General features: G+C 37.6%; 1 protein-coding gene and 1 non-coding gene across 2 annotated transcripts; both read right to left on the minus strand.

Moving 5' to 3' along the window:
• Positions 1–1,083: 1,083 nt before the first annotated feature.
• Positions 1,084–100,972, minus strand: CYYR1 (cysteine and tyrosine rich 1). Its single transcript, XM_032353272.1, has 4 exons — positions 100,780–100,972; positions 95,707–95,809; positions 13,698–13,855; positions 1,084–2,690 (listed from the first exon to the last, which is right to left on the minus strand). The coding sequence occupies exons 1-4, from the start codon at positions 100,850–100,852 to the stop codon at positions 2,506–2,508; spliced, it is 519 nt and encodes a 172-aa protein (XP_032209163.1). The 5' UTR covers positions 100,853–100,972; the 3' UTR covers positions 1,084–2,505.
• On the minus strand, positions 80,931–81,037 carry LOC116581463. Its single transcript, XR_004282065.1, has one exon. It is a non-coding gene; the product is annotated as a U6 spliceosomal RNA (small nuclear RNA).
• Positions 100,973–128,497: the final 27,525 nt, after the last annotated feature.

Genomic DNA, 128,497 nt, shown 5'->3' on the forward strand with positions numbered 1-128,497 from the left:
GAAGGTCCAGGGCTCACAGAGATCATTGTTTAGGGGCTTCAAATCAGGCCTGAGTGTCCACTGAATTCCCTGATCAGGTGATGGTCTGTAGATGGAGGAATCCACGGGCTGTGCTCACTGTTAACTGCCACTGTATGTAGGGATTTTAGATGGACTATGTGGTTTTCTGTGTACTCTGTTTAGGTTTCCTGGTCAGATAGCTGAAGGCTATATTTAGCCATGAGCAAGGCCATGCATTAGATTCCCTTCCTGTGTGCAACTGGAGAAGCAGCTGTAAAACTAGTAGAGCTCTTTGTTGTCTTAACTCAAGAAGACCCAGGCTTATGTTCCTTGGCCAAATGAGGCCAATGGCTATGCAAACTACTGGTTCTGTCTGCTCTTCTCTCAGCTCAAGTGCCACTGGACCACATAGCTTCCAGGAGTTGTCTCTAGACTTCTTGTCAGATGGGGCTGAAGGCACTCTCCCCAGTGGGTGGGGCTGTGACTCAGTATCCTGCCTCAGTAGGAGCAAACTGGGGTGTGGGGCTGGCAAACATCTTGTTTGAGGATCTGAATCAGGCAGATCTGTATCTCTTCCATGTTCCCTGGTCAGAGTGTACCCCCAACTTGGTTCTGCAGATGAGCAAAGCCACTGGTTGAGATTACTATTTGGGCACTGCCCATATGAACTTGGTCTGCCAAGATCTGTCTGCTGGTTGTTGCAAACCCCTCTTTCATTCTCTGTCATAGTTACATTTTCAATATATTGAAATTGAAATATATTGAAATATATTTGACATATTGAAATTGCAATTCCAGTAGTATGCAATGAGAGTATGGGTGCCCACTGAATGACCCACAATGCTGGGGGGAGCAGGACTGGTTGTTCCCTCTTAGGTTCTCTTTTCCACTGGAGGAACTGGAGGCTCAGGAGACACCTCTCACCATGGTGCTGCACTGTCCTGGGGAATAGGCATTATAGTCGATACAGTAACTTCTCTAATCCAGTCTATCTTGATCTCTAAATTGCATGGGGTGGTGGTCGGGGGAGGGTGGTTCTTCAGCCTCAGTCCTGCATTCTAGGATTCTCTCAGTGGTATCTCGTTTTTGGATAGTTGTTGGCTGTTCTTCTTATGAGACGAAGCAAATTCAGGAATGATGTGCATCACCATTTTGGTGATATCAGTCTCCCCCAATATTTTGTCAATGTAAATTTTTAAATACATGAAAGGGCCCACATAAAAGTATAAGTGCTAAGGTCACTTGCAGCAAAATACAGCACATTGGAATTACCTAGCCAAAAATTTTATGCTTGAAGGCAGGCACTTCATAACATTTGGACTTGGCAAAAAACAACAGTTTGATGTCAATATCTTAACCTTTCTATTAACTGTGTAGTTTTTCAAGGGAATATATTTTCACAATATTACAGAAGAGAAACAAATCTGTCTAAACTACACATGAATGGAATTCCAGAGAACAAGGATGCAAGTTTTATTTTCCCTTCTTCTTTTCATAAACTGTTATATATATTCACAGTCAAGTTCTACAGTTTTACTCCCTGGTGTAAAGTCCCAGGGGAATATTTGGCTTCTAATCTTTCAGTCTTAAATAAACTATCTGTTACTTGTGGAACTTGATACAGTTTTCTTTCCCCCACAGTTGGAATGACCTTTGTTATAATAAACCACTAATTAAAGTCAGATGATTTTTTTAGGTGGCAGTAGCTAGCACTGAAGAGTTACTGGCTTCAAGCAGCTGTGGAGTCCCTTTAATTCTGTTTTAACTGTCAAATTAAATATAAGATTAAACTACTCTAGTTGTTTTCATTCTTGGAGGCATAGAAATTTACTTCACACTTAACTAAACCATGAGCAGAATGCTTGGTGCCCAGTGGACCCCACTACCATTTGATTTACCTGTCCTTTCTAGAGTAAGTCTCTACCAGATAGACAGATTCTGTTCGAAGTCTTAGTAATAGGGAACTTCACAAAACAATCTAGTCAATAAGGAAGCTCTGACTCCTCTTTCTCATCCTGAAACCAGAGTTTCCTGTTCTTATCTAGAAGCCAAAATTCCTGTGCTTCCATCCAGCGCTTTAAACAATGAAAGGCACAGAGTAGGCTCTCATGCACTTGAACAGTATTTATTGATGAACAAAAGAATGAATAATTCTGATTCTGACTTCTAAGGCTGCACAGAATATAGTTGTTTTCTTATGTAGTCCAGGCTGTTCTCCTCTCTTACATCATTCTTCACTTTTCCAGGATCAGGACTACAGTTTCCTTAAGCAATATGATTTTCCGATGTTTTGTCTGTCTCATTACTCTTCTCTGAAAGTGCTTGCATTGATCATTACATCTTTTCAAATGTGGTATCATCGAACCAAATAATACTCCAGATGTGGTCAGCTCACAGATGGGTAAACACTCAGTATTTTTTAGCCCGGATATTCCACTTGACATATTGTTGGGCCCAAAAAGGTATTCCTTAGAGCAGTCCTTCCCTGTTTCTGATAGAGACATTTTATTCCAGGCAAGATCTCTGATTGGCACATATTCTGGTCTGGGAGAAGGGTGGTTTCCTTGAATTTCCAGGGTAAGGAGGGGGTGGAGAACGCTGTGCTGAAGCCTGTGGGGTCGGGGAGTAGGGAGGTGGCAAGTCGGCACAGTATTCCATCTCATGGTCGTAACTGTAGGGCGGTGGTGCCACTGAAAAAGAAAAAAGTAAAGGACATCAGGCATTTAGCAAATATTTGAGTGTCTACTATGCTTAAACCACTGGGCTGAATACACTGGGAAAGGATATAATTTTTGCCTGCAAAAATCTTAGTTTTATTGTGTTGAGGACACGTGTATAAAAAGGCAAGTGCTACAAAAAGTGGTAGCATTGACAGAAATGTTTAGAATTGGTTGCTTAGGAAAAGTTTCTTGGAAATCTGATGCCAAACGAGCAGATAAAGAAAAGACTAGGCACTAATTCCAGATTGGACAAAAGCACAGAAGCAGGAGAACACTTTTGTTGAAAGCAAAAAGTACATGGAACGGGAAATGGGAAAAAGTGTTGAGAAATCTTATGGTATCATCATCCTGGTGGGCTTTGATTGTCACATAAGGAGTGTGTGATGTGCAATTACCAGAGCTTTTTTGAATATGCTAGTGAATATGCTTTGAGAAGGTGATTTTCTCAGCAGTACGGATTGAAGTGGGCTGAAGAAAAGGAGAGATGATGTAATAGCATATGTGAAGGGTTATAAGGGACTCGTGGCATTGGGAGGAAAAAATCACAAGAGACTGTAAGAGCAAGTGAGTGCTTCATTGATGAGTAGGTAGGTAGAGAAAGAGGTGGAGAGTGAAAGAAGGTCTCCAGGTATTGGGCACTCTTTATTGGGCTCCTGTAACTTAGAAGGTTATGGAGCCATTATAGGAATAAGAAAAACAAAACAAAACAAAACAAAAAAAAACAAGGGTGGCAAGCACATTTGTGAATGGGAATGAAGAATTTAGTTTTCTAAACATTATTTGAAAATTTTTTTCACTGTAATATATTTCAGAGTGTTTTAAATCACATTTAATGCACTTCATTATGACTATGTAAGGATGTCTATTTTGTACTGATCTCAATCCTATGTCAAGGGTTGGAAGAGAGGTATCCCTTGAGTGTTCCATGTTTTCAAGAACCAATCATCCTGCAACATCTTGGCAACCCCTCTAAGATTTGAATTATCAGCAAGATCATGATTCTACTTAGAAATTAGCACGTCTTAATTGCTTACTATGAATGTAGCCTAAATTACAAGACTAGGGTCATAATAATGCAAATATTATAGCCAAGTGTTTTAATAGAATGGCAGAAAAGAACAAACAACATTTCAATAAACTTATTTTTAAAATATCTTCCAGGGATGCCTGGCTGGCTCAGCTTGTGGGGTATGTGACACTTGATCTCAGGGCCACACTGGGTGTAGAGATTACTTAAAAATAAAATCTCAAAAAAAAAAATTAAAAAAAAATCTAAATTGTGCTCTTACCAATAAGAATATGGTAGTGTTCTGATCATTATGCATGCACAAACATAGGGCTTCACCCTATGTGCAAATACTAACAGTGTTTCTTCCGGATCCCTTTAACTTGGCTTGCTTTACCAGGAGCTTGATGATCTGAACGACTTACTGATCAGCCTGTACTCAGGGATGTGAGGACACAGAATTGGATCACCTGAGCGAAGAGGAAAATGGAGAGAGAGAACTAGGTGGGATGTCCTCTGGGGACTGCCCTACTGAGCAAAGGCTTTGAAAGTCTTCAGTGGGCTCTGCAGGCAAAGGGCTCGTGGCAGAGGACACAGCTGTATCCAGCTTCTCTAAGGCTGCTTTAAACACTTGAGGCTGTGCTATCAAAAGCTTTGTTTTCTATAACAAAATGGAATGACTCCTGTGGAGTCTAAACACACATTCCCTCTGCATTACACCCACTCCTTTGCTTCATGATATCCAGGAGGACTAAGACAAAGAGGTTTAGATATACTTCATCCAAGCCAAGAAATACAGGCTCCATGTAAAATAGGCAGTTACTGCTGGATGCCTATTGAACTGTTTCTTATAAGTGTGTGGTTCTAGGCTGTTTTTGTATTGAAGCTTTTCCCTGCCTCCCACTTGAGGAGCACATGCTGAATGAGTTTACAGATTGATTTTGCATCATTCTCTGTCATGAAACCATGGTGTCTATTTATGCTTTGGTAACAAAGCATTCATATTTTGCTGTCTGCATTAAAACTGCTAGAGGACATTTCAGTGAGATTCCCTGTGGTTTATACAGCTGCATGTTGAACATGAAAATTTAAGATATGATTAGATTCATATAGCCTTCTACTTATATAGTCTTTGAATTTTGATAAAGTGATTATATAATGCAGAAAAGCAATATTTTGAGGACTATTCATCATGAAATAAACATGGCACATCTTTTATAGCATCAGCTACTGGAAGATATTTTGAAATAAGTGTTGTATAACTGTAGACTCTGCTATCCTTCTTTCTTGCCGATAATAAGGTTTCACTAGGAAGTAAACTTTTCAAGGTATCAATTTTAGGAAGGTCCTGATTAACCCTAAAAGGTTTTGTTCTTTCTTAAAGGTCAAAACATCTTTAAAGAAATATAGATGCAGCTAGAGATATGGCGCCTTCGAAATTTTTTCGTCATCAATATTCCAACTCTCTGATTTAAGGATAGCAAATATACCATTTATCCTTAATGTTATTATAGTTTTCTAAAATATCACAAAATATAGGGATAGTTACCATTTTATCTCTTTTCTATTGTTAAACGTAAAAATTTGTCTTATCTTTTGGATATCTGATTCATAGCCAAACTATTTCTGAGCTTTTTTCATTTAAGGTTATATATTTAAAGCTTCCTTATATCTGTTATTTTATTATTATTTTGGTTAGGTGAAATTATCTATGTGGTTTCTTAAAAATCATTTGTCACATTGTTTTGTTACCAATCCTAAAGTTTTAATGTACTAGTTCTGTTTCAAAAACCAAGGCATATCTTTTTATACGATTGACACCTCATTTTAATTATTATCGGTTTTATTTATTTATTTGATAGACAGAGATCACAAGTAGGCAGAGAGGCAGGCAGAGAAAGAGGAAGGAAGCAGGCTCCCTGCTGAGCAGAGATTCCTGATGCGGGGCTTGATCCCAGAACCCCTGGACCATGACCTGAGCTGAAGGCAGAAGCTTTAACCCACTGAGCCACTCAAGTGCCCCAATTATTATTGATTTTAAATGGTTTTAATATGTAGTAGGACAGGCGAATCTCATTACTTTTTTCAACATGTTTAAAAATTTTTGTATTGAGATATAATTGATATATGACATCATGCAAGTTTAAGGTGTATAACATGTTGATTTGATATATTTATATACTACAATATGATTACCACCTGTTAAATTAATTAAACAAGGAGCCCATTAGACCGAGGTGGCTCTCTTGTCATAATGGTCAAACCAAAATGTAAGCCTGTAAGTGCTTCAAAGTTACAAAATCAAAACGCTAAGGACAACCAATCACAAATTGTCAAATATGCTTTAAGCTATAGCCAGTGAAATAATTTCCTTTCTTTGCTTCTACAATTGTTCTGTATTAGGCAGGGTACTCCTAACCACTTCCAGTATGGTGTTGTCTGATTCAAATCAATTTTTGTTAAAATTTTTGTTAAAATTTCTAGTATGCCTCAATTTGTCTTTTCATACACCTTAGCATTAGCTTATAACATTTTTGAAAAGGTCCCAGATCTTTTGACTTGATCCCAGATTCCTGGGATCATGACCTGAGCTGGAGGCAGATGCTTAGTCTACTGAGTCACCCAGGTGTCTGGAGCTTGACATTTTTAAAAAGACTATTTTAATTTCTAATATTATTGCTAGGAGCAAACCTTCTCCTCCACCATCCCCCAAACCAACCTACTCACAATTTTCCTGAATCTTCTCAGAGCAGAAGGCCACATGGCTCCTAGGAAGACCTCCACTGCCTCCACCCCCACCACAAAGCCCAATCATGCCCATTTCTCCTCAACAGTGGCCCAAGATGCAATTCCGAAAAGGATGATATTATTAGAAGCTATCATTCCCCTTCCCCTCAGATTACATCCAGACAAGTCTAGTCATGTTCCACATTCTTCTGTAACCAAGAGGACAAACTCTTAGAATATCTTTCACTGTAGACCTCTAATTCTGAAAGCCTTTACACAGCAAATCTCATTAATTTTCTAAACTTTTCCCACCACCTTTCACTGTGCTCAGGAGATCACAAAGTCTGTCATTCGTATACTCTTCTTTCCATCTCTTTACATGTGACTCTAGCTCAGAATATGAGAGGTCCTCTTCTAATTGTGTCTGTTTTCCAGAGAAATAAGATTTACTGAGAGTGAGAAAAGTAAGGGGGGTTTTGAACTTTGAGAAGAGAGAAGAATGCACGAGATAGTTGTGTCAGGGAGAAGTGGACATTCACTGAACATATCTATTTTCATTAAAGTCAGATTTTCCTTGGAGAGCGCAGCTTCCTCTGCAGCAGTATTAAATCAGAAGTATTTCTCCCCACTCCCCAGCCCCCAACATCTTACATCTTATAGTGCCAGAAGATGCACTGGGTGCTTTCTTGGATTCTCATAGCCATTTTTTCAAACCATGGTCTATGTTCTCTCCTTAAAAACCTAAGCTCTATTTTAGCACACACCACGAGATTATACTACTTTCTATTCCTCCTTGTTAATACCTCTGGTCTGCTCTGCCCTAGATTCTCACTCATTGATGGTTTAGCATCGGTCCTGATATCTTTCTCTGCAACAGGACTTTTATTAGCATTCTTGATGATTTCATCATTCATACGTTGAGGTGAATTTCTAGCCCTAAGCTGGAGCTTTCTCCTACCCCAGGTACCACAGCAGCAAACCGAAACAGATAACTTTCATGTCCTTGTGAAGCTTCACTTGATGGGAAGCTTCACATATCCAGTCAGCTAATCCCCAAACATCAAGCCAACTCTAAGCTCTATACTTATTTCATGTTCCTCTTCACCCCAAACAAGCCAATCAGATATTTTCTACTTTTCTCTTGTTTTTTTTTTAATTCTTTATCCTCTAAAAGCTCCGTTTTCCACATTCTTTACTGTTCTCCATACAAAGACTGTCCACTTCATGAAGTGTTAAACGGTGTGTTTGTATCACCTTAATTGTTTTCTTTAAGCATTTTTTTAACATTGGATTTTTTTGTTTTAAAAATCGTTTTCTCACCCTTGCTGTACCTATGTAAATCTGACCACTACTCTTTATCTTTCTAGAATACACATTCCAGCGTATCTTGAATCTCACCTAGATTTCCAATTTTACTGATGACATTTAAAAAGTTAATTTAAACTGATGTCACCTCTTTCCTGTCTTCATGTCTTTCTTTATTCAGCTTAGATTTATGGTCCACCACTAAAATTATTTCTGTGCATTTATCATCAACCTTCTTATCTCTTTTCCCCCTGCGTGCCTGAAAAAACTCCAATCTTGATTAAATTTAACACTTTGGCTCTCCCAGACTTGTATCTAGGAGCTTCAGATAGCTAGAGAAAAATGCACAATCATACTGACTGATAACATTTTCAATGAATGACTATATTCTTCAGTGTTGATACTCTTGGCATTGCTTGAAAATTATGCATTCCTATAGGTGTTTCACCACTCCCCCTGCATTCTCTGAGATTCCTTACCTTCCCCTCAGCCCACTTTCAGGAGAAGACTTGCTTCTAATTTCAGTAAGAATATAGGCACAATCAGAAGAGAATATCTTCATATCACCAAATCCTTTAATGAGTACATGAAAGTCTTCACATGTTCAGTACATTTACTAATAAGGCAGCCCTCATTTGTGAATTCAGTGATGCTAATAGAATTTTTACTTCTTTTTTTTAAGATTTATTTATTCATTTAAGAGAAAAAGAGAGTGTGCACATGTGCATGAGAGGGGTCAGGGACAGAGAGAATCTTCAAGCAGACTCCCTGCTGAGCATGGAGCACTACTTGGGGCTTGACGCCATGATCCATGAGATCATAACCAGAGCCAAAACCAAGAGTTGGATGCTCAACTGACTGAGCCACTCAGGTGCCCCTAGAGTATTGATTTCTTAATGAAATATTCCCAAGAGATTTTAAAGACTACAACTCGGTTATTTTATAGAATGTTCCTTAACCTCGCTTTGCCAGATCTATTCTCATGCTTAGATTCAGGCTGTGAACTTTCAGCCAGAATCCTACATACATGAAGTTGTGTCATCCTCAGAATAATTAACACTCAAAGGTGCAAGATGTCCATCTACCCTGTTTTTGGTGATGTTAATCTTTACCACCTGGTCAAGATGTTGTCTGGTTTCTCCATTGTGTAATTACTATTTTTTCCTTATACCTAGCAACAAATCTGGGACTAGACACTTTCTGACCATGCAAATGACCTGTTCCACTGCAACTTCTCCTCCCAGATTTAACACCATTAATGACTCTTGTTCCAAGCTTTTTTCATGATGGTTTTAAAATGATGATTTTTCCAATTCCACAACTCCTTTGTACATGTATCTTTTATAATTTTTCTGTTCCCAAGAACCTCCCCTGCTTTTCCAGGGGAAAAGTCTATCTATTATCTATCTATCTATCTATCTATCTAATCTATCATCAGTCACCAGGGGAATCAATAATAGACTTTAGATCACAAATATCTTGATAGTATTGAAATGTCTTGCTTTCCTTTGGTTGTCATTTGATTTTTTTTTTTTCCAAGCCTTCTGTTATAGTCTTTACATATTGTTTTCTTTCAGTGTGTATCATCTAAACCTATATTTTTTTAAAGGATTAACATGATCACTTTCTTTTTTTTTTAATCTTTTTTTTACAGTTAAGTTCTGGAAAGTAGTGGAACTATAAGACTTGACAAATAATTTTTATTTTCACACTAATGGCTTTAAAAATATTTAAACTGTTCATTCTACCCAACATGGGAGGAATAAAAAACTATTTTGGAAGGTCACCATCCAACAAGTAATCAGGTATAGAAGATAACTTTTTTCAGTAATCTCCTTCCCAGTGCACAATAATAATTTTCATTGGAGGTATTCCCATTGGGCACTTTCACCAGGGTTTTCACAAGGCTTTCACCAAAGAATATGACCTTGGCTAAATTATTTTCTACTCATGTATGTGGCCCCCAAGCTGAAGGACTAGATTAGGTTGTTATCTCATTTGTCACAAGGCTAATTAATTAATGTGGATAAAAATATTTTATATTTCTAAGTATGGAAGACTTTGAAAAACATTCAATACTACTCTGTGTTTTTTCCTATCTTTTAAGTAAAAGCCTAATTAGTGATTTTGAGAAGGAAATGAGAAGTAATCAAGCACATTATACTTTTTGAAGATCCAGCTTTTTTGTAGTTAAAATGCTTCCACCATAAGGTTTATTATGTTTCTCACATTATTCAGTTCCCAGAACAATGCATTTACTGAAAATGTAACATGCTGGTGTGATCTGCCAGTATAAAGCATGCCACTCTAAAGTTTTAAAAACATGCTTCCATGCATGAAAGAGAAACCTCAAACTCAGGAAGACATAAACTCTCACATTAAAGTATTTTGTATCTTCTATTCTAATTTTATAAAATGCTTTTAACGTTTTAAAATGTTTAATGTTTAATTTTAACTAAACTTTTTTTGATCAAGCAAAAGTGTATCTGGAATATTATCTACAGAGGGCTTTTCCTTGCCATCTCTTCAGATAATGTATCTGTCTGACCCTCCTCTGTTCCCTTGAGTTATGGGTTGACCAGGTTAAAAAAAACCCAAAAAACAAACAGGAGATGTGAATAATAAAAAATAGTTCCCCCTCTTTTTCCCTCGTACCCTATTTCTAATATCATTACACTAATCTCAACAATATTTTTAGTAAGTTGGAAAGATTCAAAGTTGTGAGTTGCTTTCGTAGTTGAGTAAAAGCTCATATTCCAGGGTACATTGTAAGGTAAATTCCCTGGATTTTGATATATAACTAAATCAGATCTTATCATGCATTGTGCTCCTTACTTGTTCAGCTGTATCTGCTGAGTGCCCGTTATGTGCCAGTCCTGGTATTTTACTTGGGACTGGATGGTGAACAGAATAGATTACGATCCCTGCCTTGTGGATCTAGGAGGAGGGGATGGAAACTGAACCATAAATGTAACAATTGGACAAACTATATGGTATCTTAGAAGATTAAAAGCACTCTGGAAAAAAAATACAGAGTAGAATAAGGAGAGACATAAGACAATTTTAAATAGACCAGAGTAGGCTTCATTCAGGAGGTGATCTTTGATCAAAAATTTGAATTAAGTGAGGGTCCATATTCTAGGCAAAGACCCAAGATGGGAGTGTGCCATGTTGTGTTCACATGGAGTGAGTTTTGCGTTCACAGAAGAATGTGCCTGAAGGCAGAGTGGCAAGAGGGAGTAGAGAAGGAAATGGAGTCAGAGAAATAAAAAGACGAGCCAATTCATGTATTGCTTTGCAAGCCCTGGTCAAGAATTTGCTTTTTATTCTGGATAAAATGAGGAACCACTGGCTGGACTCTTCTCTGGAGAAAATGGAAAGCCATTGGAAGATTTTGACTAGAAGAATGATATTATTTGGCATCTACTTTAAAAGGTTCAATCTGGCTACTGGGTTTAGAATAGACCCCTGGGGGCCAAAGGTGGCTGTTGGAAGAGCAGTTAGGATATAATCATAGTAATGCAGGTGAGAGCTGAAGGTGGTTCCCATGAGTAAAGAGCAGTGGGAACAGTGAGTAGTCAGACCCTGTATATACTTGGAGATGGAATTTGAAGTTTTCCTAATAGTTTGTGTGCAGGTTTGATGGAGGCAAGGAGTTAAGGATGACTCAAAGCTTTTTGGCCTAAGCCACTGGAAGTCCAGAGATGTCATCAGTTGAGAGGAAAAAGGCTGTGAGTAGAGGAGGTTTGGGGGGATGATCAGAAGTATAGCATGGAATATGTTCAACTTGAGATAGCTATGAGACATCCAAGCTGAGATGTCCAGCAGGCAGTGGGATCAAATGCATCTGAAATTCAGGAAGGAGGTTTGGAATGGAGGTTTATAACTTTGGGAGGCATTAACATATAAATAGTACTTAATACTGTGAGACCAAGGATGTAAGTGTAGATATAGTCTAGGAAAAGACACAAATATCTGACCCTTTAGACACTTGGAGAAGAGGAAGAACTGACAAAAGAAATGATCATTCTCACATTCATCTAAATTTTTCCCCTTCAAGTTGAAGTTGATAGGGAAAATGTTAAGAGAGGAAGGGTATTAAGGAATTGATACATGGGGCAGATTGCATGTAGAAGGGACCTTCTTCTCTATAGGGGCTAAGGAAGGACGTGACTGTCAATAGGAAATTATCTTTCAAATAATATGTTAGATTCAAACTTGACTGACTTTTTTTTTTTTTTAATTTTAGCATAACAGTATTCCTTGTTTTTGCACCACACCCAGTGCTCTATGCAATCCGTGCCCTCTCTAATACCCACCACCTGGTTCCCCCAACCTCCCATCCCCCGCTGCTTCAAACCCCTCAGATTGTTTTTCAGAGTCCATAGTCTCTCATGATTCACCTCCCCTTCCAATTTCCCCCAACTCCCTTCTCCTCTCTAACTCCCCTTGTCCTCCATGTTATTTCTAATGCTCCACAAATAAGTGAAACAGTATGATAATTGACTGCTTGACTTATTTCACTCAGCATAATCTCTTCCAGTCCCATCCATGTTGCTACAAAAGTTGGGTGTTCATTCTTTCAAGATATGTCTCCAAAGGCAAAGGAAACAAAAGCGAAAATAAACTTTTGGGACTCCATCAAAATCAAAAGCTTCTGCACAGCAAAGGAAGCAGTCAAGAAAACAAAGAGGCAATCCACGGAATGGGAGAAGATATTTGCAAATGACAGTATAGACAAAAGGTTGATATTCAGGATCTATAAAGAACTCCTCAAACTCAACACACACAAAACAGATAATCTTATCAAAAAATGGGCAGAAGATTTGAACAGACACTTCTCCAATGAAGACATACAAATGGCTATCAGACACATGAAAAACTGTTCATCATCACTAGCCATCAGGGAGATTCAAATTAAAACCACATTGAGATATCACCTTACACCAGCTAGAATGGCCAAAATTAGCAAGACAGGAAACAACATGTGTTGGAGGGGATGTGGAGAAAGGGGAACCCTCTTACACTGTTGGTGGGAATGCAAGTTGGTGCAGCCTCTTTGGAGAACAGTGTGGAGATTCCTCAAGAAATTAAAAATAGAACTTCCCTATGACCCTGCAATTGCACTACTGGGTATTTACCCCAAAGATACAGATGTAGTGAAAAGAAGGGCCATCTGTACCCCAATGTTTATAGCAGCAATGGCCATGGTCGCCAAACTGTGGAAAGAACCAAGATGCCCTTCAACAGATGAATGGATAAGGAAGATGTGGTCCATATACACTATGGAATATTATGCCTCCGTCAGAAAGGATGAATACCCAACTTTTAACTGGCTTTTATATGTCAAATGGCACATATACATACAGACTGACTTAGAAAGCACTACTGAGCAATCACCTAATGCAAATTGCAGTATTTTGTTTATGGAATCATATGTATTCAGTATATTTATATGTAGAACTTCTAGCAGACTCTCACCAAATACCTGTCAAATTATTAATGTATTACCTTTGCTCTATGTTGAGAATTTTCATATTATGTTAAAATTATTTTCTTTGCATACAGAGTACACATAAAAATTTTATTCCATCCTTTTTCTTAAGACATACATACCTATTAAATCAGAAATGTCACTTATACTTTCCCTATAATTACTTCTCAGAACTCTGGCGGGTAGATACAGTGGATATGAATTGTGTAGTTCTCTTAACTCTGGCTGGTTGGGAATTGTACCTTCAAATGTGAGCTAGATGTTATTAGTTGGACCTAAGTAATTTCCATTGAAATCTAGAGCATCAATCTGTGTTAATTTAGAAATGCCCTACATTCTTGGAGACCATTGCACTGAAAGTCTTCAATGTTTCCTCTATCCAAGCAGGAGAGCATAACTAATGAATCGGACTCTTCCTTCAGAAGGAGAGAGTGATTGTGTTTACCAGGATAGGAGGAGATGGCATTGATGTGAGTGGTCCTGATGACGCCCACCCGGGTCCCACGGTTGTTTTTCATGCACATGCAGATACATATGGCAATTCCAGCGATGACCCCCATGATGAATACAATTCCAAATACTATGCCAGCAATTGCTGTGCCCCTAAAAAAGGAAAACAAAAATACATTTATTGAAAAGGTTCATAAGCCTTTCAAATACAGCTCTATGGCTAAATGACAAATGCTCTTTGGCAAATCTCCTTGGATATTAAAAAAAAAAAAAAAGTAATTCCCTGAATCAGTCAAGTAAGTAGTCTTGTGTATTTTAATAGATAAGAAAAAGTTATAAGCTTTCAGGGAATCTTCTTCCAGTACAGTAAACCTATCATTCAGATTCTGGCTTTAGAAATCCATGTATATTTATACAAAACACAATTATTTAGATATGCTCTCTAAAATAATAATTAAAAAACCATTCTGCTGCTTATTTAAACTGCAAAGAACTTATTGTCTGTGAGTACACATTTACTGAAAACAACTTGATAAATGTCAAAATATTAAATAAAATTTAACATTTATCTTTATTAAAACTCTTCACAAAATAGAACTGGAATTTTTTTCTTAACAGAATAGAGAAAAATAAACCAAATGTTTTAAAAAATCTATTCAGAAAACAGTTATGACAAACGGTATTCTCATTAAATTCAGTAATAATGCAAGAAAAACCTGTCTTCTATTAATGTTATGTTTTTTTCCAGAAGGTTTTATCTCTCACAACAAAATCATAGAAAAAAAAATACTGCATAAAAGAGTTAACCTTATTATGTGTAGACAATATGATTTGTAGGAGTCTGCATTTGTTCACATTTTGGAAAGTAATGGCGAAATCTTTGTGAAAAGATGCAGATTTTCAGCTAGCAGTATCATTTCTAGCAATGCGCTCTGAGGAAATGCAGCACATGTAGGCACAAATAATGTAATAAAGACGTTTGCCAATGTATTGTTGCTAATAGCAAGATATCAGAAACACCCTAATATGCAAATGACAAAATAATAATAATAATACACCAGAGAAGGAATCCTATATGGTGATTTAAAAGGATAAAGTGGTCCACATGGATTGAGGTGAAATGTTCATGATTCCTGGTTAACTTAATAATAACACCACGAATGAAAAGTCAGATATTAACAAAATATCAATATTAATAGAATGATTGCAAGGAGAACGTTATATTCTTACATTTCAAATTTTTGAATGTATATGTGATTATTTTATAGATAGGGGACAATGAAGAAAATTTTCACTTTCTAATTTGGGTAACCCCTCCCCAGAAGTAACCATTTTGACTCTTTCAAACATTGTTTTAGTACTCTCCCCATTTTTAAAAAAAGTTTTTAAATGTTTCATTTATTAGAGAGAGACAGAGAGATTGGGAGCACGAGCAGGGGAAGGGGGAAAGGCAGAAGGAGAGGCAAACAGACTCCCTGCTGACCTTGGAGCTGGATGAGGGGCTCAGTCTCAGGACCCTGAGATCCTGACCTGCAATGAAGTCAGACACTTAACCTTCTGAGCCACCTAGGCACCCCTGTTTTAGTAACTTTCTTCCTATTTCTTAGTAATACAATTACATTCTTTTAGTTTTTTAAAATTTTATATTATCTATTGGTTACTTTCATAGTATTTGGGAGTTTAGATCCCACAGACAAACTTTATCCTTTTAGGATTTATATTACCATGTCATCAGGATTTATATTACCATGTCATTGCTTACTGCTGAGCCAAGCAAGGCACCATGGTTACCTCTCATTTCTGTTACACTTACTTTGTTTAAGCAATTTCCCTGAGATCCCATCTTTCCATATGTCTGTTGATACCCTCCTCCACAAAGTTTTAGAAAATTTTTCAACAATTATCAGAAGTTCTTAGCATTTTCTTTTTACTACTGGTACTATGAAATTGCATAATGCACTTGGATTTTTAAAAAAAATTCTTTTTCCAGGCCCTTAGGATTTTTCATGTCTAGACACTCATTCTTCAGTTCTTGAAACTGTGCCATAAATGGATAATTTCCTTTCCATCATTTTATCTGTTTCTCTTTCTGGAAGCCTATTCTGAAAGCACTTCTGGGATAACTTCTCTAATTTTTCTGATTTCTGTTTTCTTGAATTATTTTCTGGGGAATTTCATTGACTTCACATTCCAAAATTTTGTTGAACTTCTCATGTTCAGCTATTATATGTTTAATTTCTGGGTGCTCTATCTTATCCTCTAAAGTACCCACCTCCCTATTTTATTGAGTCCTGTTTTGCTTTCATTGATATGGTTTCTCTTCCTAATCCCTGAAGGTACTAATGAAATATATATATATGTATGTGTGTGTGTGTGTGTATATATATATATATATATACATATATATACACATACATGTATATATATGTGTGTATACACACACACATATAATGTGTGTGTACATATATATACACATATGTACACACACACACACACATATATATATGTACACACACACACACATACATTTTAAACTTTCTCTACTTTCTGTATTACCTCCTGTCCTGTTTAGTTTCCTTTTTATTTTGATCTGTCTCATGTTTGGTATTTTCCTTACATGTCTGGTGATCCTGAATCTTCTGCTCTTTAAAAAAGAGGCACAGAGTGGCTGCTTGGAAGTTCACGGTGGCCCGTGGCCATTGCACAGGTGAAATCCACAGTCTGAGAGTTCTCATAGTATTTTTGTTGGGGCTGTTCATTTTTTTTCCTTAAAAGGATCCTCCAGTTTGAGCCAGCCTGACACTCTGCTGGAGCCTAGGGTTTTGCCTATAAGAGTATGAACTTCCATAAAAACCTGTTACTTTTAGATCAGAGACTCAGTCTCACTCTGCTGTGACAGTGGAGCCATTCAGAAGTCTTCAGCAATAACATTTTTGTGGTTTAAAAGCACGAATTCTAAAATCAGAATGCCTAGGTTCCAACTGTTCTTTGCACAAGTTGCTGAATGCCTCCCAGCCCCCTAATTTTCTTACTAATTAAATGAAGGTCACCTTGGTACTTATCTGATTCTCCTCTCAAATTTCGTATCTTGAAATATCTGTATTCCTGGACTCATTTGTCAGATAAACAGTTTCTTACTTTTGTGCTATATAAATATCTATCCAATACTTTTATTTCTTTTTTAAAAAAAGATTTAATTCATTTGACAGAGAGACAGAGAGAGGGAACACAAGTAAGGGGAATGCGTAAGGGAGAAGTAGGCTCCCCGCCAAGCAGAAAGCCCAATGGGGTACTCGATCCCAGGACCCTGGGATCATGACCTGAGCAGAAGGCAGATCCTTAATGACTGAGCCACCCAGGTGCCCCTAATCTATACTTTTCTATGACAGGTCTGTAATTCTCATCCCAAACCCTTGGGGCCAGGTCTATCTCATAAGTCATAAATGTTAAGATTTTGGCAAGGGAATATAGTACATATGCCATATATTGTGGGATATTTCCAAGGCCAGCATCCTGAGCACACATACATACATTTACATTCCTGTAGTAAAGGTGAGAATACTAACAGCCATGGATTACACAGAGACTCGCAAAAAGCCTGATTCCTTTGGGTCAAGTCTGGCCACCAAGTCACTTACATAAAACGTTTTGGTTTCCATAGCTGTTTGTTTGTTTTTGAGGATTTCAAAATTGCAGATAAGGAATTGTGAACCTGTATTTGTACTTTCCACAAGAGATTTTCTTTTTATGGCTTATCCCACTCTTAAGAAAACGATACCACTAAGAATTCCAATAGACTCTTTAAAAATATTCTTACACACATTTTAACTATGTTAGTAAATTATGAAAGCAGAATGTGAGACATATTTGGGTGTGCTGCTATTAATGATTAAAGAATGGCTGAGTCCAGCAGCTTAAGAAATAAGCCTTTTCAAAAAAGAGAGATTTATCAAAGAAGATAATTTGAAATACATAAACCCAAAGTAATCTGGAAACCTTTTTATTGTAGTTTTGAAGTCCAAATAAGATTGATTTGGAGGGCTTAATTTATGTTCCAGAAATAATCAATGGCCCAATTATTCAAGCAAAGAGTTTCCAAAGTAAGTGTTATGGAAGCTGTTAAGATATTAAATTGGGACATATTTATATTCATTAATTCATTTTTTAAATAGAGGAAAGTTGAAAATTAGTCACATTTTGTTTTCCTGTTGGCAGCTCCAGCAAAGTGCCTGCTTGTGAGGTCAGTAATGAGGTTTCAACTAATGTGTTAAATGAGGTTTCTGATTAAATCATGATTTTGGTGTCCTTGATCTTTTGATATCCATTAGTAACTGTAAATTAGTTATTAAAGACATGGCAAGTATAACATTTATAGAATTATTTACTCCATTATTAATTAAGATAAACAATAAACAAACAGTAACCTTCTGGCATATAAGTAGTTTGGTTTCATCAACTGTTGGAAAGAGAGAAGCTATTAACTTGAGAAATTTAACGTCATAAACATCTTGAAAAAATGTAGGGAATGTACTTTCTTTGAAAGAATGGATGGCAGAGTATACATATTTTTCTTTTTAAGCTTTTATTTGGAAATATTTACAGATTCACAGACAGTTATAAAAGGAATAGAGATAGGTCCTGTGTATCCTCCACCCAGTAACCTCCAGTAGTTACATCTCAGGAGACTAGAGTATAACACCCAAATCAGGAAATTGACATTAGTATAAAGTGTGAGGGTCGTTGTGTGTCATTTGAACACATGCAGAGATCATGGGATCACTATGGCAAGCAAGGTACAAAACTAACCTATTATCAGAAAGATTTGTTGTGCTATTCCTTTATGGTCACACCAACAGCCCTCCCCTCACCATTAATAACTGCTTGAATCACTACTCTGTTCTCCATTTTTGTAATTTTTTCATGTCAAGAATGTCATAGAAATGGAATCATATAGTAGGTTACTTCTTGAGGTGGACTTTTTTTTTTTACTCAGCTTAATGCCCTTGCAATCTATCCTAGCTTTTCTGTGTGCTAATACATTCCTTTTTTATTATTAACTAATATTTCCTGATATGGAAATAGCATAGTTCGTTTACCCATGACCTATTTGCAGGACATTTTGGTTATTTCCAGTTTTGGCTTTTGCAGTTAAGCTTGCTATGTATAATCATGTACAGGTTTTTTTTTTTTTTTTTTTTTTTTTTTTTTTTTTTTTTTTGTCTCGCTCCCAATCCCATTTTTTTTTTTTTTTTTTTTTTTTTTTTTAATTTCCAGCATAACAGTATTCATTATTTTTGCACCACCATGTACAGGTTTTTGTGTTAATGTATATATTCATTTCTCTGGGATAAATGCCCAAAAGTGGGATTGCTGGGTTATTTGATAAGTATACATTGAATATTTGAAAAATACTGCCAAAATATTTTTCAGAATGGTTGTACTATTTTATATTTCCACCAGTACAGTAGGAGACATCCAGTTTCTCTCCATCCTTGCTAGCATTTGTTGTCATTATTATTTTTTATTTTTTTTCTATTAACATATAACGTATTATTTGTTTTAGAGGTACAGGTCTGTGATTCATCAGTCTTACACAATTCACAGCACTCACCATAGCACATACCCTCCCCAATGTCCATCACCCAGTCACCCCACTCCTCCCACAACCCCCCCTCCAGGAACCCTCAGTTTGTTTCCTGAGATTAAGAATCTCTTATGGTTTGTCTCCCTCTCTGGTTTCATCTTGTTTCATTTTTCCCTCCCTTCCCCTATGATTCTCTGTCTTGTTTCTCAAATTCCAGGTATCATTGAGATCATATAATAATTATCTTTCTCTGATTGACTTATTCTGCCTAGCATAATATCCTCTAGCTCCATCCATGTTATTGCAAATGACAAAAATCTTTTTTTTTAATTTATTTTTTATTTTCAGCATAACAGTATTCATTATTTTTGCCCACACCCAGTGCTCCATGCAATCCGTGCCCTCCACAATACCCACCACCTGGTTCCCCCAACCTCTCACCCCCCGCCTCTTCAAAACCCTCAGATTGTTTTTCAGGGTCCATAGTCTCTCATGGTTCACCTCCCCTTCCAATTTCCCCCAACTCCCTTCTCCTCTCTATCTCCCCATGTCCTCCATGCTATTTGTTATGCTCCACAAATAAGTGAAACCATATGATAATTGACTCTCTGCTTGACTTATTTCACTCAGCATAATCTCTTCCAGTCCCGTCCATGTTGGTACAAAAGTTGGGTATTCGTCCTTTCTGATGGAGGCACAATACTCCATAGTGTATATGGACCACATCTTCCTTATCCATTCGTCCGTTGAAGGGCATCTTGGTTCTTTCCATAGTTTGGCAACCATGGCCATTGCTGCTATAAACATTGAGGTACAGATGGCCCTTCTTTTCACTACATCTGTATCTTTGGGGTAAATACCCAGTAGTACAATTGCAGGGTTATAGGGAAGCTCTATTTTTAATTTCTTGAGGAATCTCCACACTGTTCTCCAAAGAGGCTGCACCAACTTGCATTCGAACCAACAGTGGAGGAGGGTTCCCCTTTCTCCACATCCCCTCCAACACATGTTGTTTCCTGTCTTGCTAATTTTGGCCATTCTAGCTGGTGTAGGGTGATATCTCAATGTGGTTTTAATTTGAATCTCCCTGATGGCTAGTGATGATGAAGAGTTTTTCATGTGTCTGATAGCCATTTGTATGTCTTCATTGGAGAAGTGTCTGTCCATATCTTCTGCCCATTTTTTGATATGATTGTCTTTTTGTGTGTGTTGAGTTTGAGGAGTTCATTATAAATCCTGAATATCAACCTTTTGTCTGTACTGTCATTTGCAAATATCTTCTTCCATTCTGTGGGTTGCCTCTTTGTTTTGTTGACTGTTTCCTTTGCTATGCAGAAGCTTTTGATTTTGATGAAGTCCCGAAAGTTCATCTTCGCTTTTGTTTCCTTTGCCTTTGGAGACATATCTTGAAAGAAGTTGCTGTGGCTGATATCGAAGAGATTACTGCCTATGTTCTCCTCTAGGATTCTGATGGATTCCTGTCTCACATTGAGGTCTTTTATCCATTTTGAGTTTATCTTTGTGTATGGTGTATGAGAATGGTCGAGTTTCATTCTTCTACATATAGCTGCCCAGTTTTCCCAGCACCATTTATTGAAGAGACTGTCTTTTTTCCACTGTATATTTTTTCCTGTTTTGTCGAAGATTATTTGACCATAGAGTTGAGGGTCCATATCTGGGCTCTCTACTCTGTTCCACTCGTCTATGTGTCTGTTTTTATGCCAGTACCATGCTGTCTTGGTGATCACAGCTTTGTAGTAAAGCTTGAAATCAGGTAACGTGATGCCCCCCATTTTATTTTTGTTTTTCAACATTTCCTTAGCGATTCGGGGTCTCTTCTGATTCCATACAAATTTTTGGATTATTTGCTCCAGCTCTTTGAAGAATACAGGTGGAATTTAGATCGGAATAGCATTAAAATTATAGATTGCTCTAGGCAGTATAGACATTTTAACAATGTTTATTCTTCCGATCCAAGAGCATGGAATGGTCTTCCATCTTTCTGTGTCTTCTTCAATTTCTTTCATGAGTGTTCTGTAGTTCCTTGAGTACAGATCCTTTACCTCTTTGGTTAGGTTTATTCCCAGGTATCTTATGGTTCTTGGTGCTATAGTAAATGGAATCAATTCTCTAATTTCCCTTTCTTTATTTTTATTATTAGTGTATAAGAAAGCCACTGATTTCTGTACATTGACTTTGTATCCTGCCACATTGCTGAATTGTTGTATGAGTTCTAGTAGTTTGGGCGGTGGAGTCTTTTGGGTTTTCCATATAAAGAATCATGGCAAATGACAAAAATCTTATCCTTTCTTTTTGTGGCTGAGTAATATTCCACCATATGTATATGTATTTAGATACATAAACGCATAATATACATAAATATGTAAGGTACATATTATATATAATATCTATAAATGCAAAAAATAATATATATTTTAAGGAGCCTTCATACTATTTTTCATAATGGCTGTACTCACAGTGCACAATTGTTCCTTTGGGTCTACATTCTCACCAACTCTTTTATTTCTTGTCTTTTTTTGTTTTTAAAGATATTATTTATTTCTTTGAGAGAGAGAGAGAGAGCACAAGCAGGGTTGGGGCAGAGGGAAGGGAAGAGGGAGAAGTAGATTCCCTGCTGAGCAGGGAGCCCTGCCATGTGAGGCTCAATCCCAGGACCCCGGGGTCATGACCTGAGCTAGAGGCAGCCACTCAATATATTGAGCCACCTTGGTGTCCTCTTTCTTTCTTTTCCTTTCTCTCTTTCTTTCTTTCTTGCTTGCTTGCTTGCTTGCTTTCTTTTTTAAAAAATATTTCTTTATTTAAGTAATCTCTGCACCCAACATGGGACTCAAACTCACAACCTCAAGATCAAGAGTTACATGCTCCTCCAACTGAGTCAGCCAGGCACCCCTATTTCTTGTCCTTTTGATACTGGCAATTCTGACAGGTGTAAGGTTATATCTCAGAGTGGCTGGTTAGTGGCTGATTAGTGATGTTGAGCATGTTTACATGTGTCTGTTGGTCATCTGTAATATAGTGGAAGTATTTCTTTAAGATTTTATTTATTTATTTGACAGACAGAGATCACAAGTAGGCAGAGAGGCAGGCAGAGAGAGGAAGGGAAGCAGGCTCCCTGCTGAGCAGAGAGCCCGATGTGGGGTTCGATCCCAGGACCCTGAGATCATGATCTGAGCCGAAGGCAGAGGCTTTAACCCACTGAGCCACCCAGGTGCCCAGTGGAAGTATTTCTTATACCTCTTTATTATTAAATTAAACCCAAAAGGGCATTTTTCTTGACAAAAGAAAGAAATCTAACTTATTTTTAATGCTGTTAATTATTTTAACTTTAGTTGATGATTTCTGGATTATAAAGCACAATTTGGTTAAGTATGTATGCAAAGAGAATTTTCTGTCTTCAGGAAGCTACTACACAATTTTTCATGAATTCTAAAAAATTTCAGAAATAATTATCTTCTTATGGTATTTAAAAACTATAAACTTAGTACTAAACAAAAACATAGGTTTTTTTGTTATATACAGTGATCAATATGCAAAAATCCAAAGTTGTTAAAGCAAATTATCTTTTTAATTATCCATTATAATCATATATTATGGTAAATACTTTTGTACTCAGTTTAGTCCAGGAGTAAGCAAACTAAGACCATGGGCCACATAGGGCAGACACCCTCCCTCCCCCCCCTTCCCGGCCCCAGGTTGTTTTAGCAAATAAAGTGTTTTTTTGGAATAAAGCTCAACCCATTTGTTTCCATGTTGTCTGACTGGTTTGGTGCTGTGTCAAAGTTGAATAGTTATGAGACCACATGGCTTTAAAGTCTAAAATGTTTACTCTCTCGTCTGTTGTAGAAAAAGTGTACTGATCTCTGATTTGATTCACTTGCTAATAAATTAATGTTCCCTTTCCCTAAATGACTTTTTCTAAAAAATTATGCTACTAATGATATTATGACAGAGCAAGTGGCGGCATAGACAGGGCAATTTGTACTGAAAATCTAACAGTCTATGGTATTTGGAAGATCTTTTAATTCTATTAATTAGAAACTCACAAGAATTGCAGGTCTTAAATATTCTTTTTGATTACCCCCACTGATACTTATTGTAGTACATTTCTGATGCTACTTCAATAAAAAAATTACTCATGCTTTGTGATTTAGTAAAAAATAAATATTTGGTCTTATTCCCATGTTCCTGGCACACAGTTGTTAAAACCCTCAGAATCTCTGGAGTGATAAAAGTGTCTTTTGTATGCTAACGAGATAACTGGTGTCTGAAGGCCACTTAGACAGGTTTAAGAAGGGGTCTGGTCCCTGGAAAGACCTAAGCATATTAATGGGTTGGAATTTTCAGTCCCATTTATAACCTCTGGGAAAGGGGGCTGGGGCTGGAGATTAATCAGCAGTGACTAGTGATTCAAACATACACACACACAAGGAAACCTCCATTAAAAACCACTGCATGATGGGTTTCAGAGATCTTCTGGGTTGGTGAACACACTGACAGTGTTTTGATGCGGGGAGCTCCTGAAAAGGGCTTGGAAGTTCTGGAAGCTCCAGGCCCCTCCCCCTAAACCTTGCCCTATGCATTTCTTTCGTTTTGTTCTTTCTGAATTGCATCCTTTATAATTCACTGGTAATAGTAAATAAAGTGCTTTCCTGAGTCCTGTGACCTCTGTCATTGATTGAAACCTGAAGGAAGGGGTTGTGGGAGTCCCTGATTTTGCAACCAAGTTAGATGGAAGTGTGGGTAATTCAGGGACCTGAAACTTGTGACTGGCATCTGAAACGAGGGCAGTCTTGTGAGACTAAGTCCTTAAACCTGTGGAGTCTGACGCTGACTCCAGGGACTTAGTGTCAGGATTGAATTGAATTGTAAGGGACTCCTTTAGAAAGAGAATTGGTTCCTGTCAGGAGGGAAAACACGCCATATGCTTCCTTCTCTGTTCTCCCAAAATCTTTGTGAGTGTCTGTTAGTGTCTTTTGTTAGCTCCATAGGTAGATACTGATCACTCGCTGATAATGAAAAAATTTTGAATGAAATTATAGACTGAAAATTTGTACCAGAATGAGACTCTGTAATTAAGATAATAAATGTATTTGTAGTGGCTCTAATGATACTGTGAATCTGTGATTTATAACAAGGCTCTAAGATAATATACTTCATTCCGTGAATAGCTTTTCATAAGAAAAAAGAGATTCTGATAATGTTGCAATTGGTACAGTAATATTTGCAACACAGTTTTAGGCTCAGCATTGCTATACAGCAACTTAATACAGCTACCTTGACCGGGTTTTCCAATTAAATAATGTTTCAGGTAAATAAGAGATATGACAAGGATACTACTGTATCATTTCCCTTCTTCACTGACACGACCAACTTACAAATGTATTTTATAGAACAGCATAATACAAAGGACTTATAAATAATCTATGCAATAATTTAATTAACACCAGTCCTAATGAAATAGGAAAATAAAAAAGGACCACAGAGATATTTGACGCCTATATAAGATGCAAGCAGAATTACAAAGTATTTCCATTAGGAGAAACTTTTCATATGGACAAAAGAGTTTTTAAGAAGTACATAAAAAATAAGTGAGAGGTAAAATTTTTGGAGTTTTCTAGAAAAAAAAAAAAAAACAAAAAACAATTTCCAAAGAATAAACTTAAAATGGGTTCATCTATTATAATGAAAATATGTATGAAGCTGAAACATTTTTATGTTTTTATTAAAGAAGGAACACTAAATAATCCTATTTATTTATGATAATCCATATGTGATGAATTAAAGCAATGAAAAAATTTTCTAACTATAGTACTGAAAGTAAAATGCAGATATGAGCAGAATAAAACTTGGCAAAATTTTTTCTTCAATCCATTCTATTTGCACAGTAATTGTTCTTTTAGCCAATGCATTAAAATATTGTAGTACAATATTTTCATGTTCAGAAGTCTTTAAAACGAGTATTTTATTCTAAACCTACTGGCAATTTGTAAGGTATATAATTTAGTAACATTCTGAATTGCTTAATTTAAAAATGATGCATTTTCCTCTCTGTTGCTTTAATAAATTATTACAGAATGGTAAGAATAGAAAAACAAACTCAATGGAGTATGGTTCTTAATATGAATATTTACTTCTATACCTTCCATTAATAACAACAGGATCTCAGAACTAACTGTGTCTAGGTCTGTATCTCTCTTCAGCTAGCTACTTTATATCTATACATAAATCAAATAAGCCTACTATAATTTCAAGTGGTTAAATTATAACCAAATATTGTTATAATCCCTAAAATGCTTATTTTAGAAGGATAGAAATATCAATCCATAAGATTCTTCCAATAAATCCATATGACTTGCAAAAAAAAAAATCCTGCAAAATTCAAATATGTCCAAGGTATTCATTTTTCCTTTTTTCATGCTAGCCCACTTTACTAACTTCATTCAACAGATTCTTGGCGGGGGAGGGCTTTACAAGGAATTTCTCTGTTATACTCACAATAATAAAATTAAAAGTTAATGTTTCTCTAGTAATATGTGATACCAAAATGAGCCCATTGTTTCTTTAAATGAATAAATATACCTAATTTACTGACTCAATTCCTGTGGTAGATAGATGTCTACCTCAGTATCTGTTTCCTATGTTTCCCTTGATAAAATAACTCTTTTTAAAAAAAGATTTATTTATTGAGAGTGAGAGCAAGTACAAGCTGCAGGGGGTGGGCAGAGGGAGAGGGAGAGAGAATCTTAGGCTGACTACACTGAGCAGGGAGCCCATCGTGGGGCTCGATTCCTGACCCTGAGATCATGACCTGAGCTAAAACCAAGAATCAGATGCTCAACTGACTGCAGCACCCAGGGTCCCCTCTCTTAATAAAAGAATTCCTGATGGTTAACTTGGTACATGCCTACCTGAAATAAACACTATTATCTTCCAGGTACTCTTAAAGCTAGTCTTTTTTTTTTTTTTTTTTAATGTGATAAAATGCTGGAAGGTAAGTTGTAAGTAAAATATTTTGTGACTTCTCTCAGGAAACCTCCTTAAAAGATGGCTTGAATGGGCTTTTTGTCTCTCCATCCCAACTTCCATCCATCCTAGTTTCTGAAATGAAGACAGCCCTCCTAGGGAGGGAAGAGCAGGTGTGAGTTTAATGGACATGCAGTGTGATCCTTGAATTGCCTATCTCTGGATTTCCTTTACATTAGAGAGAAACAAGCTTCTAAAACATTTCATTAAAACCTTCGTTATTTCAGTTTCTCTCTCTCTCTCTCTCTCTCTTTCTATCTCACTGTGTGTTTGTGTGTGTGTGTGTGTGTGTGTGTGTGATATAATGCTTGACCTAAGCTTACCTGATAGAGCTCCTTTGCCAAGATTAGCATACAGTGTAAACAAAAAGAAATCTTTAATATGGAATAGCAGTTTTAAGGAGCATATAGGTATTCTGAGATCCCTGTGAAAAGCCCTCCCCGCAAAAATAACAGAACTAAGGGAGCACGAGACTGCATCCAACTTTGATTAAATTGGGATCATTCATCTTACATCTTATGTAGGACTAAATTTGTATGAGGCAGTGAGAGACCTTCAAGAAATCTCTACATCGCCTAGATGTCAAAGAGGATGCAAAATGAGAATAACAAATGGTCTTGGATGTGTTGTGACTGGTAGGGTGATCTTCACACTAACATTTTGTCACGGGAGTTCAATGTTAGATGATTTGATTGATGAAGAAAGCAAGAATAATTCAAACCAGAAGGTACCCTTTGAGAAGTGGTTGGGTCCCAGTTATCTCCACTGACAAAATTTTCTAAACAAGTACCCAATTCCTATAGTAGATTTATAGTGAGTTCAATGAAGATCAAATTTATATAATAAAATAATAGTAATATTGATAATAATTTAAGATGAGTATATTTTATATTTTTTAGAAAAACAGCAATCTAATAGAAGATTTACTGAACTATATTACTTGATATGTTCTGGATACTGCATGGATTCCAAGAGTCATTATCTGATTAGCTGCCAACAGAGCCTTGGGACAGCACAGCATAATGTACCGTGGGTCAAAGTCTAAATGCAGTAACTCATAGTTACAAAAGTTTCCGGACCTTTTTTTTTTTTTTATGCAAATACATGAACATGTTTCATTTCATTTTATATTTATTAGACACCAATATTTAGAAAAGTAGTATTGACCCACACATAGATCAGTTTATTTTCCAGTCATGCCCTTGAAGTGTTCTGTCATTATCTGTCATTATCGTCTGCAATTCTAAATGGTTGTCGCTAGGGAGCAACATCCACATTTTACTCACGAAATAGGTAATGAGCCTCTACCGTGTGCTAACCACTATTCTGGGTGCTGAGATAAAAGTTGAATGGTACATGGCACCTGCCTTCAGGAATTTTAGAGCCAATGTCTAAGTATATAAGACTAAGACAAGAAAATAATTTTAGAATTTGATTGTACTCAGCAAAAGAGAGCTTTTTTTTTTTTTTTTTTTTAGACAATATGTCATACACTAAAGAGAACAGTAATGGTTTCTTTTTTTTTTTTTAAGATTTTATTTATTATTTCACAGAGAGAGAGAGAGAGAGAGAGAGAGAGATCACAAGTAGGCAGAGAGGCAGGTAGACAGAGAGGGAGAAGCAGACTCCCTGCTGAACAGAGAGCCTGATGCAGGGCTCGATCCCAGAACCCTGAGATCATGACCTGAGCCAAAGGCAAAGGCTTAACCCACTAAGCCACCCAGGTGCCCCTCAGTAATGATTTCTTAATACCTCTTAGCTGCATATAAAAGGTTTTTGATCTGCAGGGTACTGTTGTGAAATAGAAACGGACCCACTTGTTTTGCAGGTGAGAAAACCAGACTTGTGAGAGGTGAAAATAAAGGTCCTTTAGCCAATTTCATGGTAAAAAATAGAGCTCAGGGGTCCTAATTCCCACCACAGAGCTGGTTATATTCCAGCAGACTGCCCTCTCTCATTCTCTCATCCATTCAACAACTGTTTATGAAGTCTCTTCACTCTGTTAAGCACTAGGCATAGAAAGACGAACAAAGTCTCAACAGAAAGCGGAGAGGAAGGGGAAAGAGAGGATTGCTGGAATATGCCGGAAATTGAAGCTCTGAAGACTGAATGAATAGGGGAGTAAGCCAGAGGCCAGAGTGCAGAATGTCTTCCCTGTGGGCAATGGCTGCTTGCTGCACAATATGCCGTTCATAAAAATGTGCTGAAATCAAGACTATAGCAGATATGCAATCATAAGCTACATTTAAATAGATACTGCCACTGCACACAGGTTCTATTGTCTTTTGCTTTTCAAATCTAAAAAAATTTCCAACTGCTTCTAGATATAACACTCATTTATATTGCTTTGGCACAGTTCACCCTTTTGAAGTAACCTTTGCTGAAACTTCATACTAAGCTAATTACCTTAACATGCTTATGATAATTACTTTAGGCAGGACTATCTTTTTCTTTCTGTACCTTTTTTTAGTTGTATTTTGAGTAGGAAAAAAATCACAAGTCAGTTTTTTAACAGTGACTGTAAGGGTTTCTACTGAAAATCTATTTGCTGAGATTTGTATTAGATGTAAAGATTGAATCTGATTACAAAGATTCAGAGTCCTTAGAGTAATCTGTTTTCCTTTCCATTGACTCCAGCTTGGAGAGTTTCAAATAAATATGGAAGCTCACATAGTTATTGACTTGGCAGATTAACAGCTACCCTCCAAGCCTAAACGTTTAACGTTTAATGCTCCCATAGGGCTTGGGTGTGTCTTGGTGGTTGTAAACCCTTCCAGATTAAATGCTGAAGCAGGTAACAGACCTTGATAATGTAATGGGTCCTTGGCAGTGAGCCCACGTGCTGCCCAACCTCGTGTTTCTTCATGTGATTCTACCAACTGCTAAACTCTACATTGCCAGCTGGCCTTCCCACCCAAACAACTGTGATCCTCTTTATGAACCTTAGAAAGATGCCATCCTCACCTGAGGCAAGCCTTCGATCGGTCACTGTCTGCTGGGGCCATCTCTGGTCTTAGGCCTGCCAATGATTTTCCAATGATTCGCTCTGTTCTGATATTTATTACCTGCAACAGCTCTCAGGAGCCTGGAACTGCCCAGACCCAAGAGCTGCTGTTAGATCACAGCTCTCGGCAGGCCTTGCTCACAACCTCACCTGTGCTAGCCTGAGTGGTTGATCAGAAGTGAGAACTTTGGCTTCTTCATAGGATCTATCCTCATACCTATTTCAATGATTCTTAAAGCCTTTCACAAGCAATACATCCTTATCATTTCATTAATAGTATTCTTCCCCACTGTAGGTGGGAACCTCTATATAACCTCAACAGTTTCTGAGGATTTTTATGCCTTGCAATTAACCATGAGAGAAAAACTGATTTCAACCATGTCTCATTCCAGTACATACAATTCCAGTGAAGGAAAGTGATTGGCCGAGCTGCAGCTGGGGACCCACGTGGAGGGGCGCCACAGCCAGGAATACCTCAACTGACCCACCTTAGGTCACATGTTTGCTTCCAGACCTTCGATATGTAACCAATGGGGAAAGACATGGCGGGAAATTGTCAGGTAAATTCAGGAGCAGAGGCATGGGGTTTGGCATATGATGACACAGATATTCACATATACTTTGTGTATTCACATAACTTTGTGTAGCTGACATTATTAGGATTCCAGGTCCAAGTCTGGATTTATGGATATGAGCTACAATTATAAAGAAAGAGACAAATGCTCCCAAATCTCAGTTTTGTCTGTCTTCCACCTAAATATATAATTGGTGCCACAAAGAGGTAAACTTCAGGCAGGTTTGCAGGGATAGAACTATGAAAATTTCTAGTGGCCATCTATACTAGCAGACCTTATTTCAAAAAAAAAAAAATCACTTAACTCAAGGTTGGAGAGAATCATAAACTATGCAATATCAAACTCCTTTCAGTATTTCTTCTAGCTTAGATATGATGTTGGAGATTCAAGAAAGACAAAAACCGAGGAAGACGCAGACACATGTAATTATAATGCATGACATTAAATGCAAATGGGGAAGCACAGACCAGGTTCTACAAGAGCAGAGGACAGTATCTAATCCAAATGCGACAGCATGTGTGCTGTGTTGTGTGAGTAGAGATTGGGTGTATAACAGAGTGTGAATAAGAAGGGTGTAAATATATAAGTGTGTTTAGAGGTGGATTCCTGAAGGAGGTAAACCTCTTCTGAATTTTAAAAGAAGATCAATATTGGGCACCTTGGTGGCACAGCAGCTGGGCACCTGACTCTTGGTTTCAGCTCGGGTTGTGCTCTCAGTGTTGTGAGATCAAGCCCTACAACAGGCTCTGTGCTAAGCTGGGAATCTGCTTAGCTCGGACTCTCTCTCCCTCTCCCTCTGCTTCTCCTCCCCCCTCAAATAAATAAAGAAATCTCTAAAAAAAAAAATAAAATAAAGGGGGGTGCCTGGGTGGCTCAGTGGGTTAAAACCTCTGCCTTCGGTTCAGGTCATAATCTCAGAGTCCTGGGATCAAGCCCTGTATTGGGGGGGTCTCTGCTCAGCGGGGAGCCTGCTTCCTCCTCTCTCTCTGTCTTCCTCTCTGCCTACTTGTGATCTCTGTCTGTCACACAAATAAATAAAATCTAAAAAAAAAAAAAAAAAAGGAAGATTAGGACTTAAAGGGAATTGAGGGGATTAGGGCAGAAGCTTATTTAAGATCAAAAGAACAAGACATAAAGACTACAGGAATGTAATATATCATGATGTATTTAAGGGACCATGAACAATCAAGGGCTGCCGGAAGAGTAAAGAGGTGAAGCTGGTGAGTGTGCCAGGGTTTAGGGGGCAGATTGGCAGGATTTTCAATGACACTCTCAAGAACTTGGCCTTTTTCTTGGGATTAATGGAAAACAAGTGAAAAGCTGTAAGCACAAGTCAGTCTAAGAGTAACGTGGGGTGGGGTTGTTGGGTACCATGCTGTGACCAGGCAGTCTTATTATGAGATCATTGTAATTATCTGGGCAAAAGATGGTGAGAGACTGAACCTGACCATGGTAGTGGGGTAAGGAGGAAGGTGGAGAGGAAGGAGTTCAAGAACAACAAAGAAGGTAGAATTAGTACCTTAAAGTCATCAAGTTCAAACTCCAAAAGGATTATCATAATTCTGGGTCCCTCCTCAACCAGTCACCCAAAGCTCTTGGATACTCCCAGGACTTATAAGTCACTGAATCTGGAAGCAGCTTATTCCACAGTGGAACAATATCCTGTAAGTGTGTGACACTTCAGTGGGATTTAGTTCACCAGAACTTACCTCTCCCAAAGAAGAGATCTGTCATAGGGAAGAAAGGAAGTGTCCAGCCCAGAAGATGCCATATAGAGGACAGGGGGATAAACTGTGCTTAACCTTGTTGACTATTGGTCTGACTTTAACCAAGTGTGTTTTCCAAAGATGAATATGTTTATAAAGGCATATCTACTCTTTAATATTATATTACATATATTTTTAGCAGAATGAACATGCGTGGATAGGAGGTTTGTTTTATTTATATAATCGATGAACTCTTAACTGTCCTCTGACACAACTGTCTTGAAACCTCTAAAATGTATAGTAAAAATAATAATCTTTGAGTTATTTTTAGTTTGCTTCATGAGGTCTGATCTGATTCAGGTCTCTGTGCAGTTAGAATCTAATTGGATCAGATGAGGCCAGAGGTCCTCTCCAGCTCCCTACTACCACAGCCAATTAGCAGAAATTCCACTTAAATAATACAGCTGCTGCAGGTCCAGCAAAGGAATGCAAACCAGAGGTGGAAATCTCAGCCTAATGAACATTGGGAAAAGATTAGAAGAGTTAAATTTCAGTGTGATAACTAATTACAGTCCAACAAGAAGAGAATTTTATGAGTACTGGCTAATTGTAATTTAAGCTGTATTTATTCAAACAAATCTTTCCTCCAACATCACTTCCAGTTCTGAGGTGGAAAGAGAATATATATTTTTTTTTACAGTATTTCTTATCTCACTTACTGCCAATATAAGCAACAATCTCAAGTCTGGAGATATAATAAATCATCAAGGTACTATTACATACGTTACATAAGTAATTTTTTTTAAAGTTTTTATTTCTTTATTTGACACACAGAGAGAGATCACAAGTAGGGATAGAGGCAGGCAAAGAGGGGGAAGTAGGCTCCCTGCTGAACAGAGAGCCTGATGGCTCGATCCCAGGACCCTGAGATCATGACCTGAGCTGAAGGCAGAAGAGGCTTAACCTACTGAGCCATCCAGGTGTCCCATACATAAGTAATTATAACTGCATGTACTCATTAATATTATCTATTCTGCTCTTAATTATTTCTATTTGAATAGATATAGTTTTGTCTTAAGCATCTTGACTAAAATGCCTATGCCACGATGCAATAATTAATATGGACGATATCTTAAGTGATATTTTTTTATCACTTAAAAATATAAAAAATATATAAAAATATTTAAAAAAATTAAAAATATAAAACATATAAAAAATAAAGAGAATAAAAGATTCAAAAATCAGATAGAGTCTGTATTTGTAGGAGTAGCTGTTATAATGTGCTTGAATGTTTCACTGCATTCTTTGAAATTCCAGTAGGTCAGGGGTCTATTCACTCTTACAGCAATGCAACCTGCAGGGAGGGAATTATACTGGGCTTGAACTATCAGAATGTCCTCACCATGGTTTTGTCTCTTGCATGTCTCAGGTAACCTTCATCCTGTCCCATCTATTAGGACAGACTGAAGGGAGAAGGAATGGCCTGAGAAATAACAATTCTCCTACTGAGAAAGAAGAAAATTAGCCAATATAAACTATGTAGCGTGGCAGAATAAGGCAAAATGTACTTAGTCAAGTAGCTTATATTGCCTCTGTGGACAGGAAGAATAGCAAATTACAGTGTAAGTGATTACTATGGATTAAAGATTCCTCTGACAAATTAATGCTGATTGTGCAGAAGGAAGCCGATTTAATAGGGAGCAACACAGTCATAGGGAATTAAGGGAGTAATAATCTTTAGTTATGCAGATCCACTTAAGGCAGGCATCTGTGGACAGCAGGGTTGCCGTAGAAACAGTAATAACCATGTGCTCCTCTGCATTTCTCAGCTTTTCCTGCATCTTGGAGGGGAAGGGCTGTGGGAAGCAATGTGTCACTTCCTCTCATGGCTGGTTAAGATTTGGTGTTTCTTCCCCTGCTTCTACTACCCGACCTGTCTGTGTGACTGGAAGCAAAGGATTCTGGGATGGTGAGCTCACAACATGGAAGGAGCCTGAATCACGAGTCATGACTTGAGAGAGGCTCATAGGTGGGCTGCTGATGTGATTAAGAAAAAAAATGGTGAGGGTGCCTGGGTGGCTCAGTTGGTTAAACAACTGCCTTCAGCTCATGTCATGATCCTGGAGTCCTGGGATCGAGTCCTGCATCGGGCTCCCAGCTCCACGGGGAGTCTGCTTCTACTTCTGACCTTCTCCCCTCTCATGCTCTCTCTCACTGTCTCTCTGGCAAATAAATAAAAAAAAAAAAGTTAAAAAAAAAAAAAAGAAATAGAATGGTGTTGGGCCAAGCCACTGAGATTTCACGTTTTATCAATTTCTGCATAGCCTAACTATCCTGACTAATGCGTTGGCATGCTTCAGAGCACAGGCTGTGAATTCAGAACACCAGTGTTTAAATCCAGTTTTCGTTACTAACGAGCTCTGTGACTTGACCTCTCTGAGATTGAGTTTTGGGAGCAAGAATCTTGTTCTTAGAACGACACACTGTAAGAAGTTTCAACTCAGGAAACAAAATGAAGTCTGCTGGTGGACTCTGGAAATATTACATGCCAAGAGAGATGAAACTTCCAAGGACCCAGGTGTGCTTATCTGGATCCCAGAATTACACAGCTGAATAGGTCCCACAGGACACCTGATTTGGTATAGACTATGAAAGCCTATCTCATTTTGTCTTGGAATAAAGGCTGTAGTCCTCAACTCTGGATTCACATTAGATTTAAATCAAATCACAAAAATACTGAGGCCTGAGCCCTAACCCAAATCAATTAAATCAGAATCTCTGGGGATGAGATCCAGATAGTGTTATATTTTCAAAGTTACCATAGTGGTGTTAATATGAGTCAAAGTGGAGAATCAATGACTTAGAGTAACAAAGAGGGTCTAAAGCTGCTTAAGGGCTTTCTGTCTCCGTTGGGATTGGTGCAGAAGGTAAAGGTCAGAGCCCAGGGGGAAAAAGTCAGGTGGACTCAGTTATGTGGAACGGGGAGGAAAGGTGATTGTAGCAACAGTTTCCTAACAAAAAGGAGATAGCAGTTGAAGTCAAAACAGTTCCATTTACAGAGATTACACGGAATGGATATTGTTATGAATACTATTTTATTATTTTCTTTCCAGGCCTCATTCTATTTCATATTTTCAAATCGACCAATGCACTTCAAGTGTGAGAAGAAATCACAAAATTGATATTTAACATAAAGAAGTATTTCTGAGGGGGGTTGGGAGAAGGGGGGTGGGGTTATGGACATTGGGGAGGGTATGTGCTTTGGTGAGTGCTGTGAAGTGTGTAAACCTGGCGATTCACAGACCTGTACCCCTGGGGATAAAAATATATGTTTATAAAAAATTAAAAATTAAAAAAAATACACAAATTAAAAAAAAAAGACGTATTTCTGATTGGTAATATACAAAGTTAGTAACAAAAGGCTACGGAAACATAGAAACTAGGGGTACCTGAGTGGCTCAGATGGTTAAGTGTCTGCCTTTGCTCAGGTCATGGTCTCAGGGTCCTGGGATTCAGCCCCACATCAGGCTCCCTGCCCCCTCCCTTTCCTTCTACTGTTCTGTTTGTGCTCTTTTGCTCTCTCTGTCAAACAAACAAACAAACAAAAAACAGAAACTAAACAATACTTGTAACCTTTTCTCCTCATGTATAACCATTAAAAGTTATGTTTGACCATGAAAAGAGGCAGATCAATGCTTCCCAAATGGGGAGAAAGTTTAGCCCAGCAACCTAAAAACTGCCAGGTCGATTCTGACCCACTGTTTATCCAATGCCCTATTCTATTTATGATCTAACCCACATTTAGCAAGGAAGATCAGTTTCCTACCAGATGTAAATGAATCTTAAAGAAGGGGTCCCTTAATTTCCTTTAGTCATTTATAACTGTTACTCAAATTTCTTCTGTTTTTGGACTGCTAAGTTTCAGTGAGATCACAAACTTGAAAATATCTGTGGGTAATGACAGGTATTGATTGGACAGTAACATATTAATCACCTGCTTTTGATACTGTGCAAAGGTTACTAAAGAATACTCAGTTTAGGTACACTAACTAAGTTGCATTGTGCCAAACCTTTCTATTTTTTCCCTCTTTACCTGAAATTAATTCAACAGTCTTAATGATTTTGAGTGATCTTTAAAATATTCACATGTGTGTTCATATTTAATTTAGAAGTGATCCCTTTCCCATCAGTGTACCCTCATGAGGAAATCTAAATCGTAAATATTTTTAGGGAATAAGAACAATAACTGATTCTATCTAAACAATTTGAGATTATGTCAATCAATTCACCATTTCATGATTTCAAAGATTGTTTCATCAATCTTCTATCACTCGAGTCATAGGACATTAAATAAACCCTTTAACAAGAATTTGGGTTTTATTCTATAAGACAGACAAGGTCATTTTTTAAAGCAAATAAGCTAGTGGGAGTGCTATGAGAAACATGCCAACAGAGAAAAATAGTCATAGAACCTTTCGGCTCCATTCCATAAATCTTGACCTCTTTTTTCCCTTCTGCTACTAGAGGAAAGTTTGCTTCTCATATCATTCCCTAAGGGAAGTTCTAGCACCACATGAGGCTAACAAATATAATTTGGTTTTTCACTATTTTAAGTTCAAGTTATTAAAATGCTTTGGACTCAGGGAAGTGTGGCTCATGTCATATGACCAAGCTCATATCATATGACCCCTCCAAAATAATAATATGACAGTGGGAAACTAATAATTGCTTTTTGGGAGATGAGTCAATTTAAGATCAAGGTGCCTAAATATTATGTTTCTAAGTAGAAGAAACACACATTCTTTTCTACACTGGAAGACAAGCAAAACATGGGTCTTTCAGGAGACTCAGGTGTAAATATTGATTTTATGCTCTCCACTGAATTAGAAGTCTGAATTGAATCTCACACTGACTTCCCTTATTTCACTTGTGTCATATATTTTCAATGGCTTTGATATTTCAAGCAGCTAAATTTGTCATCAGCTTTATAAGGTTTCCATCTTTTACTCTGATAAGTTCTTGAACAAGAGTGAGGGACACATCTCGTCATATATTCATCACCTATGGATGAAGTACATATTCAGGTGTGTGTCTAGGAGCTATGGACACAACAGTGACTTGGAAGGTGCCTGACTGGCTTCTCTACCAGGGAAGAGAGACAGATAAACAACAAGATAGTAAGAAATATTAAGGAAGTGGTAATTAAAATGATATTTCAAAGATGAGTTAGCCAAGGAAGAAAAGAAAGTACTCAGAAAGAAGAAACGACCCATGGGAAAGCAGGAGAGAGAAAGGGCATATTTTAAGAAAGAAAAGTTCAGTAGCGCAAGCACTGAATATGGTTTTGATGGCAGGAAAGATCTGACTAGTGCAGGTGAGTTTGTTAAACTAAACTTGGATGAGATCATGAAGGGGTTTGCAAGCTTGAATAAAGGGGAGGCTGGAAAGCAGAAGGGTTGGTGGCAGGAATAGTGTTTCAGGAAAACGTCCGAGTATAACAAATCAATCACAAAAGGCCAAAATGGAGATCGGGACTGGGAAATTACAAAAGAAATGAAGGAAGTCACTGGAAAGTATAGTGTATGGAATGGTGGTCTCAAAAAGATATGTCCACGTCCCTGCTCCCAGAATCTGTGAGCATTATCTTATTGGGAAGGAGTCTTTATAGATGTAATTAAATTAAGGATTTTGAGATCAAGAGATCACCTTGGATTTTTCTGGATGAATTCTAAATCCAATGACAGGTATCCTTACAGGAGACACATAGGGGAGATTTGGGAGACAGAAGAAGAGGCAGCAATGTGACCACGGAGACACAGGTTTGAGCATGAGCCCAAAGAATGTCAACAGCCACAAGAAACTGGAAGAGGTAAAGAAAGATTTCCTTTTTAACAGCCTTTAGAGGAAGCATGGCCCTGCTGGCACCTTGATTTTGGATTTCTGCTCCCAGAAATACGGAAATAAATTTCTGTTGTGTTAAGCAACAATTTATATAATTTGTTAGAGCATCCACAAATAACTAATATAACGAGGCACGAGGTGGGAAAGAACACAGTGCCTCCGAGACACTGCAAAAGGTCAGGAGAGCAGGATCCAAGGGCATTCATGAGTGAGAGACCAGAAATGAGGTTGGACAGCCAAGCTAGGGGTTATATTAGTGAAAACTGCTGGGTCTGAATGCACATGGAATGCTAAAATATCAGTGAATGGATCAGACTGGTGGAAGAAGAATCATGGTCTCGAAGAATGGGAAGAGATATTGGGAAGGGAAGAAAAGGAATGAATGCAATATTTTCTCGGCAGAGGAGGGGTCTATGGTAGTGCAGGGAGGGAGGGGGAAGGGCTTAGGCAAGTACAGAACCCTGTCTTAGCTCAGCTCAGGCGACTATAACAAATACTACAGACTGGGTGACTTAAACCCCAGACATTTATTTTTTCATCAGACCATTCTGGATACTGGGAAGTCAAAGATCAAGGTGCTGGCAGATTCAGTTTTTGGTGAAGGCTCTCCTTCTGTCTTGCTCCTGTCTTTCTTCTCACTGTACCCTCGCATGGCAGGTAAAGAAAGTTCTAGTGTGTCGTCTTCTTCTTAGCACGACATTAATTTCATCATGGCAGCTTCACCTTCATGACTTCTAACCTAATCACCTCCCCAAAGCCCCACCTCCTAATATCCTTACATTGGGGGTTAGGATGTCATCATATGAATCTTGTGTGTGTTGGGGTCAGGGCACAACATTCAGCCCATAATAGTTAAGGAATTGACTATCTGCAGACTGAATGTGGGCCATGGGGGATAGAGTCAGTTGGGAGCTGTTCTAGGTCCTGAGAAGTCCACATGGGGGCAACAGAGTTGTAAGAGGGGAGGTTGCTAAGTCTGTGTGTGGAATGGATGATGAAAAGCCAGGAGGTGGTGCAGAAAGGAAGGGACAGTAGTCACCTGCATGAGATGCCCGCAAGCCCACCAAACCAGCAGGGGAGAAGCTCTAACTCCTGGAGACTGCTGTCAGAGAGGTCCAACGCAGGGTTAGAAGCAAGCTAAGCATCAGGAAGTGACAGAACTTTCCTGTGCTCTTCTCTTCACTCATTCCTCCTGAGCTTTCACAGGTGGGGAATGTACTGGGAGGAGGGGACCCGCTGGGTAGGAAATGAGTGGAAAAGATCAGTTGGCCATGTTTCTTCCCCTGAACACAGTCAACCTGCCAAATACTTTCCTCAGCTAGAAGACGGGGAGAAGACTGGCCTGAGTCTGAAATGTTCACGTCTTAGATTAGACACTTACAGTTTCCAAAGGGGAGTGATTTGGACTTAGAAGACTTGAGGACTAAGCGTGAATAGGAAAGTCACAGATCTGCCAAATGTCCAGCCTTTGCAGGGGAAAAGCTTCCTGTAAAATGGTAGTGGGATAGAGTTGAATTCTGCTTATCTATGAAACATCAGGCTTGTTCAATGTACTGTTTAGACAAAGAAAAGGGCAGACATTTCCTCCGAGAAAACCTGATAATCAATGTATTTCCTCAGAATACAATCAACAAGGTGGCAAAGGACCATTCTGCATAGCTGTTTCTCCTGCTCCCTCATGCTAAATTTAGGTTCCACAAATCACGGTGTGGTTATTAAACAACATTTTTCTTTCATTTTGTCACATCTTATAATTCTTAGAGAAATTTCTGTACAGAATGTATTACATACAGATTCCATTTGTTTTCCCTGGCCAAGAGCTAACAGCCTGTAACCAGGTAAATACAAAAGGCCCAGGACTGAGAGATGGAATTTAAAAAGCTTTTCCACTCCATTCACACAGACACTCTTTTTCCTTTTGGTTCCACTTACTCTTTTGGTCTCATTTCCTTCATCTGTACAGTGGCAGTAATAGGTCTCAATTTCATTTTGTTCTCTTGATGGACAGGCCAAATGAAAATCTGACCAGTAATGCCCACTTATCTACCTCTCTGAAGTACTGGAAGAATTAATGATGGACTGTAAAATGTACTGAAGAGAAGAGAACACTGAGATTTGATGAGTATTTTTGATAAGTATCAACGGGTAAGTGTATCTTTTTTTTTTTTAAAGGTTTTATTTATTTATTTGACAGAGAGAGATCACAAGTAGGCAGAGAGGCAGGCAGAGAGAGAGGAGGAAGCAGGCTCCCTGCTGAGGGACTCCCTGGACTCGATCCCAGGACCCTGAGATCATGACCTGAGCCGAAGGCAGCGGCTTAACCCACTGAGCCACCCAGGCATCCCTCAACGGGCAAGTGTATCTTAACAAACATGGAAAAATGTTACAGCAAAGGATCTTGGCTTGCTTGCCCTCGTACCTCAGTGCATTAAGGTAGAAAGGAATATGCATAATATCTAGGGAGAAAAATAAAAGCAATAACAAAACCTGACAATCCAAGGCCATAAACATATTAATAGTGAAATATTCTTCACATATTAAAAAATCCAGCTAAATTTTTAAAATAAAGCACTGGTTTTAAAACCCAGGGTATAATGTATGCCTTGAAATTTTAGAATAGTCTATACAGGGAGACAAGGGACCAAAGACAGAGATGTTCAGAAATAAAACCAAGGCAAAAAGATCAAAGATACTTTCCTCCTGCATTCAAAATGCAGCATGGGCAGAATTCATTTGCTATGTATAAATTTGATAACTGCTTTTTTTGTTATTGGTCTTGCAAAAAGAGATGAAATGGAGATATGAATATTGCTTGCTCTGGAGGGTAGTCAGGGAGCAGATGAAAATACATAGCAAGTTTGACAGGAGTAAGTTACATTTATAGAGCAATGAGAGAGGAGTATGTTATTTATGAATTTGAGTATTTTATTTTATTTTATTTTTTGCACTGTGTAGTTTTTTTTTATTTTTTATAAACATATAATGAATTGAATTTGAGTATTTCAAAGAAAGTTAAAGTCACGGTTTCTTTCCTGTACACAAATTATTCCACACTATAAACCCTCCAGCAAATAGCAAATGATTAAATTATTTTGGCCCTTCAAATTTCTCTTGGTCTTTGTACCTCTAAGGATTAGTGTCTGCTGCCATGCTGTCTTTTTTTTGAGAGGGCTCAGATTCCTGTATACATTAAAGAGATGTCCTAGGTCCATTCATAATGTCTTTAATTCCAAGTTTATTTTCTTTTCCATTTGTTTCTCTTTATGTTGTAATACACCAGTGAGCTGTAGCTAACATTAAAACTAAGACATTAAATTCTCTAATCTTTAATACCACGTGGAACCAGTCATGCTGTGCTCTTGTGGATTAATATTTTTTATGATAATATTTTTCCCTCTTATTTTTTGTTCATATGTGCTAGTTTTTTCCTCAAATGTTTACATTTTTCCTTATGAAAATGATCTGAGTGTATTTGATGTAGTTAAAAGTGTCTGTTTTATACTTGATTCTGGAGGTAAGTGGATAAGGAAAATAAAAGTAAGAGTAGATAGATTCTAATTTCAGTAAGGTAATTTTACCACCATTCAAAACACTTGGAAATACTATAATAATGGAGAGAACATTCAGGGACCTCATTTATTTAGGATTTTGGTAAGATAATTTGGTGTCTGCTCCTGTGTGGTGGGACATACATTCAAATATTTAAGTCCCGTCTTCCAAAAATGCTTATTTTAGTCTTTAGAAAGAAAAAAAGTCAAATTGAATAAAAAATGTATTTTCATATTTGCATTACATTTTATTGATAAAAATCTGAATGTTATTAGACAAGCCCCAAATAAATAGCTAAAAATTTCATAGTCTAATTTAAGAAAGTCTTGATTAAAATTTTTCCTTTTAACTTTTCTAAGACACTAGAACATTCTGATATGTCCATCTCAAATACATCTACATTTCTTTCTGAATTCTTCCTTCCTTCAGACTAACCATCTCATCTCATTTCTGTTCACTTTTGTGTCCTCTGCAGTAATGCCGGGAATCCTGTTGCCTGGAGACCACTCTTGAAGAACATCCACTGCCATGGCCTCTTGGACATTTAAGACATCTAATAAGGAGCTGATAGAAATCATCAGCTTGCCCCTGAGAAACTAGCATCTTCTAAAAGTCACAATAAAGCACTTGTTTGGATATTACTTATTTTGAGTAATCTTTATAATTAAAGTACAAGATACAAAGGAGAAAAAAAAAAGTACCTCTGGAAAAATCTAAATTTTACAAATCTATGCAAAAAGAAGGTGGGGCACAAAACAAAACAAAACAAAACAACCCTAAATGTGCACTTTTTTAAAAATGGAGGAACTTTTCAGTTCCCCCCACATTGCTTATTTATTCTAATTTTTAAACTATTCTAAAAGGCTCTATTTTTAGCTGTATTTTTAGTTCTGTTATTTGTCTGTTAACATTCTCTTGAGCCCAAAGGAATTTTGAAGCAGCAAATTCAATAAAATGACATAAGGTCAACTCTGAAAAAAAAAAAAATCAATGGTGAAGGAGACAAAACACGGCTATGAGAACTCCTCGTTACAAAATCAGCAAAATGAAATGGCAGCCTACAGAATGGGAGAAAATATTTGCGAATCATATATTTGATAAGAGGTTAATATCCAAAAATACTAAAGAATTCATACAGCTTAACAGCAAAAAAAAGCTAACAATCTAATTAAAAATGGGCAAAGGTAAAAATGGTAAAAGGTGTGCCCTGTTTAAAAATGATGTATTTGAGTCCTATTTTGCATTTTTGAAAGATAAAATATTTTTAAGATGTTTATGCTTAGAGGAATAAAAAAAAACTTCTGTAGACTGTGAATTAGAACACAGCTCAGGGATGAAATTAAAAAGAAAAAAATGATCCTTCTTTGCTAAACGTTTATGTTTTTTTTTTAAAGATTACTTATTTATTTGAGATAGAGCATGAGCGGGGGAGCGGAGTGGGCAGAGGGAGAGAGAGAAGCAGGCTTCCTGCTGAGCATGGAACCTGACACAGGGCTGTATCCCAGGACCCTGAGATCATGACTTGAGCCAAAGGCAGATGCTTAACCAACATTTATAGTTTTGATGTTATTAATTACACCTTGTTTTTCATTTGGAGCCTCGTGGTCACCAAGGTATGGTATATTATTTAGAATTAATATTTCCTCCAAAAATCTTTATGCCCAATCATGTAAAAAGCAATACAAGCATGAGTTATAATTAAGAAGTGCCTCTCCAGGGCGCCTGGGTGGCTCAGTGGGTTAAGCCGCAGCCTTCGGCTCAGGTCATGATCTCAGAGTCCTGGGATCGAGTCCCGCATCGGGTTCTCTGCTCCGCGGGGAGCCTGCTTCCTCCTCTCTCTCTCTCTGCCTGCCTCTCTGCCTACTTGTGATCTCTCTGTGTCAAATGAATAAAAAAAATCTTTAAAAAAAAAAAAGAAGTGCCTCTCCATGAGCATTTGGAAGCTGCTGGGAGGTGGTACATTCTAGAGAGATTTAGGTGGTGCTATGATAACAGACAGAACTAAATCTCTGCTACATTTCACGATGTGACCGTGCATTGGCTTTTCAACTTCACTAAACTTAATTTTTTTTGCAGGAAAAATGCATGTATTTATTGTACTTAACTCCTAAGGTTGTTATGAGGATGAAATAAGTAGGTCCATAACCAGACCTGGAACACTATAAGTGCTTAATAAGCAGGAGCTGTTATCATCATCATTCCAATGAAGTTCTTCTGTTAAAGCCAAGAAGATCATAAATTTCTGAGACTGCGTCTGAGGGCAATCACAGAGCCATGTAGCTAATTGTGAACTGCTGTTTAAGAAAATAAAAGGAAGTTACTGTCTCCTTAGCACCATACAAAGTACATTCTGAAGAAGCTAGGTTAAGATGAATAAAAAACACACAAAAATGTTTTTAATGCTCTTTGTAGATGGGAGAGAAGAAATGGAGGTAAGACTGCATTAGCAGCTAGTTATTCCTGGAAAATATATGAAATCAAGGTCCTCCACAGTTTTAGCCCATCTCTGTTTTGTTTGGTTTTCATGGAGGTACAAGTCACATCAGTACATAGCTATTAAAAATGCTGATTGATGGAGTGCCTGGGTGGCTCAGTGGGTTAGGCCGCTGCCTTCGGCTCAGGTCATGATCTCAGGGTCCTGGGATCGAGTCCCGCATCCGGCTCTCTGCTCGGCAGGGAGCCTGCTTCCCTCTCTCTCTCTCTCTCTCTGCCTGCCTCTCCATCTACTTGTGATTTCTCTCTGTCAAATAAATAAATAAAATCTTTAAAAAAAATGCTGATTGATGGATTTAATGATTTTGTGCATATGTCAAGTAAACTACCACCCACGAACATACAGAATTTATCCTCCTTCTCAGTGAGCCCCTCTGTGCCCGTTCACAGTCAATACACCAACCACTCCTCACCGGCAATCACTCTTCTGCAGCTGACGATTCTCTTCCTAATCTAGAAAAAGGGCTCATGAGAACTTCAAAGCCCTCATTCTCTACCCTGACTAGATGTGACTCCTAATCCATTGTCTTTCCTTCATTCCCCTTCCATGTCACCTTGCTTCTACCTGAGAATCACCATATCATCAACATGCCCTTAATCTAATCAATCTGCCCAAGTTACCTGTTCTCCAGACACGAACAGCTTATGAACTGTGACATTCTTCTGACATTCAGGGGGCTTTCCCTCCACTGTTGTGTTAATGATGTTCCACTGCATTTTTGGATTCACAAACTCCATAAATATTATTCTCAGCTATGATTGCAAATGATTGTGTTTTCCAAAGCATCCTGGGCCAATGTTAAGTAGGGAGACAAAGAAAACCAGTTTTAAAAAGACCTGAAGGTGAACTGTAGGAGCAGCTACATTTTCAAACTCAACCTCCCCAAAGAAGATTTTCTGGTCTGAGTTTCTGAGTTCAATCACAATGCAACAGCAGAATGAATTTGGTGCCCTTGGTCTGAAGCTCTCTACATTTCTCTCTTCAGCTTGTTCTGTGCTCTGAATCTTACCTTGGATACCTGACCCAGGTGCCTATGCTGGGAATCCTTCCATTCTAGAGAAGAGAAACAGGTGCAAAAGGTACATGAACCTTTGTAGACTCTCTACCCCATCTAGGTGGATGCCCACTTGCTACAGTGCCTCTTGCGCCTCATTTAAACCCTTGCCCACTAATAACTCTACAGCAAATGAAGCCCATAATAAGCAAAGGATCGAGATTTATAGCTAATCACAGAGAAACTAGAATCATTTCTAATATTATCATTTTCATAATAGCACTAGTGAGCCCTGAGCTTGGATTTTTCCACTTGCTGTATGAAAATACGAGCACTATAATAATACGACTGGGGGAAAAAAAAATCGAATAATGGCTACAAAACCCCTCAGCCCACAGGTTGCTGTGATTTTCACTTGAGTATGCTCAAGGGTTCATTTTGCTTTTGATTTAAAACTCACACTCAGTTGTGACACGAGACGTATGACTCAGTTCTTTACAGTACCAATTCTGTAAAAACAGATGACTCAGCCACCAGTTATAACAGCGGATTATTGCAGTATTCATCCAAACATGCCTTATGCTGACTAGAGAGGGCTTTCAAGTTAATGAGGCAAAAACAGCAATGTCCCAATAGAACATATGCTGTCCTGTAATGGGGGTGGGGGGGGGGAACCAAATACAACTACTAAATAACACAATATCATTGAAATGTAATCCCTTTAAAAAGTCAGACAGCTTTACTTTTCCCATTGTTTGGTTGTTAATTTTAGAATAGCTGCTCTCTTACATCAAATCTATTTTTACACAAATTTCAGAATTCAAATCCCCACATGAACCAAGAAACCAGAGGCTGACTTTTCTCAACAGGTTTCCCCTTCATAGCCAAAGCATCCACTGCAAAAGAAAATGAGGTCAGACCTAAGAAGTATGGCAATCATTCAATGACACAGTCTAGAAGCCAAAGAAGAATTACAAAAATAAGCCAATCTGGTGCAATAAAAAGCCCCATCCCCCCCAAAAAAACCCCAAGTAAGAACAAGTTCAAGATTAAAATACTGTTTATTTTCAACTCACCCAAAAAATTGCTGAAAGAAGGGAATGGTGATACAATGCCATCTTCTACCCATTGAACATCACGGGATGGGTGCCAACATACAGATATGACATCCTCTTAATTATGTTAAATACTAGGCAATAGAGCCAGAATGGGAGAGTTATTAATTCATTCAGTGTGGACTGAGCACCTATCATGCACCTTCTATTCCTCTGTCTGAGAGGCTTGGTGTACAAAGCGTTGTGTGGTGGGGGTGAGATGTTTAAGTTCCAAGTCATCACCGAAATAGAGTTACATCTCTGGGACCCTGAATATGGGTTCAGGGAAGCCTTCACAGATGGCATGACATATAAGCAAGGGCTGAAAGCAGTAGGAATTTGCCAGTTAGACAAGGTGAAAAATATTCCAGCAGAGGGCATGTGATGTGCAGAGTCACAGATTTATGAAGTAGCTTTGGATGTTTGGAAAATAACCAGTGTTGTGGGTCTGCTGCAGAAATTGTAGGCTAGCAGTAACAAGAGATGTGGCTACAAATGGTGGCAGAAACTTGATGGTAAGGGATCTTTAAGTCCAAAGAGGTCAGCTCACCCCTTGAAGACAGAAGAGTGACACAACCAGATTTGTGTGTTAGAAAGATGCTTCCTGGAGCTGTGTGCATTGACAGAATGGGGCCTGAGAGATCTTTTAGGGGCTGTTCTGGCAATTCATATACCAGGGAATGAGGGCTGGATTTGAGGACAGGGAGAGAGGAGAAAAGTGGATTTGTGTAGGACCAAGACATCTTTAGAAATGGTTACCAACCTCTGGGATTTCTGACTTGAGCTACTGGGGTAATGAGAGTTTTCTGAGCTGAGAACAGGAATACAATGGGCATAAATTCTGGAATCGGCTGATGCAGATGGGGAATGGTTCTATGTTTGGGGATACTGAGGCAAAAGTGACTTTTGAGTGTCCAAAAGGAAATGACACAGCAAAGAATTTGTAAGATTAATGTATTCATTCTGTCCTAGACACTCCAAGTGCTGGTTTCATTTGTTATGAAATTATATGCAACTATTTTTGATGATTTACAGGGGGAGGTTCAAGAGAATAAGGACTCCTGCAAGGATTTCCTTGATAGCTTTATAGCAAGTATTTCAAATAAGGGTACTGCAGCCTAGGCTATCACTGGGAACCTTGATAGAAGTCTGATTGCCATCAATGTAACTTGCAGTGTGAGTTAACACCACCAGCATTGGTTTGGTAAGAATTAGTCATGGATCAAAACCACACATCCTGAAGTCAGGATTACATCACAACAACATCATCCATCATAAATAACTCTTTAGTGTCATTGACAGGCTTTTAGAAAACAATCCTTCAAAAATATGAATTAAACCATGACACTACACATTTCCCAGTGGCTCCCGCTTTCCCTCAGGGTAAGCACCAAAGTCCTTATAATAGCCCACAAAGCCTTCCATGATGTACCTCTTTATCCTTATCTCTCCCCATGTCTCATTACTGTCCTCCCCCAATCACTGTATTCCAGCTACACTGGTGTCTTTGCTGCTCTGCAAATATTAGACTCTTGACAATTCCCTTTTGCTGAGAATGCATTTCCTGCAGATTTATCTGCATGGTTTTGAGTTATTGGTCAAATGGTATCTTTTACGAGAGTTCTTCCTTGCCTCTTGATTTGAAATTATGGCAACTAAATTTTAACCAATCCCAATTATCCTCTTCTGCTTTATTGTCCCAATAGCACTAAAGAGCAGTTTGTATCCTTTCTCTGAACATGATAGTAGGAGAGAATGCTAGCACGTTGTTAGCAGCTGAAGATAGTATCGAGATGGTTGTATATAGAATAGGCTGAGCTTATGTTGCCATGACTAACAAGCCCCAGATCTCAGTGGCTTAACTGAGAACACTTAGTTCTTCCTCAAAGTCTGCTTAAGTCAGGTCACTCACTGTTGTGACTCTCCTCCAGGCAGAGGCTCAGTGATCTAGGCTCTTTGCATCTTTTGGCCCTGCTCTCTCAACATATGGCCTCCACGCTTGCTCCCAAAGGGACTGTGTTGATAGGACCCATGGAGCTACCTAAGTTAGGTCAGAAGTGACGTACATCATATCTGCTCGTAGTTCAATGGTCAGCTAGTCCCATCGACTCACTTAAATATGAGAGGTCTTGTTGGGAAGTGCAGTCTTCTAAGTGCCCTTCAAAGACAGAAAACCTGGACCCTGGTGAACACTCCTCAAGTTTCACGCAGCCGACAGCTTTGGAATGATTTTCTTAAGATGCAGCTTGAAGCAATGGAGAGAGCATAGCAGAAGGATCCAGCAGAGCTGAGCGCAGATCTGGCTGAACCAATTTCTACCTACGTTACCTTGAGTGAGTCCGTTTTTAACTCTGTGTCTCTGTTTTCAAATCCACAAGATGGGGAAAATAAAAATACATAGCCTGCTTGTATCAAAGGGATTTTTTATTTTCAAGTATAAAAGTTTGCAAGCAGAATTACCAAATTTAGGCTAGAATTCAAATGCAAGTACTTAAATAATGCAGTATGAAACCTAGAAAGCCTGCCTGGATGAGATATCATGAATTATACTATTTTATATCGACTTTATTAGAGTTGTAGAGAAGTGTACCACTTTCAGTCTTGCTGCTTAACAGCTGTGACACCTAAGCAGTGAAGGAGCTGTTTATATATCAGCATTGGTATATTTTCTATGTATGGAGCAGGAAGAAAATGCAAAGGAAACTGTGATATATGATAAACATTATATATGATAAACATTAAAGATTACCCAAAGCACAAGTCTGTAGTCTCTGAAGACACTTTTGTGTTATCACTGCCTTCAAAAATGAATGAATCCAATATTGGCAGCTTGCATGGTACCTTATGCTCTGTTGCTGGAGGGTGTCCTCCTGGATCAGCTACTACGAAACCAGGCCAACCCTAAGTCCCAAGGGTTGATGTGTAGTTAACGCAAGGTATCAGACTGATCAGCTATCAGCTGTTTGAAAAATTCCATTATAATGTATTTAGGGATATATCAAAGTCTTTTAAAAATGTTACTTTTTGTAGATTTGGGTAATTAATGAATATATTTGTTGTCAGACTTCAAAAAAAATACTGAATTCATATGTAATTATTTTGTAGGTCACCTCCAGATTGTCGATGGTGGCAAAATGTTAATGGTAATGATCATAATAGTGGTATGCTCTTTATCAGTTTTCTAGATGCAAAAAAAAAAAAAACCCCAAAAAACAAACAAAAAAACCTCATCAAAAGCAAGTTTAGGGGCGCCTGGGTGGCTCAGTGGGTTAAAACCTCTGCCTTCGGCTCAGGTCATGATCCCAGGGTCCTGGGATTGAGCCACGAATGGGGCGCTCTGCTCAGCAGGGAGCCTGCTTCCTCCTCTCTGCCTGCCTCTCTGCCTACTTATGATCTCTGTCTGTCAAATAAATAAATAAAAAAAAAAATAAAATAAAATCTTTAAGAAAAAAAAAGCAAGTCTAATCTTTTAAATCCATGTAATGTGAAATACTCAAAGGTGTGAATTCTATTAAAATATGCTTTGGGTTCTCTGGAAAACTCAGTGGAATCTATAGCATTAGGATAGAAAGAGTCCAAGTCACTTGTTCCAAATGAACAAACTGTCCCTATAGAGAACTGCTTTTTGACTCAGCCTGCCATTTGTTTTCCGAGAAAGCTCCTTCTACTTATTTGTATCTGTATCTGATAGAAAAGTATTTCCTACCTTAAGCAGATTTGCCTCTGTGGAACTTCCACCCATTATTCTAGTTCACAAGATTGTTCTTTTTTTTTCTTACCTCTAGTAACAGTAGTCTACACACACTAAACATTAGGGACATCCTGATTGTCATTTAAAGATCACAGATCGACAGCCTAAAATAGGAAGAGTCCAGAAACTAGTCAGTACTACGGTAACCGAGACATGAAAATCCATAGAAGAAGCTTCTAATTGAACTTTGTCATGGAATTTTTCTGCCTAGTCATTGGCCCACATAACTCTACTGTGACGAACAAAAGACATGGATCCAATAAAGCCAGCTGCAAACAGATACCCCCGGCCACATGCTGGAATGCAGACAGCATATCAACAATGAGATAACGTTCTCTGAAGCAGAAGGGCACTGAACCAAGGTTTCTGACACCTATCCAAGTGTTGGCTTTTAAAATGGAGAGTAGGAGAAAGCACAGTGGATTTCATGGCAAAAGATCCATATTATAGGATGTTTTAGGCAATGTCATGATAAAACAGGGCCAGGTTATTGCAAAATGAATGCTCTTTTGTTTCCTTTTGCCAACAACTTTTATGTACTACTGCCTTGACCCTAGGGTCTGGGTTACTTCCCACTCCCCACAAAGATTACAGCCTTGAGAAGGACTACTTTTCTTCTTTTCTTCTCTTTAGACACTTCTGCCATCCTCTTTTATAAAAGACATTCAGAGAGCCGGTCACAGTGTCAAGCTGATGATCATACATTGTGTGGACATTTTGAAATCGAGAGTGTAGGAAAATAAATGGTCCAGGTCAAAGGTCCCTTTGTACATGGCAATTCAAATGTGTGTGCACATGCAGACATAGACACAGATACACACAGCTTGAACTATAGTCTCTTATCTCAAATCTGTCTCCCAACGAATCTATTTCTTATTCAGATTTGACAGTATCATGCTTGTCTTTAATAAACACCATCAATGGTTTCTGCCATGGCCTCTGTATCATTCATATTGAATCTAGATAGGGGCCAGCAAACAATAACCTGAGGGCCAAATCTGGTCTGCTGTCTATTTTGTATGCCTTTTTTTTTTTTTTTAACATTTTTAAGAGGTTGTGAAAAATCGAACGAATAATATGTTGTAAAATTCAAATTTCAGGGTCCACAAATAAGGTTTTATTGGAACACATCCATACTCATTTGTTTACATACTGTCTGTGCCTTTTGAGCTACAAAGGCAGAGCTGAGTCCTTGCAGCACAGAACACATGGCCTGCAAAGCCTAAAATATTGACTCTCTGGCCAAGTAAAACAGAAGTTTGCCAACTCCCAGCCTGTGAGGATGGACCTCCTAGGGTTGGATAGCACCTAGCCCGTGTGGCTGTATAATAAACCCTGATCTCTAATATTCATCAGATGAAGTGCTTTCTCCCCAGCCAGGCATTTGAGATTTTCCATAAGCCAGACCCAGACCAGATTCTCTCTAGCAGTCCCATTCTCTACTTACTCTTTTCTTGGTGCCCTGTGTGTGTTTATGTTGCTACTGTGTTCTAGCTGCGTGCTCTCCTTTGTCTGCTGGTTGGTATCCAATGTTGAAAGCCCAGCTCAGAAGTCACTTTGAACATGGCAGCTCAGAAATGTGCCTACCTAATTTGCCTTCTTGCCTCTATGAATTCACACGGGGTTTGGATGTTGTCTGACACACTTCCCATAGCCTGTCTCGCACTATACCTCGTCATGCACTTGTGTCATTTCCCCTGCTTTGTCATGCAATCCTGAAGTGCAAGGACTTGCCTAGTTACTTTTGTACCTTTTAAGAATGGTGTGGGTGTGGACAGGCCTGGTACTGATCCCAGTAGACTGAGAGACGAGTGCCAGGAACCACGCCAGGCCTCAGCACACACACAATCACACACTTCCTTCGTTGCAGGGGTCCAAGGAAATTCCAGTAGCATGGCAAAAGTCCCAAGTTAGTGCTCTAATAAAGGCCATGGGGAGGGGTGGTTCAGTTCTGTAGAAGCACACAAAATCTTGAAAGCTCACAAGCCCAGGACCTAATCCAGAATCGGGAGCTACTCTGAATAACAGGCAGGCCCTACACATTGTCACCGTTCAGTAGAAGTAGCAAGATTCCATTCACCAGACCAGGGTCCAGGACAACAGAGCCAATAGAAAAGGGGATAATATGAGACGGTGGAGTTTGGCCAGGAGAAAACAGAAGCCAGGTCTGAGAGAGACCGGAGTTCTAAAGAAGTAACTGGGCAAAAGTTCGAAGACAGAAATCACACTCAAGGTCAGAGCTAAGCTGCTACCAACACGATGACTCGAGCTGTGCCCCGAATCTTGGGTGAGGATGCCTTAAATCATTCTTGCTGAGGCTTAGATCTAATTCTAGGATCTAGAGAACCGAGGAAGCTAAGAAGGAGGTTTCTGTGGTGCTAGCAGAGGAGAAAGACAAGAGACCCGAGGGGAGGGATGGAAACAGAGCTTGGGAAAGGCCAGGGTAAGAGGGAACTAAAGGAGCACTAACCACCCATCAGGCCTGTGATAAGGTTTTCACTTACAATACCTCATTTGATATGCACAGGAGCTCTGCAAGGAAGCAGCATATCCCCATTTTACAAAAGAGGAAATTGTGGTTTAAAGAAATTATACATAATTCGTGAAGCTGAGGTCTGAAAGCAAACATGAATGAACCCAAACCAATTCCCCTTTTCCCTACCACTTACCCGCCATACTTCCTAAGAAATATCTCTTCAGCGAATAATGAAGATAGAGGAATTCTAAATGGACTGTCTTTTTACCATTCAGCATGGTGGACATTATAGCAGGGATGGATGGCTCTTGTTTGTTTCATCATGGGCCCACTGAACTCAAAAGTCACTCACAGATACTTTGTTTCCCGCAGAACCCACTGGCTTGCTCTGGTCAGTTACTTTGATTTCTGGCTTTCCAAGCCTTCATTTCCAGACTTATTTTAGTTTGCTCCGTCCTCCTGAGCTACTGACTGTCTTCCAGCAAACCCCTGTATACCTTGCTCCCTGCCTGTTAAATGTTACCTCCTCAATAAAACCCTCCTTGATCTCTTAAATCAGAAATGCTCTTTCTTTCTCTCACTCTGACAGAATTTCTTTCTATGCCATTTATGTGGCTCTATACTTGATCTGAAATAATACTTGCACACACACCCTATAAACTCCAAGAACTTTAGTGTTTATGTACATCTTTGGACTTCCCACCCCCAAGCTTTAGAAGAGCATTCATAAAAAAAGTGTTTAAAAATAGAAATACTGGAGTGCCTGTGTGTCTCAGTGGGTTAAGCCTCTGCCTTTGGCTCAGGTCATGATTTCAGGGTCCTGGGACTGGGTCCCACATCAGGCTCTCTGCTGCTCCCCCCCACCCACCTCTGCCTCCTTATGATCTTTGTCAAATAAATAAATAAAATCTTGAGGAAAAAAAAAACTAAAGAACAATGTGTACATGAAATTTTATTTTCCTAGACTCCTCTATCTGGGCATATTTTTTCCTCAAAGGTTTGTTCCCACACTCACCTTATTTTGACTGGTTCTTTCCGGTCACTGGAATTCGTTAGAATGAAGCAGTTATATGAAATGGAAGAAGATGACATATTGAAGGTACACTACGGCTCTTTGTTTTATACCACCTGCACAGTCAATGTAAGGATCTGAGTCTAAAAGTACTTTTCTGGTGGTGGGTATTAAGGAGGACATGTACCGCATGGAGCACTGGATATGGTGCATGAATAATGAATTTGGGAACACTGAAAAAAATAAAATTTAATTGATAAAAAAAATAAAAGTACTTTTCACTGCTAGTCAGATATATGGGCTTGTTGGCATACAATCTGTTTTTCAAAGTTTTTAATAAAGATACTAATTTGATCCTATGATCAAATGTTCTTTCTAGAAGTACTATTTAAATTACTGTATAATTTCTTTTGTTATATAATTTATATCATTGTGACAGTCTGAGAGTTCATAGGGGTCCCTTGAAAGCCAGTTTGGATTATAGGGTAAGACTTATATTATATATAAGTCTTAAAATATAAGACATTTTAAAAGCATATAAAAAGGGGATTTTTTTCTCATTTGATAAATATTAATGCATTAGTTAATGGATAATCTAAAGGTCCTAAATTATGAAAAAATAATCTTGAGTTTGCAGTGATTACAAGAAAATTAACTACTACTAAAGCTAAAAATATGAAATACAGTCTTCTGGAAATTTCCCCTTAAAAATATTAATGACAGAATATCTAGTGGATGGCTTCTGCTGGATGATAAGTTCCCTAGTTTTGACATGTTTACAGAGGCTTCCCAAAATGTAATCAACTTTTAATGATCTGTGTAAATAGACAATAGTAGCTGTGTATATTAAGTATGATAATGGTCAACTTAAAGCCACTTATATTGCCCTCTAGAATGTGTTAAATATTTTAAGAGATATTGCTTTAAAATTCTTTGCTTAACTTAATATTAAGACGGTTCTACAAGCTAGCAAGTAAAGAAGGGATTCTAGGGAATAATAAAAGAAATATTTAGCCAGGATTTAAGAATTCACTAGGATAATCTATCCAATTATAAATTTGACTACGACTGAGGCTAAAAATAATGTACCTAACAATAAAGTGAATTACAAGAAAGAAATAGAACACCCTGTATGGGATTATCTGAGCCAATTCTTTCTAGAATCCATTTTTTACTTTTCATGTTATTATATGCAGTTTTAATATGGTATTACTCCTAATCTTTCAAGTACTGCTGTCAGATAAACCCAATTATTTCCTAGAAGCGGCCTGCTCCTGAAAGAAAAATGCAGCAGAAAACGTATTCGCCCATTTAGATATATTTAGTTTACATTAAAATTTTTTCTTTTTTATTTTTTCTTTAAAAGGAGAGGACTCAGGTGAATGAAGAATCAGACTGATTGGCAAAGGTACGGGTGACGGTGGATGGAGGAGGGGGAGGGGATCCTCAGATTTGCAATAGCCTCGACAATTCTTCATTGAACTTCTAGGAGACCCTGAAAATTCCCACACAGGCACCTACAGATATTGCTTGGAAACTGCTATGGACTGAGTCTTTGTGTCCCCTCCACATTTATATATTGAAGGTCTATTCCCAATGCAATATATTTGAAGGGAGGCCTTGCAGATAAATTAGATTTAGATGGGTCATGGAAGTAGAACCTCCATGATGGGATTAATCCCTTTATAAAAAGAGACCAGAGAGTTTGGTCTTTCTCCACCCTGTCTCCCATCTTGCTAGCAAGAAGACAGCAGCCAATGAATCAGGAATGGGGGCCCAACAAAGCACCCAACCATGCTGACTGATCTTGGACTTCCCAGTTCCTGGAGCTATGAGAAATGTTGATTGTTCAAGCTACCCTGTATGGTATTCTGTTATAGAAGACTGTACAGACCATAACTTGGATGAATGTCAGTGTTCCTCTCATGTGGCCCTGAGTTCTTGGCCAACAGCATTAATGAATCTTTGTGTCACAGAACCTGTGCTAACTGCATACAGCTTGCTGAAGACATTGGATCTTTAACTCTGTGGGTGGGGCCAATCTCTGTGCATTTGTGTGGGCAATGCTGAGACAGTTTCAGTTTACATTTATGGTCTGTGAATCAGGTCCTACGTATCTACAACCATCTGAGATCCAAATGTAGACACCTGACGTGGTTGTCCAGGACAATGACTTCTTGAAGCTATTGTTTTAGTCCCATTTGTGAAAAGAAGAAATTATTTTATTCTTTGTAGCTCCAAACTTTATGATGCTCTCAAACTATTTCCCTTCCTAACGTTCAGCTTTCTGACACAGCAACAAATAGTTCAAGTTGGTTCCTCACCAAATGATCACCTTAAGAAAGGGAAAGGGTTCTGGAGAAGGGGTCAGTCTGAATTTAAAAATTAAGCAGTAATTTATACTTTTGAAGTATCATTGAAATCCTTGCAACAGATGTCTTTTCTCCCTAGACAAAATAGATTTGGTAGAACTATCCCTTTTCAGTGGCAAACATTTTAATACAGAAACTAACATCAGAAGCACCGTCAGTTTTTGTACAGGATCATGTCTTCTTATTCATCATTGTAGCCTCAGAATAAATTAATATGTAAATCTTAGGCTATATAGTCAATTCATTCACTCTTTTGATTCAACAAATATTTATTGAGAGCCTACCATGGGCCAAGTACTATTTCAGATGTTTGGAATACATTAGTATGATTCTTGTCCTTGAAGAGATTACATTTTGGAAGGAGTAGGGGAACAAGCAATAAACAAAATAAAGTATAAATATTGTCAGAAGAAATTAAATCGTAGAAAGAATAAAAGAATAAGTCAGCAGGGTAAGGAGGATCAAAGGAAGGGATGCAAGTGAGTTGACATACAAAGACTTGGAGGTGGTGAAAGAGTTATCAAGCAGATAGCCAGAAAAGAACATTTCAGGCAGGTGGCACAGCTAATGCGGGACTATATCTTGTGTCTCATTTAAACAAGGAGAGTGCCTCAGGAGGAAAATGTTGGGAGATGAGGTCAGAGGTTAAGAGGTCAAGTCTAGATGGACTTGTAGACCTTTTCAGAACTTTGACTCTTACTACGCATGGACATAGAGAGCTGCTAAAGAGTTCGGAGCAGAGGACTGACATGGTCCAACACTGGGTTTTGGAAGGAATCCTTCTGGTTGCTGAGAAGAGACTGCCAGGAGGGAAGGTAAACTGAGAAAGTGAAGCAGGAGACGACTGCAGTATTCCATGTGAGAGGTATTTTCAAGAGATGAAGTCAGCAACCTTGCTTCTGCATGAATTAACCTATTGATGCTATCCAGCCAAATGAAATTACTTTATATGTATACAGAATAAATCTAGTTATATAGACAGAGCTCTGCCAATACATTTTTACCTAGAGATATGCTCGGGTATTTTCTTAATTCTTACATTTTGTAAGCAGGTGGTAAAGTGAATGAACACTAAATTTAAACAAATTCCAATAAGAATCATCAAGACTAATTTATCTGAAAGGAACATTCAAAATCACACCAATTGATAATAGCTAATAATTGCCTCCTTTAATCTGTTCTAATTTTGACCAAGTAATAATACTGTCTTCTATTTTTTTTTTAAAGAACCCCTGATGGGCTACTATCTCTGTTGAACTCTTGAGTATAGCGCATTCCAAAGAGAATGATCAAAAGAATATTGTTTCATTGGGTCCTGGATACATGTTATACATCCCGATAAACCTAGTCATAGCTCATCTTTGACACAACTTCTGAATTAAAGGCAAAGAAGAAAACAGAAAGAGATAGAATAAAATATTTGTTCATCTTTGGAAAGAAGTTCAATTCATCTGCTAAAGCAGATGAAGGTAAGATTTAAGATGTTTCTCTCTCCCCCACCCCCGCCTTTTTTGGAGCTCTTTTTTAGCTGTTTTGTCCTTCAGGAAAGGATATGGGGTGGAATGGATTGAAAAGGTGACACTGTCATCATTTGCAAATGAATTCTGTCTGGAATGAAAATTCACATAGTTTTACATCAATGTCTTATTGTTTTCTGTGGTATTTTGTCAAAACTATGCTGTCTACAACAAATATTTACATCTATTAACAGATTATAACTAACCACAGGGGATGCCTGGGTGGCTCAGTTAGCTAAGCGTCTGCCTTCGGCTTAGGTCATGATCTCAGAGTCCTGAGATCAAGTCCCACACTGGGCTCCTCACTAAGTGGAGTGTCTGCTTCTCCCTCTGCCAGCTCTGCCTGCCATTCCCCCTGCTTGTGCTCTCTCTCTCTCTGACAAATAAATACATAGAATCTTAAAAACAAACAAACAAAACAAAAAAAACAAAAAAACTAAACCAACCACAGTATTAGATACCCACACTATGAGAATAGTGACAAGTGACAATGTGGACAATACTGTAACAATATAGATAGGAATTACCATATATTATTTTTAAAAGCTTACAGAAGGTATTTTAATCTCATCTTGATCTATTCCATGAAGGAATTTTAGTGGACTTGAAAGCCTCCAAAATTATTTGCAAAGCTGTGTATCTATATGAATCTGTTAAATGATCCAACAGTTTTTCTAACAATTTTAAAGGTACCTGTGAAAGCACCCATCTTTGGAAAAAACAAACAAACAAACAAACAAACAAAGAACTTAAAAAACAAAACAAAACAAAACACTGACTTAGAAAAATGCACAGATAATATTTTTTAAGGGTTATTTATATATCAGAAGAGTGCTCTCCCAATTCATGAGCAGTTTGATTGCTCACAAAATTTAATTTTGTTTTGACCAAAGAGGACTTTTTGCTTTCACATCCTTGATTTTCTAGGGAAAACATTTTATTTTAGCTGCTATATATTTTTATAAGCAGATAGATCTTCATTTAGTTCAATCAGCACTGATGAGGAGCTACCATACACTCAGAGATACAATGACGAAAAAGATAAAAAGACCAAGTTCTTGCCCTTGAGAATCTCACAGTTTATCAGGAGAGATGGAGACACAGTGATTGGTCATAAATTGTGAAAAATATGATCAGGGAAATGAATTCAAGTGTGGTTTATCCCTGGCATAACTGAATTCCTGGGAAAGAACTGGTACTGGAAAGATGAAGAAGTTTTTTCAGACCCAGGAAGAAACCTGGAGTGTTCTGGGCACAAAGAAAAAATAGGTATGAAAGTGAGAACATTCAGTTTTGTGAGAACAGAGGCTTGGGGAGTAGTATAGGGGGGCGGTTGGCCAAGAGGAAGCCTGATAAGATGAAGCCCAACTACAAAGAGCCTTGGGACCATCCTAAGCCTCTGGACTCGCATATGTCAGGTGATGAAGTACTGAAGGTGTCAGACAGAGGAGAGATACAATCCGATTATTTTAGAAATCAAATTCCGGTGGATAAGATGAGGCCAGATGGATAATACCAGAAGCTACTGAAAAAAAGATGTGCTTGAATTCATAACAGAATATAGTTATTTTTAACTCTATTTAGTTTATTTATGTATACACATTTCTTCTTTATGATAGCCTATGGAAGGGTCCCAACCAGCTTTCAAAACAATTCCATGGTCCAGAAGGAAGGTTGAGTAGTAGCAGAATGGGCAAGATTCTCTTCATTGCCATCCTTCCGTGGTCATTTAAGATTGAGGTACATTCACTTTCATTGAGGAAGTCTAGAACACCTCTAGTCTAGAAGTTTTCTTTCCCTAGCATTGTCCATCTAATCTATCAACAATTACTATTGTTTCTTCCTCCAAGACATATTCTGAATCTGATCTCTCTTTCTTCCCAGGCCATTACCTGAGGAGAAATCCCCATCTTTTCTCCTGCGGCCCATGATAGTTCCAAAGCAGGGTCCCTGCTTTCTCTCTTGCCCTTCACAATCTGGTGGCCGCATGAAAGTGGGTGACCTTTAAAAAAAAATTACAAATCAAATCATTCTCCTGAGGCCTCAGCCCTGACTAATGTCTGTGTATTCCTATTCCTATTTTGTAGGTGGAGCTATCGGTCTTATTTTCGAGCCCTACTACAGCTTTTTATTGGCTAAGTGACTCTGTGAGCCCTGTGGAAGGCCCTTCACTTCTCTGACTCTTGGTTTTGTTTGTTTGTTTCATTTTCATCTTTCAAGTGGTATAATAACTCTTGAGCTTTCTTCAGGTTTCTAGACATCAGAAGAAGGTGAAGGCATTTTAAGATTCGGGAACCCCACTTAGGGACAAATCACAGGTTCTCCAAACACTATGTCCCTGTTAATTCTTAAAATCTGCCCAAACGAAGGCATTCCTTTCTGTTCACAAAATAAGCCAAGAGGTCAAGTCAATCAGTCATAACGAATTAGGTAATAAAGTAAGTTGACCCCACTCAGCAAAGCAGCTCTGGACTCCTCTATTTTTTTTTTTTTCTTGCAAATATTGTGTTTTTGACATGAATGATCAGAAGTCAGGGAAAGGCTGCCCTCCCATAACTTTATTCTGCCCAGGAAACATAGAAAATGTCATTTGGACATTTGAAGCAAATTAGAGCCAGAGCAAAGGCCAGAAGCACGGCCAGTTTCCCACTTCTCTTTGTCCACAGGCCAAAATGTGACAAAAATAAGTAGTCCTGTCAATAAAGTGGGGCTTGGAATTTGAAATTAGCAAGTACAATTTCTAAAATATTATGGTGTTTTAATTTGTTTTTTCAAGCATGAAGTTGTGTGCGCTCAGTATATTTTAATTATGTAAAATAACCCAATTTACATAACCAATTAAAGTCAAACTACTTTTATTTTTCTCAATGAATGTTGTATAAACCTTGAAGGTTAGAAAGTCAACCAAAAAAGAATATCTAAGAGGGAGCTCTTTATATCTGCCACGAATCTAGAAATCTTTCCTTTTATGGACAGTTACTTGATTGTTGAATAGTTCTGTTTTCATCAAGTAGAACTGGCCTATGTTGGGATGAATATATTCCATTTCATTGCTGTTTCTGTACATTTCTTTTATTTTGCATGAATATGGCCAGATGAATCATACATAAAGAAAGCTCAGCTCCTCCAGAACACTGCGGTTTTACAAAGAGCTCTGCTGCCAAATTCAAAGCTAAATTCAGGTTTTAGGTATCAGAATCTTTTTATAGGTCCTGGGAGAATATTTCGTTCAAATAATAAAACAGCTCAGTGATCAGAGGTTCTGTTCACCTGTTGTGTCTCCAGAAATATGATATTCTACAAAGTCTGAGAGGTAATGAAGAGTAAGGCATTATTATTACCCTTTAAAAAAAAGCTCAGTCAAAAGAAAGAACTGTTTTATGAAAACATATGGAAACTTCAAGAAATAAATTCTAGCAATTCTATAAAAAAAGGTAAAGGAAAAGCTTAAAAATCTGGAAATGTTCAAAATCTGGTTAACTATCAATCAGAAAAAAGGCAAACTATTTTGCCAGAATGAGAGACTATGGACTCTGAAAAACAATCTGAGGGTTTTGAAGGGACGGGGGGTGGGAAGTTGGGGTACCAGGTGGTGGGTATTATAGAGGGCACGGATTGCATGGAGCACGGGGTGTGGTGCAAAAATAATGAATACTGTTATGCTGGAAATAAAAAATAATAATAATAAAAAAAAATATAAAGAACATGAGAAAAAAAAAAAAAAAGAAATAGGAATATTAATTTTATGCCCAAATATCATTTTGTTAGTAACTAAATTTCTGCTTTTAGCTCAAAGGGTTCTAGTTAAAAGCCTTTGGTTTCTTTTTAGAAATTCCTGTTAAATAATATCTACAAGAAATCTGTTGATGCAACTTTGGAAAGACCCTAAAATGGGGGGAAAAAGTGAAAATAAAATCTAAGATTCAGTTCAATCTACTGGGATGATACCATTATTTATATAATCAGAGAGAAGCAATTTCCTAATTAGAAATCAATTTGACCTATTTTTGAGGGGCTTGGTTGCTGATAATCTGTGGCCATCAGATAAGAAAGTGTGCAAGAGAAGGAAGAACATTCAAATAAATCTCTTATGATCCTTTTCAACAAAAGTTTTCTGGGACAGGCAGGATAACACCATAAAGTATTGTTGGCTTGATGTCTATTTCACAGATACCTAGTCCATTATTAAGACCAAACAAAGGGGCATAGTGAAATTAAAACAATTATTGAGTCTTTCATCTCTATACTTTACAAAGATACTTTACATATTTTACTTATTTCTTCAACAATCCAATAGTTATGCATTGTCATTGCTCCTTAACATACAAAGAAGGTAAGGCTTAGAGGTGTTTATTAACTTGCTGAAGGTCCCTGCGTTACTAAGCGGCAGAGGTGGCGATTTGAATAGGAGAATGCCCATTCTGTTCAAAGCCCATTCTGTGTCCATCACATCAGATTTGTTATGTATATTTCCTTTTGGGTAGTTTTAGAAAGGTAGAAGAATTTATGAAATAAAGGAGCTTCTGATAAACTGGGTATAAATGACCTTTTATAGAGTCATATATGAACATATAACAAACATATAGAGTTCATATACTGAATTAATGAGTGTCATGCATTACATTTGCAAAGTATAAAATTCATGAAGAAAAGAGGCAACCACAATTTTTATTTAAATCTTAAAATACAAATGGTCGCTCTTGGCTTTGCCTAAAAATGGATTAGACCTGTACAAAACATGACTTTGCTAAAGCCAGCAGCCGCCATCGGCGTGGGTTAGGAATAAGTGACACTATTGAGAGTTGGGGCTGGCTGGACCAAGAGTATGGCATGTACATACCCACAGCCCGAAGGCACAGAGCCAATATCATCAGTCTCTATTTTACTTAATTTAAAATTATCAGCTGCAGGTAATGTTTTTGACAGAGGTCACTGTCGCTCAATGTTATTGGATTTTATCTTATTAAGCACTTAAATTGCTTTCTAGAATAACCAAGGTACAGAGGTATATTTGGAGGCCTTAAGAAGGAGTTAGCTAGGGGTGCCTGTGTGGCTCAGTGGGTTAAAGCCTCTGCTTTTGGCTCAGGTCATGATCCCAGGGTCCTGGGATCGAGCCCCAAATTGGGCTCTCTGCTCAGCAGGGATCCTGCTTCCTCCTCTCTCTCTGCCTGCCTCTCTGCCTACTCATGATCTCTGTCTGTCAAATAAATAAATTTAAAAAAAAGGAGTTAGCTCTTAGGCCTTTGATAATAATGGATCTTCAAAATAGAGGAGGGGCGACTGGCTGCCTTAATTGGTAGAACATGTGACTCTTGACCCTAGAGTCGTGGGTTTGAGCCCCACATTGGAGGTAGAGATTACATTAAAAAATAAAATCTTTTTTAAAAAAATTGAGGAAACAAGGATCTTTGAAATTTCCTTTCCTTTTTAAAAGTAATTTTTTATTGAGGTATAGTTGTTACAGAATGTTAGATTAGTTTCAGGTGTACAACATAGTGAGTCAACATCACTGTATGTTGGGCTGGGCTCATCACTAGCATAGCTCCCATGTGTCACCATGCAATGATATTACCAAATCATTGACTATATTCCCTATGCTGTACCATTCATCCTTTTGACTTACTCATTCCCAAACTGGAAGCTGATACCTCCTACTCCCTTTCACTCATTTTGCCAATTTCCCACCATTTCCCCTCTGGCAAACCACCAGTTTGTTCTCGCTATGTATGGGCCTATTTTTGCTTTTGGTTTGTTTGTTCACTTGTTTTTTTAAAGTCCACATGTAAGTGAAATCATATGGATGTTTGTCTTTCTCTGACTTATTTTACTTAGCTTAATACTCTGGGTCCAGCCACATTGTTGCAAATGACAAGATTTCATTCCTTTTTATGGCTGATTAATATTCCATTGCATGTATATACCATATCTTTATCCATTCCTCTATCTATGAACACTTAGGTTGCTTCCATATCTTGGCTATGTTAAATAATGTTGCAAAACATATGGGTGAATATATGTTTTCAATTAGTGTTTTATTTTCTTTGGGCAAATATCCATAAAGCTTCCTTTCTTGAGAATTTTATGTTACTGTACTGAACCCATATTTTCTAGTGATACTGATGAATTATGGAGCAACACTAATACATATTCTCAGGAATACTGACGTGGAAGTACTTGCAAGCAGCTCCACAATGATGGTAAATTAATGAACAAATCCATACTATATCATTTGAGGTACACTATGAAGCTTAGGTTTGTCAGTCAATTTGTTCATGTTTGTGTGTTATAAAAGTCATCAGAACTGAGGAATACTTATAGAATTCAAGCTGTTCACAATCAGCCTGCATGATTGTTTTTTGCCATAATAGATTTATGTTTTATTAATGGAGAAATTTTACTGGTATCCAGAAGCTGAATGTCCTGTTATATTGTGTTTTCTGTACAATGCTTGGTATGGTTTTGAGAGTGCAACAATTACAAAAGTGAAAGTTAGAAAACACTAGTTTATGCAATATAGCTAGCCAAAGCCACTTGCTCTTCAAGGCAAAAGGTCTAGAAGGTTTTGTTAAGAATTTAGGAATCAGATGTGTTTGCTTTAAGAGCGATTCAAATAGGGCTCCTGGGTGGCTCAGTTGGTTGGGCAACTACCTTCAGGTCAGGTCAGATCCCAGGGTCCTGAAATTGAAGCCCAAGCCGGGCTCCCTGATCAGTGGGGAGTCTGCTCCTCCCTCTCCTTCTGCTGCTCCCCTCTCTGCTCATGCTTGCTTTCTGTCTCTCAAATAAATAAATAAATCTTAAAAGACTGATTCAAATAATATAAAATTCAGTATCAAATTCTAAATACATGAAGCTTCAAGTAACCTTTTCATGCTATTCACCAGTATTTCTGTCACTATGTCAGCATTTGTCTCAAATCAGTTTAAGGCATTCGTTAACCAGAATCTCAAAATAATGGCCTTGGAAAATAGTCTGTCAATATTTCACTAATATCACTATGATGCATTGTCATTTGCTTATTTATTGTCTGATTTCTCCATTACAACTCTTTGAAGGCAGCAATCATATTTCTTGTACGCTCAGGGACTAGCAGAGTTGTTTTACATGGTAGGGGTTTCATAAAGGGCTAATGTTAAATGTGTAAATCAAGGGATACAAGTTACTGCTTTCTCATTCCATTACACCCAGCTTCAGAGCTGGTGGCCACTCAGCACATCTCTACTACGTGTTAATGCAGAGGTTATTTTCTTACCCCTCTTGACCCGCCTTCTGTCTTAGTAGTCAGGAAGGCTCACCCATAACAATTTTAACAATAGACCAACTTGTCTTCTGGTTTCTGCCTGGGTTTGGGCAAAGACAGCTGACTGCAGGGGACTGGAGGTTGGAAGAAAAGTGAGAGTGAGCCCGATGATGCTCTAGCTTGGCCTCCTATGGCTTGCCTTCTAAAGGCAGCCATAGCTCTAGTGAGAGACCTGGTTCACAGAGCTACTCTCTCTGAATTTGGGTAACTGTTCCCCCTCCTCGTGTTGGGGATGCTTTCAGCTGTTGACAACCTGGAACACTGCACCATCTTTCGTTGGTTTCTCCAGTCCCTATCTGCACCTTTACGAAGGCTCCTTTTATTAAACTCTCTTGAATTGCTGGTCTCAGTGTGCCATTCCTAGCTGGGACCTTTGGTACCATAATAGCTGTTTGCATAAATCTCAAGTAATTAATTTTACTTTTCACACTTGCAAGGAAAAGAGGACAATTCCCATAACCAGAATGTTTGTGACAGAAACCCACCTTACCTGGAACTTTTATTATTTTCATTTATGCATTCATTCTTCGTTCATTTTGTTCCCCATAAGTCACTGGGAATTTTTGTGTATTGACATTGCAACTGCTAGGTGTAATTCCTGTGAAAGCAAAGTGGCGCAGGGACAGCCTGACTCAAAGTGAGTATCTCAGTTAAAAGAATAAGAGAGTTTAAGAGAGCTTTTTGCTGAGTGAGGTCAAAAAGGGGGTGGGCAGAAAGTTACAAAAGGAGGAATGATGTAGGCTCCGTTCAGAATACTTTTGCTGTTATAAAGAACTGTACCATTGAAGTTTTGTTCATTCTGTTCATTTGGGTGGAGAGGCAGGCTGATGAGACTTTTACTATGGCCACAAAGGGAAGTCAATGACTTTTAAATCAGGTTTTGTTATAGCACCCTCTAAAATTTAAAGCGCTCTCTCATTTCATTTCTGTTACACGCAATGTTGGCGTTCTTAGCTTTTCCTTCTTATGTGTGCTGCCATGTTCGTTCAGTGACCACTTTCACATCTCACCCTCTAAGGGCTGCCTCAGTTTCTCCATCAGGTTCAAGAGTTAAGTGAATCCTGAGGTCCTGCCCCTGGGGAATATTTCTAACTTGTCTATCTAATGACCACCAGTGACTTTGTATGTCTCATTAAAAAAGGCCACTTGCGACTTAAGTCTCCAGAGAAGCATGAAAGAGAAGGGAGATACAATATATCTTGTTGAAAACTACACAGTTATTAATCTCTGCTTTTCTGTGAGATGCTTCATTATGCTTTTACCAATTAGGTTTATGTATGACCTATATGAATTAAGAAATAGTGTACATTACCAAAGGAAGGAAACGTCAAATTATAGCATTTCAAAATGAGGAATGGTAGGAACTTCAGACTTTTTTTTTGGAAGGTATAAGTCACCTTAGTACATTTTAAACACCATTTCCTCCACACTTCAGAGGTTTTCGTTTTAGAAAAGCGTAGCAGGAATCACTCTAATGTGATTAGAAAGGGCCCGAAGCTTTGCTTTTAAAATTCAATACTTAGGTAGAAAGAAAACGATAACTGTTCCCCTTTGATTTTTGAGTCACTATTTTTATAACACCAGCAGCCCTGAGACGCCGGAGTGGAAATGTACCTGCTTCCTGATGTTACCTGAGCACCAATAAACTCGAGCCCTTTAACCGGCTCTTGTTTTCAACTGCGCTTTCATTTTTACTTCTGCATTCCCCTGTTACATTATTTCTATGTTCTCCAGACTTACTCTCAGCTTTCTTGATGCTACATTCCCTTGTTTCTCTGTTTGATGAATATTTATTGAGCACCTACTGCCTACCAGGCCCAGCCAAAGATTCTGCCTCAAAGAGTCAAGCAAAAGAGCCAAGAATTTGTAAACATTGATCATTGTAAATACCAGGAAGGAAAAGTACCGGTGTAGAAGCAGAAAGCCAGCGAACCTTCCCTGATGTGTGGATTCCGAGAAATTTTCCTAGGGAAATGACTGAAAGGGATCATTGTGGATGAGCACGTTAAACAGTTCATTGGAGAGTACACAAGAAGATCTAGGGAGAGTTCCTCAGGTAGAAAGAATGGCATAGGGAGGGACTCACGTATGAATATACACAGTATTTTACTTAAAACCACTGAGCTCCAGGTAACTTACGCATGAGATTGAGGCTCTATGAAAAGGCGCAAGCTGGCTTCCTCTATCCCATTCTTCTGTGTGCTATTCCCCTTTGGTTCACAGCTCAGACACATAAAGGGCAGATGCAGGGATGCAGACAGCACAGATTCTGCTCACATTACCGTGATCTCACGCAGTCAGTGCTTAGCCCAGGTAAGGTCTATCTATGAGCTCAGGCTTCAAATCCAGGTTGTGTTGGCAAGAAGGGGTTTTTGTCCTGTATCAGCACTCAGTGACCCAGGCGAGAAAAGGTTTCATTGCAACAGAGAGAAGAGCATGTACCAGGTAGTGAACCCTTTGAAGGCTTCCCAACACTGCTGCACATTTCACTGGACAAAATAAGCCACAGGGCAGTGCTTAACCTCAAACTATAGGAGAGCAGTCTACCACCATAAGGCTGGTAAGTAGAAAACTAGGAATATCTGGTAAACAAGAGTAGTGATCACCATAGAGACGAACCTTCATTTATCAGATACTGCAGTCTACGGAAGGAGCAAGTTACTGGTTACTGGTGCTCAAAACAATCCATTTTCTGCCCTCTCATGTTCAGCCAGCTGTCACGCAATAGGAGAATGGGTGGGGAAGGGGGCACTGTAGTTAGTGACTGTGCTGAAGTGGAAGTCAGAAGGCGTTCACTAAGCCGTACAATGATTTGTTTTTGTTTTTGTTTTTTTAAAGATTTTATTTATTTATTTGACAGAGAGAGATCACAAGTAGGCAGAGAGGCAGGCAGAGAGAGAGGAGGAAGCAGGCTCCCTGCTGAGCAGAGAGCCCGATGTGGGGCTCGATCCCAGGACTCTGAGATCATGACCTGAGCCGAAGGCAGCGGCTTAACCCACTGAGCCACCCAGGCGCCCCCGTATAATGATTTGTAAACGGAGACTAGGTAGAGCAGATAAAATACCATTTTCATTTCAACTTTTTCTTCTACTTCCTGGAAGAAGGAAAGGAGTAATGTCCTTAATATTATTTTCCATGTATCTGTTGAACTTTTTATTGAAGTTACCCTTTTTAAAAGATACTAATGTATACTGTTATGCTGGAAATAAAAAAAAAAAAAGATACTATTTATTTATTTGAGAGGTGGAGAGAAAGAGAGAGAGAGAGAGAGAGAGAGAGCATGCACAAGAAAGCACGAGTAGGGGGTGGGAGTGGGGGAGGCAGAGGAAGAGGGAGAGGGACAAGCAGAATCCCTGCTGAGTGTGGAGCCTGAAGCTGTCTGATGCCAGGACCCTGAGATCATGACTTGAGCCAAAGTTGGAGGCTTAACTGACTGAGCCATTCAGGCACTCCAAAGCTATCTTAATTGAGTTTCCGAGAACTCCTTTGTATTCCTTGTTCCCTTGTATGTGCTGTATCTGGTCTTGTTTTACAGATGCAGTACAGTCTCTTAGTTTTCTTAAGATGTTAATTCTGATGCTGTTCTCATGTGTTTACACATGATGCTGTTTTCATGTGTTTACTTTCTCACCACAGTGTTCCTCTCCCTTCTTTGTTTCTTATTTGACTCTATTTTATTTTGTTTTGTTCTGGCTCTACCTCTCATAGCAGAGGCTGTCCTCTAATGCCTGATCTTCCTTAGCTATTAAATGAACCAGATTGGGAACCGTGATATAGCTTCTCAATCTGTGAGTCTCACTGTAGTGTTGCTACTATGGGATTGTTCGTCTGGCTGGGGGAATCTCCAAATGCCTGTATCCATGGTTTGGAGGTTCTTAACTTACTTTCTGCCATAGTAGTCTGGTGAAGCCTGTGGCCCTATTTCAAAAAGTTTTTAAATGCATGAAACCAATTATTAGAAAGTTTTAAAAATTAAATTTGTGATACAATATGTGCTTATGGCAATATTGTGATACAATAACAGTAATGCACTATATTGTAAACTTTAGTATCTAATAACTGTTGAAGTAATGATGAGTGCAAATACTGTTTCAAGATTTAAGCAATGAGTAACATGAAAAAAAATTAACACGGTTCCTGTTGATGACAAGGTTACAGGTATTGCTAATAATAGTTTGTTACCTACATTCAAAAATAAGAGAGAGATGCTAATTTTCAAAGCTTAGTGGAAAAAATGAATTATTTTTTTCATTCAAGTTCATAGATCCTCTTGTTAAAAATCCTATCATAGGTCTATACTTTTGGGTGGATCAACTTTCCTCCAGAAGGCAGATCACCAATCTCTAACCTCAAGTGTGTATGCTTGACTCTGGCCTTTCCAGAGCCATGCAGGGAATAAATCTCTCTTCAGTGGGAAGACTTTTGCATACTCCCTCCGATTTCAGCATCATAACTCACCCTCCAGCCTCAACTCTTCTTGCTGTCTCCATATCCAAAGGCTCCCTGATATCAGAGACTACTTCTCCAAAAACAGACCTCAGGTTTTCTCTTGATGGAGCAGGGTAGAGAGGAAAGATGGGAAGTCTAACTTCTCTTTTAAAGATGTTCAGTCCACACTCCGCTTTTCAACCTCATTTTTTTGCACACCTGCCTGGCAAGCACCAGTTCCTACAGTCTCTGAGGATTTTCATAGTTTTATGTGAAAATGACTGGCTTTCTGGCTTGCTGCCTCAACAGACTCAGATGACTGCATTCTCCAGTCTAAAGGAGTTAAGAGTGGTTAAACTATTTCCCAGATTTCAAAATGTTACTTTTGTTGGCTGCTGTCTTCTTTTTGTCCTTGTGATTTTTTTTTTTTCTCTTAATTCCTTTACTGTCATTGCTTTGTGAAGCTTCAGGAGGAAGTTCAGATAGACATTTGCATTCAGCCTATGCTGTTTAACCAGAACTTTGATGCATTCATAAATTCATAAGTAGCACTTTATTATGTCTGGGATTCACATCTTTTTTTTCTGTTCATAATAGCATATCACCTTCTCTCTGATTTAACATAAAAGTAAGTGAGACAACAAGGTTGATATGCAATGCCACTTTAGAAAGACATCTATTATGTGTTTTAAGGAAATCGTTTCTTAAAAGAAATTTTCTTAAACTCTCCCTAATTGCTTTTAGCATCTCTGCTTAAAACACTAGACCGAGTTTCTCAAAGTCAACAACCAGGGATGTGGGCAGTGTTTCCTTCTGGTGCAATGGTAAAAGTGGAGCAGCTTCTATGAGTATAACCCTACCACAGGTAACAGCTGAATTCTTGGTCAATATAAAAACAATTCCTCAAAGTCACTGGAGAGAAACAAAAAACAGGCATAAATTGGAAGAAAGCCAAGACCTGGAAGAAGAAAATGGGACTGGGTGAGTTTCCTGTTGATCAGACTTCCCCCCACCATCAGATTAAGCAGATTCACTAGTCTTAGGATAGAAATCCTTTGAGTCTACTGGTTTTAAGAATAAGAGGACAGAGATTAGGACTGTCAAAGTAGATGGAAAATGAAGGAAGAAATCAGGAAAAGGAGAAATTCTGGGGCAAGGGGGAAGGGTAACATCAAATTGTGCACATAGATTCTAGGAAAATCTCATTATGGCCTCTGAGGTATGCATGCATGTAACAAACTGTGAGCTGCTTTGAGGCTAAAAGAATTGAATAGAGATTTTAGCAGCCACCCACTGCAGAGGTGATAAAGACAGGGACTTGATAAAACAAACAAACAAAACAACAAATACAAAAACAAACAAATTGAGGAAATAACAGATTTCAATACATACCATGTATTTTTTACAATGTCCATGACACATCTCAAATTATAAGATACATAATCAAGAGGAAAAGCAATTGAAGAAACTGATCCTTAGGTGACCCAGATGCCAGAATTAGAAAACAAGAATTTTAATTTAGCTGTTACAAGTATGCTCAAGGGTAAAAGGAAAATATATTTGTGATAATAAAAAAGGCAATTAGGAATTCTAGAAATGAAAAATACAGTGTCTGAGACAAAAATGTCATTGGATAATCTTAACACTATGTTGGAAATAAAAGAAGAGTCAGTGACTTGAAGATCACTCAATCAAAATTATGCAATGTGGAGAACAAAGGGAAAAATGGTAGAAAAAAAGGAGTCTCAATGATTAGTGGAACTATATCAAAAGAGCAAATACATATGAAGTTGTAGAAGAAGGTAGGAGAACTGGTAAAACTTGAAGGAAGAATGGACAAAAGTTTCCAAAATTTTATAGATTCAAAAAACTCTGAGAACCTATATGATATAAATAGAAGAAAAAAAACACTTGGAAAGGTGACAGTTAAACTAATGAAAACAAAAAATAAAGAAAATCTTGAACATTTCCAGAGGGGGGAAAAATATTACATATATAGGGCAAAAAATGCAAGTTTCCAGTGACTTCTCAGCAGAAACACTGGAGGCCAAAATATAGTAGAATGGCATCTTTAACATGCCAAATGAACACACAAATTGCTAAACCCAACATTTTCCATGGAGCAAAAGTAACTTTCAGGAATAAAGGTGAAATGAAGGCATTTTCAGATGAACAAAAACAAAGATACTTCTCCAGCAGAATTTCCCTTCAAGAAAAGCTAAAGAAAGTTCTTGAAGCCCAAGAGAAATGATTCTAAGTAAAAATTCAGATTTTAATTTAAAAAGATATTTATAGGAGTACCTGAGTGCTGAGTGTTTCAGTTGGTTAAGCGTCTGACTCTTGATTTTAACTCAGGTCATGATCTCAGAGTCATGAGATCAAGCCTTACATCTGGTGCTATGCTGGGTGTGACACCTCCTTCAGCCTCTTCCTCTCCCTCTGTCCCTCCATGCCCTGCTCGTACTCTCTTTCTCTCTCTCTCAAAAAGAAAAAAAAAAAAAGAAAGAGAAAAAAAAGAAAAAGAAAATCATGACCATACACAGTGTACACAGTGAAAAATCATTACATGTATAGCTTATGTAATAAACATGAAAACTACAGCATAAATTACAGGGAGTAAAAAGACCTAGAGGATTGAACTAAAAAACAAAACAAAAAGATTGCAAAGGTATTACATTTTATGACAACATTAGCTTTCTAAAAAATTAAGAATTTTTATTGTAATCTGCAGAACGTCCCTAAGTAATAGTACAAAGTGGAAAGCAAAAAAAGCCAAATAGATAATTAAAATGGAATTCCAAAACAATTTCAATGAGCTCAAAATAATAGGAGAGGAGGGACAGAGGAACATAAGACAAATGAGATAAACAGAAAACACGTAATAAGTAGACAGATCTAAATCTAACCACATCAGCAGTTAAATTAATTAGAAATTAAGTAGTTCAATGAAGAGGCAAGAACTGTCAGTATAGATTAAAAGGCATGAATCATATGCTGTCTACCTGGAAGGTACTTTAAATAGAAAAATTCAGTTAGATGTACTCTAAACTCAAAAACTCACTTAAAGGCAGGGAAGAAAATATATAAATATTTTCATAATGCTAAAAGTTCAATACATCAGGAAGTCTTAATATTCAGAAATGCATTTGCACTTAGAGACAAAAATTTCAAGATCCATGAGGCAAAAGATGGTAGTCAAAGAGAGGAACAGACAAATCCACAATTACAGTTAGAATTTTAACAATACTTAACAGCAATTAATAGAACAACAACAAAAAGTCAGAAAGGATACAGATCTCCTAAACAGCACTATCAATCACATTGCATAATTGACATTTCTAGAACACTACACCTAACAAGTGCAGAAGACACCTTCTTTTCAAGTGCACATGGACCATCCACCAAAACAGGCCATATGCTGAACCAAGCACAAATCTTATTAAACTTCGAAATTTGAAATATTCCAGAGTATGTTCTTAACCAAAATACAAGTTAGAAATCAATAATAAAACAATATTAAGAAAATCCCCAAGTATCTGGAATTCAAGAAACACACTTTTATGTAATTGATGAGTCAAAAATAATCACAAATGAAATTAGAATAAACTTTCATGTCAATGATTACAAAAGTTCACCATAACATGTATGGGGGGATATAACTATACAGTGGTTAGAGGAAAACTGATACTTTTAAAATGGCTAGATTAGAAAAGAAGTAAGCTATAGCATCAATGATCTAAGCTTCCAACTCAAGAAGCTAGGGAAAAAAGAACAGCACAAACTTAAACAGGAGATGACTAAGATCAGAAATCAGTGAGTTAGAACACAAGAGAGAATATCAACAAAGCCCAAAGCGGGGGGAAAAAAAAAAAAAAACAAGGACTGAAGGTTTGTGTGGACACTAGGCAAGGAGACTTAATGAGATTCAGGCCATTGTTCCTCAGATCCTCGAGTCACATTGTCCAGAAAAAGGAAGCTGCCCTTTGCATTTCCTGCTGGCTCAGTTCCCTATCTCAAAGCCTTTCTGCAGAGCCTCTGCCAGGATCTGATCTAAGCCCACCAGGGCAGGGACTGTGTGGATCTCAGGATCTAAGAGATGTGGCTGTCAAGAAACATGTTGAAAGATCACCCTTGCAAACCCGTCTTCAAAAAATTTTTTTTTCTTTGAAAATACCAATAAAATTGAAAAACTCCTAGATGAGATAGGCTGATTTTAAAAAGAAAGAAAGAGAAGAATACAAATTAGTGATATCTAGAATAAAAGAATGTTTATCACTAAAAATCCTACAGATATTAAAGGATAATCAGGGAATATTATGAGTTTAATAAAATTAAATTTGAAGACTTAGGTGAAATGAATTTTTTAAAATACATAAGTGGAAATAGAAAATTTAAATAGTCCCATAACTATTAAAAATTAAAATTAAAGTCATTATTAAAAATATTCCCTAAAATAGAACCTTAGATGACTTCACTGATGAATTCCATTCAGCCTTTAAAGAAGAAATAAGTCAATCTCACACAAATTCTTTCGGTAAAGAGAGATGGAAAGAACGTGTCCTCAGCTGTTATAAGAGACTAGTATAATGCTGAGCACAAAACTAGACATTTACAAGGAAATGAAATTACAGACCAATTTCCCTTATGAGTGTAGATGCAAAGATCCATAACAAAATCTTTACTAAATTAAAGTTGGGAACATATACAAAGAATAAAAAAATCAATCTGACAAAGAGGATTGATGAAAAAAGTTTCAGTTGTAATACTTAATGGATGCTTCCCTCTAAGTTCTGGAGCACGGCAAAGATGTAGTAACTTCTATTTGATATTTCCCAGGCAATAAGGTAAGAAAAAAAAAAAAGGCATATACAGATCATAAAGGGAGAAGTATAACTTTCTCTGTTTTCATATGATAATTTTTTACAAATATGGGGTGACTCGGTGGCTCGGTGGATTAATCATTTGCCTTGGACTCAGGTCATAACTGCGGGGAGGGGTCCTGGGATCAAGCCTTCTTTGGGCTCCTCGCTCAGCGGGGACTCTGCTTCTCCCTACCTCTCTGTTCCCCCCACCCCTGCTCTTGCTGTATTTAATAAATAAAATCTTTAAAAAGAAAAGAAAAGAAAATCCTAACTACTGTATAAAGTAACTACCAGAGGTACAAAGTGAATTTAATAAGGTCATATACAGGATTTATATACATACACTAATTATATTTTTATATTCAGCAAACAGAAAACAAATTTAAGAAGAATTCTGAATATTTGAGTGTTAAGAAACAGTTTACTACTTAGGAGTATATGTAACACAGGCAAGACCTGAATCATGTTTACCTCTACTTCCATAGTGATTATCAGCAGAGTTCCTGACAAATAACATTAAAAAAAATTACAATATAAAAATAACATATTTAATAAAATAAAATTCAATCTTTAATAAATGTTTGCTATAACAGAGATTTAAACTAATGTCTTAAAATATTAGAACTTATTTTCTCTCTCTTCTATCTGTTATGGAATAAGTGTACCAAGATCTTAAAGGATGGCACTCCTATGTCAGGGTCTACATTCCTTTCCTTCCCCACTTGGACCTGAACTACTTTTGCATTCCAGCGCAAGTATGTGTACTGAAGTTGTAGTTATCACCTCTACTCATATACCATTGGCTGTAAGTTAGTCACATGGTCACACATGTGCAAAGAAGGCTGGGAGATGTAGTGTTTATCCTGGGCAGATAATGTGCTACATGAAAATTACATTACTATAGAAAAAGAGAGATCGGATATTAGAAGACAATTGGTGGGTTCTGGCACACCAGTCCTATTTAATTACGATATTTTATTGTTCTTCCAGCTCAAACATTCTGAAATCATCAATGAGTTTAGAACTCACTTCTAGTAACTCACCCCTACAATACAAAAAAGTTTCTATTCAGCTGCTGTGCTTATTTAACTGAATTACATGCAAATTATCACTTTTAATCATCAACATCCTAAAATGCACTTATGAGACCCACTGGTAAATGCAGAGCACTTAGAAAACTGAAAGCCTGCACTGACCAGGATTTATGAATTACAGGTTAAAACAGAAATCACCAAGTAAGATTTATGCCTGATCAAATTATAGATTTTAGCATACTGACTCATAAATCAGTCCCTTGAATCCCAAGGGCAATAAAAGGATTTATAAATCAAAACTTATTTAGGATTTATTAGCTGAATGTCTATCATAAGAATGCAATGTTTATAAATCTTTTTTGACTTAGAGAACTAACTTTATAAGCTCTTTGTAGTCAGAGTCCTTTAATGACACTTTTGATGGGTATATATTGTGATGTATGCTGGCAATACTCTGGAGTCATTGATTAATGACAGTGTCTAAAGGAAAGATCATTTTATTAAAATTGCTTAACATTTAAATACACTTCGAAGGTTAATCTTATAATCAAACATAGCATCTATTTATATATTTTTAATATTAATATTATAGAGATATGGTTTACATAGAGAATAAAATAAATTATAATTTGAGTTAAAAAATGACATTAAAATAATTTAGCTAAATGGCAAAACCATTCAGAACACATTAAATGTTTCAGAAAACATTTAAAACAACAGTTCTGCACTATAAATCCTGGTCTGTGTTTAATTCCGAATTTGGCAAATAATTCTATGTTAAAATTGTTGATTTTATTACAGGAAAGAAATTTATACTATTTCAAAATATTTTACTTTTTTCTTATTTCTGTTCTGTTTTCTCATTTATCACATCCTGTTTAGGGTCTCCAGATTTGCCTTCCACCTGGTAAAATGATATTCTTTTAAAATAGTCACATAGCTGGAGCACCTGGGTGGCTCAGTCAGTTAAGCTTCCAACTCTTAATTTCAGCTCAGGTCATGATCTCCAGGGTCATGAGATTGAGCTCAGTGTTGGGCTCCCTTAGCGCAGTCTGCTTGTTCTTCTCCTGCTGCTCCTCCCCATGCTTGCCCTCTCTCTTGCTCTGTCTCCAATGAATAAATAAATAAAATCTTTAAAAAAATTAAAAATACATTCACATAGATGATTTCTGCATTTGGTTTTATTTCTCTGCCGAAATATCACATTCCCAGGGCACCTTATCTCTTCATTCCCCAACTATCTAACTATCTATCTAATGTAAAGTATCACCCAAATCACTCTCCGTTATGCTCATTCATTCATTCATTCATTTATTCATTGAAAGATACCAAGAAGCAACTGAAAGTGTAATTGCAGGATAGCAAAGTTAATGAGTGATAACATGCAAAGAGTTGCAGGGTGTAGTTTCCACAGTCTGGTTAACTCAATATTCTTAATGAAGTTAAAGATGGTTTACCTTATCCACTTTTCAATAATGAATTCTTAAACAGATAATTGAAAGTACTTAAATAGGTGCAGACATTAGGTGTTTTCTTAGGTTGGACATGGCCCTTGCTACCTTCAGATATTAGAGATTTTTAAAACAGTCAAAATATTGGGGCTCCTAGGAGGCTCAGTGGTTTAAAGCCTCTGCCTTTGGCTCAGGTCATGATCCCAGGGTCCTGGGATCGAGCCCTGCTTCGGGCTCTCTGTGAGGCAGGGAGACTGCTTCCTCCTCTCTCTCTGTCTACCTATCTGCTACTTGTGATCTCTGTCTGTCAAATAAATAAATAAATAATCTTAAAAAAAAAAAAACAGTCAAAATATCTTACTTTGCAAGTGTTACAAAATGTACCCTCTTAGATGCAATGAAAGTGCCCATGCAATAAAAATAAAGCTTCACTAATGCCACAATAGATTCTATGGAGCTTAGAGAGAGGTGGGTACATCAGCCATGATAATGGATGCTCTGGAAAAAAGTTGCCCAGCTCAAGGAGGAAGCTCACTGTGGCTGGAGGCTGCCTCAGAGGATATTAAAAAGGCACAAAAACAATCAGGAAGAAATGCCAGCTTCCCAGCACTGAGACAATGCAGATGGCAGCGCAATCTGCCATAAGTGGAGAGCTGAGCAAGGCTGAGGGTACATTTTTCTGATTAGGGAGCCCCGAACACAGCTACTTATTTTAATGTTTCTTAAAATTGAGCGAGAAAGGGTCTAGCCTGGACAGCAATTAAGCTAAGGGTTTTATCCTTTCCTGGGGAAGACTGCACTTATATTCCCACTTTTTGGATTCCCTTTGACAAGGAAAAATGTTTGAACCAACACAGCTTCTATTCCCCGTTTTGCCCATCGTTTGTGAGATAACTGATAGTTACGGAGAATAGACGGTAGCTAGAAATTACTGAGCCCTAGCTGTTGTTCTCAGTGGTTCATAAATTAATACTAATTTATTCTTTGTAGCCACCCATGGGCCAGGTTCTAATGTAATCACCATTTTACAACCCTATTTTTGGTAGAGGTAAAAGATTTATAAATATGACTGTTGTGGACCTAGAAGTCTAAGAAGGCATTGATTATCCCTCTATTCAATTACTTTGATCAAACACCAACGAATTTTTATAGCCTTTTTTTTCACTCCTCCTGAATGTATCTTGTATAGTGATTTAAAACAAGTCTTTATGTAAGTTTATAGAAAGGTAATGAAGTTACAGTTCATTCCATGGCAGTTTGATTCTATGCCTTAATTTGATAACTAAACAGGGTAACAGGAACCCAAAATGGAATGTATTTTGGTATAGTTAGTTGAGACCATTGTAGTCCAAAGGCTATTTGCTGGTCATTAAAAGTACAGGTTTCTGGCTTCCATTTTGGACCTACTGAACCTGAATTTCTTGATAGGTCCTGGGGAAATGTATTTTTAGCAAGCACTCTTAGGTGATTCTCATGCATACTCAAGTTTAGGAATCTCTAATTTAAACTATTGTAAATGCTGGAAAACCTCTCCTTTCCTATGAACAGACAAAATTAATGTCTGGTGTTTACAACTGTAAGACATTGAAAAGCTTGGATGTGATTTAAGAAACAAAAAAATATGTTTCAGTTTCTTTTATGCTAATATAGTCTTAAAAGTGTTATTTGAAATAAATGATGCAGTACTGGAAAAAAAAGGACCTATGAAGTTTTGCAGATCTTTAAATCATGCTATCGATTAATTGAAACACCTGCAGTTAGTCTTCCTAATAGCATAATCTAAAAAGCGAACAGATTTTGCTGGTTTTGGATAAATCGTTCCAGGACAAGCTCTTTTCCCTCATGAACTACATTCTTTCTGCATCAGGAAAGGAACGAATTTTAGGGTCTTGCAGTTCTTTGTGAGCTCTCCTTTCTCATAAATATTTAGATTAGAAGGAAAAAGCCAAGATGATTCTTTTAAATAGTTGAATGAATTTTTTTTAAATGCATGAACCTAGCTGGGAAAGCCTGCCAGTGATTCAAGTCTTGGTTTTAATATTATATTCTTTTCCCTTCTAAAGTTCTCTTCCACATTTCATGAAATAATATATTTCCCTTAATAAACACAAGTTGAAATTTATTATTTTAGTCAGTTCTATCACAAAATTTAATTACCGACACAATTTTCTGTTGTTTTTATCTTTGTCTTCATTCTGTGTCACTTCGAAGACACACTCCTCATCCATTCTGCTAAATTAATATTTCTACCATCACTGCAACAGGCTTTTGGTGCACTAAAAAAAAAAAAAAAAAAGCCTATGTGTGGGCCATCCACTTAAATATCTCATTTCCTAGTTGAGGTATTTATACATAAAAATGCCAGGGATTGCCAAGTTGTAGATTGTTTTAGAAGTAGAATAAACCTAAACTTCCATGGTATTACCTGCAATTCACTGACATGACTCATAATTAAAAATGAAGGAAAAAAAAGGAAAATGCAAATAATTTTATTTAACCCTCTATGTAAGTCAATATGCACACATACTGTTCTTCTCTTGTAAGATGTTTCAACAAACAAAATTAGCTTTTGTATTTGCTCTTCATAGAAACGAAACATCAAAATTTTGGGAATTTCTCCTTTTGATTGTTTTGTGTTCTTGATTGACTGACCCTTTACCATTAGTCAATAACATTTTTCATCTCCGGTAATATTTTCTGCTCTGGACTTTACTTTGTCTTATATTAGCGTAGCCACTCTAGCTTTCTTTTGGTTAATGTTTGTATGATATATATTTTTTCTATCCTTTTACTTTTGTTTCTTTTCATGACTTGATAGCTCATTTCCTTCCTCTGTCCCCAGCTTTATTAAGATATAATTAATTAGAAATTATGTATATTTAAGGTATAGGACTTGATTATTCAATATACACATGCATTGTAAAATAATCATGACCATCAAGGTAATCAACATACCCATCATCTCACAGTTACCTCTTTCTTTTGTGTGTGTTGAGAAAAATTTAAGATCTCTACTCTTAGCAAATTTCAATTACACAATATCGTATTGCTAACTGGAGTCACACAGTTTCACATTAAATCCCCAGAGCTTATGCATCTTATATAACTGAAACTTCGTACTTCTTTGTACCAATATCTCCCCATTTTTTCTTCCTCTCATACTTTAACCTACCAGTGTCATTGTAGTTGACATGAGTATCACGTGGATAAGAAAAATTTCTGTCAGTTAAAAACAATCAATTCTCTGTCCTATAGTTGATGCATTTTGACCACGAATGTAATTACTGCTATGTTTGGTCTATCATTTATTATTTATTTTCTGTTTGTTTCCTTTGTGTTTCATTCCTTCAATTCATTCCCCTTACCTGCCTTACTTCAACTATATTGTACTGTAGGCTTTGCGGGTTTTTTTTTTTTTTGGGTGCTTGTATATTGGTTTTTGCTTTTCCTTTTGGTGAGTGCCCTAAGGATTACAGAACACACATTTTTCATCATTATGGAGAATCACTTTCATACTTTAGTTAGAAAGCAGAACTTCGTTGTCTTAGAGGTCTCTTTACTCTCTCCCCTTTATGGAATGGTTGTGTTATGTATCTTGTTTACTCCCACTGAATACCCTAACATACAATTTATATGTTCCTATAGCCAATATTATAACCTATTTTAAATAACTCAAAAGGGGAAAAATGAGCTACTAATTAACCCAAGTCCATGCCAGTTTTGTACTCTTCTTTCCTTCCTGATATTTCAGATTTTCCTTTGGCATCATTTGCCTTCTCTGTGAAGAACTTCCTTTAAAAATCCTTTTAGATCGAGTCTGCTTGCTAAATATTTTCTTAGTTGTTTTTTTTGTTGTTGTTGTTGTTGTTTGTTTTAATTTGAGAATGTCTTTATTTCACTGTTACTCCTAAAGGATATTTTTGCTGGTTACAGCAGCCTGGATTTCCCATTTTTTTCTTTCATCACATAAACAATGTTCCACTTCTCTGTCCTCCATGGTTTCTGATGACAAATGTGGACTCATTCAGATCATAGCTCCTCAATAGGTAATCTGTTGCTTATTTTTAGCTGTTTTCAGGATTTTTTCTTTAGTTCTCAATAGTTCAATTATTATGTGTCTGGGTATGGATTTCTTTAAGTTATACCTTCGGGGAGTTTATTGAACTTCTTGCATTTGGTTTCTCTCTTTTGCCAAATTTGGAAAGTTTTAAGCAATCAGTTTCTCCTCTCTTCTGGAGCTCTGTGACATCAATGCTGGACTTTTCTGTAAGACCCTGTCCATCCTTCTTTCTCTTCCTCCTCCTCCTCCTCTTCTCCTCTTCTTCAATATTTTTTCTTTCTCTTGTTTAGATTGATTAATCTCTATTCCAAGTTCACTCATTCTTTTTTCCATTCTGCTATTGAGTCCATCCAGCAAATGTTTTAAAGCTTAGCTACTGTATTTATCATTCTGAAATTTGTTTAGCTCTTCTTTTTGTTTGTTTCTTTTTTTTTATTTTGGTCTTTTCTTTGGTTTCAAGTAGTACCTGCCCTTACTTTTGAGGTCATTCTTCATAATAGCTGCTTTAGAAGCTCCATGAGATAATTCCAACATCTCTATTGCTTGGTGATTGTACTTGCCTTTTGAGTTGAGATTCTTTTTGTTTTTGTTTTTGTTTGTATGCTGGATGATTTTGAATTGTATCCTGGGCTTTGAGTATTAAGTTATGAGGTTTTTATTTAAATGGATGAAAAATTTTGAGATTTTTGTTTTAGCAATGAATCAGGTTCAATTTAGACCACAAGTTCCAGTCAGTTCCATTTTCAGAGCCTTTACAGTCAGGTTTAGATCTGAGCCATGTGTATACCACCCAAACTGCCAAACCGGGAAAAGGATAGCTGCCTAACCTATATTCAGTTCTCAAATTCTATGTATACTCTTTAGGGTTGGATCCATGCACGTGCAACTTGAGATGAGCCCAGGAATTCACAACAAACCTTAGGGTCACTTTCTTGAGTTCTTCTATCTTGAAGATCTCACTAGCTCTTTCTCTCTTTCTTTCTTTTTCTTTCCCTCTCTCTCTCTCTCTCTCTCTCTTTCTTTCTTTCTGTGTAATGCTTCATGTATTTGCATGACATCCTTGTGTAGGGGCCATGTTAATCTTCTCTATATCCTTCCAATTTTAGTATATGTGCTGCTGAAGTGAGTACAAAGATCTCACTGGTACTTTCTGGTTCCATGGGGCAACACTCCTGGTTCTCTGGTCAGAAAAAAATGGGCTTTATTTACTTTATTCACTCTGTTCTTTGCATACTTCAAAAATGGGCTCATATCCAGGGTTGAATACTAGGAGGACAAAGGCAGAAAAAACACAGTGGGGATTTACCCCATCCTTCTGGCATTACATCATTCTGATCAGTAAGGAAGATTACCTAGTCTCAGAATTTTAAGCTTCTGTCATTGTCAATGCCACTGCTGCGGCAACCAAAAAAGCTAGCTACACAAGAGAACAGAGAAGAGAAAAAAATACCGGGGTATTTTCCCCACTGTCTTTCATCATGAAAAGACTGTGCTTATTTAGCTAGAGCTGGAGGGATTCCCCTGTATCTCTCTGTGTTCATATTCTGAAGCCTACTTATGTGTTTTGGGCTACGTTTAGTCCAGAGTGGGTAAACAGAGGGAAAAAACACTGGCAAACTCTTGGCTAGTTAGGCAGTACTTTGAATTTTGGTCTTGTTCCCCAGTCCGCTTGCTACTGTTTATTTTCCGTATACCCGAAATAACTGCTCATGCATTCCACCCAAGTTCTATAGCTGCATTCAGTGGGAGGCAGAGAGAGGAGCATACTTTCTCTTTTCTTACCCAGAACTGAATCCAATCCTCGCAATGAAAGGTAATGAGACAAAAACTATTTTGCCACAAATACTAAGCAAAATATATAGCATGTACAATAGGCTGGCTGTTTAAGAGCAACAGACTGAGTGTAAAGAAATTCATTTTAGAATCGATAGACCTCAGTGAATCCTTGCTATGATCAATGACTTTTTGTTTAGCATGCCATCTGGCATTTATTCATTATCACTGAAAATATTTTCAATCGGGTGATTGTTGCAAAATGTAGGTTATGTATAATATCATCAGAGGCAAGTCACTGCCTTTTTCATTCTTGTCTTATAAGCACTGACTTACATTGAAAGAACTGCTGATTAAGATATTTTTTTAAAAAGCCTAATCAGGGCATTTCTAAACTTTTACATGCAAAGGCACACTCCAATCTATAGAGTACTGTGATCACTCTGTTGAAATGGCCAGCAGTTAGAACACTGCTTTGTGCCTTAATTACTGACATATCATCAATGGAGATGCACCAGCCTTATGTAAAATATATATTTCTACAAAGTTGTAAATAAAATAAATTTTGAAAGGTGAATTACTTGGAACTCTATATTAATCATTTAGTAAAGCAAATCATTGCCCCCGTGATATTTGCTATTACATGTGTGATTTTTTTAATGAATCAGGTTTATATATTTTTATTTAGACTTGTTCAGCCCATTTTTTCTTTTGTTTCTCTAATTCATAGGTCAACCTAGGGCAACATGGCAGATTTGTCTATTTAATGCACATGACTTTCAGGGCTGTAATTTGCTTTTAGCATTTGGTGGACAGCAGAACACAGTACTTAATCAGCTGCTTTTGCAGTTTTTATACTGCAATCACATTTGATTAAAAAGGTCGTTTATTTCACTCAAGGCTGAGGGTGCTCTCCTGAGGAGAGAAGCCTATGTTTTGGCCTGGTGGATCAGTGAGCGCTCTACACCCAAAGTAGCATTTACTCTGCTGGTCCGTCATGGATTTCTGAACGACCTTGGAGAAGTCACTTTGGTCCCCCACCTGTTTCCTCTTTTCCAAAGCTCCAGACATTTTCAAAGCCCAGTGCTTTCATTAACAACAGGAAAAATGTTCAGAGCCCTTCTAAATGCTTTTATGAGCAAATATATTCTTTTTTAAAGACTTTAAAAAAATTTTTTTTAAAAGATTTTATTTATTTGACAGACTGAGATCACAAGTAGGCAGAGAGGCAGGCAGAAAGAGAGGAGGAAGCAGGCTCCCTGATAAGCAGAGAGCCCAATGCGGGGTTCGATCACAGGACCCTCGGATCATGACCTGAGCCGAAGGCATAGGCTTTAACCCACAGATCCACCAAGGCGCCCCGCAAATATATTCTTTAATCAAATTCTGAGAGGTAAGCAAGAAGTTACTACTGTTCCCTTTTTACAAATTAATAAACTGGGGCTCAGTGATATTAGCAGAACAGAGTTTACACAGCATAAAAGAAAAAAAATCAAATGCATTTTTAGTGAATCCAAACATTCTTGGTTTTTCTTCTATGACTTCTATCACTAAGACTACTATTAATTAATAAAAGAATGACAAAGAATTGTTTTTGTTTAATTCCACCTGGCCAAGGGCAAAGAGGTCTATTTACTTAATGTAAGGATGGGTATTGTTTGAGACTGCAATCGCCATTTACTTGATAAATTTAAATTCAAATATATCTCTATGTATAACACTTTGGAGGTTGATCTATCATTCCTGGTGTCTGAGAGGAAAAATGTATTAACACTGTGCAGGTGGTCATTTGCAACCACAGGTAGCATTTAGCTTTTGCAAAATGCAGCATAGGAAGACAGAGTTCTGCTCACCTTTTTAACAGCATGAACTCATACAGAGTATGTTTGAAGTAATTTGTCATGTTTTGCTCTATTTTTGGCAGATTTGTGCAGAAGCATAAAAAAAGCATTCTTCCTGTTACCTGTAAGATCGATCTTATTCCTTTTTCCTTAAAAATGAATGTGGAAACTCTAAATTCCATTGGTCTCTGAGTTACTGTGGGTTAAATAGCCAAGGCTTTTACCCATGGCACATTCAGATGGAATCCTATTACACTTTATGAGGTTATTATTGGCCTCTGAAATTTTCATTAGTTATGGGTGTGTTCATCCTAACGTTTGGTAGTTGGGAGGAAGCTGAAAGACATTGTGTTCTGGTCAGTAGCTACCCCCCAGAGTTCTCCCAATAGGATGCAATGAAAATCACTGTGCATGCATAATTCTTCCCTCCTCAATTTTGTCAACAAAACATTTTATCTCCAAAATTTATGCAAGTGAGAGCTACACAGGAGGCCATTCCCTTAATAATCACAGGCTGGCGAATCACACGGCATCACTGAAGGAGCACGGTCACTCCAGAAATGTGACAAGAGGTTAAATCATTATAATCAAATCGGACTTTGAAGTCTTATCCCTCTCATCTGATTACAATTTATCCTAAACTGTGTGATTGGAAAGTGATGACTGGCTACACAGAAACCATGACATCAATGATCCCTGATTTATACTCCCTGAAAAGACAGTCTCTGAAATCGACAGCAATTTCCAATTATGATTTGATTTATGTAAGCAAATATTTACCCAGGTGATAACGTATTTAGGGAGAACCCACAAAATCTCAGGTTTTTCATGAGTAAATGGAGGATTGACCTGCATTTGAACAGTATGTTCTGGATCACACAGTTGGTTCCGCCCTCTGCTTTCCATTCTCACTTGTCACACTGGCTTCCTGTCCTCGAAGGGTCTAGAGCATGGAAGGGTAGACAAATAATTTAGGAACTGGGATAAACTGATAAATAATAACAGAGTAGAAAAAGCATCATGTAATGGCAGCGTAAGGGAGGGAATTCAATCCAGATATTGAGAGCAAAAAAGGGCTTTCCCCAAAATATGGTGTTTAGATCTTCATAAAGTCTTACAGCCATGAATAGTTTCTTTTCATCCCTTTGGAAATCTTCAGATATTCTGGAGCCAGTGGAGAGTGGGAGAAAGAGGTCAAACACACAGTTTTAAGTGCCAGCTCATTACATGGTAGCCGTATAAAATTAGACAAATTACTTAGCTCTGGGCCTTAACGTCCTCATCTGCACAGACAAGAACAATAATACCTTGGCCATGAGAGCTATTCTGAAGATTAATAAACTAATATATTTTTAAGCACATGGAACAGAGAACCCATTAAATAAAGGGTCATTCCTTTCATTCTGATAATACTTGTCACCACGAAACAATGCCCAACTCTTACCATGCCAAACTCGGATTGCTATCTAATGAAGGTAGTCCCTAAAATCTGGGATATAGGACCAGATGGAGTGGATCCAGTCTGGGCATGATCCAAGTAAATAAAGATGGATCGGTACATAGATTGCTTTGTTCTGACAACATAATCTACTCAGAATGAACTGAAATGCCATGCACCCTATCTTTTAGATGATATAAAACACAAAAAGCACATAGAAGAAAATAAAGGCATTTACTGTCCACACCACAGGAGGTATATTCAGGCTGATGAGTGAAGAACAGATCCATTTCCATAGAGGGGCAGAAATTTTGAAGGGATAGAAAATACTTTATGGGCGGCTGAAATAAATGTAGAACACTTTTCAAAAGGCTGATTAAATATAGAAAGGGAAGAAATCACAGTGTCTTTCTGAATTCCCCTGGGGCTCCGCAGTTGGCTGGCTGTTCTCTTCTATACACCTCTCTTGTACACCTTTTTCAACAGGGCCCTCTAGGCTTTGTGCTCTCAAATCCATCTGTGAGTGCTCCAGGCTTCCCACTGAGTTCAGATTAGTACATTTCACCAGTTGACGGCCCACTGAACTTAGCCTATAGGCTATGAAGCCTATTACCACTGCTTGCCTGCTTCTCCGCCACTCAACATAATTAAAAGTGGAATTAATTCCCCTTTCCGAACCTTCTTGAGTATTTCTCAGTATATATTTCTCATCCACCCAATCATTCAAAGGGAAAGCTCCAGAATTAAATTTGGGCTTGTTCCTTTCTTTCAGTCCCGATTGCTAGCCCCACATTCCATCAGTTCGCAAATCCTGATCTCTCCTCTCATTTCATCGCATAGAACAGGGCATTGTCACGTAGGATCAACCTTGCCCACCCAGTGTGCTTGGAGGATGGGCCGCCTCAGCATCCCTGGGAGTTTGTTCAAACTGCAGAATTTCAGATCCCACCCCACACCTACCAAACCAGAAGGTGTATGTTAACAAGAGGCTTTGATACTTACAAGAAGAAATATGCATTTGGTCTTCATTCTATTTCTGACACAGAGCTCCTAAAATCCTTGAATTTTCCTAAAGGTGTCTTTTGTTAATGTTAATGAGGTGACTTTCAGAAAGCATCTGAGGATGGGAGCTGATTGCCCGAGGAACCAATCCTATGATTAGAGGGTTAGAACTTTCAGTCCTATCCACCAGCCTCTGGGGCTGGAGATTGTGTTCAATCATGTCTGTGTCATGAGGCTTCCATTAAACCCCAAAAGGAGTTTGGAGAGCTTCCAGGTTGTGGACATGCAGAGATTGGGGAGAGTGGAGTATTAGGGGGACATGGATGGGCTGAACCCTTTCCTGCTGCCTTGCCCTAGGCATTTCTTCCATCTGGCTCTTCCTGAGTTATATCTTTTTACAATAAAGTAAGTAAAATGTATCTCTGGGTTCTGTGAACCACTTGAGCAAATTATTCAAACCCGAGGAGGGGGTCATTGGAACCTCCAAGCTATGCCTGGTCGGTCAGAAGCAAAGGTGACAACCTGTACTGGCCATTGATGGCTGAAGTGGAAGGGGGTCTTGGAGGACTGAGGCCTTCACCTGTGGGATCTGATGCTGCCTCCGCATCGACAGGGTCAGAACTGAGTTAACTGCATGGTGGCGTTGGAAAACCCACACAACGGAACTGGTCTCAGAATCATAGGTGTCTTGGTGACTCCATTCCTGCTATCATCAGACTTCCATTGCTTCCTTCTATTTTACTGAAAGGTTTTCAGATACGTAAGAATTACAGGTAAGGATATAAAACACGTGCATTCTTCCCACCCAGATTCATTCCATGTTAATAATGTATGTTTGCTTCAGTTGCTTAATATTTTCAGTGATAAAAGACTCGAGTTGAAGGTCCCTTCCCTCTTCTCCCTAGTGAGCAACTTGTCCCAGTTTGCCAAGGACTGTCCTTATTGTAGCGGTGAAAATTCTGCATTCTAGGAAATCTTTCAGTCCTGGGAAATCCTGAAATTCATGTGTACCTTTCTCTCCCCCAGTTAATTACACACTTACCGCATGCCCATTATTTCCAGTAATACAAAGAATTATTTTACGTGTTTAACTCTACACGAATAGTACCATGTTTTGCACATTCTGTTCCTGTGAACTCTTTCCCACACAGCATTACCAGTTTTGAGACTTACTATAAGGATACATTACCATGCACTGATTTATTATCATTGATGTATCCCATTTCATTGTATGAACATACTCTATCCATTTTCTTCTGATGGAAATTTTGGTTAATTCCAATGTTTTGCCAGTTTAACGTGTCCACCAATATGATAAATATCACCTTTTGCAGATCTGGGAGTTTTGTAGGGAATATATATGGAAGAGGAATTGCTAAACCCCAACATGTGCCCGTCTTCCTCTTGACTGCACGTGGTCAAATTGCTCCCCAAGTACTGGCAACAGTTTCTGTTCTTCCACGGGCAGTGTGAGTCCCTTCACCTTGCTCACATGGCTCAATACCTTCTGATTGAAGAGCACTGATAGCCTGACAAGTACGAGATAGTATTTCAGGTCCCTGCTTAACAAGCCAGGTGGAGCATATTCCATGTTTACTGCCCTTTCACTTTTCTGTTCTATTACTTTTTTTGTGTACACACATGGCCCATTTTCCTATTGAGCATTCTGGTTATTAATCTTTTGTGAGTCATGTGAATTGCAAGTATCTTCTCCAAGTGGGAGATTTGCCTATGCTTTGTCTATGGAATTCTGTTGTCTTGTATATTAAATTTTTTCAATGGAGATATAATTCATATACCATAAAACTCACCACTTAAAAATATTTGGTTCACGGGGTTGGAGATGGATGAGATAGATAAAGGGGATTGAGAGATATGAACTTCCACTTACAAAATAAATAAGTCATGGAGATAAAAATGTTTGTTAAAAAGTATACAGCGTATCGGTTTTTAGTTTTAGCAGTTTTATTTGTGCTTTTCTCTCTCTCTCGTTTTTTAAAGATTTTATATATTGACAGAGAGTGAGCTGGAGACAAAGAGCAAGCACAAGTAGGAGGAATGGCAGGCCAGGGAGAAGTAGGCTCCCCACTGAGGAGGAGCCTGATGTGGGGCTCGATCCAAGAATCCTGGGATCATGACCTGAGCCAAAGGCAGCTGCTTAATCGACTGAGCACCCAGGCACCCTTGTGTTTTCTCTTTTATTTTAGAAATCTTTCCTATCCTGATACCATAATGTCATTCTCTCCCTTTTTAAAAAACTGTGAATGTTTGCTTCTTGGGTTTAATTAATCCAGTAGGAATAGGCCTTGGGTGTGGTGTGATTGAGTGATTGAGTTTAATGTTTACCCATATGGATAGCTAATGCACCGTTTATTAAATAGTCTATCCACCTCCACTGGTTTGTAATGCCATCTGCTATCTATCAACTTCCCATATATACATGAGTCAGTTTCTAAGTTCTATATTCTATTGGTTTATCTGTGAACCAGTATCACATGATTTATTTTCTATAACTTTATAATAAATCTTGATGTCTCCAAGGCATGTCTCCTCACTTTGTTCTTTCTCATATCTGTCTTTTTTTCCCCCCTACTGTCCCACATAAACATTGGCTCAGTCTGTCAAAGTCAACAAAAAAACGATCCAAAAAATGGGTTTCACTTATAATTTCACTGAGTTTACATAGAGTTGAGGAAGAACTGACATATCCCAGTATTGGCATCCTTACTGTATTCCCATCTACAATTTGATAGATCTCTTAATTTCTTCAGGGGTCTCTTTCATCTGTTGAAATTTTTATATATTTGTATTACTCCATAAATGCCAGACATATATTATTGCTGTATTTCTTACCAGGTATCTTACTGTTTTTGATGTTGTAAGTGAGATTTTTGTGCTATATAAATATTACATTGTCTGAACGTTGCCGATATATAGGATGCACTGAGTTTTGTGCAATGATCTTGCATGCCGCAGTCCTGGTGAGTTCTCATTCATTTTTATGGTCTGAGGAGTACGGGCAATCATATCATTTAAAAATAATAATGATTTAGCTCCTTATTTTCCAATTCTTTTTTTTATTTAAAGATTTTATTTATTTGACAGAGAGAGAGAGAGAGATCACAAGTAGGCAGAGAGGCAGGCAGAAAGAGAGGAGGAAGCAGGCTCCCTGCTGAGCAGAGAGCCCGATGTGGGGCTCCATCCCAGGACCCTGAGATCATGACCTGAGCCGAAGGCAGCGGCTTAACCCACTAAGCCACTCAGGCACCCCTATTTTCCAATTCTTATCACGTCTTTTTAACTTATCTTGTTTGTTACACTGACCAGAACAGTAGGATGCTGAATAGAAGGGTTAGATGCTAGCTTACAGTTGCCTTTAAAGGGAAAGGTTATAATATTGTATCACTAAGTCTGGTGTTCGAGGTAGGTGTGGTTTTTGGTTTTTGTTCTTGTTGTTGTTGTTGAGATATTTATAAGGTGAAGAATTTTCTTCCATATTCTTAGTTTGTTAAATGTTTTCTTTTAACTCTAAATAAGCAATGAATTTTATCACTTGCTTTTCTTTTCAAGGTTAATCCTAGAATTACTCTCCTTTAAGAAGACTTCCTAGGACCCTAAAGTTGGACTAAAAGTGCCTTCTCTCTCATTCCACCACATTTTGTGCTCTTCCTAGGAGATTACTCTATGCTCCCCAGGAGCTTATTAACAATTCAAGAGCAACAGCCATGTTTGATTCACGGCTAAATCCCCCAGAACCTGGTGTAAAACATAGAATATCTGTATACATATTTATAGATATAATTTCCTGAGAACATATTCTAGAAACTTCATTCCTTTCTAAAAACAAATTATGCTTCTGACATTTAAGCTTAATTTACAAAGGCAATTATGATGAAATAGAATATAAATCTGACTGAAAAGAGTTTCAGATTTCTAGATGTTTATATTTGCTCTTAATAAAATAACCCATAAAATATAAATGGCTCCTGAGAAACACTGACTTAATTTTTAAATTACACATAATTTGTTACTACATTTGAAAGCAAATTCATATTTGTTTTAACATTATATTAATTATTTATCTTTGTGTTATGATTAAAAAGAAGACCCCCCCCCAAACTTCTATTTGCTCAGTAAGCACCTTGCAGAGTTGTTTTTCTAACATCTAAATACTAAGAATATTTTAAGTTGATTAATTTAAATGATGTTCTTACCAATACCAAAAACCTTTCAAAATGTTTTAGGTTCTAGTCAGTATTTAAAGAGCCTCATGTGTTTAATTCAGAATGCTCAGCTACTTAATGAGCATACAACTTCAAATGCCATTTGAAAATATGAAACTTTTCTCTTTTAACTTGGTTTTGCTTCCATGCATAACATGGGTCTAAAATCACAGTGGTGATATTTATTAGCCGTCCTTGTGAGAAACTGTGGGCAATCCATCTTTCACATTTCATTGAGAAGAAAAGAAACTTAACCCCACCAGGATCTCCATTATTAGTTCTTCCTTTTGATATTTTTTTCCTCGTGGGGATTTTGTGTTAGCTGGAAGGTACTCTGAAATCCCTAGACAGAGCTGCACTTTACAGAGGCAAACTGGAAGAGCAAAAATCTATTTTTGAGCAAAAGGATTAAATCTTATATCTTGTTATCTGGCTCACTAAGTCCAACCTAGGTATTATTGGGTTCATATTCAATATTGGGCAGTTCTTTTTTTCCTCACCTATCAGTTTCTCTGCATTTCCAGTAAAGTCCTGTTTTTACTCTGTTGCATTACTGATTGTAATTAGGCACTAAGTTACCTCCTCTCTCCCCTTGAATTCTTCCAACTCTGAAGGGTACTCTATGACCACATCTTCGTGTTGGATCCTCTTTCTTGAGAATGTCAATTAAACTTCATCAACAGCAAGAATGGAAATATCCCTTTCTATATTCATCACAGATGTTTACTTTTCATGGCAAGAGTGGCTGAATGAAATATTTGAGAACCAATTTGATGAGAAATTATTTGCTTCTCGAATTGGCCTGGTCCTCACTTTCAAGCATAGTGAAGCTTTTAATCTTGAGTTAGTTACCCCTGAGATGAAAAATGCCAAAAATGGAGAAATAATTCCAAGGTCACATAATCTGTCATGTTCTAAATAGTGCAACACTACACAGTGTTTATTCCAAGTGCATTCTCTGTGGCATAAAGAAAATAATGTCTGCTGGGCACCTTCTCACCTGCGTCCCTTGCCATAGCGATGTCTAAGAATGTGTCATTTCTATATAAAACGAACTATCTTATTTCCAGAAAAATAATGGATTATTTTGTTTCAGTTTTGATAACTGTGGTCAGTAAAAGTACGTCTATCAATAAAAGTATGTGAAAATCAAAAGGACCTCTCTTTTGTCTTCCCTACTTATTCATTTGCCGTATTCAAAGTTTAACCTTCACTCTCTAGCAACGTTGAACAACATGGGTTTTTCCAAACTGATCATTTCCTTTCTCCTATCTTTGCCTTTGTAACTGAGACTCTCTCTCTGGAATGCACCTCCCTTTCTTCACTGCCCATTTATGTAAATATCTACTCTTCCTTCAATATGCTGATCCAATGTCATGTTTATGAGACTTTCTCTAAACATTTCTTTCTAAACACACACACACACAAAGACATGGCTGTTTTCTGTCTTCTGGGCCCTCCTATGGCACTTCACAGATTAATTCATTGCTTTAGAATTATTTGTCTACACTTTCTTCTCTTATTAGGTAGTGAAATCTTAGAGATCAAGATATACCATTTATTCATTTTTGGATCCCAGAATCTAGTTCAGTACTGTCATGGGAATTAATGGGCACACCGTACGTATTTGTAAATAACAAATTTGCATAGTATATGCTAATTTCTGTATAAGCATTCTTAAATTCTGGAAAATGGTGTTTTTTTAATATTGAGCATATTATCTTTAACCATAATGAGCAAAAGTAAATATGCTATTTTATTTATTTATTTATTTATTTTTAAAAAAGATTTTATTTATTTATTTGACAGAGATTACAAGTAGGCAGAGAGGCAGGCAGAGAGAGAGAGGAGGAAGCAGGATCCCCACAGAGCAGAGAGCTCGATGTGGGGCTCGATCCCAGGACCCTGGAATCATGACCTGAGCCGAAGGCAGAGGCTTTAACCCACTGAGCCACCCAGGCGCTCCTAAATATGCTATTTAAATCAACTTATGTTAATTAGACTTATTATGATCATTTTGCAATATATACAAATACTGAATCATGATATTGTACCCCTGAAACGAATATAATGTTATATGCCAACTGTATTTCAATTAAAAAGTAGATATGCTGTTTTGTTTTTGTTTTTGTTTTTGTTTTTTTTATAATTTTTTATTTTTTATAAACATATATTTTTATCCCCAGGGGTACAGGTCTGTGAATCACCAGGTTGATATGTTGTTGGTTTTTTTTTTTTTTTAAGTTGAATTTTTTTTTTTTTTTTATTTGCAGCATAACAGTATAACTTTTAAGTTGAATTTTTAAAGTTTTTCATGAGGCATACGTAAAATTAAGAATCCCTAATTGAAAAAAGGAAAAAACATGTGGGGGGTGTACAATCTGAATTTATTTGCCAAAATTAAACCATATTTAGAATACAAAATGTCTACAAAGGAGGGACCTGAGTAAAATAAGACTTTGCAACTAAAAGTTAGGTTGAAAAAAAAAAATAAAAGGTAGGTTGAAAGTTAGCTCTTGTGATCTCTTTATAAAATGAGCCAATGTCCTTAATTTGTGGAACAGAAAGGTTGGTTGAAGTAAGCAGAGTTAAGGTCAGAACATCTCTACTCTGATCAATTTAGAAGGGCTTCAGCAATGAGGATTGACTGTACCTTACCTTACCGATTTGTGAACAGTCTAGAATGACCCAAATTGCATTTTGCACACTTTTACCGCTTTTACACAGAGCCAAGATAGCTTCTATTTTGAAAACAAACAAAAATAGAAACCACATTATAAACAATTTATAAAATTAGTCATTTAGGATACATAACATTCCATCGTGTTTATTGCTCTCTTCCTTATTACTGTTCTAATAACTACAAAGATTTAATTTTCTGTTAAGATGATTAAAATGGTTTTAGTAAGATTGTGCCTGGATACTTGGAAGAGAGGAAGTGTAGTTTATGAGTTCCAAAATAGTAACATTTGAAAACATGTACATGAAAGAACTTCTGTAAGCATTCTTGGAATGACTTTTTCCCCTATCTACTCCCCCTCACCACAACTTAAAAAAACAACAACAAAAAAAAACCATGGGTGGAGTTAAGAACTCTTTTCAAATCTTAAACAATAAGTGGAAATCCTGAAAATGTATTCTCCTTTATTCAGTGGGGAAAACACTTTAAAGCTTCTCTCTCTCTCTCTTTTTTTTTCCTCCTAAGAATTGTTTAGCAAAGGATTTACTTAGTGGCTTCTATTTTGAACTGAAAATTCAGTTTTAACAGCCTGAAATATAATGCCATCTGTGTTTCTTCATCTCTCTTTTTCAAATGTAACAAGTACATGGCCCAAATAACCCAGATAAATACATCAATTCAACTGATTCTTTACTTTAACTAAGGGTACAATTAAAGAGGAGTAGAGTATGTGCCATAAAAATGTAAATGTGAATGCAAATACAATATATACAAGGCGCACCTATATATTTAAATTTCTTAAGTTCTAATTAAGTAATTTTGTCTTCTCTATGTATTTACCAGGGTAGAGGTAGCTATGAGTTGAGAAATAAGAGCACAACATATACCATGGTGGACATTAGCAGATGAGACCAGGAGCCGGGGGACCAGAGAATCACAGATCCCTCTGAAGCCACTTTCCTCAAATCTATACCACCTACTCGGCCCACATATACATCAACTCAAAACAGCAATAGCTAGCATGTGGAATTCACTCAAAAATAAAACTGGGATTCAGTAATAATGTATTTTAAATGGCTTTAAAAGTGGGAAGTGATATACAAATGTGAAATACCATTATATATTTATATTCAGAATATTCTGAGCTGATTAGTTCCTATAAATAACATTCTGATTGATGTCTAATGTAAGAAAGGGACTTAATCCCTTTTCAACAAGATTCCCATGAGAAAAAATTCAAACATTTTATTTAGAGTTTATTTTGCATCAAAGAATGCTTAAAATTCCACTCATCAATCTTTATTACTGCCTGACATTTCTTATATAGCCATGATAGATTTCAAGACTATCCTGAAATATGATTCTTTATGGGCTTATTCAGAGAGACATGATCTCTAATATCAGCTCCAACTTTGATTCTTGAAAGTTTACTGGTGCCAGCTTTTCTATCCTCAGAACGGAGGATGAGTTATAAGCCCTATCAGTGGACATGTGCCTAAAATAGCCAGGAACACTTCCCTTCATGTCTAATCTTTCCTGTTTCTACTAACGCCTTCATGGGACAGGGGTTAAACCACAACAGATCATCTCCCAAATCACCCTGATATCCACCTGAAAAGTAAAAACCAAGGAGCTAGTCCAAGAGGCTAGACTCTTACTGTTACTGGAAATCCATGGGTGATTTTTGACATTAAGAATTTTTGACATTAGAATTTGACATTAAGATTTTTGACATTAAGAATTAAATTCTTTTTTTTTTTTTAAAGATTTTATTTATTTATTTGACAGAGAGAAATCCCAAGTAGATGGAGAGGCAGGCAGAGAGAGAGAGAGGGAAGCAGGCTCCCTGCTGAGCAGAGAGCCCGATGCGGGCCTCCATCCCAGGACCCTGAGATCATGACCTGAGCCGAAGGCAGCGGCTTAACCCACTGAGCCACCCAGGCGCCCAAGAATTAAATTCTTAATGTCTCTAATTTTCTGATTGACTTCGAGATCTGTATAGAAGAACTGAGACTTGTACACCCTTCAGACATACAACCCTGAAAGCAGTTCTTGCTTCTTCATTTCCCTTTCCCCAGAAGCAATTCCAAAATAAATTCATTCTTTTTTTTTTTTTTTTTTTTTTTTTTTGAGTGGAGTCCACACTCAGTGGGAAGCCCAACATGGGAGTCGAACCCATGACGAGGACCTAAACTGAGATCAACAGTCAGACACTTAATCAACCGAGCCACCCAGGCATCCCTCCAAAATACATTCTTAATTTGTTTTGGGGAAATGCTCAACACATCCCAGGTGTATATGTTTCATTGATGTTTATAGTTGGTTACCCCTTTATACTGTTGATGGTTATTCTCGGGCTCTAAACTTTTTCCTGAAGTTGTTTAATATGCATTATGTAGAAAATTGACATTTTATATCACAACTGTTTTTTTATTCATAATATCTCTTTTCCCTGGTATCTGCTGAATGGGTTAGACAAATATATGGCAAAGTAAACTAGCCATGATTAAATGACCAATTCAGCTTAAAAAACCTTCGGCAGACAGGTTTATAATATTAAAAAATGATCAACAATATGAATGCAGATGACTAAAACCATTAGTATTCTGGAACACAAATTGAGCAGTAAAAGAATACTTTTAAACTCCCTTCTAATAAAAGCAGCTGATTTTGCATATCAGTTCATACCTTTTGTCAATAATATAACACATCAGATAGTGATGAGCATTTAGTATCTCCATGAAGATTTTATGTCAATAATGACTCTCAAAATTTCTTGCCCCTACATATAACGTAGTATTTTGTGAAAGCCCAACCAAGCCATTATCTGACCAGTACTCACGAGAGGATATTCCCGATATAAGCATAGTAGGAGCAACAGTAGGGTGTGGTCCCATCACAGCAGTAAGATCTGCAGTCTTTCCCACACTGAGCAAGGCAATCCTCTGCAAGATAAACACCTCATAAGTCCTGTATGGTTCTGAAATCACAGCTTCATGAAAAAGTCTTCTATTTCACATCTCACTCAGTCAACGACCACTCTTCAGTGTGTTTAGATATTCATTTTATGTCATCAGAATTCCAAGACACGTGTAAGCATCAAAACTAGTCTTCCTTCCCTGCCATCAATCTAGAAGTCGCAAAGATCATTCGTTTTTGAATTTCCTGATCAAGCACCATAACTGGTAGTCAGAATTGTTGAATGAGACACTGAAAGGAGAAATGAATGATCCAGCGAATCAGCCATTCAATTTTTCAATAGAATTCTTTTTTTACTCAACATAAGTCTTATAATAATTTTGAAATGATCAAGTTTTGACTTGAGAGTAGTACCCCCAATTAGCTTCATTTTATAGAAAGTGTTATTGACATTATAAAGTCAACTGGAGATAATTTTAAAATAATATATATTTTCATGACAGTGTACTATGTGTTATCCTTTCTGTACATTTTTTATCTTAATAATTACAGTTTGCACACATAAGGTAACACGAATGAGTCTGCACATCCTGTCAATCTATCTGGACTGGAAGATAACGATTTAGTTGTACGAAGACATTCCTGCATGTAACTAAATTGTAAATAATTAAGAATTTATTTAGTGCCAGATTTAAGAATCAATAAGTTATGAAGCAGCACTGTGGAAAAGGGGGAAAGGTATTTTCTGAGTAAAAAGGACATGTTGGAACTGATATAACCAAATTATTGTCTTTTTTTCCCTTTCCCCCTCCCCTTTTTTTTTTTTTTTTGGTAATGAAAATTAGACCCAAAATGCTGAATAAAAGTTACCTAGTTTTTAAAAATTCTTTGTGCCACCTCAATGATTTATGTTAAGATTGTCATTTAAGTATACTCAGTGGTATAAATTATAATGGATAGGTGAGTTACATGTACATGACTAGGAAAACATTAAGTTATAAGCTGGTAATTTAAATTATATGTTTAAGAACCACAACATAATTCCTTTCCAGCTCATTCTCTAATGGTAACATCAACTATGTTCTAAATTATATAACACTTCTGCTTTACTCTCAGATCATAACTGAAAGGTGCACAATGTTATACTGTGTCTGTATGTCCACGTGATTGATTTATCTAGAAAGGAAAATTCATATTTTGTTTTTAAATCACCTCCCTGGCAGGATGATTTTTGACAAATGGATGTGGTCAAAAGTACCTTCATCTTTGTCAATACCGCATGGCTTTTATAGAGTAAGTGAAAACATTCCTATTTTTCCCCCTCAATTTTATTTCTACTCTAATATTTTCTTCTGAGATGTCATAAGAAGAGATAAGAGGAAAAAAATAATTACAATTGTAGATTCAGTAACCCTACTTAAAACCAGTGTTAAATTTTCAAGACAGAAACACAATCTAATAATGTCACGACAGTGTATGCTTTTTGCAGAGTACATCACACTTTTTAAGGTTATTTATTTTACCATTTTCTCGGTGAATTTCTATAGCTCTCATTTTCAGTGCTGTTTAGTGAATTCAAATATTTAGACTAGTTTGTAGTCTCAAGAGAGTTTGTAGTCTCAAGAGGTTTCATAGGTATGTTTTGCTCCATGTTCTTTAAAGCCATTTAGAGAGTGGGAAAGCTAAGGTCCCCACTTCTGTCTGAGCAAGACAACCCCTATGTAAGTAGCTTCATGGACATGAATGATGCCCTTGTTAGTGATGTCTTACTCAGCCCTCCGTGAATATCAAAGATCCAATTACTATTATTGTATTCCAATTACTACTATTATAAGGACACAGTGTTATCAAAATATTTTGAACCAATGTTACAGGAAACCAAGCCCACTATCTTGTAGCCAAGAAGCTGGATTATACCTGCAGCAAACATCAAGATCATGTCACACATTGTTCATTATGTTTTATGGCATTTTCCAACACTCCTGTCCACTTCCCATAACTGAACAACTGAAAAGGGCAGATTTAATAGTATGGTAAATACATTCACAATCGCATTTCCAAATTGAGGTTTTGATCACACCTCAAATCTTAATCTGTTAGTTACTTTCTCCAGTTTATTTGAGAATAATTCTATGAAGATCAGATTTGGAAGATGCCAGAGCATTTTCCTGTAAAGAACAGAACATTCCAATTGTTTCAGAAGATAAATGATATTACTTCTAATATTCAAGTTAATATCCTTGAAAAATAGCCAGTTGAAACTTTCTTCAGTGACTTTAATTAAAGGCATGATCTGGAAGAAAGTTCTCCAACCCTCACCCCGCCTTAAGGAATGTGTAGCACAGGAAAAGCAACATCTGGCCTCAAGCACTTGTTCAGAAATGGTTCTTGTAAGCTACAGTTGAGGATAAGAGAGGAAGGAACAGGAGGAGACAGAAGCCACTGGCTGAGGCCGGGAAGGTAAAACCTTGGCCAGATCCTGTCTTTGTCGCCTGCAGTGGGAGTTGGATAATAATATAAACTTTACTGGGTCTCTTTCCAAAGGTGGTTCCATGGCAAAACATGATGCTTTAGGTAAAGAAACTCTGCTCTTACCTCATTAATGAATGCAACATGAATTTAATACATTTGTTTTGGGGGAAAATAATTCAGGCTAGGGGTAATACATCTACTTAGGTTTTTGTCCCATTAAAGCTGGCACTTCATTTAACAAAGTGTCTCAGCTAGTACAGCTGCATTTTCTCCCCACCTAACTCCAGTCCTGATTTCCAGCCACATCTCTTAGTTCCAACCAAAATGAATTATCTAGTTCTGCAATTATCTAGTTTTGCAAATAGGTATCTCGTGGTTTTTGTCTTTCTCCACATTATATCCTACTCCATTCCCTTACGTCCAAAGCTTCCCTATCAAAGGTCTAGTTCCTCAAATTCCTCCTTAATTCAATTTTTCTGAGCAAGTTTATTGAACTCTTCTTATGGGTCAGGTATTCTGCTAGTCTCTGGATATTACACTGAACAAAATAGACAGACATCATCTTCATAGAGCTTACACTCCTGAACCAGAAATGAGGTCCCCTCCTGGGAACACCTATAGTGCACGACCATTCTTCTAGGCACAGCCTTCTATATTTTAAAGTAGACACACCTTGTCTCCCAGACAAGACTCAGAGCATGGTTTCTGTCTTATACATCACACAAAATGTTTCACTCAACAAATACTGGGTAAATAAATATGGCACACATAAAAGGGCTTCTGAAGAAACGAGTTCAGGAATTAACACAAAAGAACACACTAACTAAACATTTCTTATCAAAGACAATAACTCAACTCAGTATTACTGGCTTGTGATTACTTTGTAACTTACTAGGGAGGGAGGAAGAAAGAAGAAATGAATGGAGGAAAACTTTTTCTCAACTAACCAAACTTGTTGCCAGCCAGCCCTGCAGATTTCCTGAACCCCAGGGACTGTGCACCTAACACTGGGGGCACAGGAGAAAGGAAGGAAAAGTGTGCACATTAGAAGCTTTCGGTTTACCCCTGGGAATAAAAAGGACAAAAGAATAAGTTGTTGTTCATGGGTGTGACTGAGTAAAGATGAGTGAGGTCGTGTTCTATTTTCTTATTTTTGTTTTCTTTGGATAAACAGAGGACGTAGAAAGAATCATTGCTTCGAATGAACTAGTAAGACTTTAATATAAAACTAATACTAATGCAATTGTTTCTTTCAGTCTCTCAAATTCTGGAAACCTCACACACACTGTAAGTAAAAGAAATAACCATTGTAAGCAGGTTAGAATGTGGCTTCTCCTCCTTGAATAGGAAGTACTTTTCTTACTTTTATAAATTTTTGTGTTTGAAAGTCAGTATTTTCCTTGCAATAAAGTATCTTTTAAATAACTTATAGACAGCCACTAATTTACATTTTAATGTACAAATGGAAAATTTCTATAGTAGTCTGGGGAGTCATTTCTGGCAAGGTTGAATGGGTTCGATTCTTCTGATGTTCCAATAACAATGTTGAAGAACCTGTTCATTTCAGTTGCAATATTTTTGTATCAGAAGCTAAATCAGTGCTACCTAAACTTACTAGTGCCTGTGATTTGTGTCCTAGGAAGCGGGAGACATAAAAACATTTTACAAACATCTTTGCTTTTAGCTTGTTTTATGAATACGAAACAGATGCAAGACCACATGTATAATTAACTTTATATATAAATAACCAATGAAAGGCCATTTTGAGCTCCCTCTCAGTCACAAAACAAGAAAACCGCTTTGCTCCATCAATTATTAGCAATTCTCAAGAAGAATAATTAGGAGGAGAGAAATGAAACTCCTTTCACCTATCAACAGTGCTTAACGAAATCAATGAAAACAGATGAGTCTCTGGGTGAATTTTCACCCCTCAAAAGTCTTATATTTGAACTCAAAGCATCCAACTGCCCAGACTACTACACTTGAGAATGATCTAAAGAAAAAACAAAAAACAAAAAACCCAAAGATCTAAAGCTTTTTATTTTGAAATATTTAGATTGCGGGGGCAGCAGGAGAGTGGAAAAGTCACCACATTACCTTGTTTTAAAACTTCAACAAATATATCTAAGCTCAGGTACTTTTTCAAGATGCTTTTCTCCAACTCTCAGCCTCTGGCTTCAACCCTCAGATTCCCGAGTCGTGGATGGGGTGGGATAAATTTTTATGCTATCCAGAGAGTAAAATCCTTTAATTGTGGGGCTGGGGTTTTTAAGTTGCTTGCAGAGAGGGAAAGGAAGCGAAAAGGAAAAAGGGAAAGTTAAAGAAAAGGAACAGAACAAAACAGCGTGGAGATCGAGCCCAGCGTCCTGGCGCGCCGGCATCGGTGGCTGCCCCGCGGGGACCACACAGTCTTCGCCCTCCCACAAAGGTCCCTGTGCGTCCCGCCCAACCCGCGTTGCCCCGAGGGTGATCCAGGCTCAGTCCCAAGTCCCCTTCCCTTCTCCCGCCACCCCAAGCCACTGACCTGCGTAGACAAAAAGCAGGACCAACTTCGGAAGCAAGATCCCTGGACACCCGGGCAGCCTCCGCGCGTCCATCCAAGCCGGTGGCCGGAGGTTGCGCGCCAGGACGGACGGACAGACACTGGAAAGGGGGCTGGGAGCGAAGGGAGAACCCCAGACACGGAGCGGCTGGAGGACGTTCAGAGGAAGAGGGCAACACTCCCGAGAGGGGGTTCGCGGGGAGACCGGGCCATTGCCCTGGAAACCTTCGAGGGGAGCCCGGGTCGGCCCGCGCAGGGCTGCGCTGGGACCGAGGTCTCTTTGTCTCCGCCCGCGGCTCTCAGGCGGCAGACCAGGCAGCCCGCTCCTGCGTCCTGGGCCACCCGGGCTCACATTTCATCTCCGCGGGTGGCACCGACGGGGGGCGGGGGGCGGGGGACGGGGGGTGGCCCCGACTCCTCCCTACCCTCCTGTTTTTGCTTCAGTAGAGAGTGACTCCCTTAGCTAGATGGAACTTTTTCTAACCCTATGTTTTGACCATTGCTGTGCATTTTAAAAAGCTCCTTTTTCTTCCTGCCCTCTACTCCAGTTTTTCCTTTAGAAGCAAAAATAGGTGAAGAAGAATTTAGTTTTTTATCTTTGAACAAATGTAGGGAATTTTCAGGATTGAAGGTACTGGACAAAGAAAGCCAATAAAGAAAGCCAAGGAGAACTGGCAAGTACAGAAATGGTGTAAGATGTTTCTCCTGAAAGGTAAAAAAAAAAAAAAAAATGTTTATTTGTTAAACATCTAAAACATTGTCAGTAAAGTCATGGAAAACAAAAAAATAATGTACACTGTCATCACTGTTATTTGACACTGTTCTGGAGTTACTGGCCTATGCAATTAGACAAGAGAAAGAAAAAGAGAGGTATAAAAATTGGGAACAAAATTGTCATTTGCAAATGATATGCTTGTGTATGTGGAAAAGCAAGAGAACAGCTCTACTACTCTTAACTAGAATTAAGTGAATAAAGAATCATTTTCATTCATGCAAAAAAAAATTCAGAAAGTTCTCAGTTTTATGCATGAAAGAAAAAAAGAAATGAATAGGTGAATAAAGATAATTGTTTATTAAAGAAAATTCAATACCAAAAGATAACAGATTTTTCTAAATTCATCTAGAAGTCTGGGAGTTAAACTGAACTTAATAAAAATATCAGCATGAACTTTTTTCAAACCAATCTTATTCTAAAGACTATGTAGAAAATAAAACCTGTAAGCATATATATTAAAAATAAGAGTAGGGGTGCCTGGGTAGCTCAGTTGGCTAAGCATTTGCCTTAGGCTCAGGCCATGATCTCAGTGTCCTGGGATCAAGCCCCACCTCAGGCTCTCTGTTCAGTGGGGAGTCTGTTCTTCCCTTTCTCTCTCTCAAATAAATAAAATAAATCAATTACTTGATTTTCTCTTTGTCTCCGCCCTTGGCTCTCAGGCGGGGAGCCTGAGATTTATTTTATTTATTATTTATTATTATTATCTTAATAAAATAAAATAAAATCTCTTAAAAATGAGAGTGATTGGAATGGGATAGTCATCAACAGAAAATAAATGTAATATCACAATAATTGAAAAAGTTTTGACTGATACAAGAATAGATAGGCTCAATGGAACAGAATAGAGAATATAAAAATAGAGATATTTATATATGGAAATTTGTTTTTAAAAAAGATAGTTTTAAAGCAGAAGAAGAAATGATGGGGTATTCAGTGAATTGTTTTGGGGATTTAAGTAGGCATCTGTGGATTCTTATGTCCTTTCATCAATATCAATTTCATATGAATTAAAAATTTAAGCTTAAGATGCAATTATAAGCATTAGATAAAAAATAAGAGGATGACATGTAAATAATTATGGAACAATTATGGAAGTCTTATCTAGGCATTATAAAAATCTCAGATGTTATAAAAGAAACAAATTGACCAATCTGACTCCATAAGAATTAAAACTTTGTATATATGATAAGCCAAATGTTAACTGGTAAAAATATTTATAATGCATAGGATAGACAAAGTCCTGATATCCTTAATATATAAAGAACTTAAAGAATCAATAAGGAAAAGAAAGCCAGTAGAAAACTGACCAGGGATATTAACAAATCTATCTATATCTACCCACCTACCTATCTCTAGTCTTCTAAACATCCTATCTACCCCCAAAGAAAAAAAGTAAAAATCAAATTGATAGTGAGACATCATTTTTCATATGTCAGATCAACCAAAAAAAAAAAAAACCCAACTTTTAAGGGAGAAATGTAGCAATATGCATCAAGATTCAAATACACTTACAATGTAATCAGTCCTCCTCTAGGAATTTAGTCCTATAAATTTGCTGTTGCATGAATGTAAGAAGATGGGAGGGAAAATGGCCTTCAAAATATATATACCTGAGATCTTTAGTGTGTTCTAAGCCTCAATGAAGTCTTAGCCACCCACCAGCCCAATAAGAAGCCTGGTCAGTGGGGTGCCTGGGTGACTCAGTGGGTTAAGCCTCTGCCTTCTGCTCAGGTCATGATCTCAGGGTTGTGGGATCGAACCCTGCATTGGGCTCTCTGCTCAGTGGGGGAGCCTGCTTTCTCTGCCTACCTCTCTGCCTACTTGTGATTTCTCTCTCTGTCAAATAAATAAATAAAATCTTAAAAGAAGAAGAAGAAGCAGCAGCAGCAGCAGCAGAAGCAGCAGCAGCAGAAGCAGCAGCAGCAGCCTGGTCAGTTCCTTCTCTCTCTCAATCTGGAAAGCTGATCTATCACCAAGTTTTACTCATTGTGCACCTGAACAACACTCGCATATGTTTGCATTCTGGATCTATCTCCACTTTAATCTAGGCTCTTAGAGTCTCCATTACAACCAGTCTTCCTGCCTCTGAGGATACTTCTCTAGACCTGAGCTAGAATATTTCTTCTTAAACTACGGATTTTATCATATTCACTCACCCGTTCAACACCTAGTTCATTCTTCTCAGTGTTGGGTTAAAATCCAGACATTTAATCCATGGTTTTCAGAAACTTTATCACTAGGTCCTGTTGCTCTTATCCTAATCCCGACAGTCTGCAGAGGAGTACGATTTCTGAATAGCTGGGAAAACGTCTAAAGAACTGGGAGAATAACTGGAGGAAGTCTTCGAGAGACGGGATTGCGAGTTCTAAGAGAAGATGCAGTTGTCAGTCAGTGTTTGCAGAGCTGGAGAATGATACTGAAGGCTTTTGGAATAGAAAGATGCTTGCCTCTGCAGATGAAACCGGCTGTGGAATCCCAGTCCTGGTTGGAGGAGCAGGCATCTAGTGATGAAGGACAGGACTACACCTGCCAAACTGTTGCACACAGCTCTGGGAGACACCGCCCAATGCCACTGCTGCCAGAAGGAAGTTGAAGTGTTGATCAGAGCGGCCTTTTCCAGCTTGCTTTTGAGAACAGCCTTCTCCTTATACTCTTCAATGGAGCGACCAAGCAAGCTTACTTGCTGGTTCACCATTGCAAAAGAAATTCCACCTTAAAGTAGTCAGGTGCTAAGGAGACCTGATTCAATTGACATTCAAAGACAAAGAAAGATATCAAGCCATTTAAGGAAATTAAGGAAATGTGGTAGCTTAAAAAAAGAATTTGAAAAAATTCTTTTTGAAAAAAATTTTTTTCCAAAAAAAAAAAAAGAAAGAATACGTATGTATATATGGATGGACATGTATACACAGAAAATGAAATGAAAGACCTTAAAACAGAGGTCAGAAAAGAGTTTCTGGAAGTTGAAATAAAATTTGATTTGAAATTTTAAATATATCACAGAAAAAGTTATAAAATTGTCACAGATGAAAAAACAACTTAAGCTGTTACATCAAATAGAGAGCATATTTCATAACAGAAAAATATGCAATAAAATAGATGATGAATAAAAATATAAGAAATGCTAAGGCACACAGAAGAGACCAAATTTGGAAATAACATGCCAGCTAGAAACAGTTTTAAAAGAAACAGCAAGTGAAGAAGCAAACATTTAAAAGATTAGTTTTTTAAAACTCTAAGCTATAATAACATTTGAATTTTCAAATTAAAAATGGTGAGTTAGTTCCAAGAAAACTTTTTTTTTTTTTTTTTAAAGAGGCATGCAGGGGGGATGGGCTAGATGGGTGATGGGCACCGGGTATTGTATGTTAGTGATGAATCACTGAATTCTACTTTATTAATGAAGTAAAGTTTTAATGAAAAAACAAATTAAAAACTTTCAAAAGAGACATACATATATACATACCCTAAACACCTATTTGTACTAGTATAAATTTAAAATCACATAATTTTTTCTATATAATACAAAATTTTTTCTTAGAAAGAGAATTAGACAGACATCAGATTTCTCATTTGGAACCTTAGAATTTGAGAGAGTGAAAATATTTCTACACCTTTTAAAGATAAAGACTATAGGCCAAGAATCTTATTTCCAAATCAGATTCCAATATGTTTATAACATTATTTGTTATAATTTTAAGACATGATAAAGAGCTTACGTATCCCACAGAAGTAGAACAGTAAAGTGAATTATGATACATGCAAATTATGAATTAATATCCAATACTTCAAAATAATGAGGAAAGTCTTTATGATATATAGTTAGGAGGAAAAATGGGAGAGGAAAATATCCAAGGGAAATAACCCATGGATAAACATATTGTGCTATATATCCATGCAGTGAAACACTGCTTGACAGTGAAAACAAGTTTGAAGAATTTGCAACAACATAAGTGAATCTGTGGAAGAGTATGCAGAACAAAGAAGCCAGACACAAACAAATCACTGCCTAATACTGCTTACATGAAATTCTAGAAAAGCCAAAATTAATTTATAACGACAGAAAGCAGATTAGTGGTTGCCTGGGAATGGCGATAGGGATATAAATTTGATGGCAGAGAGACGTGAGGGAACTTTTGTGGGGGTGATGGCAATGTTCTATATCTTGGTAATGGTGGCCCTTACCCTGGTGTATGCATGTGCTGAAGGCATGGAAATGTACATGACAAATGAAGTCATGGAGAAGTGCACTTAAAATACGTGCTTCAGTGTATGTAAATTATACCTCAAGGAAGCAGAGATTTTTTCTTAAAGATTTATTTGAGAGAGAGAGAGAGAGCTAGGGGAGGGACAGAGGGAGAGAGAATCCCAAGCAGACTACCCACTGAGCACAGAGCCCAACATGGGGCTTGACCCCAGGACATTGAGATCGTGACTGGAGTCTAAACCAAGTCAGCTGCTCAGGTGATTAAGCCACCCAGGCACCCCAAGGAAGTTGATTTTTTAAAAGCTATCACTAGTGTATATATATGGGAGATAAGAGTACAGATAAATTTTTAAAAAATAGCTATTTTTTGACTCCTGGAGTTCTAATCATTATTTAATAGTTTCCCCAAATTTTTACTACAGCTCTACATGGCTCTAAGCATACAATAAATGCTGGCTTTAGGAGAAGAATAAATGAAACAAGATGGGATTGGGAGGGAGACAAACCATAAGTGACTCTTAATCTCACAAAACAAACTGAGGGTTGCTGGGGGGAGGAGGTTTGGGAGAAGGGGGTGGGATTATGGACATTGGGGAGGGTATGTGCTTTGGTGAGTGCTGTGAAGTGTGTAAACCTGGTGATTCACAGACCTGTACCCCTGGGGATAAAAATATATGTTTATAAAAAATAAAAAATTAATTAAAAAAAAAAAAGAACCATCCATCTTTTGCAATATTATTTTCATCATTAAACTCTTATCTGTGGAGAAGATTTAATAATACAGAAAAATCTCAAGGTCTAAGGAAGAAACAAAACGGCATTTCCTTTAGAAACCTATTTAGTGACTACATAGATATGTACTTCTTTATTTTTGTTTATGTGTTTTGAAAATACTTTATAATAAATATGTATTCTTTTATAATGAGAACAATGGGTTTTTAAACAAACTTTTAGTCTGATCATGTCAATTAGAGTGGATATTTCCTAACAACTAATATGAAAGTAGATAGTAGTGCATTTTGAAAATTGAACAGTTTTATCTCCAAAGATATTTTAATTTCTGCTGCAGTTCTGAAACTTTAAAAGACATATTCATCAATGAGCATTTATTAGTATATCATGTGTAATTTGGTGCTGCATTTATATTATAGTTCTGCCTTAGGGTGACGTATAAACCAACATTTTAAATATCTGAAGATGATTAAAAAGTTGTAAGTGATATATGAGAGGTGAGTCATTTTAACCTATAGGCTTATTTTAGAACTAGAGAGAACAGAACAGGATTTCACAGATTGTCCAGGTCATTTTCCCTGTTTCATAGATGAGAAAACTACGGATAAATTACCAAGTCAGTTAGAGGCTCAGCAAGTTCCCCTGTGGAGAGATCACATATCAGATTTTGATATGACATAATAGAGAATACCTGATTTTGATAATAATTCCCTTTAAGTTCTTCTGATCCACACTTTCTTTCTTCAAATAATTTATTTCACTATATAGTCCAAATAGTATAACTTCTCACAATTAGTTACTTATTAATAAGTTAAAAAAAAAGTCTAACATTTTGTGTACATGAAAGTCTTCTACTTGTGTCTGGTCTTTATCCTCATTAGAAGATGTCTGGATGCCAAGAAAAGTAAGATGCAGACAAAGGCAAAAAATCTGGAAGCAAGCAGAACCACCACCACCACCACCAAAACAACAACATGAAGAAAAAAATGGGAGATGCCCTAAAATATGGCATTTGTGGCATAGAAAGAATATTGTTGGCTTATTTTGTGCCAGAACCATTCTAGGTTCTCTAAGATTTTAATTAGTACTTTCAACATCCCTCTGAAGGGGATACTATCCTTGTGACCCTTGTTGTATGAGCAGAGTCATTGAGACCAAGCATCGATAAATAACTTGGCCCTAGGTCACACAGAACTAAGTGGTGTCCTGATAATGTAACTTCAGAGCCGAGCCTCTACCCTTAACCATAGAGGCTAAGTTATCTTTCAAAACTAAGAGCTTGTTTAGATTTGATGAACTTTAAGATTCCCAGTTTGACCATGTCAGAAACAAGAGATGGAGTACTTGGCCGATGACCTTTCTCAATGGCAACTGTTTCCATTAGTTTCAGTAAAGCTTACTGACCATCTCTAGTGTGCAAGACCTAGTACCAACTGTGAGAAGGCTTAAAGAAAGAGCCTTCTTTCAAGCTTTTTGGAAGAGCAGTTTGAAAAAAGCTCAAAGTACTATTTGTTGTAGGACTTCTTCTCCCTCAATTCTATGTCACACCATAATAATCTTCATTATGATGACATGTTCCTTATGTTTTGGAAAATCATTCCCACGTGTGTATTATCTCATTTAGTCAACCTAACAATCCTAAAATGGACAGTGTGTCTATTATTATTATTTTCTTTTTGTTTTGTATTACTATAACTATGTTATAGTTTAGAAGTATAGTTCTGAAAGCTTCGTGGGTTTCAGAAAGACGTGCAACATCTGTTAAAACACAGATCTCCAGACCTACCTCTGATTCACTAGGTTTAGGCAAATTGCCCTTTAAAAATCCTCATTTGGGGACACCTGGGTGGTCTGACCAGTTAAGCATTTGCCTTCAGCTCAGGTCATGATCCTGGAGTCTAGGGATCGAGCCCTGCATTGGGCTCCCTGCTCAGCAGGTAGTCTGCTTCTCCCTCTCCCTCCTCCTGCCCACACCCCTTTCCAATAAATAAATAAATCTTTTTTTTTTTTTAAGTCCTCATTGTATGTCTCCTGAGGATATTCTATGGATGTCTCAAAATCAAAAGTGAGTTTTGAGTTTGTGGAGGTGCCCCTCAGTATGGCCATATTAGCTATTCAAATGAAATTTGGGAGAGAGTTCATGTAAGAACCATATGCTTTGAAATATTATTTTAGTTTAAAAAGTCTGTCTATAGGGAAGTAAGTTCACTGAATAATACATCTTGGAAATCACTCCATATGAGTTCATAGGTATTGTTTTTATTCATTTTTTATTGATCCAGGATTTCTGGGAAGATGGCAGAGTAGGAAGATCATAAACTCATCTCATCCCTTGGACACACCTAGACAACAACCACATCAGTGCACCCAACTCAGAAAATGACATGAAGACTGGCGACACAGACCCTCCACAGTTAATCACAGAGAAGAGGCCACATCAAAAGGATGAGAAGGGTGGAGACATGGTCAGGAACTAAGTTCCTAGGGAGACTAATCACAAATGTGGGGAACCCCACAATCACAGGGAGGGGACAAAAGCAGACCCACACCCAGCACCTCAGGCACTGGGGACCTGCACCAGAAGACAAGTCTTCAAAACATTTGGCTTTGAACACCAGTGGGCCTTAACTTTACAAGTTTTTATAACCAGTGGGCCTTACCACCAGGAACTTTAGAAATCAGTGCACAGGAGAACAGCCTGGGAGAGAGGGAGGATGGTAGAAACAGTCCCCCCCCAACCCCCTTAAAGATTCAGTATAACAACCTCCCAGGAACTACATAGAGACAGCAATTTGAAAGGTCCTGGGGTATAAGGAAGGAGATTTATTTACTAAACTCAGAGCAAATCCTGGAGGGAAGGGGATCTTTAGGAAAATTCTCCAAGAACAAAAGAGCTGGTGGGTACCATTCCTCCCTACCCCTGCCCCCAGCTTAGATACATGGCTACCCGCAACAACCAGCACAAATACCCTCCATCATCTTTTATTGCTCCGTAGTATCATAGTACCATAGTTTTCTAATATGTTGGGGCATTACAGTGTCCAATATTTCACAATTTCCAATGATGCTGCAATAAATAACCTTGAAAATATGTATCTTCTTATTACTGTATTTGAAGGTTAAGTTCACAGAAGTGCAGTTGTTGAGTTGAAGGGTAAATGCATATGTACTTTTGTTAAATATTGCTAAATTCTCTCAAAGAAAGAATGTACATTTTTCCATTTCTACCAGAAGTACATGTGAGTGCCTGTTTTTCCCCACCTTTTCCAGTATACTGCATTGTTAAGCCTTCAAGTTTGTCTGCTTTGTCAGTTTGATGAGATAGGTGTGATCTCTTGCATTTCTGTTATTATGAGTGAAAATGAACATCATTCCATAGGCTATTTTTAATCATTTTGTGAATTATATACTCAAACCTTTGCCCATTTTTCTATAGGAGTTTGGTGGGTTTTTTCATCAATTAGAAAGTTTTTTATGTTAGATCTTTTAAAGTGATACATTTTGCAATTTTTTCCTACCAGATTTTTGTCTTTTGATTTTGTCTGTGTTGCTTATGCCATGCAAATTATTTTAATTTGTAAGAGGTTAAATTTTTTTCTTTTTTTTTTAGTATCTGACTTTCAAAGTCATGATTGGGAAACATTTTCCTACTCCCAGGTTATAGAGGAGAGCACCTTCAGTAACCATCCTTGAATGCTTTCATTTTATACATTTAGGTCCTTTTGTTATTAGGTGCATATTTCACAAGGGTAACAGGATATAAAATTAGCATGCAACGGTCATTAAGCATTTAATACACAAATCATAACCAGCTAGAAAATATTACGGTTGTCTTTGTTGGTGTGAGGTTGTATGTGGAGATTTGAAATCAGATGGCCACCATTGTCTTGCAGTTGGAGATTGGTGCATTTATTTTTAATGGAACTTGGAATTTTTTAAGTGGATAATATGTTCTTTGTGGTGTAGTGCTGAGACTGATAAGAAAAAACTAACGTAATGTCTCTGTAGTAAAAACATAAATGGAAACTCACTCTGGAGGGTTAAGCACAGATGCAGATGTGGTTCATATTAGCAACAATTTTATCTTCAGGGCTGATAAAAAGGTCTCACCTTACTAAGAGGGTAGGCAGAAGAAATCTTTCAATTAACTGAAGGTAGTTTCCCAATTTATGTTACTCTGAAGTAATAATACATTAAATTATTTTTTGGAAAAAGAAAATTGTCATCCATGTTCCTGCCAGTTTCTTCTTCTTCGAGGTGCGTGGGCTATGTGATCATTTAGTTTTTGTATACACACATAAGTTCACATAGTTGAAGGGTAGTGTCTGCTCAATTTTGTGTTCAGCGTTTGTATCAGTTGACATTGAATTCCAAACATTTTCAGTATTTGGACAGTTTTCATAATTGTTTTTGTCAATAGTTGCTTAAAATTCCATTGGATTGGTTCAGCCTATTTTACTTCACCCTCCCTTTAGCCTTGCAATAGCATTTTTGTGTCCTGCCTGTTTCCACTTTGCTCATGTTCAACCCATTTTCCAGGTATTGAGGAGTCTTTTAGAAATATTATCAGTTCTCCATATGCCACTGGTTGATAGTCTTTCATGTATTTTCCTCGCACTTTGAATAAAATTCAGACTCTCTAACAAGACCTACAGAGCCATGGAATTTGGTTCCCACCTGCTTTTCTGATTTCTCCCCATATTTTCTTCCTTCTGCCACAAGACCTCTAGGAGTTTCTCAGAAATACCAATCCTTTTCTTGCCTCAGATCCCACTTCACGCTGTTCTGTCTCTTTGTAGCAGTCTTCTTCCCAAATCTTCACCTTCAGACCTCTCCAGAAAGGTCACTTCTTCAGATTCCGTCCTTGACTTCCTCCTGTCACTCTCAGTTAAAACGCTATATTTACCATGCCTTCCAGATAATTCTGTTCTATATTAAAATCTGAGAGCCATTTGTCTAGGAAATCGCTGTCCAATAAAAACATAACATGAACCACATATGTTAACTGAGAGCTTTCTGTAGTCATGTTAAGAGTAAAATGAAAGAGGTGAAGTTAATTTAAAGACATATTTTATTTACCTTGCTCAATCCAAAATATTATTAAAATATGTCATCAATGCATGGTACTACTGCTCAACTAATTATTAGTTATAATATTAATGGAATATTTTACATTATCTCTTATGAAACCTTTAAAATCCTGTGTATATTTTATCCTCAACAATTTGTTTCAATTTGCATAGTAAATTTCTATCAGAAAATCTGATATTTTGGTAAATTTCTATCAGAAAATCTGGATTTTGGCTTCATAAAATTTACAGTTGAAAAAGTAGATATTACACAGTTGTTCCAAATGTACTTAAAAGTTTTCCAATAACTAAATGAAGCAGCTGTTTTAAAATACTAATTGGGGCGCCTGGGTGGCTCAGTGGGTTAAAGACTCTGCCTCTGGCTCCGGGCATGATCCTTGGGTCCTGGGATCAATTGAGCCCTATATCGGGCTCTCTGCTCAGCAGGGAGACTGTTTCCCTTCCTCTCTCTCTGCCTGCCTCTCTGCCTACCTGTGATCTCTATCTGTCAAATAAATAAATATAAATCCTTAAAAAATAAAATAAAATACTAATTTAAATTAATTAAAAAATTTACTATTAGTTCTATGAGCCACATTGTGAGAGCCCAATAAATACACCTGGCTATTAGCTACCATATTGAATGGTACAAATCTAGGAAATGGCAAAATTATACCATAAGGCTACTTAACTAGGGACACCACATCTTGGGCACTAAATACTATTGTGAAAATCCTAATAAGTCATCCCTCTCTGGCCTGGATGACTTTGCAAAACCATGCCACCCTCACCAAAAAAAATCATTTTAGGTCTTCATCATCATGGTACCTTCTTCTATACTTTTTATCTTATATTTTCTATCTTATCAATGTATGTGACCAGAAGGGCACACTCATATGCCTGTGCTTCTGTGCTTTAGTTGCAAGAGAGGCTGGGATATCAAGTTTTTGGCATCTTCCTTGGGGAACCAGACGACTTAAGTGAAAATTTTGAAAAACACCAGAAGGGTACTCAAAAGAGTTCTGAGCAGTCACAGAGATGTTGTAAATAGCCATTGAATGTCCCCACTCCAGTATAAACTCTTAAAGGTAGGAATTGAATCTATTATGTTTGTGAGCCATAGTTCGGCTCAAATAGCTGTGCAACAATTTTTTATTTAATACATGAGTTTATGATTCACACCATAGAATGTGAACTAGGAAACAGAAAATATATGTTCATTTCAGTGTCCACAGAAAATCAGTTTCAATCTTGGACTGTTGTGAGGAAGACATATACTTATCTTTTGCTTTTAACCTCTGCTCCTTCCAGGATGATTTTTCTGATATCTTCCAGGGATTTCTCCGGGTGATAAATTAAAAATGGAACATGAATGATAGCAGAGCTGAAGGGTAGAGTGGCCTTGACTACACAGCGAAGGACGATTCAGCTGGTGATTTCAGGAGATATGTCAGTCAGGAAGCTTGCTTACCCACAGGCTCTTTAAAGAGAAGCTGACTTGACTACATTTCGGCTCTTGGAAAATGGCAGGAAGGTATTCTGCGGCTACCTGGTCTTTTTCGGTCATGAACTTGATAAGATTAGGGGAGGGTATCCAATCTACAAGTCAATCCCTGGACTGGCAAGCAGTTTATGGCATTCTTTGGAACAAAAAGATAAATTCAGCCCATTAGATAATTTCAAATTTGGAAATACCACAAAAATGAGGCAGGTAAGGGTGGGAACTGAAGATAGAGGAGGTGATATGAGGAGGGAGCTGGCAACTCTGGTGACCATTTGCTGGCCTATGTCAATGAGGGAGGAGTTCCTACGAATGGACAGCAGCGAGGAAGTAGAGAAGTTCATTTGAATGTATGTATTTGTGCAATGGCTTTCATCTGCTTAGGCTGCTATAAGAAAAAAATACCACAGACTGGGTGGTTTATTAACAATAGACATTCATTTCTCATGGTTCTGGAGGCTGGGAAGTCCAAGATAGAGATGCTGGTAGATTCAGTGTCTGGGGAGATCACGCTTCCTAGTTGGTTGTCTTTTCACCATGTTCTCACATGGTGGAAGGGGCTGGAGAACTTTGGAGGGTCTTTTTTGTAAGAGCACTAATCTCATTCATGAAGCTTTCATACTCATGACTCAGTCATCTCCCAAAAGCCCCTCCTCCTAATGCCATTACCTTTGGAGGGTTAGGATTTTAACATATGAATACTGGGGGGACCCAAACATTCAGATCATGGCACAGATTTGCACACACATATACATGCATCCACACCACATGCATATGTCGCTGACTCTTTAATTCTAGATTTCTCTTTCTGGAGCTTCCTATGGGAAACCTTTAATTATCTCCTGCAATTATCTTTTGAGTTTTGAATGAGTTGTTCTCTCTTTAGTGGGTCTTCTCCAATTTACCAGTCTAACACATTATGCTCTCTTATTTTCCATGCAGCATTTATCACCACCTGAGTTAATTATTTACTGGTCAGTTTGCTATTTCTTATCAGTTGCCTAGCATGAATATAAGCACCACGAGGGTAAGGCCCTGAATGTCACACACAGGGCTGTATGTGCAATGCCCCCAGTGGTCTCTGACATACTGAGGGTGGGAAACAAATATTCATTGAAAGAATGTGTGGTAAATATAAATTTATATATGATATATACTGGAAGGTTGGTAGAAAAGAAACAGTTTGTGCTGCAGAGATACTGAACGATGTAAATAATGAAACATTTGTGTGACAATCAAAGGATCCTACTGCTGAGTTCCTCAGAGCCACCTACGCATCTTCCATTCCTGCTTTTTCTGGGGTCTGATTTCTTTTTTCCTTATTTATGTCTTAAATAATCACACAATAATTTAGAATCAAAAGATTTTTTGTTGAGGTGTAACTGACATATAACATTATGTTAGTTTCCAGTGTATGACCTGATGATTCGATATTTGCAGACATTGCAAAATGATCTCCACTGTGTCTAATGACATCCACCATCACATGTAGTTACAAAATGTTTTTTCTTGTGATGAGAACTTTTAAGATCTATTCTCTTAGCAACTTCCAAATATACAACACAGTATTATTAACTATAGTCACTGTGTTGTACAATAATATACCCCCATGACTTAGTTATTTTATAACTAGAAGTTTATCTTCTTTTGGTAGGGCGAAAAGAATGAGGATGTATCTTGCTGGAAGGTTTTCCTAGTCTTGTTTTTGTTGATTAAATCAAGGAGCAGAGGATCTTTCTTATGTTTGTCACCCTCTCTTCCTTAGCCTGGTAACAGTGCTCTAATTTTTCTCTAAATAAGTGGTTCTCCATCAGGGGACATCTTCCCCACACTACCACTCTAGGAGAAATCTAGTAACATCTGGAGACATTTTGTTTGTCATGACTAGGAGTGTGGGTTATGACTGGAGATGCTGTTAAACATTCTACAATGTGCAGGACAGCTCCCCATAACAAAGAGTTATCCAGCCCCAAATGCCAATAGTGCTGAGGTTGAGAAATCCTGCTCTAGCCTATTACCCCATTCATTGTTCTTACACAGATGACATCATGTTTACTTTGTTTCAAATCCATGGGTTTTCTGCCATTTACAATGGAAGAGTTGGAAAAGGGAAATCAAGTAAATGGTGGGTATGTGTTCCATAAATCAGGCAGATTGATTACATGCATGCGTCTACTCACACTCCCAAACTTCACTAAAGAAAAAATTAAGAATTAAAAGTGTATCAGTTCATAAGGTCAAACATAATAGGAAAGAAGACATTTGTGGAAGTGATTGCTATGAATTTTGGAAGTTAGAAAGTCAGTTAAAGAAGTACCTGACCTAGCAGAGAGAAAAGACACCTCAGCTGAAGTATCTGTAAAAGGTAACCCAATTGCAAAGCTCAGAACTTGAGAAACTGAGAGCAGGAAGCAGAAGCAGGAGTGAAACAAGAAGGATTGGGTGAAGAGGGTATATAAAAGAGGGCGCACTCTCAGTCTCCTTGCAACCATGAAATGCCAGTCACTATGTTTCCCTCCTTTCCCTCTCCCTTCACTCCTCTGTTCCCTACTCTCATGAACATCTCATTTTTGGATTCTGGGTAATTTGATTGAGAGAGTTGCTGGAATCATTGACTCCAAGCATGACTGGGCTAATTTAAGTGGAAGGGTAGACATATGAGATGGTGGTGTTGAACTCAAGCCTCATGAGTTTTGGTAGACCATGGGGAGAAGTTCAAAATTCATTCTACATATGGCAGGAAGACTTTGAGAGTTTCAAGAGGAATGTTGTGGTTTGGTTCATTTTTTAAAAATGACTGCTACATGGAGAATGGGCTGTGGAGTAATGATGATATCAACAAGGAAATAATTTCAGAGGCTATTTTTTGTGTTCCATGGTGATTTGGACCTGTTGGTGGGAGAACAGATGAGAGAAATGGATGATTCTGCTCCCATCATGGAGGCTGAAGAATAAGAAGCTGTTAATGGGATATACGTAGGGGATGAAGATAAAGGAGGAACAAGAGATGACTCATGGATTTTTTAAACTGAATGGTGAGGCAGGTGATAGCCCCATACACTGACATGGAGAAGGCTGAGAAAGGAAAGACTTGAGGGAGGTGGAACAATTGATAAATTTTGCACATGTCGAAATGCCTATTTAGATATCCAAGTGAGATGTTTAGTAAACAATTGGGGACTCCCTCAGGATCAATGCTAAAGATATGAATTTGGGAATCAGAGTATATGGATACTATTATGGGTTGAATTGTGCCCTCCGAAAAGATATGTTGAAGTCCTGACACTTAGTACCTTAGAATGTAAACTTTTTTTTAGAAATGTGGTCATTGCAGGTGTAGTCAAGGCAAGATGAGGTCATCCTGGAGTAGGATGGGCCCTAAATCTAATATGACTGGTGGGTATCCTTATAGAAAGTGAAGAACAGACACAGGGATAACAGACACATCAGGGGAATGCCACGTGATGTTAATGGAGGCAGAGATGGGAAGGATGCAGCTGCAAACTCAAGAAAGTCAAGAATTGCCAACAAACTACCAGAAGCTAGAAGAGAGAAGAATGGATGGATTCTGTTATAGGGGAGAAGGGAACTTGCCCCTGTTGACTGATGCCTTAATTTTGGATCTTTACCCTTCAGAACTGTGAGACCATAAATTTCTGTGGGTGTAAGCCACGTAGTTTGTGATAGTCATCTAGTCTGTAGCAATGCCAGGGAACTAGGAAGTTGGTACTGAAGGGCAAGGACCTGGATGAAAACATTCAGTGACAGAATATATATGAAATATATACAAAGAATATATATAAGAACTGAGCCATGAGGTACCCTATCTGGGAGATTCTACGGTGTTGCCTCAGTTTCTGACTAGTTTCTGAACCCAACATTATCTAAGCACTTCTTCCCATATAGACAAGCTTGTGTTATACCTAGACTCTCTGGACATTTTTATCATCCTGTTCCCTGGTATTGTCCTTGTACTTCTGTCTTTTATAGTGACTCAAACCAGTGATGCCTCACAGAGATGAGAGAAAGGAGAGAGAGAGAGAGAAAGAGAGAGAGAAGCTGGCAAACTTGTGAGGCACCACTTTTATTACTGTCTTGTTCAGGGGGTTTCAAGATGTATCTAATTCACAGGTAAAAAAACAATGGAGCCAGAATATTAACAGGACTTCAAAACTTATTCTCTTTCCATCATAACTTATACCAGTTCTGAGAGCAGGCAGCCTTTCCTACATGATGAACAAGATGATATTCTGTAATCTCCTTCTTCACATCTGATACAATCCATGTCCCATATCATAGACCTAATGATTAACCACCTTCAGTATAAAACATTCAAACTATTGAGGAGAGAATCTTGCCTTTCATTTGCTGCAGTTAGCATCTCTGCTCTAATTATCCAGCAAGCATACAAAATTTCTCATTTATATTCCCTCTGGATCATGGACAAGATATTATATACCTGAATGCAGGTTTGCTCTCTTCTCTTTCACTATGACTATGCATTTGTTATTTCTATGTCTTAATGTGACCAATAAGCAGAGATGTAGTGATATTTCTCTTTTATGAAGACAATTCAAACTCAGAAGGGTAAAGAAGTTGATCCGCTAACCACCCAGGAGTTAATTATGGAATTGAAATAAATCTGCTGCTGTAGTCTTTCTACTCCCTGGATCATATTAGAAGTTTCCATTTCAGGTTGCATTGTTTTCCCAGAACTCTATTCCCAAACCTCAACCAGCTTTACCTTCTTTCTAAGTTTATTTCATCCATTCTTGTTCTGACTTCCATCTCATTCGATTCCCTAATTATAGTCCTCCTAAGATAATTTTTTTTTCCTGCACATATCTCTTATTCTGCACTTTAGCATCTCTTTCCTCTCTGGCTCTTTTCCTCAGTATGTAAACATGACTGCAGATGTTATAAACTGAGAAACTATGTAGTCTCTTTGGTAATTTTAACTGTTGTGCATAAGTTTTTGGCAAAGCTATGTCTCTACAGATTTTGTTGCTTCTTTGAGAGATGTGTTTCTGCTTTATGAATATATTTATAATGTAGGCTGCTTGTATACTATAATTTATTCTTTGAGATTGCATGCATTCTTGCTTGAGCAGCTGTTTTCTGGAATGAGAATCTCAGATGAAGAGGACTTCAGGAAAGAGATACAGACATAATTTTCAACTTCAAAGAACTGGAAAGAAACCAGCTAAGAAAGGACATTTGTTTTTGTGTGAGAACATTTTTGTGGACCTTTGATTTCTTAGCAATAGGGTGGTCTAAGACTGACTGACCTGGATGCTGAGAAGAGGCTTCATGCAGGGCTACTGTTTTCAGTATGTTTGTCCTGGTAGGACTAGACGAAAAGTCTAGAAGGGGTGTAAGGGGTGTGTATCAGGGTAATGCCTCTCCTTGAGTTCCTCAACCAGGAACACTACTTTCTAATTGATCAACTAGGAAAAATAGAGAACTTGTGACGAGAAGGCAAAGCTTACAGTAGGGTTAAAAGGAGAGTGTTCTTTCAGTGGGGGTCTTGGGACAGAAGACACTATACTCAGAAGTCTGATGATAAAACACTGTTAGAGATGTGAGTTGGCCTTGCTCTGCTGATTGTGGCCAGCAGTTAAGAATGCTATCTGAAAGAGCAGGCATGAGTCCGGGGTCTCTGAGACCATGAATATACAGCAGATGCTGATGGTTATTGTCTATGTTGTAATTCTTCATTTTCAGTCCAAGAGGGCTGAGTCTGGCAGAGTGGCAATCTTATGCCAAAGCAGCAGTGGCCAATCCCATGGGAAAGACAGCATATTTAGAAAAGATCGTGGCAAGGGCATCTGGGTCACTCAGTTAGTTGAGTGCCCAACTCATGATTTGGCTCAGGTCATGATCTCAGGGTCCTGGGAGTGAGGCCTCATTGGGCTCCCCACTCATGGGGAGTCTGCTTCAGGATTTTTTCTCTCTCTTTTTCTTTCCTCAGCCCCTCCCCTGCTTATGCATGCACTCCCACTCTGTCTCTTCCTCTAAAATTAATAAATAAATCTTTTTTTTAATCCTTGAAAAAAAGACGGATCATGGAAAATTCATGGATAGAATTAGAATAGTATTAAGTGTCTAGGAGGGTAGATATGGATTCAAAGTTGTGACACTTTGGGGTGTTCAGAGACACATGACCTTCAAGCCTGGTGAATACTTCATTATTTTCAATAGTTCTTCATTTACCTTCCTGTCTCATAAGAAAAATGTCTTTCCTCTGACCCTGAGAATATACAATGAAGAAATGATTGCTCTTTAAATCATTGACATGTTGAACATTAAAGTGATGTCAAGAAAAGTGTATTAACTGTTTTATTTGAAAAATTTCATTCAATTTTCTTCATAAAAAACTTTATTCCTCCTTTAATTAAATATAACTTGAATAATCATCTTTTTTTTAAAGATTTTATTTATTTATTTGACAGAGAGAAATCACAAGTAGATGGAGAGACAGGCAGAGAGAGAGAGAGAGGGAAGCAGGCTCCCTGCCGAGCAGAGAGCCCGATGCGGGACTCGATCCCAGGACCCTGAGATCATGACCTGAGCCGAAGGCAGCGGCTTAACCCACTGAGCCACCCAGGCGCCCCTTGAATAATCATCTTTAAGTGGAAGATCTCTGAGGGAGGATGTATGTTGCAACCCTGTGTTATATAGAAGGCTTATCCATTTCCATGGTATAATGAACATCTCATTAAGAGACCAAAGAAGTAAAAAAAGAAAAAAGGAAAAGAAAATGAGAGAGAATATAAGAGAGGGAGATGTGATTTATCTTCGGACGATATCTGGTTTGGTATACAAAATATTTTGTGATAACATGCACTTAAAAAATCTTTGTGAGACTATACCTCATGTAAAGATGTAGATGGCCAACCATCTCCAATAGTGCACAAAAACAGATGGAAATCCACTTGGGATGAATAACTACTACTGCTAATTCTGTAAAAGTTTTGTGGCTTGCTTTTTTTGTTGTGTTTTGTTTTTTAATAAGGAATATTCCCATCAAACCTATGGTGCAACGTACTTTGTCAAGTCACAAGACTGGGGATAAAGCATCCTGTGTACACTGCTGATTATATTTGAGTTTTGCCACTATTCTGGGAGATGAAATCTGTTTAGATGATGTCATTCCTTGCCTTTAATTTTGTGACTATTTTGCTGTAGATTCAAGTCATCTGCCTTTTATTCACTTGGAATAAATATGCCCTGAATGATCATCTTGATTCCTGGAATAGTTACTGATCGTTATTGATTCTTAAAATGGCTGGAATTTTATTAGTCTTAAAAATCCCATATAAGTTTAACTCAATTGATGTTTTATGCAGGGATGTCTTTACCAGGTATCCATGTTTGTGGGTGTGGATACATTTTTAAACACCATCTCCACTTTCGGCCTACCTCTCCTTGCTCTCACTCAGCCAGTGAATAGGGAATTAAAACTAGTTTTAATATTACACAAAGCAAAACATAATTAAGAAAATGTGTAAAAAATTAAAAAGCTGCAATTTTTATAATGCAATTCAAAGCTAAATAGAAATGATTTTTTTAATTATATGCTCATTTGAGTTATGTGCCACAGCTTCCCAAGAGAGATGCCTGTTTAAATCCAAGTAGTGACCACAGTATTTCATTATTACAGCATGTGATGGTATAAAAGAAACTCACAATGCCTTTCCTGGTCCTTCCTTCTTGTCCAGGTTTGGGGGTAGAATATGATGAGACCAGGACTCCCACTGCTCTCAGCCCAACGTGCACTGCTCTTCTCAAGAATGTGCTCAATTCTGGAGTGTTGGGTGGGGGAAAGATGATTGTCCAAACTGCTTCTTACAGGGAATCTCAACCATCCCTCCTGTTTGAGACCCATCTGCCCACCACATCCTGTTCATTGGCCTTTTTGTAGTTCTGTGGGGCCAACAGATTTGCTTTCTGGGAAGGCAGGTAGCTTTCAGCATTCTCCAGCCCTCTGTATGCTTTATCATTCATCTGTCTCTTTTTCTATTTCTAGATTTTTTTTTAACTTGTCTGCTCTTGTCTCTTCTACTTCTCTCTTTATCCTTGTGGGATTATGGCTTTTACCTTTTGTTTTGTTTTGTTTTTGTCTCTGTACTGTCATGTTAGTTAGATTCCTGAAGGCAGCATAAGAAAATGCATCTGTGCAATCTGCCAATCTTAAATAGATGTCCCTGCGACAGTATTTGGAACGAGAGGGAAATATGTCTTTGCTCTTCGCCTTACTCTCTACATCTTCTTCCTACTTCCATCTCACTTACTCCTCGAAAGGTACCTATAAAGTTCTCAACCAGCTGTCAGTTCATCTCCATCAAGACATTAGTTGATAGCAGCTTAAAAAATTAGCCTATCTAACGACACTTTATACATATATATATGTATATATATATATTTTTTCATTATATATATTATATATATATATATTTTTTCATACTCTAAAAGGAATGCATTCCCTGTGCTGCAAGAAAAAATAATACAGACAGGTACGAAGAAAGAGTGAGATTTCTTTTTAAATGGGAGCCTAGAAGACCAAAAAGCCTTTTAGACTACCAAGAAATATATTGTGATTGAAATTTCAGGGTGAGCCAATTGCTTAGGGATAGAAGATTGTCTCCAGTCTAATCTGATTAATCTGAGTGAATTCAGATAACCTGCTCCTTTCCGAGAATCTAGCAGCTAGTATGGTATTAACCAAAATTACCTATTGAAGATAAACAACTGAGTGAATAAAAGAAGATCATATGAAGAAGCACATTTTTAAAAAAAAGTTAGTACATAAAAAGCCTTTCCCCCAAATTTCTAAGTATCATTTCAATTTATGAAAAAAATACATTTTTAAAAAGCATTGTAATTGGGACGCCTGGGTGGCTCAGTTGGTTAAGCAGCTGCCTTCGGCTCAGGTCATGATCCCAGCGTCCTGGGATCGAGTCCCACATCGGGCTCCTTGCTCCGCAGGGAGCCTGCTTCTCCCTCTGACTCTGCCTTCCACTCTGTCTGCCTGTGCTCACTCTCACTCTCTCTCTCTCTTACAAATAAATAAATAAAATCTTTAAAAAAAAAAAAAAAGCATTGTAGTTGAGGGAATAAAGCGGTTAAGAAAATAATTTGATAGTCAGTTGTGTGAGACTTCTGAAAAGCAGCTCTCTTTTGAATGACTATTTATATTCATTATGCCTTCAAGCCTTGGTAGCTGGAGAGATCTTGGGACCAACATAAGACATAGGTTCTAGAAAGTGTTCATAAATTCTTGAAAAACAAATTGCGCATGTTATTTCTTCATAAAGTAGACAAAAAAATGAAACAAACCCCCAAATCCCAAGGAAAAAATAAACAGTAATTAAAAATCTATTATTAAACAGTGGGAACAGCAAAATTTATTGTTATGGCTCTCTGGAAGTAATAGAAGTGTTTTTTTTAAAGCTATATGTGTAGCAATATTTACTATAAGCTAGCTACATGTGCAGAACATTCCCAAATGAAAATTTTAGAAATTTTATCTCATATTAAATCTTTTAACAAAGAAGCTGACATGATAATGTTAAAGTCTCCTAGGAAAACCACATTGTTCAGGCTTTCATCCTATATTACCTTAAGAAGGAAATTTCTTAGGTTAGCTTGTCTTTTGAGTTTTGATCCAAGGTTAAAGAAAAAGTTTGCATACTGAAAGCCACCATCTGATGGTAGTAGATGTCTGGGGTGAGAAGCTGAAGGTAATGAGACACAAAACAAAAATTCTTTTCTTTTTTTTAAAATTTTATTTATTTATTTGACAGACAGAGATCACAAGTAGACAGAGAGGCAGTCAGAGAGAGAGGAAGGGAAGCAGGTTCCCTGCTGAGCAGAGAGCCTGATGCAGGGTTCTGTCGGTCCCTCCTGGGATCATGACCTGAGCCAAAAGCAGAGGCTTTAACCCACTGAGCCACCCACATGCCCCACTCCCTAAATTCTTTTCTAATCACAATATTTCCCACATTATTTGAGATTTTCATCTTGTCACTAAGTATTTCTTAGTTTGCCTCCAGGAGTAAACTTCAAACAGGTTTGAAGTCTGGCTGGACTTAGAAAATAGCTTGGAAAATCAGCTCCTGCTCCTCAGAAAACATTGAGCAATGTGTTTGGGGTTGCTTACCAATGCATTCACACACCTGCGAGCAGTCAGAGCCTGATTCTGAGCCTTTCCAACAATTCAAGAGGGCCTCAAACCTCTATGTAGATGTGGGAGAACTTTCCCTCACCAAGTTGGATTCTTCCTCCTCACAGACAGAATCACGCACAGCTGTGCATCCCTAGCTCTTTCCTTGACTGTCTGGGGATTGAGAAACTGTACCTGTGTGTCATCTTCCCCACATGTAACCAACTCCATACATTTCTATCTCTTTTGCTATTAGCTTCTCTCCTTTAATGGTATTTGTCGACCTTATTTGATTAAGGACATCACCAATTCATTGTGGCAACAACATACTACTTCCATTTTAGAGTACCTGAGACAGTAGAACATTTTATTGGAAATAAATCTGCTTTCGAGAAGGAGAAGGCTTACCTACTGAAATGCAGGAAAGGTTGTAAACATGTACTTTTAGGTCAAAAATGGGAAAAACTCAACTTTCTCTATTAAGAGCCTATTCTTCTACCCTTTTTTCCAAGTGTATTTATTGAGGCACTCTGTATTCATTTAATGATTGGGAAAATCTGTTATTATCTTGGGCAATGGATGACTTCTACTGTGTCAGATCTCTCTAATCTCTAGAAGTCTTCTGTGACAACTCTCTATTACCTTACTAGCTGGAGCCTGCTCATACCAGCCAGCTATGCACATCTCTTCCCAACTTTGCATTCATCAAAAGCAAGCTGGTAGCACAAATCAACCACGGTAGGAGTGAAAATGCCATTGAAATTGACCATTGCTATCAATCAAGCTTTCGCTGCTCTCCCGTCCCTAAGCAGCTTGCTATTTACCAGAATACCACTGTCCCCAAATTATCTCCATATTCATATTCTGTTCTAATTAAATGTTATGTTTGAGCACAAATAGTAAAAGAGATCAAACAGAAAATGTCCTTTCAAAGCAACTTCTCCATTCTTGAGAAAGGATCAGATGCCCTTTAAGGTTACCCAGTTTCTCACTCATCATACTTAACTGTTAGCAATGCTGATCCACAGAATCAAGAATCTGAAAGTTCACCCGCTTCAGTGTCTCCAAAAACTCTGGTGTAAACTCCTTTTACTTCAGTATACTTTCTGAAAAGATCTTCTTAGGAATTTGTTGAAACATGGGTTCACTTTTGAATGGATTAATACCATGAAAGAAAATACATTATTATTAAATATTTTAGACATTATATAAAACACAAGAGATATTACGGTGATCGCTCATGTATCCACAGCCCAGTTTAAAAAAAAAAATTAGCTGAAGCTTCCTCTTATCCTCTTTTCATTTCTGTGGAGGTCGCTATAATCCTGCATATGATGGTTACTATTTCTATTTATTTCTTGATGTACTCCTTACTTAATATGTGTTACTATTTTATCCCTTTAAATATCTGAATAAAAAGTATCATAGCATCTTTTAAACTAGATTTTTTTTTGCTTAGTATTATATTTGTGAAAATTCTCCAAGTACATACAAATGGCTCATATTTAGTCATTTGCATTGCTATATTACATCCAGTTTAAGGATATATATCACAATTTATCCATTATGTTGACAACACATTTATGCCCTTTTGACTTCTTTGTTTTTTATAAGAAATGTTGCTATGAGCATTTTTGTAGATGTCTCCTTATGCATGTATCTGAGAGTTTCTTGAAAATGTATAAATAAGAGTGAAATGACTGGATAGTGGTGAATGTGCTCCTACAATTTTCTTAAATATCACCAAATTGCTCTCCACAGTGATTACAATAATTTACATCCCACCCAACGGACTATAAGGGTTCTGGTTGCTACACAATCTGCCCTAAATATGCTACTGCTTGACTCAAAATTTGGCTGGTATGATGGATAAGAAATTAACACAAGGATTTAAGGGGTGCCTGGGTGGCTCAGTCAGTTGGATGTCGGACTCTTGATTTTGACTCATGTCATGATCTCAGGGTAGTGAGTTTGAGCCCCACGTCAGGCTCTGCATTCTGCAGACTTCTTCTCCCTCTCTCTTTTCCTCTCACTCTGCCCTGCCAGTCCCACTTGTGCTCTATCAGATGAATAAATAAATATTTTTAGAAATTAACAATGTGGGTGCCTGGGTGGCTCAGTGGGTTAAGCCGCTGCCTTCGGCTCAGGTCATGATCTCAGGGTCCTGGGATCGAGTCCCGCATCGGGCTCTCTGCTGAGCAGGGAGCCTGCTTCCTCCTCTCTCTCTGCCTGCCTCTCTGCCTACTTGCGATCTCTCTCTGTCAAATAAATAAATAAAATCTTAAAAAAAAAAAGAAATTAACAATGTGGTTTTAAGTAAAAATGTAGTAAATCAATATATTACTAAACATGAAGTAGCAAGAGAGCCAAAAACTAGAAAAGCCCAAATGTACCTCAAAAGAGAATGGATAAACAGATAACAGTATACTCATTCAGCAGACTACTACTTAGCACTAAAAAGGAACAAAGTACTGCTACATGAAAAATACGGATAAATCACAAAATGATTATAGAAATTATCACACTGGTTGGCTCTATTGATTGTGGGCAACTGGCTAATAGGGATACAAATGAGCTTTCTGGGCTAATGGAAATATTCTATATAGTTTGAATACTGTGAACACAGGTGTATGTATTTGTCAAAAATCACCAAGCTGTACATTAATATCTGTATATTTTATAGACTATAAATCATACATCAATTTAAAAAGGAATATTAGTAGGAAATTATCAAAGAAAAAAATATTGAAATAGATATTCAGGGCCTCTTCCCCACCTCCCTATTGGTTTTTTTTAAGATTTTATTTATTTATTTGACAGACAGAGAGCACAAGTAGGCAGAGAGGCAGGCAGAGAGACAGGAGGAAGCAGGCTCCCCACTGAGCAGAGAGCCTAATGTGGGGCTTGATCCCAGGACCCTGGGATCATTACCTGAGCTGAAGGCAGAGGCTTTAACCCACTGAGCCACCCAGGCATCCCCTGCCTCCCTATTAAAAGAAAGAGTCGTTTATTGCTTTGAGCAACTCCCAGGGGTGTCTTTTTATTTTATATTATTTTACACATATAAGTTAATCAGAAGCATGGAAGCAACTGCAAAGATTTAAGGAGAAAGAGTTTGGAGGAGTGAGGTGAAAAACAGAAGGAAGATGAGGAGCAACTGCTTTGCCACGTTGTGTAAGATATTGAAAGAGAGTCTCAGATAAAGAGATTTTAAACACATTTTGAGCAGAGTTAAAAATATAGTCCCTCTTTAATGCTTTCCGAAAGCAGCAGTAAAAATTTAAATTGCCTTCCAATTTCCCTTGGATGTCGCGCTGGTGCTTCATCTAAATGTATTCTCTCTGCTGAGATAGACCCAGGAAACAGTGTCTCCTGAGACACACTAGTGTAATATATTACATTTTAGTACATTTTTATGACTATTCTTAAAACATATAAGATTTAGGCTTTTTTACCAATGATAAATGACATCTACCCATTAATTTTTTTAAATTAATTATATAAGAGAAGTGCTATTTAGAAATATACAAAAAATTAAATGATGCATTTTATTTTGGAAATCAAATATATATGAAATATTAAGTATTATACTATTGAATGCATACAGAAGCAACTTTCATTATCCAGTGTTAGGAAATTTTGCAATTTGTAATTTTTTTCTCGTAATTTTGTGTTTTGTTTTTAGGTGAACTAATAGGGAGGCCATTTAAAATTATTTCAGTCATGATTTATAAAAATGTTTTTTGAGTTTAGGTAATCATTATTTCCAAAAATGTAAAGGTCAAGTTAGAGGTATTTCATCTAGGTGTTCTGTCCTTTTAATACTAACTTTTAAGTTCAAAAAATACCTCTAAAATGCTAGTTAAGGGGGTGCCTGGTGGCTCAGTCAGTTAAACATCTACCTTCAGCCCAAGTCATGATCTCAGGGTCCTGGGATCCATCCCTGAGTCCAACTCCAGCTCCCTGCTCAGCGGGAAGGCTCCTTCTCCCTCTCCCTCTGCCCATGCCTGGCCTCACTCATGTGCTCTCTCTCTCTCTCTCAAATAAATAAATAAATCTTAAAAAAAATACTAGTTAAGATTTTTTTGTTTAGATTTAATATATTTATTTTGGTGAGAGAGACAGAGCTCAGGGGAGGGAGAAAGGAAGAGGGAGGCAGAAACACAAGCAGACTCTGCACTGAGTGCGGAGCCCAAGTGGGGCTCACTCTCACAACCCTGTGATCAGACTTGAGCTGAAAACAAGAGTTGGACGCTTAACAGAAGGTGCCGCCCGGTGCCCCATTAGTTAAGAATTTTGATTGGCTAGATCTAGTAAAGATTACCATGAAACAAAACTTGAGATTTTTGTCTTTTGTATACCTTTCATTATATTTCACTTAAAATCATTGTTCTTTATGCTTCTAGTATGGGTACACATTATATGGGTTATGACCAAAATTAAAAGTAGTAAAAAATAAGTATTAAATCTTCGTGCACTTCAAAACTACCTTGCTGCTCAGTCTGTTTCAAACGGACTCATACGTCCATGAGTGATGCTCAAGGGCCAAATAACACCACTTGCCTGACTTTTACCAGCCCACTCCATGTTCCATTGCGAAGAAAACTTTTTAAAATTTTGTTTCACGAATTGATGAGCATTAGAGAAGTGGAAACCGTTGTCATGAACCGTCTGGAATACTTTGACATAGTGATGGACATTTACAAATCATAGATTGTGAAAAGCTGTTCTGGTTCATGACCTTCATCTTGGGCAAGATCAAATCAGCCCTATAAATAATATCCCCTACCCAGATTTCCTGAGATTTATGACAACATAATGTGCAAAGATTATATTGTAAACAGAATCGAAATTAATGTACTTTTATATTTTCCCATTGATCAATAAGGATATTAAGGCATGTATATAGGGTTAACCAGTGAATGGAATAGTTCATTATAAAATGCACTTCTGAGTATGTATCCAAAAGAACTGAAAATAGGATTGTGAACAGATGTTTGCATTTCCATGTTCATTACAGCATCATTCGCCATAGCCAAGAGGTGCAGACAACTTAAATATCCATCAGAGGATGGATGGATAAAGAAAATGTGGTGTATACATGCAATGGGATATTACCCAGCTTTGGGTACGAAGGAAATCCTGTCATACGTGACAACATGGAAAACTCTGGTGGATATTATGCTAAGTGATGTAAACCAATCACAGAAGACAAACCTGTATGATGCCACTTATATAAGGGATCTAAAGT

Source organism: Mustela erminea, chromosome 1, assembly GCF_009829155.1.
Source record: "Mustela erminea isolate mMusErm1 chromosome 1, mMusErm1.Pri, whole genome shotgun sequence".
Classification (NCBI taxonomy): domain Eukaryota; kingdom Metazoa; phylum Chordata; class Mammalia; order Carnivora; family Mustelidae; genus Mustela; species Mustela erminea.

Coding starts and splice junctions, on each gene's coding strand:
- CYYR1 (XM_032353272.1), bottom strand. CDS start 100,852: ATGGACGCGCGGAGGCTGCCCGGGTGTCCAGGGATCTTGCTTCCGAAG. Junction 13,856..95,706: donor TATATCGGGAATATCCTCTC/GTGAGTACTGGT, acceptor TTCCTTTTTTAG/GGGCACAGCAATTGCTGGCA. Junction 2,691..13,697: donor TGCCATCTCCTCCTATCCTG/GTAAACACAATC, acceptor TTTCTTTTTCAG/TGGCACCACCGCCCTACAGT.